This window comes from Helianthus annuus, chromosome 16 (assembly GCF_002127325.2).
Source record: "Helianthus annuus cultivar XRQ/B chromosome 16, HanXRQr2.0-SUNRISE, whole genome shotgun sequence".
In the NCBI taxonomy this organism is placed as follows: Eukaryota; Viridiplantae; Streptophyta; class Magnoliopsida; order Asterales; family Asteraceae; genus Helianthus; species Helianthus annuus.
The window spans coordinates 151,289,004-151,433,182 of NC_035448.2; the positions used below are offsets into that span (position 1 = coordinate 151,289,004).

At 39.7% G+C, this 144,179-nt stretch overlaps 1 protein-coding gene and 1 long non-coding RNA gene across 30 annotated transcripts; both read right to left on the reverse strand.

Annotated features, from left to right (window-relative positions):
* Positions 1–13,069: 13,069 nt before the first annotated feature.
* On the reverse strand, positions 13,070–94,934 carry LOC110915448 (probable LRR receptor-like serine/threonine-protein kinase At1g07650). 29 transcript variants are annotated; one of them, XM_035985327.1, is made up of 26 exons: positions 94,707–94,848; positions 94,446–94,626; positions 82,368–82,439; positions 82,201–82,269; positions 82,051–82,122; positions 81,608–81,858; positions 80,903–80,974; positions 80,725–80,796; positions 80,576–80,644; positions 80,401–80,472; positions 79,946–80,017; positions 79,783–79,854; positions 79,571–79,639; positions 79,322–79,377; positions 58,332–58,401; positions 58,209–58,247; positions 58,076–58,116; positions 57,612–57,985; positions 57,298–57,496; positions 56,970–57,038; positions 56,757–56,888; positions 55,588–55,706; positions 55,217–55,427; positions 54,624–54,861; positions 40,483–40,633; positions 39,639–40,402 (listed from the first exon to the last, which is right to left on the reverse strand). In XM_035985327.1, exons 6-26 carry the CDS (start codon positions 81,619–81,621, stop codon positions 40,037–40,039), a joined length of 2,577 nt encoding a protein of 858 aa, XP_035841220.1. In that variant the 5' UTR covers positions 81,622–81,858; positions 82,051–82,122; positions 82,201–82,269; positions 82,368–82,439; positions 94,446–94,626; positions 94,707–94,848; the 3' UTR covers positions 39,639–40,036. The 29 variants fall into 29 exon arrangements, with proteins under 29 accessions (XP_022015840.1, XP_035841222.1, XP_035841223.1 ...); XM_022160138.2 differs by lacking the exon at positions 81,608–81,858 and having other exon boundaries at positions 94,707–94,933; XM_022160137.2 differs by lacking the exon at positions 81,608–81,858 and having other exon boundaries at positions 80,725–80,765; positions 80,869–80,974; positions 94,707–94,933.
* Positions 94,935–113,264: 18,330 nt separating this feature from the next.
* On the reverse strand, positions 113,265–115,159 carry LOC110917046. The gene is made up of 2 exons (XR_002580268.2): positions 113,581–115,159; positions 113,265–113,453 (listed from the first exon to the last, which is right to left on the reverse strand). It is a non-coding gene; the product is annotated as an uncharacterized LOC110917046 (long non-coding RNA).
* Between the last annotated feature and the right edge of the window lie 29,020 nt (positions 115,160–144,179).

The window sequence follows — 144,179 nt, forward strand, 5'->3', positions numbered from 1 at the left end:
ATCGGGTTGTACTACAAATCAGGGTTGAATGATAAAACAACCAACATGTCACCAAAAGTTGAAACCGCAAACAACGCAAAGAACTCATCTGGAAGTTCATCAAAAGGATCAAACAGCAACACAAGTTTCTCATCATTTCCGTCATTTGATCCGAATGTTTCAACATCTAGAAATGGCAAAAAAGCTTCAATGCAACATTGTGTTAAATCTTGAAAATGATTAGGATTATACAGTGGAAATAGCAAAAAGCCATATGTATTTATTGGGAACTGTATTAGAATCTTATGGTAGCTTTGTTGCAGGTCGGATCGGGAATCCAATGCTTACTAAGGAGGATTACGACTAGATCGATGCTGAAGAGATGGAGCTGATGGACATAAAGTGGTGCTTGGCAAGCGTGTTGAGGAGAGCTGAGAAATTCAAGCAAATCACTGGAAGAGATGATCTTCGTGAGGCTAGTGTTTCTACTTTGGGATTTGACAAATCTAAAGTCACTTGTTTTCGCTGCAGGGAAAAAGGACACTTCAAGAGGGAGTGCACCAATCGTGAAGCAAGTGGAGTTCAAAATCCGTTCAACAATAACAATGATTACTATCGAAAGGCCATTTACCATCAAGTTGCCCAACAACCAACTCAACAACATCAACATCAGGCACAAACTGCACATGGAAGGAATGTGATTGAAGATTCTGGAAAGAGAGCGTGTGTGGTTAATCAAGAAGAAAAGAAGCCATCAACAGGGTTTAATTAGGATAAATATATTCCAACTGATGCCAAAGCATGTGTGATTGACCAAGATGACGAAAAGCTACCTGAAGGGTTTAGCTGGGAAAATTTTACTTGGGATAATTATATTCCTGATCAAGCTCATGTTCACACAACTTTTGTTGCCCGAGTTGAAGAAGATAGTGATGATGATACTGAGTACTATGCAAGAAGAATGGCAGAACATCTGAAGATGATGGCCGAAAGCGACAGTGAAGATGAAAAAGCCATGAAGGAAAAGAAAAAGATCAAGACACCAGTGAGCAGTGATGATGCAACTCTGGTGGTCAAAAGAAAAGTTAAAGAAGTTCCAAAGTTCAAAATTAGTGAAGAGGTTATTGCAAAAGAGATTCCTGTGAACTGTGAAACCTGTGAAATCATGAAAAAGAAAAACAGTGAGTTGATTAACAACATGAACATGTTGAAGGAATCTTACGACGTGCTGAACAAAGCAATGAACATGTATAATGACACAAGTGAAGAACAGGCCATAGCAATGAAGACTCTTCAAGGAGCATTCATGATGAAGCAAAAAGTCGTGAATAACTACATTGAGAAGTGTGCTGCTCTTGAACAGAAATTAGAACTTCAAAGAATTGAGACTGAGAGAGTAAATCGTTTGTTGAAAAGTTACTCATGTACTTCTTATGTCATTGACAGGATTTATCCAACTGTTGAAGGCATGAAGGCATTCGAAGAGGATGAAGTAACTGAGGAAAAGAATGTTGGAAAAGTGTCTGAAGAAAAGACTCCTGAAAAAAAGAATTCTGGTAAGAAAGAAAGTGTTAGTTATAACAAGTGTCCACCCCCGCTGGGAGATGGATTTTTGCCCAGAAATCCAAATGATGAAAGAGTCAAAAAGGCTACAAACTTACAGTGGGAGTCAGAGTCCTCAGTTAATTTGCCAGAAAATATTGATGTTGTTTTTACATCATCTGACACTGATCAACAATCTCAATTGATGAAGACAGTGGTGGAGCATGTGTTAGATAACGATGAAACAGAGGAGTCAAAGTCGAAGTCGATCTCGGAGTCAAAGTCTGAGTCCAGCATTCCGGGTCAAAATGAAAAACAGGGAAAAAGAGTTTATAGTAATGAATTCCTGTTATCAAAATCTAATTTGGATGATGAAACATTTAAAGTTGCATATACTTTGAATGATTCGGACAAATTATATTCTGATGAGGAATTTCCAATAAGAGGTGTCAAAACTGAAATGATCAAAAAGGTTTTCAAACTAACAGAAATTAATATTTCTGAAATAAAAAATTTACATCTTAATGAAAAACCTAAAAAATACACCTCAAGAGTGCAGCAAAGATTAAACAAGAAAAAGGGTTACAGTTCTGGTTCTGGTTTTCAAAAGAAACCAAATCAGAATCGTAATTTCAAAAAGAAAGGATTAGGTTTTACCCCAACAGAAAAACATAAAAATGAAAAATATGTTCGTGATCTTAAAGCAAAGATGACATTTGTTTCAGGTACATCATCATCAAAAGAAGAAATGAAAGCATTTTAGAGACAGTCAAACAGAGAGTTCCTTGCAAAGAAGCAAAAAGAAATGAAGAATGCTGATCAGAGGAAAAAAACTCGAACCTGTTTCAAATGTGGTAGAATTGGACATCTTGCGGTGAACTGTTCGCAAGCAATTCAAACCAAACAGGGAGTTTCTAAACTCAAAGAGAAAGTGGTTGAGTTTGAACCACCAATTGACCGAACCAAATTATTCAAAAACTCAAAATTTGAAATTGGTGAATGTTCAAACAAGTTTTACAACAAAAGAGCTAAATCTGACAACCAAAAATGGGTTGTTAAGAAGTCTGGGAATAGCTCTAGCGATGATTCTGATAGTTCAAAATCAGAGGAGCTATCTTCTGGTGATGAATCTGATTCCACAAAATCAGAGGAGCCACAGGTTGCAGAAAATGGTGAAAAGTCAGTAACTCAGATGGATGATGAAAATTTTCCACCACTTCGGGCTGAAAATTTTAAAAAGAAAATTGGTAAAGTTGAGATATCAAATCAATTTTATGATGAGAAAAAGGTTTTTGATGTTCAAAAGGCCTTTAACCCCAAGGTAAAACATATCTTTGGTAAAATGATTGATCGAAAAGTCAAAGGGGTTAAAGAGTTCTATGAGAAGAAGAGGAAAGGTAAGAAACCGAGTGATAATGACTCGGTAACACCCAAGGCTGGTCAGGCTTGGGTGGATATTTTCTTTGAATAGAAAAACCTGACTTGCCGGAGTTCCCAGGTTGGTAAGCGTGGAACATGAATCAGAATTATTCTTTGTATTTGGTTATGTTTGTTGTACAAAGTGGTACAGAGGTTGGTTCTTAAAAAGTGATTAGTCAAGGTCATTAAGTTGAACTTAATGTAATCCTCATACAAGTGGTTGAAGACAATATGATGAACCACATCCCCATCTTTACAATTGGTAAAATCAATGAAGCTTTTTTTCCGGAAAAACCATTTTGATTAAAACAACCTTAAGTGTTTTGAAATCTAAATGGGAAAATAGTTTGTTGATAGGGGGAGTTCTGATTGTTTACGCCTAGTCGATGGCAAATTGATGTGATTTGATATCGGTTGTCAAGTTTATGTATAGTTTCTACTACGTGGGTCAAGAGTTCGGTTTGTTTTCAAATTTCTTTATGTGTTTGCATTTTAGGGGGAGTAAATTTCTGAAAATCCAAAAACATTAGAAAATTTGAAAAAGCCAAAAACATGATAAAATAAAAAACGAGTTTTGTTGCAAAAAGAGGAAATGATAGTACATCAGTGGACTATCACAACATGCTAAAGAAATGGAACGTAAAAAATGTGATAAACAATCTCACTACGGATGTGTCAGTAGGTTTTTGCACATTTAGTAGATTGTGACGAGATATAAACCTAAAAATTCAAACTTGCTTATTTCGTGGGTAACATTTTCTTGGATATATGGGTAACCCCCGAAATCTTTATTGAAAGGTCCCTCTTTCTGAGATATTAGGTCTTTATACTCAGTGATATCTGGGGTATTATCCCGGGACTTCTGCTGAATGGAAATTCTGACCTAGTCCCCGTATAATACTTTCCGCAAAAGCTTGAAATATAGCGCCGCCCTCAGCAAATTGATGAAACAATAAAATTGATAGTCATTGCTGTTGTAAAAAAGATTCTCTAAAGGGGACACACCAAAAAGTCGAAGCCGTCATCTCTCTGCGTATACGGAAGTATCGACCTGAGCTCTCACGGCCCTCGCAATATAACCCCTTTACATATATCATCTGTGGTATACTCACCTGTAAGACTGAATATTGGGATCTGGATACGGGAGTATATTCAAGTATTGGGACACGCGAATAAGTTTAAGTGCTTAAAACATTAATTCGTATCTCGTAACAGTTGAACTTTGTGTGAAATTTTAAGTGGACCAATATACTGACAATCTAGGTGAATTGTTTTGAACATAAAATGAAATGAAGCTTAACGGTGTTGATGATTTGTCTCAGAAACTGATATGATCCTCTTATACAAACTCTCAAAAATATTGTCTGTAAATATTTCTTTACTGCATTTCATATTTTTCAAAAATCCAAAAAGATTTTAGTGTGTTTTAGCATAAATTTTGAAAAATCCAAAAAGATTTTCGACAACTGGTGTTGAAAAGCTGATTTTCAAAATCTCAAGTGCTAAACATGACGAACAGGTTTGGGAAGATTGTGATTTTAAAGTTTTAACAATCTATCTTACAAGTAGTCATCAGAAGCTTTGAAAATGATATTCCTGCAAGTGGTTCATCTGAATCTAAAAGATATATAATTTTATGATCTCTACAAGTGATGTCAGAGTGTGTTAAAGTTTGATATCATAAAACTTATGTTTGAGGTAGAGAGTGTGCAGATAACCTGAGCTGGAGGAGAGCCAGGTCACGATCTTGGAATGGATGCTGAACCTGTGAAAGCCAGACTGCGATCCCAGCTGATTGAGAGGGGGAATCTGAATGACATAGGGCCAGGTTCTGATCCAAAGATTGTTTCTGCCAATGAATTTAGATTCAACATTTGAGAGGGAGTGTATGTTGGTGCTGATGACAAGAGAAGACGTCAACATCCGAGGGTAGAAGTTTGTTGGTGATTGAAAGAATAGAGAAGATAGAGATTGAGGATGCTTACAGCGTCAGATACTTTAAAGAAAAGCCCAAAGGCTGATAAAGACTGAAGATGCAAAGACTCGACACTGAAGACTCCGTCAACATCCGAGGGGGAGTTTGTTGGTGCATCCGTCTGTCGTCTGCCTCTTGTATCGAGTCTTGTATAGAATGTATTAGATCAGGGCACGAAAATCGAGGAAATCAGATTTGTAGAGATTCCGCTTGAAATGACCTAGGTCAGTTTCAAGCGAAATCACATGATCTTGATTCCGCTCGAGATATTAGAGCTGATTTCGCTCCAAATGTAAAGTGTAGTGATTTCGCTTGAGTGTGTTCAAGCGAAATTAGGATCCCTATATAAAGGGTTGTCCCTAGCGAAATCAGTATCCAGTCCTCCCGGTTTGCAACGAAGTGCTGCCGAAGTGTTGTCAGAACTGTAAACGTCATTCAATCAATAGTAACAACAGTTTAAAGTGATATACTAGCTGAATTGAGCTTACTTTCTTAGTTTCCGCCTCTGAAACTGAGTTTAACTCTTCTGAACGACTCGTTTTTGTCCAAATTCGATCCTAGAGAATTTCGGGGCGAAATTCTATTAACGGGGGGAGAATGTGACAACGGTCACTTTTCCATACATTTCGTACAATAATTAGACAGTGATCTGTGCTTTAATGACAGTGCATGATCTAGTTTATAAGACGAATGAATTTCTGATTACTGTTATATACATACAATGGCATTTCATGTTGCAAGACTTTCATCATTACTACATGGAACACGATATAGTTCTATTAATGCACAGAGCAGAATTTGGCACCATTATCAGACAAACTAAAAGCACTGACGGGAGTTCAATACTTAGACAGACATGGTGTTAAGATATAGAATGAGCCCCAGAACCAAGTGATACACTGGGATAGTATGTAGGAAAGTAGGGATTACAAAACTGCCTTCCTAGTGATGACATAGGTGCCGGAAAGTGCCAGAAACACACTAAAACTACAAAATTCTGCAGAAAATAAATAAATTCAGCAATTTTCAGCAATTTAACATCTCATTATAATGCAGAAAAGTGGTCTAATGGTCCAGAATACTTTCCTAAGTGTCGGGAACCGAAACTGTCATAAAAGACTACATAAAGCACACTAAACTGAGCAATTTAGCACTTTAACGAACAGTAATGAAACGAACAACCAGACACTATCCAAAACATCACATTTTACTAGAAGCACTGTTTTAGTGTTACAAAGCTAGTTATGGTCACCGAACATCATATTACCTCTTATAAACACCAAACACCTAAATCCCTAAATTTAATACTTGGAGTCTAATTAGAATGAAGTAACTAATTCTTGAAATGTTACACTTTACACCCCCCCATCCAAGGCCGGTTACAAAGTGGGTCCTACTTGGGATTTTCTAGCATTATTTTATTAGATATGTTGCTTCCTTTTTAGACATAAAATCCTTTAGAGATTGAGATGATGGAAGTATTTTATATAAACCCACTAGTCCTAACCTTCATACCATTTATTCATCTTCAACACCCCAAACACCTCTTCTCTTCCCCTCTACCTACGGCCTCAAGCACCCACACATACACATCCATTTTCATCCAATTTTCAAGTAATCCAAGGTGATTCTAAGGTGTTAGGAGCTATGTTAAGAAGCTTGGAGCTAAGTTAAGAAGCTTGGAGCTAAGTTAAGAAGCTTGGAGCTTTCGAAAGTTGAGGGACCTTCACCAATTGCTTTTATCCACTTCATTATCTCTAGTGATCATCCCTAGCCTTGAGCTAGTAGTAAGAACACTCTACACTCTATTTTACATCTAGTTTAAGTGGTTAAAAGATGATACATAATGATAATCTTGAAGAACATGAAGAATCACAAGAATAATATATGAACATAAGCTTGAATACATAAGAAATCTTAATGATTATGTGTTCTAATACTTGTTGATTGTTGTTTGTACATATATATGATGTAGATCATCATATGATCTTGCTAGATCATGATTGAGAACATAATCTAGCCAGATGAGAAAGTAGAAATATTGTAGGATGATGGATCATCCACACAAAGATCATGAACTTGAAAAGATACATTGATTTCTTGAAAAATAATGATCAAAGTGAGTAGTAACACTTGTAGATCTAAAGATTTTATGATGATTTCTAAAGAAACCAAGTTAAGAATATAAGTTTTACGAAAACTTGGTTTTTACATAAACAAACTTTATTTTTGGTGGTTAAACAAGTGTAGAAACACTTGTGAAACAAGAAGAAATCATAAAGAAACATTTTTAGAAATGATGATAACAAGTTGTAAAGATCAATCTTCTTCAAGAATGAAGTTTTTAAAGAACTAATCACACTTTAAAGGATAACAAGGCTTACTAATAACACTAGTAAGTTACTACAAATTTTTACAAATATTCAAGTTCATGAAGTAGTTAGATTATGCTTGATTTGGCAAGATTGGTAAGTGTAAGTTGTTTATTGTTGAATGATGATTGATTGTGATGATTTTTACAAAAGAAAATAATGTGCTTGAAAGCATGGAAACCTCTATTTTTAGGGGAAACTATGGCAAAATTTTCTAAAAATCTAAACAATTAGAAAAATATTTGTTAACATACACTTACAAGTGTATTTGAAACCACAAATTGTTACAAAAACTTTGCCATAATTTTTATTACAAAAATTTTAATTATTGGAGGTTGGTTTTTATAAATAAAAGTGACTAAATATGTACTTAGGAAATATATATTTAGATGACACCATGTGTGTGATTATTTGTATATTTTGTGTATTAATCATATTATGAAATAATATAACACCTCAAAACACCAAGAATTAGAATCCAAAATATTACCGAAATTTCCAAGGAATAAACATACAAGTTCTACACAAAATATTGGTTAAACCAAACTAAGGAATATGTCTTACAAAATATTCCGGAAAATTTATTCACAAGTATATTTTTGGTAAATAATATTTTGGACACCAAGGAAACGAAAATATGATTTTTACAATTACTACAAGGACATATCATCTTTTGACAAGGGAAAAATATATTATTTTGGCAAGTATAAATATATATTTTCTTGAAATTTTTAGAAGATATGTTATCTTGAAGGAAAAATAAACTTAAAATACAATGTTATTGGAATCAAAGATATATTTTCTCATATAAATATGAAACATATCATTTTTGGAGAAAAATGGATTTATATATATTTTCCAAGTTAGACTTGAAAATATATTATTTTAGGAACTCACGTGAAAATACAAATATTTTTGCCAAAGAAAAATTATAATTAATTTTTCTAAATAGTATTTATTACAATATGTATTTTGGAAATATATATTGGTGGACTCTTATTAAAGATAATATTCCGGAAAATTAATACGAAATTTAGTAGAAGAATACTTAATGAATACAATAAAAATACGTATTCTCACACGTATAAATACACACCAGAATACAACCCCAATACATGGCAAAAATATACAAGTATAAGAATGCAAATACAAATACACTCATCCTTCGGAAGGATTTACAAGCATGAATACTTGGGAAGTATCAAGTCAATATATATTGTTTTAACAATTATTTCAAAATTTGATAAATGTAATTTAAGTTAAAATATTTATTATTTTAACAAATAATTATATGACTTGAAATAATACCGAAGGAACAATAAAACGTAACTCAAAGAAACTAATTAATGCAAAGTCAAGGCACGACCCGCTCGGATAATAGACCGTAGTGCGTTGTAGGGTGTCGTGCATACTAGTAGCAGCGTGAGTTACGTCGGATTGAAGAACGCAAAACTGTGAGTTCATGTCCCCCTTTTTTCTTAACTGTTTTTGGTTTTATAACTCTCGGGGGTGGAATACATGTTACGAATGTATAAACGGTATGAATTGACTATGAAATGAATTATTAGATCATGTGAGCATAGATTAAATTTGAAATGCCATTAATTCTTATTTAGGGACGAAGGTTAGATCTAACGGGTACGACCGAACCCCACTCATGGTACTTATGTGACCACTTGAGTGCTTCGGTGTCCTAGTCGAGGTGAATCGACATTAGTCAAGGTGAATTGACATAGTCAAGGTGAATTGACATAGTCAAGGTGAATTGACATAGTCGAAGGGGAATTCGACATAGTCGAGGGAATCGACGAGGGTATAAGTCTACTCATTTTGAGTGCTCCCTATGTCCTCACATGCCTTAATGTCCTTGTAAAACATTAATTTGATATGTTCATAAATGCTTTTCATACCTGTTTTCAAAGGAGTCTCTCAAAGGATTACAAGTTTGTCAGTACTCACACAAAACGCATGAACTCACTCAACTTTTGTTGATGTTTTCCAAAATTACATATATTTCAGGTAACAAGTTGGATCTTGGGCGCGAGTGTTGTTTCTAGAAGTAGATTCCAAGTTTAGATGTCATACACTTTTGTTGAACTGTAACTTAGTCGAAGGTTGTGTGGTTGAAACTTAAACAAATGGTGTTTGTAATACTTTAAACTTAATGAATGGATGAACATCGTTTTGATCATATAGTTGTTTATTATGGTTGAATGCAATGATACTAAACCAGTCACACAACATACGCTTCCGCAAAAGTCAGGGTGTAACAATGATCTGAGATGAAAACTCTACACGATCTAATAAATTATTACACAAGTACCATAGATCTAGACTTTTCTATCCAGAGACTTCGAATAACACACAACGAAGGTGTAAAGAGAGACATCTGACCTAATCAAAAGCAGACACTCATTAACATAACGAGAGAAATACTAGACTTAATTTTACAAAAAAATAGCGATTAAAACCACTTATTAACAAACTATGGACCTTTACCGATGGACACAAAGAATTAACATAATTTCTTTATTTTCCAATGAAGCCAAAACACAAAAACCCATACAAACTCACAAAACAAAGTTCAAGTTTCCTAATCATAGTTTCCCAGACAAATTCATAAGATCAGCCATTATACAAATTCAAGAAATCACAAGAAAACCAACCAAGTAGCAAATAACCACACACGGATGATGAACGAGCAACCGTTTGCGGCCACAGACAAGATTAAATGATAAATAATCTATCACAATAATATCCATTTTCCAGTATCCAACTTCTCGCTCCGATCAGAGATTCCGTTAGGGTTTTCTAGAGAGAGAAACTCGCTATACACCTACCCTCCGGCAGCAACAGATGACGAACGAGCAACCAGTTGCGGCCACAGACGTCGGAGCTGGAGCCGGAGCCGGAGTCGCTGCCGTTGTTAATGCATCGGCTTCTTCGTCATCAGAATCTTCTGGTTCGCGCGTGATGTCAGCGAGTGGTTTGGATGATGCTGATAGTGGAAAGAATGTTACGACGAGCGTGTATGATGATGACAATGAAGATGGCGGAGTCTGGAAGCCTTATTTTACTGGAGAATATAAAGATGCTTAGAAAATCTTCAAATCAGAAGAACGAATCACCCAATCTTGACCTTCGGAATCAACAAATCTGAAACTTTGCACACAGATTCAATGGATCTGAAAATTTGCACCAAGAACACCAAGATCCAACCCCAATGTCAAAATCGAACACAAATCAGTGGAAGACTAATCGAATCTGACCTTTAAAGCTCCAAGACCATGTCAAAAACACGGATCAAAGACTCCTATCTGATAAACTCAATAATAAAAAACTGTACAGACAATGAACAACAACCACTCCTCACAAGCAGATCATCAACTAGATGACCTGCATACACTATCTACAAGATCTAAACGACTGACACATGAACTCAACAAAAGATCGTCAACAAAAGACCTGATAAATGTGTAACCCATGGAGAGAGAAAGTTCTCTGAATAGAACAACTTTTTAGTGAGAGAAAGATATCTGATACAAAATGAGATTGGTGTTATTATCAGTCATGAAGTCTTCCGTTATATTTGAGGCCATAATTAGGGTAACAAGAGATGAGCAGTTAAGCCCACACACATAAGCCCATCAAGCAGTCCTTCATAAGCAGTCTTCATAAGTCGTTGCTAGCTTTACAACACTATATGTCATACCCTAATCGATGGCGGAATCATCGGGGCGTGGCACTGAGCGAAATAGATTGTTCAAGAGAACCCACAACAACTATTAAGAGACAATATTTATAAGGTTTAATATCCCATACTATAAACAACTAAAGCAAAAACAGTCATTACAGATATTCAGTCTCAAAAACAAAAATCCATTCTGACAACTTAGATTTTATTTGGTGAGTTTCTAGACTTCCTAACTTGATTTCAGCGTAACATCCAATCAACCTGCCACATACGCTAAAATAAAAGTCAATACATAAAGTAAAGGTGAGTACACAAGTTTGCGTAGATAATAGTATAAAAAAGCGTTTTCGCATAACCAGCATGTAACACGTAATGGGCGAAGCATGTATCTATAAACAATGATACAACCTAACCACGAGACTGCGTTGTAGAGTAAGCACGATACATTTTCACCGAAGCGAACACGTGAAGTAGAGTAGTGTGATCCCTAGCAACCCCTGTCACACAGGATCTGAGTCCAAACTACAGAGTCCAAACTATAGTACTATCTTGCTAGAGGTGGTCTAGTGTAACACTATATAAGCATAGTAACAAGCATTCAACAAATCAAGTATAGCATGCGGGAGTGGTTAGCATTTATAAAGTGTTTTCATTGTGTGTTGTGTTTTGATAGAGAACGTATGTAACACCCAAAAGTGTGTTAAATGAAAATGGGTTTGAGTATACTCACAGTGTGTGTTTATCAAGTAAATACAAGCTGGATTGGATTGAAGGGAGCGCGTCTGGTCAGCCTGTGCACGGAAATAGAAGTATAAGTCTCCCTCAAGGCTGAATGGTCGTAAACGGAATGTTGAGTGGGTTAAGTGTTTCATAGTGTATCCGAACGGGTGGGTCTAGTCCATCCGGGCGGAGGGGTTCCATCCAAACGGATGGGTCCCATTTGGACGGATGGCCATTCGGATAGTCCGTGGTCGTTTGTGAATCGTTAAAATTTGAAGTTTAGTTAACAAAGGAAATTGTCAGGGTCAGGTCATCTGGACGAATGGGTTCCATCCGGACGGATGGCCATTCGGCTGGATGGTTTGTGATTGAAGTTTTTGTAAAATTTTTCTAAAACAACGGTTTTGGTTATCAGAGACGGACATGTTAATGGATTCAAGCAATAGGAAAAACGCCGAGCTCAGCCCATTCGGACGGATGGGTTTTGCCCATTCGATCGGATGTTCTGTTCTTGATGAAAGTTTCATGTTTGACCCGTTAATCGGTCCACCCCTTTGGTGGAAAACAGTTTCCGAGCCGGCATTCAACTATGTGAAGAGTGGAGAGTCTGACAGGGTCCTAATTCCTCCAATATTGTGTAAAAACTGAAAAGGAGTTCAGAAATAAGTTGAAAAACATTGAAATCTTTCTTAACTTGACCCCATCTCGAGTGAATGATGCTCTACAACAGTTTGCCTAAGCAAACTGAGTGGAAACCATCTTCGAGGTGGCTGGAATCAAGGGTTTTTGAAAATAAATTTGAAGTGTGCGTGTGTGTGAGGGTGATTATGATGAAGAAGATGGAGTAGAAGTAAATAGAGATGAAGATTGATGAAGATTTGGGAGAAAAAAAAGCTTACAAATAGGCCTTAAATCGCGTCTGAGACTTGGGAGGAGATGGGAGTGTTAAAGTGTTGAAATGCGGGTGTAAGGCAGGTATTTATAGAGGAGGGCGAGGGTTAACTCGGTGCGCGCATGACCCTATCCGGATGGCTCCATCCGGACGGATGGGTTCCATCCGGGCAGATGAGCCTCATCCGGGCGAATGGCCATTCGGACGGCCGGGTTTGCGTTTGTTAGCTTTCCAGCTTTGGTTCGTTTGTTAAGCGTTACGTTGTTATAAAATGAGTTGCGAGTAAGCGTTTGAGCGTATAAGGGTTGCGTTGATAACCACATAACATTCTAAACAAGTAATTACACAATTAACACACATAATATAAATAATCCGCGTTTCGAGCCTGTGTTGAGTTTGCATTGCGATAGCGTTTAAGTAACAAGCGTTATAAATAGCGTTTAAATGCGACAATCGTGATTAAGTAAGCGTTGTAATATGCGTTTAAAATGCATTTAAACTGTGTTGAAAATATAGTTTAACCCATAGCGTTAATCAAATCTTGATAGTACAAGCGTTTATGAAAGAAATGTCAGCGACAGGTAACGATCCGAAAAGTCGGGTTGTTACACTACAGGCCCATGACTGCATCTTCTGTCTTCAGTACCCCAATATGTCCTAAAGCCCACTTCAGTCTTCTGTTAGCCCAACATAAGCAGCAACCTTCGGCCCATGTATCACAAACAAAAATAAACGTATGTAAAATGTATAGAAATAATAAAAGTGTGTTTAACAATGTATAATTTTCAACACCCCCTCACTTTTATTATTAAACAAATCAAACTTAACCATTTACAAACCATATCATGTTGAGAAATAGACAACCCTTTCAGAAATGTATCAGTTCTTTAATTCTTAGTTGATATACCAACTGTTTTAATACACACCTTTTGAATTTGTTCTCTTAAAAAAACAAATCCAACTCAAAGTGTTTCAACTCATGGATTTACGAGGGTTTATGAAGAATTGGGTGTTTTAATTTCTTGTCGTATAAATAAAAAAGTGAGCTTCGTTGAAACATGCACCGTACAACACCAATTCCCAAAGGTTCTCCACTTTATTTTTATAGGATTTCCAATAATTCTTTGATCAATCCTATTCTCTTCTCTTTTCTCTAAGATACAATTCGGGTTTGTGAGTTATATTCGAAAGTACACACAAAACAACCAAAAAATTTCTCGTTTTAAAAAAAGAACCTATGAAGTAGACCTCACCAAGAACTAAAGAACCAAAAATGTTATTGTGACAACTCGTGTAATTTCCTGAACGTTTTGTTTTGCTGTGTAATTGTATGAACGTTAAATGAATTGAATTGGGCGATTGATTTTATTTGAACGATTGTGTGCTTGGTAATGTGTGAAACTGGAAACCCAAAATTGAAATATTGGAATACGTTATTTTGTGAAACGAAGCGTTGTATTATGGTACTCTGCGATACGCAACGTTTTAATTAATTATTTGGTGAATCTTGTGAAACCGTTACTTTGTGCGAAACCGTTACCTATTAAAAACCCAACCCAAGTCCACCCCTCCTCCCCCCTTAAGCCACAAATAAGCCCAAACCCCACTCCTTTTTCCCTTGGTGCGAAAATTGGGGCACAAACCCATACTCTCTTGTTTCCTTGTAGCTCACTAGCCCAATTCCCTTGTATTTTAATTATATGTAGGAGACTTTGGGAATAAGTAATCAGAAACAGAAACCCTAACTCACCCCCTTGTGATCGTCGACCAGAAGAGACCCGCCACCTGCGAAAATCAAACCCTAGCTCCTGATTTAGCTTCTTGATTCGCCTTTCACTTCCTTGTAATCCGTTCTCTTGCTCCAAGGTTAGTATGCTTGTTTTGGATTGTGATTCTTGGTGAAAATTTGTATAATCATGGCTGTGATTTTTAATTCACATGCTAGGGTTTTGATGTTATATGATTTGTTTCGGTTAAGTATGCGATTTGTTGAAGTAATGGATAGTTTGTATGCATAAATGATCATTGGCTGCATTTTTGTAAAAAATCAGGATGTGTTATGGCCAGGGTTTTGTGATTATTGGTATGGTTAGATGGTAAAGGATGATTAACCTGCTGTTAGTTGTTATTAGGAAGAGTCGGGTTCGTTTATACGCGTTTTGGTGTCGTTTAAATGTAAAACTCCATACTGATTGATGAAAACAGCTAACTTCAGTTGGCTATAAATGGACCGTCATAAACTGAAAAATTGATTTTCTGATGCCTAATTATATGTTTTTGAAAAACGAATCAAATGGCGCTGGAATCATATTTTTTCGAGTTCGTATGCTATTTCTAAAGGTCCGTTTTGTACAGCAGCAAAAGCTGCGTTTATTCTATAGAAAATGTGTGTTATGTTTTTCGTCATAACTTCAAATATGGATAGTGTTAGGTCACAAAATTTGTACAGTAGATGGCCACGGGTGTCATTGTAATTCTCCAACTAGAAATTCATTAATCAGACTTACTTACGATGAATTTTAAATGAATTTTTCGGTGGACTACAGTCAGAAAGTGACGAATCTGATTTTAGCCCGGTAAATGATTTTTATAAAATAATTGGTAATAAATTGGATCCCGAGCTTTTTACACAATAATACTTGGACCGTATAGAATATTATGTAAAAAATTGGGAATTGTTGAAATAAGTTAACTATTTTATTAAAATACCCGAAAACAGCCCAGTTTTGGATATTAAAGCTGAAACAATATAAGTAGTGATTTGCATGTCTAAATGTCGGTTATGTTATCTGATAATGATCCAACTTGTTATATGTCGATGAAAGTGTCGGGTGATATATCGTATGCTTGCTCTTGAGTAGTTATTGGTGGAATGTATATATGGGCGTGAACTGTTAAACTGAGTGCATGGTATGTGGTAGATGCGTGTAGGAACTTTGTGCTCTATTTGAAATCACTAATGGACTAAGTGGTAATTATACTAGGACGTGATTGACCAACCCTGACTGTTAGCTATTTTAAGAGTCCAACCGAGCAACCAAAGGTGAGTTCACACTTTCGTCAAAACATGGGATTCCCGATGGTTTGGGAATGAGTTAAATAAGGATATTCCGGTGGTTTGGGAATGGGTTAATTAACAACAATCCCCCTTAGGTGGGATGCAACATGCGTATTCTCCTTGGGTAGAATACGTACCTCGGTCCTCCTTGGGTAGGCCAACAACCATAAACTTACTAGACAAAACTCTATCATGAAGTCCCTCATTTTTATATCGACTTAATCGCCGGGCCATTGGCGAACGGGTTATTAGTTAAATAGCGCTATTAGGTTTGACAAGCCTCACACCGTGTCACAAAGGACGAGAGTGGACTAATGTACTTGGGCACTGTCAATTATGATAGAAATTGACGCAGGGCACATAAACATGACCTAAGTCAGTAGTCGATATGGTAATGGGTCTAGTGGTTTACAACATGGGGTAGCCCCCACGATATTCGGTTATGGGAACATGGAACTGGATAACTTTTGGTTTTCGAAACAACTTAACAACAAATGGTTTTTGGAACAGCATTAAAACAGACAACCAACAGTGAACTTTCCAACCTTTTTGTTGACACGTTACCACATGCTTTGCAGGTCGTTAGGTTATTTGCTGGAGCTTGCATGGGGAAGGAGTCGTTGTCAGACATGAACCGCTGTGTGTTCATGATAAACTTACAAAACCTTTAACTTATATTTTGGTTTTTGAACTTATGCTTCCGCTGACCTTTTAAATTTGGTTTTGGGACTTTGGTTTGGTGAACTTTAAACGTTTGATTGCAATGGTTCTACTTTACTTAATGTTTATTATGATTGGTGGTATGATCCTGATCAGTCACACGCCTCGCGGTAATACTCCGCTTGTGGATTTTGAGGGTTGGACAGATTGGTATCAGAGCCATTGGTTATAGTGAACTTGATTTTAAAAGGGAAAAATATTTTTGACAAAAACCAGACTATAGCCTGTTCAGTGCTCAACGATCCACAACGACACTTCATTCCACGTGCAAGACTCAACACTCTAGGTGGTAGGATTTATGTTTGTATTGCCTACTTGCTAGATTACTTTTGCATGGTGTGCTGTTTATGGTATTTTTAGGTAGGATAGTAGCATGTTGTCTATTAGCCCTAATGCGTTCTTTGTGACACTCAGCTGTTTACTCGAAACTTGGCAAGTAGTGATCAAATTCTTTTTCCTGTTTTCTCGTCACCCTGCTACGACAACCATTTTATGCGTTCTATATATTCATGCGATTGTCTGGACATGACGACGTCGTTACAGCTAGAATTCAGATCTGACCCTCCATACATTCGGTTTGCACGTCGACGTACACGTAGACTATAACCAGCACAAACGAACTCGGATTTAGGAGAACAATATACCCACGCGCCCATGTTGAGAAACCCCATCATCTCCGCTAGTCATCGTCACCAGAAACGAAGCAGTCACAGTGTACAACTCAAAACCCTATGATCCAAACTCGGTTTTGGACCAATGACATACTCACATTACCATGATGCAATGAACTTTCCTTTCATGTCGTTGCTGCCATCTACCATTATTGGAACTGTCTCTAGAAGAACGAAATAGTTGGCGAAATTCTTCGGTGATTTTTTGGATTTTTGTTTTCGCTCAATTCTTCGTATGAATGTCAGCAACCTCCTGTTTCTTCGATCCGCAACTGATATAATGAAACGCTAACAACCATACCACGATTTCCACGATCACAAGATTACCCCCCCCCCCATGTAACACCTCGAATTTTTGTGTCCAATGATGTGTTAACACGTGTCATTTGATTACACGTGGCATCTATAATAAATAAAGGACTAATTTTGACAAACCTTGAAAATATATAAATTCGAGGGTTATAAATGTCAACAAGGGTAAATATACTGTATAGTAACCCCAAATAACGCCAGTACCTTCAAACGAATAAATCATAGATCGTACGGAGGCGAAACGCGGAAGAAAGTGAGAGATTACGAGCTACAGGGGTTAACTGTGTCAACATGTTTAATTATACCTCTGAGTGACCCTTTAACGTTCCCAAGGCTTCGTAACAGTATTATACGCTCACTAGAATATACTGTACAAATTCCGCAAAGTTCCGTCTTAAAACGAGAGAGTTATACTCAAATTCGTATGAGAAGGGTTAAAAGCGTCAACAGTGAAAGTTAAGGCTTTCCAAACAATTAATAAACTAACCGGGGACTTTATAATGCGGGTAAATAACACGAGGCCCCTATCGGTAAATAACCGAGGGCCAAACCGCAAAGTTACCCCTTCAAACCCGAAAGGTCAGGTAAATCATTACGAAAGATTTCGTTATTAATTACCGGATTCTGATAATCATTACAAAAGATTTAAAATTTCTGGAAATCTGACCTCTCGCGACCCGCGTTGTGTTATGGGATAAGTTGAGGCGGGCCGCGAGCCTCCTAAATTACGCGCCTGATATTTGAATATCAGGCGACCCGCGTTAAACAAGCATGGAACTTCCATGCGGGTCGCGTAAAGTGCCCAGATGCAGAAACTTTGTAGTTTCTTGCCTTTTGAGCATTGTGAACGATCAAACCTCAATAAATGAGGCATGGGCACCCTACACTTGACCCATACACCTTAGGGACACCTGCCCATGATCCATGATCAAATGTAGGCTGAGTTGTGATGATCTTGAGGGCTTAGTTTCACTATAAATAGCCAAGTTTGGCTCATAACATTCACACAACACAAAACACACTATCTGATCATTCTAAGAAGCTCTCAAGCATCCCTCTGAGTTCTTAAGTCTTCCCTCAACTTCTGTAAGTGATCTAACCCTTTGTGGTTTCACATTTCCTTAGTAAATGGCTAAGAACCAAACCGTCGTAAATACGGTTTGACTTTAAAATAACTCAGTGATGGTTCAGTCTTATGACGAATCAAAAGTGGTTATGAGTTGGTATTTATGTGGGTAATAAACCTCTAAAAGGGTTCCCCCTGATCACCACTCTAACTATGTCAAATATCGAGTCAAACGTGCGGTTAAAAAGTCAACAGAAAGCTATTTTAGCAATTTATGCATAATCTGTAATGTATATGCTATGGAACCTGTTTTGACAATCATAAAACATGATAATAAGTATATAAACTTGTTTGCGCTCGTTTGAATCGACCGTTTGCTATATTGACCCGGTTCGGAGCCGAATGTCGCAAAAGTTTGACTTTTTCTTTGACTTCAGTTCTGACCCGTTTTAGTGAGGTATAGATATGCCTTAGGACCCTCATAGGACCAGGTCACATGTTGGTATAAACCTCTGTGATCGGTTCATGAGTTATCCGAGTCTTTTGCGCATTTCCGTCATTCGCCTAAAAGTTGACCGTAACGGCCTTTTGAAATTAAAACGAGTATTTCGGACACGTGAACGGACCAGAACCTTGCTTATCAAATTATAAGCATGTCCTTAAAGTTTCACGTCAATCCGAGGTCTAGAATGAGAGTTATGCTAAATGGCGCATTTAAAGTAAACTTTAGTAATTAACGGCGCATTAGCATAAAACCTATCTAAACCAAGAATTCGTCACCAAAACTTTTACCCACTGTATTAAAATAATATTTTGGGAGTTTTAAAGATTTTTAATAATTTTTACCTCGCTCATAACCTGCGGTTATGGCTACGGTTCGGTAAATACCGAATATGCCCTTTTCGGCCAAAACATGAGTTCTACAAGGTCTTTTGACCCGATTCCAGTTGCTACTGATTTTAAATAATAAATAAAGTATTTTAAGCTTTATAAGCTGTTCGGGAAACTCAGATTTCCTGTAGAACTCGAAAAGCTCTTTAAAAAGTCTTTAAAATGACCGAAAAGCCCCTACGGGGCATAATATTAACTTAAACTCGTTACGGGCTTCACGGAAGGTATCCTACTGATACCACAACCCATTTAAGGCATATTGACTTAGGAAATAAGCGTACGACTCTCATGGTTAACCGTTTCGCCTATTGCGCGCACGGTTCGGCTTATGAAACTAGTTTTCATGAATTAGCCGATATGGGTCAAATTATATTATTTGAACCCCAAAATCCAGAGTGTGAACCATAAACCCGTATAAAACAAGTCTCTGAACTTGTTGGGTCAGAATCACACTCCATTCTCGGTTTTCGCCGTTTTCGCGCGATTAAACCATATCTATATATATCGGAACCAACCGGTCTAGGCTACGGCCATTATAACGACTCGTTAGGATTCTAAGAGGTTAATTAAAACCTTCGTTCCAGATTAGGAGCCCCAGTAAAAGCTATCGGTGATTTAATCCAAATTAAGGAAATATACTTGCAAAGGTAAATACTTTAACTTATTTCCCCTATATGGGCTTGGGTTACGGTATATTAATACCGCTTGATTGAGCATTATATTCTTCCATCGCTTAGGTGGTTAATTAAATAATATGATCGGCTCATTTAAACAGTTTTGTTTCTTAAAAGCCTTTGGGGGGTTTAATGACCGTTGTCCCGGATATCCTTGGCATCATTTTACGAAATGGCCACGACCATCGACATCCCGGTGTAGGCGTACACCCGGTATAAAGTGTCGACATTAAATTAAAAGACGTAGCCGTTGGTTTTTATACTACGGTTTTACGCAATGTGGTGTGTCTATAAATCTTTAACCCGGCACGACCCGGGCTACTGAACGCATAAAAGAACATGTAAAACGTTCACAAGATTTTATTATAATTTTCCCAAGTTATAAAAGAGTTTGTGCCTTGTGCATTCAAATCAATTTTAATAAACATTTTCAAATGTGTCAGTTGAATGTATTTACCAGTGTAAACTGACGTATTTTCCCCAAAAAGATTAAATGCAGGTACTATACGTAATGGGCTGGTATAGGCGTCCTAAGCATCGTACATAGTCTCGCAAACTCGATGCTGCATCTGAATGAACAATATTTATTACTTTTTGATCCGCTGTGGATATATTCAACTTCTGTAATACATTTGATATTACAACCAGAGGTTGAAGTTTATATATTTATCTTAAGCTTCCGCTGTGCATTATATAATTGTGTGGTTTGACTATATTGTTGCCAACATCGTCACGGTAATCCCCCACCGGGCCCACCGGTGAGACACGTGGAAATCGGGGTGTGACAGGTTGGTATCAGAGCCAACATTGAGTGAATTAAACACTACCCTAATGTGTTTAATCTCAATGACACAATTGCACATACTTGAGTCTAGACAAGAACTTAGGACAAATTCGAATTGTTATTCCAATCTTGTCTTTTCTTTTATTACTGGTATTTAAAGTTTTATAAAGCAGGAAAATGCCACCTGTTATATTCCGAGGAAGAGGAAGGGGAAGAAGAGGCAGAGGAGAAATCGTGACACATCACGATAACGAAGCTGGACCATCTGGTACAAGACATCCTTCGATGACAAGGAGCGAAGAACCACAACAACGAAGAGATCTTTATGAACCCGCGAGGCATTCCACCTCGCACAGCTCGACGCCATCCTACCGGCACTCCTTTGGGCCAAACTCAGAAAATGATCCCAACAACCCACAACCTTCCTTCATACCTCTACAACGTTCGGTATCGACCCGGAATTATGACGACCCTACTCCATACTACATAGGTCAGTTTAATCCGGCTGACTACATACAGGAACCTTCAGGTTTTGTTCCACTAGGGCCACAAGACCACTTTTCTGAAGATCCCATGGAGGAAGATGAGGATCCTACTGAACCAGCTCGTGGTACGCCCACGCATCCGATAGAAGTCTCTGATGGGTCATCCTTCCATGGCACACCCTATCAGGGACCAGACAGTTTCCAAGCGTTGTTTGACCGACATGAGTGGTACTACACGCCACCTCAACAGACATATCAACAACCGCGACATCCACAGGATCCCTCTGAGGATTCACACTTTGAGGCAGTTACGCCACCACCTCCGCCACCGGCACAACCAGTAATACCTGATCCGCCAAGGCGTAGGAGGACAAACGCTCGTATGTCTACACGAGGAGGAGGGGGTATCCACTTCAGCACTCCTCGACATTCTAGTAGTAGCCACTATCCGCCACTACAAGAAGAAGGACCTTCAAGTCCTATACAGGAGGCGAACTCCGCACCAGCTGCACAAAATTCGCCACCATTTGGGTATGACCAACCCATACCTGCTTACACGGGTCCGACGGCTTACAACCCGTTCGAACCATCACAAGCACAATACAACTACGGCTATCAGCGCGACCCATATGTGGTGTCAGCAAGATATAATGCGCGCTACCCTGACGGAGCACATGGAAACATGGGACCACCGGACTACTCAGCTCATGGGTATCCAATACCTCCCAGACCTCCAGTTCCGCATCAAGCGCCACAACCACGATTTTCTCCTCCTGAACAGGAAGAGTTACTCCATCGACTAGATCGTGTGGAGAGAGAGTTCGAAGAAGAGAAAAAGAGCCACCGAGGATTTCTCAAAGGCTTGGCGAACCTACTAAAGGGCAAAAAGAAGAAACGTGACCACTAGCCCTTAATAGTTGTACCAATGTAATTTCTACTTTGAAATGAGTCCCTGTGCGGACAACTTATCATATTTCAGTCCCTACGTGGACTTATCTTTAGTCCTTGTATGGACATTTATCTTATGTCAGTCCCTACGTGGACTTATCTTTTAGTCCTTACATGGACACCTATCTTGTATTAGTCCCTGCGTGGACTTGTCACTTATTTTAAAACCTCTATGGAGGTATGTACTATTTGAAAGACCCGTTTAGGGCAATATGTAATCGTATTTGAGATTATGGAATGTATGTTATGAGTTTTGTTTTAATATGTATAAAAATAAATCAAAACCATTCCTTTTATATTGATCTGCCTAAATAAAGAATCTTAAAAGGTGAAACCTAGCTTGGTGTCTTTTAAGATCCAGTCAAGATGGTACGACCTAATTGAAAAGATTCTGATTCCCTGTTAACCTCTGTACGCATGTTAACAATCATGGCAGATGTGATTCGTTAAAAATCACGCACGTCATTCTTATACAATAATCCTTTAAGGATTTCAAAACCCAACTAAATGATTTATAAATCGTGGGTTAAATCACCAATGAAGGTGACCAATATTATTAAAAACATCCATTAGTGATGTAGTGCCTACGGGCCAACCTTATAAAAACATCCATTAGTGATGTAGTGCCTACGGGCCAGTATTATTAAAACATCCATTAGTGATGCAGTGCCTACGGGCCAGTATTATAAAAACATCCATTAGTGATGTAGTGCCTACGGGCCAACCTTATTAAAACATCCATTAGAGATGTAGTGCCTACGGGCCAACCATATTAAAAACATCCATTAGAGGTGTAGTGCCTATGGGCCGAAATAATTGTCTTATAAAGACAAAAGGCAGTGGTAGTCTATGACTCTCTGTCAGAAAGAGATAAAATAACTACGGTTCAAATCTCTATGCCTTTGATTCTCAGAAATCTCGGCTAAAATTATAAAACATCCTCGTGATTAGGCTTTATGCCGCCAATACTATTTATATAGCTGAAATAGGATATATTCAAATCCTAATATGTAATGAAGTAATAAGTTAACCAAATATGGTCTCTGTACCATGGTTGACAAATTGTCATAAAAGACAATTATATAATAATCTCCTGAATAAAATTTTGTTATCTTCTGTAACAGATTCAAGTTACAATGGCAGATCCCAATGGAGAGAATAGCCATACTAATGATGACGAATACGACAATACGCCAGTGCATTTGACAGGCGCACAACTGAAGGCTCTGATTGACAATGCTGTTCAGGCAGCTCTTGATCGTCAATATACTAAGTCCCAAGGCAGAACCGTGTCAAAGCCACCCTCTAAATCAAAGACACACTCCAAACCACCCTCTCAACCCAAGAAAGATGACGACAAACACTCGTCCACTGAGAACAGCGTCCATCGCGATAGAGAATATACTGATGCATCAAATGCTAAGGGTTGCACCTACAAATACTTTGTATCGTGTAAGCCACGGGAATTTACAGGGGAGAAAGGTGCTGTTGATTGTATCACCTGGCTAGATGAGATGGACACTATTGTGGACATCAGCGGGTGTGCAGCGAGGGATGTGGTGAAATATGTGTCCCAGTCATTTAAGGGCGAGGCCCTGGCATGGTGGAGGGCGTTGGTGCAGGCATCTGGTAAGTCTGCTTTGTACAAAATGACGTGGGAGGAATTTATTGCTCTCATTAAGGAGAACTACTGCCCTCAGCATGAGGTTGAGAAGATCGAGGCTGACTTTGTGTCACTAGTGATGACGAACCTGGACTGCCAGGCATATTTGACGAGCATCAATACGATGTCTCGCCTAGTCCCATACCTTGTGACACCAGAACCCCGAAGAATTGCACGTTTCATTGGGGGCTTGGAGCCTGCGATAAAGGCGAGTGTAAAGGCCTCTCGGCCGACGACCTTCAGGTCAGTTACTGACCTCTCCTTGTCTCTCACCTTAGACGCTGTCCGTCTGAGGACACTAAGGAACAAGGAGGCTGAGAAGAGAAAACGTGAGGATGATACCTCACGAAGATCAGGGAAGAAGCACCGTGGAAACGGTGAAGGAAAAAGAGGGTCGGAAGCGAAGAAAGATGGGCAAGCTGGTGAAAGGCCCAACTGCAAAATCTGCAAGAAACCCCACTCTGGGAAATGCAGATTTGCCTCGAACTCACAGTCGCAAGCAAAGACTTCTTCCTGTGGACTATGCAAGTCCAAGGATCATAAGACTGTGGAGTGCAAGAAAATCAAGGATGCAACCTGCTATGGTTGTAATGAAAAAGGGCACATCAAGAGTAACTGCCCAAAGTATGCCAAGAAGGCAGAAGAAACAAAGAAGTCAAATGCGAGAGTTTTTCGCATGGATGCAAAGGAAGCGGTCCTGAACGACAACGTGCTTACAGGTACTTTCCTCGTAAATAATATATTTGCAAGAGTACTATTCGATTCTGGCGCCGATAAATCCTTTGTAGACCAGAAATTTTGCCAACTACTAAATATGCCTATCAAAACCCTTGATGCGAAATACGAAGTAGAGTTAGCAGACGGCACGATAGAAACCGTCTCAACTGTTCTAGAAGGATGTGAAATGTCCATTAAGAACCATTCTTTTCCTTTATCTCTACTTCCCTTCAAATTAGCGGGTTTTGACATTGTGCTAGGCATGGACTGGTTATCCCATAACCAGGCCCAAATCATTTGCGGCAAGAGGCAGATAGTATTAAAGACTCCGAGTGGTGAATCTCTTACCATTCGAGGAGATACGCAGTACGGGTTGCCCGAAGACGTATCTATGCTGAAAGCTTCAAGGTGTTTGAACAGAGGCTGTGTAATTTACATGGCTCAGGTTATAATTGAAGAACCCAAGCCGAAGATAGAGGATCTTCCTGTGATTTCTGAATACCCCAAAGTTTTTCCCGAAGAACTACCTGGATTACCACCAGATAGACAAGTGGAGTTCAGAATAGACATCATTCCTGGAGCGGCTCCTATAGCAAGAGCACCTTACAGGCTAGCTCCAACGGAAATGAAAGAACTGAGGACCCAGTGTGTTTCGACTTTAATTTATGTTTTATGTTTATGTTTTAAGTGTGTTTCGACTTTAATTTATGTTTTAACCATGTTTTTTATGTGTTAATTGTGTTTTTTAATCATGTTTTTGTGTTTGTTATTGATTAACAAGTAGAATAGGTCATATTGATGTGTACAATAATTTTTTTTATTTTTTTTAATTTTGAGCGCTTCGTATACGTGAAGCTCTCGCTTCGCGCTTGAAGCTTCGCTTAAAGCTTTTGGAACCAAAACGCTTCGGAGCACTTCGTGATTTTTTAAACCAAGGGCGTTCTTCATTTTAACCTTATGCAACTTGTGTATGACCAGCCATACCCTCGACAGCAGGTAAACCCCTGCTACGGATTCTTAAACGCCTACGCATCGATTGCTACTACCCTTTTTGCATGTTTCCACATCCATTCACGATATACTTCTCGAATCCTATGATCCTTATCCTAACAACATTCTTCGCGAACTTTCGCTTGGAGGAGTTACTCTCTACGAACGATACTCTAGGAGCAATGGGCCATGAATATCACAGATATGGAGGTATCACAAGAACTGTCCTTAGAACTTGATACGTCCGAGATAGGTTCCCAGTCACGACATTCGAATTTAGCCTACCTTGACAGCTATACCACTTGTTTTCTTTGACGACATCCGAATCTACACAAAGAACTAGTAGGAATCCGAATGATACCTACACCTTACCATGGAGCCCCTACAACACAAACAACCTTACGTTTAATTTCCAGCGAACGACTTTTGGCATTGCGAAGCCCACTTTCTTGATCGTATGCACAAACCCTCGCAACCCTAACTCGAAAGATTGCTCAGGAATCCACGTTTCAATAGCTGAAGGTGAAACTCTGTTGTACCCCCATTCTTTCGTTACCAGAAGGCACAAACGATTTTGTTGTTTATTGTGACGCGTCAATCCAAGGACTTAGTTGTGTGTTGATGCAACATGAGAAAGCCATTGCTTACGCATCACGTCAACTCAAGGTTCACAAAAGGAACTACACTACCCACGATTTGGAGTTAGGAACAGTAGTGTTTGCACTCAAGATATGGAGACATTGCCTGTACGGTACCAAATGCACCATTTATACCGGTCATAGGAGTCTCCAGCATATCTTGGATCAGAAGGAGTTCAACATGCAACAGCGTCGATGGGTCGAACTGCTCAACGACTAGGAGTGCGCAATCAAGTATCATCCAGGCAAGGCCAACGTTGTGGCTGATCCCTCAGTCGGAAAAGAAACCAAAAACTAAACGTGTACGTGCGTTACAGCTTACTATCCACTCTAGTCTTCCTACCCAAATCCGTAATGCTCAGGTTGAAGCATTGAAGGAAGAGAACCTTGAAGCTGAGTCCTTGCGGGGCATGGAAAGGCGACTTGAACTCAAGGAAGATGGTACCTACTATTTTGTAGATTGTGTATTGGACCCGTTCTATGGAAACCTACAAGAGCTTGTGATGGACGAAGCACACAAGTCTCGTTACTCGGTGCATCCTGGTTCTGACAAGATGTACCAAAATCTTAAAACTTGCCACTGGTGGCCCCACATGAAAACTAACATAGTGACCTATGTTAGTTAATGCTTGACCTATGCTAGGGTGAAGGTGGAATACAAGAAGCCATCAGGATTACTGCAACAACCCGAGATTCCCACATGGAAATGGGAGCAGATTTCCATGGATTTTGTCATTGGCTTACCTAGATCTCAGCGAGGAAATGATACCATCTGGGTGATCGTGGATCGATTGACCAAGTCTGCACGCTTTTCGGCAATCAAGGAATCTGATAAGTTTTCTACACTCGCAGACATCTACTTGAAAGAAGTGGTTGCTAGGCACGGAGTGCCAACCTATATCATTTCCGATCGTGACCCGCGCTGTACATCAGATTTGTGGCAGGCGATGCACAAATCCTTCGGCCTACGTTTAGGCATGAGCACAACTTATTACCCCCAGATGGATGGGCAGATTGAACGCACCATCCAGACTCTAGAAGACGTGCTTCGAGCGTGTGTTGTCGATGTTGATGCATTTATTGTCTATCGCCTTCGTCAATTCGAGTCGTAGTGAAAAGCCGGAAGAAATCAAGCGCATAATGTCACAATTAGTTAGAAATAGCAAGGTGGCGTTTTGGTAATTAATGAGAAGTCTCATTAATTCCAAGGCCTATAAATAGGATGTTGATGACATAAGATTAGAAGTGAGTAAGGGTTTTAGAAGACTTTCCTCCACATTTGTACTTTTGGAGATCCAAGTTTAGAGAGAGAAAGTCTAGAGAGAGAAAGTGATTGTAAACGTGAATCTTGTACAGGAATTGTCATATTTCTCAATGGAATCACGTTAGTAGTACGTTATTGTGTGTTCGCAATCGAACGGCGTAAAAACCGGTCCTGCAATTGGTATCAGAGCTAGGAGCTCGATTGCAAGATCAAACACATCGTTCTCGTACCAGATTTCAGCGATTTCAGAGCCGAATCAGATCCGATTTCATCGATTTCTTCATCTTCTACTCATTTCTCACGGTTCTTACGGAAATTCGTCAAATTGAACGTGATTTCACGGTCCGATTTGTCTGAATTTTTGATATATTGTGCGAAATTCGTTGATTAACAACCCTACCAAGTTTCAGATCGAACTCCAAGTCGTTTAGGAGAAATCGCAGTTTTTCGGTTCGAATTCGCGTCAAATTTCAGCACAGGTTCGCTCAAAACAACAGGTCCGCTCGTGTGGAGTATCATAGGTCCGCTTATTTGGTTTAACAGGTTCGCTTTTTCAGTCATTGAGGTCCGTTCCAAGTGGTTTAACAGGTTCGCTCATTGTGTCTATTGTGGTCCGCTCAAAAGGTTTGATAAAGATTCGCTTTTGTGTCATCTTCTTCACGTGATTGACAGGTTATCGGCAGGTTGTTGAAATAGTTAGCAGGTTAATTGCAGGCCCTTGTTACACCGCCCCACTATTTTTTGGCCCAATCACTGAAGCCCTTACATTTAATCAGTTGTTCATAATTGTCAGCCACCTTGAATCATAACCAATCAATGTTGCCGCCCAATTAACTGATGTTCAGAATATGCATGTTAAGGCCCAATCTTTGAATAAGCATCCTTGCACCGCCCAACATTACCAATCCCTTGACATTGTTCGGCCCAATCAGTGATCGTGATCGAAATCGGACGTTTATCGACGAGTTACGGTGAAATCGAATGATTTTCGGTTGATTTTTGATGTGTTTTTGATCTGTTCGATTCATGTTTTGAACCTTCTGATTGTTTACGATTGAAATTGTTTTTAACTGAATATGATTTGATTGTCGCAAACAATTTGTTTTGGATAAAGCATTGATTCGATGAAAGTGATCTGATTCAAGATAATCAACTGAAAGTAATATGATTCATGATAAGTGTTACTGATTGTTGTTCATGTTTGCTTATCTGATTGTTATTCGAGTTGATAGGACTGTTTCGATTGATTTTCTGACTAGTTTAGAGGATATTCGGTTGAAATTTTATCCATTTTGAACTAATTCAGATCTGTTCGATCTATTGTTTGTATACTTCGAAGTGAATTGGTTCTTATCGAATAGAAGTTTGTGCATTCAGATCTGTTAAAGTATGTTTCGTTGTGATTCGGATTGAGTTTCAATAGTTTTCGATGTGTCGTTAGAGTATTTCGAATTGTTTCGGTTCTGTTCGGTAGTTCATAGGTGTATCTCGGATTGATTTGATGTATGAGGATTGATAGTTGATTAGTTCCGATGATTTTTGGTTGAACTTTCATACGTTTCGGACTGATTTGTTTAGTTTCGGATTGAAATTTGTTTGGTTTCGATCAGTTTTGGTGTGATTTTCGAACTGTTTGAACAAATTTACATCGATTTTTCAGTCGAAGGTTTGTTCTTTTCGGATTGATTTGATCATCGGGTTCAGATTTAAATAGTTGTTTTCAACTGAATTCTTGGACAGAATTAGATCTAAGCTGGTGAAAGAAGCTTGTTAGTGTTGTTAGTGTTTCGAAACTGATATAGATTTGATTTGCAGGTTATTGTTGAAGTTGATTGTGTGTTGTTTGATAGGGTTGTGATTGTAAGCTCATGTGCAGTCTGTCCATGTGATTTGTTTTTAGTGAGGTCCAATCAAAAATCAAAGAACATTAAACAAGCAAAGTTGTTAAGATATGAATTAATTCTGAACTCACGGCTACATATTGATTAAAGCCCATTTGATACAAAGGCCCAATTACAGTTTTGGCAAGCGTCGGCCCTATCGCATTTTTACAAGTTTTGGAGACCCATTCATCGTTTGAGTATATATTGCACCATCTTATACAAAGGCCCAATCTTGGTGGTGTTAAGTGTTTGTGGTGATTAATTCTCGGCTCAAATCATTCTAAGCCCATCAGTGTATCACAGCCTATTCATTTAGAGATTTTATCCGAACAACATTTATCGGCGAATCTTCGACAACGAGTCTTAGATTGGGTTCATCAATACACTGTTACGAATTCAATTTGTTTTGATTTAATCATTTACTTGTGTGTTTGCAGGTAATCGGAGGTGATTTGTCAAGTATCAGATACCCATCCGAGCAAATTTTCACTTGCTGTCTGTGTGAACTTTCATATCGTTTGAAAAACTTGTCATTAAGAATCTTTTGATACCAAAGCATGGATTCTGAAATTTATACTACACTGAACAAGTTTGAAAATTTTACAGGTATCAGAGAATCAACTGAAGAGTTGATCAAAAGGTATGTCGAGTTGTATTGGGAGATGGTGAGATTGAAGATAACCAAGACGAATGAAGAATGGGTTGACAAGTTGGCAAATGTTTTACCTGGTGATATGTGGAGAACATATTTGTTAGATTTGAGGAAGATATATTTAGACGTGAATTTGAGTTTGTTTATTGAGAAGATTAAAGAGCGAGAACTTGAACTACAAAAGATTTGTAATGCAGAAGCAACTGATGAAGCAAAAGTCAAATCTAAGGAAATTGTTCAGGAAGAGGAGCAGGTTAAAGAAATTTCAGCTATCAAGGTGGAGAAGAAAGCTGAATCTGTAAAAACGATCAAGAAGTGCTCAAACTGTGAAAATCTAAAATCTGAAAATGCCAAACTCTTGAGGGATTTAGAGAGTTTGACATTAGAAAACGAAAATCTTAAAAATTCAGAAAATGTTTTGAAAATTAAAATAAAAAATTTAGAAAATGAAAAAGTAAAAATTGAAAAAGATTTTCAAAGTCAAATAAAAATTCTTGAAGATGGGAAAGATGTATTTAGCAAAAATAACATCGAAAAGCAAAAAATGATAAATTCTCATCTTCAGAAGATTATTCAACTTGAAAAAGAAGGAGAACAAGCTCGAAAGAAAATCAGTGAGCTTGAAAATAAATTGAAAGGTTTTGTGACTTCTTCAGCGTATGTGAATATTTCATGCCCAAAACCGATCAATTCTATTCCAATAAGTGACAGTGTCACACATTTTGACAATGTCAAAGTTGAAGATTGTGATGAGAAATCTGATGATGAAAATGAAAAAATTGAAAAACAAAAAGTATTTTTAGAATTAAAAGAAAAATTCAAAAATACTGTTTTGCAATCTACTGAAATAGGTGAATGCTCAAAGCAGAAACCTGTTAAGAAGATTGTTGAACAAAAACAAATTGTTAAAAATCCGAAAAATGTTCAAAAAAAAAAAAATAAAAGCTCATCAGATCGATCATCCAATCGCAATCAAAAAGTACAAAAATTGAAAAACGAAAATTCAAAAATTGTTGGTAATAAGTGGTGCAGGTTTGACCACAGTGCTCAAAAGACAAATCCAACAATCAAGAAGAGGAAAGAGTATCACCAAGCCAAACAATGCTATGATCTGAGCGTTTGGTGTGAAAATGGTGATTGGTACGATAACAGAGTGTGCTACAAATGTGGTTATCAAGGACACATTGCTGTTAACTGCCAGAGACAAAGATTTGAGACAAGAAGATGCTATAATTGTCAAATCAAAGGACACATTGCCAGAGATTGCCCAAGGAGATCAAATGAAAGATTGAGGGTTAATTCTCAGAAATTGGCAAAGAAACCAGTCACTGTCAAGCCCAAGGAACTAAGAGTTTCAGACCAGAAAGTCAAAGAACAGAAGGTCCAAGAACCTAAAGTTCAAGAAACGAAAGTGAAGCTTTCTCAGGGGCAAAAAGACAAACTGCGAAAGAAGAGGAAGAAGGCCAGAGAATATCTGGAGAAGATTTTGTCCTCGGGTTCACCCGACAGATCGAATAAGAGTGCTGATGAATCAACTCCATCGTCTGCAAAGCCAAGCATGATGAATTCATCAGATGCAAATCTGAGGACAAAAGAGGAGATAAAGAAGAAGGTAACAGTTTGTGGCAATGAATCTGTTTCTTTGGAAACAAAGGAGCCACATGTCGGCGATGAATCTGACTCAATAAAGTCAGACAAGCCACATTCAGGCAATGATTCTGGTTCGTCAAAACCAGAAGAGCCAGTTATTGAGGTAAAATCTGAGAATTCAGATTTAACAATGGATGATACAAACTTTCCACCATTGTTGAACAAGAATTCAAAATCACCCAAGGCCAGTCAGGCTTGGGTGAAACTTTTCAAATAAAAAAAACCTAACTTGCCGGAGTTCCCAGGTTGGTAAGCGTGGAACATGAATCGGCATATTTCTTGAGAAATTTCACTCTGGTGATTTTTCGTCTTTCAAAAGATAAATCAGGGACATTAAGTTGTACTTGATTCATCTTTCCTACAAGTGGTAATTTGAAAAACAAAATGATGAAACCCCGAGTTTATGAAATGACACACAAAACTAATTTTCCGGAAAAACTATTTTGATTAAAACAAACTTAAGTGTTTTGAAATCATAATGGGAAAATAGTTTGTTGTGAGGGGGAGTTCTGATTGTTTACGCCAAAGTGGATGGAGAATTGAAGTGATTCTCATCAAGTTGTCAAGTTTGTACAGTTTGTTTCAAATTTTCCTAGAAAATCAAAATTGAAACATATTTTGATTTTAGGGGGAGAAATTTTTTTTTAAAAAATAGAAAATTTGAAAATGTCAAAAACATTGAAAAATTCAAAACGAGTTTTGTTGTGAAAAAGAGGAAATGATAGTAAATCAGTGGACTATCACAGCATGCTAAAGAAATGAAATGTCAAATGTGATAAACGATCTCACTAAAGATGTGACGATAGGCTCAGCTAGACTAGTAGTTTTGCGATAACGATACAAACATAAATGAAAAAGCCTAGTTCTAGTGGGAAACATGGTTGAAAGCATAGTACTTAGTTTTGTCCTTCTTGACTGTGTGCCTACTCAGTAATCGCTGAATGCCAAAAAGCATAAAAACTGGTTAAGTTTGTGAACTTTCACTACTTTGCTGAAAAATCGCTATGATTGTGCATTTCATTTTGCAAAGATTTAAACTTGTTTGATTTCTTTATTTTGTTTAAGCATCGGACATCCTCTGCGTATACGGGAGTATCGACCTGGATGTTGTTGCCTAAACGTTCTGCTTTATTTTCTTTGGTGTTTCGTTTAAGCTTTGGACCTCCTCTGCGTATACGGAAGTATCGACCTGGTGGTTAAAGCCTAAACAACTTCAACTTGTTTTATTTTCTTATTTTGTTTATACATTGGACTTTCTCTGCGTATACGGAAGTATCGACCTGATTGTTAATGTTTAAACATTCTGCTTTATTTTCGCATATATCACAGTTGATGAAAGTTTAAAGGCATTACTTGAGTTAGTGTATTGCATGATGAGGGGATATGCTGAGATCGTGGGGTCCATAAGAATTTAGTGCAAAATTAATATACATTAACGTATCGGTAAGCATTTTTGAAAGTTTTTAGATTGAGCTTAAGTGGACAACAATATCGTCAATCAACGTGAATCGTTTAGAACTTAAAACGATTAAAAGCTTAACGGTGCTTGTGATGTGTCTCAAATACTGATATGATCCTCTTACACAAACTCACAAAAATATGTTTGTACATATTTCCTTTCTGCATTTAATTTCTGTCTTTACATTTATGTTTCTTATTTTGAAAAAATCCAAAAAGATTTTTGACAACTGATGTTGGAGAGCTGACATTCAAAATCTCAAAGGCTAAACATGATGAACAGACAGGTTGGTTAATTGATTTGAAATGTTTAAGATGATACATTAATTTGAATCAGTAATTGGAATGTTTCAAATTTTAAAAAAAAAGTTATAAATGTGAAAATTCTCAAATGTTTAGTTGATTCATTAAGTTGAATCACAACTTTATTGGTTTGTAATAGAGAGGTTGAGTTGTGCAGGTTTCTAATTTGTTGATACGGAAAGCCAGGCGTCGATCCCAAAAGCACGGAAGCTTGACGAAAGGGGGAGCCTGAAGAGTCTGAAGAAAAAGAGCAACGGAAGCTAAAGACAGATCCACCGGGATTCTGTTCAAGCAAGAAGACTCAAGAGAGAGAGAAAGACAAGTCGCTACGAGTTTCACTACGGATTGACTACGGCAATATCCAAGGGGGAGTTTGTTGATGCATTTATTGTCTATCGCCTTCGTCAATTCGAGTCGTAGTGAAAAGCTGGAAGAAATCAAGCGCATAATGTCACAATTAGTTAGAAATAGCAAGGTGGTGTTTTGGTAATTAATGAGAAGTCTCATTAATTCCAAGGCCTATAAATAGGATGTTGATGACATAAGATTAGAAGTGAGTAAGGGTTTTAGAAGACTTTCCTCCACATTTGTACTTTCGGAGATCCAAGTTTAGAGAGAGAAAGTCTAGAGAGAGAAAGTGGTTGTAAACGTGAATCTTGTACCGGAATTGTCATATTTCTCAATGGAATCACGTTAGTAGTACGTTATTGTGTGTTCGCAATCGAACGGCGTAAAAACCGGTCCTACAGTCGATTTTGGTAACGGCTAGGAGAGACACCTACCTTTAGTGGAGTTCTCATACAACAAAAATTACCACACCAGCATCAAGGCTGCTCCGTTCGAGACTTTGTATGGGCGGAAAGGCCGATCACCTCTATGTTGGGCAGAAGTTGGCGATAGCCAAATCACTGGCCCAAAACTCGTTATCGACACAACGGAAAAGATTGCCCAAATCAGACAACGAATGGCGGCAGCTCGTGTCCGTCAGAAAAGTTACGCTGTTAAGCGTAAGAAACCTCTCGAGTTCTAGGTTGGGGATCGAGTGCTACTTAAAGTCTCACCTTGGAAAAGCGTGGTTCGCTTTAGCAAACGGGGCAAGCTTAATCCGCGGTATGTCGGACCTTTCGAAATCACTGAGAAAATCGGCAAGGTGCCGTACAGATTGAATCTGCCCGAAGAGCTCAGTGGTGTTCACAACGTCTTTCACGTGTCGAATCTGAAAAAGTGTTTGTCAGATGAGACCCTAATCGTTCCTTTCAAGGAACTCACTATCGACGACCAGTTGCGCTTCGTCGATGAACCGGTGGAAATTATGGACCGGGAAATTAAGACTCTCAAACGTACCAAAATAGCTATTGTTCGAGTCCGTTAGAAATCCCGTCGGGGCCCAGAGTTCACTTGGGAATGGGAGGACCAGATGAAACGCAAGTACCCCCAGTTGTTCAAGAAAGGTGAGTCCAGTACAGAAGCTACTTCGGATGATGTGATACCCCAGGAAAACGCACCACACGACTAGCTTCTCCGGCAACGATGTGCTAAATTTCGGGACGAAATTTCTTTCAACTTGGGGATGATGTGACAACTCGTGTAATTTCCTAAACGTTTTGTTTTACTGTGTAATTGTATGAACGTTAAGTGAATTGAATTTGGTGACAGATTTTATTTGAACGATTGTGTGCTTGTTAATGTTTGAAACCAGAAACCCGAAATTGAAATGTTGGAATACGTTATTTTGTGAAACGAAGCGTTGTATTATGGTACTTTGCGATATGCAACGTTTTAATTAATTATTTCGTGAATCTTGCAAAACCATTACTTTGTGCGAAACCGTTACCTATTAAAAACCGAACCCAAGCCCACCCCTCCTCCCCCCTTGCACCACAAACAAGCCCAAACCCCATTCCCTTTTCCCTTGGTGCGAAAATTGGGGCCCAACCCCATACTCTCTTGTTTCCTTGTAGCCACTAGCCCAACTCCCTTGGATTTTAATTATATGTAGGAAACTTTGGGAATAAGTAATCAAAAACCGAAACCCTAACTCACCCCCTTGTGATCGTCGACCGGAAGAGACTCCCCTGCGAAAATCAAACCCTAGCTCCTGATTCAGCTTCTTGATTCGCCTTTCACTTCCTTGTAATCCCTTATCTTGCTCCAAGGTTAGTATGCTTGTTTTGGATTATGATTCTTGGTGAAAATTTGTATAATCATGGTTGTGATTTTTAGTTGACATGCTAGGGTTTTAATGTTATATGATTTGTTTCGGTTAAGTATGTGATTTGTTGAAGTAATTGATAATTTGTATGCATAAATGATCATTGGCTGCGTTTTTGTGAAAAATCGTGATGTGTTATGGCTACGGTTTTGTGATTATTGGTATGGTTAGATGGTAAAGGATGATTAACCTGCTGTTAGTTGTTACTAGGAAGAGTCAGGGTCGTTTATACGCATTTTGGTGTCGTTTAAATGTAAAACTGCATGCTGATTGATGAAAACAGCCAACTTCAGTTGGCTGTAAACAGACCGTTATAAATTGAAAAATTGATTTTCTAAAGTCTAAATTATACTTTTTTGAAAAAGGAATCAAATGGCGCTGGAATCATATTTTTTCGAGGTGGTTTGTTATTTTTAAAGGTCCGTTTTGTACAACAGCAAAAGCTATGTTTTTCTGCAGAAAATGTGTGTTTTGTTTTTCATCATAACTTCAAACATGGATAGAGTTAGGTCACGAAATTTGTATATAAGATGGTCAACTGGAATTTCGTTAATCGGACTTACGATGAATTTTAAATGAATTTTTTTGTGGACTGCAGTCAGAAAGTGACGAATCTTATTTCAGCCCGGTAAATGATTTTTATAAAATAATTGGTAACGAATTGGATCCCGAGATTTTTACACACTAATATTTGTACACACTAATATTTGGACTGTTTAGAACATTCTGTAAGAATTTAGGAATTTTTTAATCAAGTTAACTATTTTATTAAAATACCCGAAAACAGCCCAATTTTGGATATTATAGCTGAAACAATATAAGTAGCGATTTGCGTGTCTAAATGTGGGTTATGTTATCTGATAATTATCAAACTTGTTATATGTCAATGAAAGTGTTAGGTGAAATATCGTATGCTTGCTCTTGAGTAGTTACAGGTGGAATGTATATATGGGCGTGAACTATTAAATTGAGTGCATGGTATGTGGTAGATGCGTGTAGGAACTTTGTGTTCTATTTGAAATCACTAATGGACTACGTGGTAATTATACTAGGACGCGATTGACCAACCCTAACTGTTAGCTATTATAAGAGTCCAACCGAGCAACCAAAGGTGAGTTCACACTTTCGTCAAAGCATGGGATTCCCGGTGGTTTGGGAATGAGTTAAATAAGGATATCCCGGTGGTTTGGGAATGGGTTAATTAACAACCATCCCCTTAGGTGGGATGCAACATGCGTATTCTCCTTGGGTAGAATACGTACCTCGGTCCTCCTTGAGTAGGACAACAACCTTAAGCTTACTAGACAAAACTCTATCGTGAAGTCCCTCATTATTATATCGACTTAATCGTTGGGCCATTGGCGAATGGGTCATTAGTTAAATAGCGCTATTAGATATGACAAGCCTCACACCGTGCGGCAGAGGACGGGAGTGGACTAATGTACTTGGGCACTGTCAATGATGATAGACATTGACGCAGGACACATAAACATGACTTAAGTCAGTAGTCGATATGGTAACGGGCCTACTAGTTTACAACATGGGGTAGCCCCCACGGTATTTGGTTATGGGAACATGGAACTGGATAACTTTTGGTTTTCGAAACAACTTAACAACTTATGGTTTTTGGAACAACATTAAAACGGACAACCAACTGTGAACTTGCCAACCTTTTTGTTGACACGTTACCACATGCTTTGCAAGCCGTTAGGTTATTTGCTGAAGCTTGCATGGGGAAGGAGTCGTTGTGGGACATGAACCGCTGTGTGTTCATGATAAACTTATAAAACGTTTAACTTATATTTTGGTTTTGAACTTAAGCTTCCGCTGACTTTTTAAATTTGGTTTTGGGACTTTAGTTTGGTGAACTTTAAACGTTTGGTTGCAATGGTTCTACTTTACTTTACTTAATGTTTATTATGATTGGTGGTATGATGCTAGTCAGTCACACGTCTCGCGGTAATACTCCGCTTGTGGTTTTGGGTGTGACAGTTATTATCTTTGAAACCATAATCAGGTTAAAGGAGTCGTATTCTACGTGTTGTGGCGTGTCCGAGTTGGGTTATAGAAGTAAATAATTGTCAAGACTGGAAGACAATAGTGGTATTTTGACATATGTCATAAATTGATGGCTTCTATGGGTGCGACATCCAGGCCCGTGGGTTCCGTAGTGGGTAAATTCTATATCGATCGATTACTAGAGTACAAGATATTTTCCATTGAGACGATAGTGGGGCCAGGCGCATGCGGCATTTAATGCTTTAAATTGATACACTGCACTGCACAAATTAGTGTTTTGAAAGTTTGACACACAAACTGTACAATTTTTATGCTTTAGATATTTTTTTTCAGAATTTTTAGTTTGGTTATAAGCTTAACAAGATAATTTTTCAAATTTGTTTCGGTTCATTATTTTGATGACAGATGGTTAGTTTTACAAAATTTTGAAGTACATTTGTTTTATATATATGGTAATTTAGTGGTATTTTAAGGGTGATCCTTTTTTTAGACACCCCCTATACGACACGTTTAGGGTTACAACTGTATTGAATAAGCCCTCTATACGTCCCGTATAAGTCTATACGTGGCGTATAGAGGGCTGATTGATGTGTATGTTGTCCAAGAATCATGCTGCACAAGTAAACCCTATACGTGATGTATAGTCCTGACTGATGTGTATTGTCCAGGAATCTTAGGGGGGGGGTAGCTGTAAAAGTGGAATGCTAACGAAGTGTATAGCGCTATATGCATCGTATATAGGTCGGCAAATTGCTTTTAAAGCCTTGCAATCGCATGGAGGGTCAATCAAACAAAACTTCAAAACAAAAATTCATTTGATTCTTCCATTGAAACCCCTCGTATCACGATATCGTTTTGGGACGTTAGCTATTTTTTGGCAAAAATTCAAACGAGTCATGAGTGTCAGAAGGGATTTTCGGATCCATCATTGATAGAGGTAAGGAGGTTGTGTTCATTGTGATGACGGGAGAGTGCTGCCTGATTTGAACAAGGTAAAAAATATCTATAAGATGTGTTGCTGTTATTTTTACCAATGTCTCACCATTAGGTTGTTTCATGAGTTCGTACAAGTAGCTGAACCATCTTACGTGGCACAAAGCTATCTGGAGTACGCATATGGGGTTCCCCATTCTCACAAAGCTGAACCATCATACGTTGCATAAAGTTATCTGGAGTACTAGGAAGGTCCTAACCCATCGTTTAAAACCTACCAGGTATGAGATTCTTGTCACTTAAGTGTTATTCGATGTATTTAATCTAACGTACCGTTGTTTTAGGATTTCATGTCTGCTGATGAGTTGAAGGCTTGGGTTGCAGTTAAGAATGGTTATGTCATCATGACCCGAAGAACGAAGATAAAAGGCGATGGGCCATTAGCAAGGGCCATGAAGATATGGTTACAATGCGATCGTGGTGGTGAAAATAATATCACAACCATAATTAGACATTCTGGAGGGTCATGCGTTTGTTCTTGCAGAACATTTGGAGGGTCATGCTTTTGATAGGAGGCTGACCCGGAATGAAGAACTTATAGTGGAGAAGCTGTATTTTCAAAACATGGAGCCACATAACATACATTTAACCATAAGAGAACATAACCCACAAAACGTGTGTATTCTACTAGACATAGACAATGTGATGAAAAAGATTAAACACCAAATGCATGATGGTCACACTTCAGTGAAGATACAAGACAGAATGTTGCTTAACAGAAAATACGTTTATTACACCTGGGAGAGGGCCCCACATATGTTGATGATCAACCCGACCTACAAAAAGAACATATATAAACTTTTGTTTGTTCAAGTTGTGGGTGTGAAATCGACACACAAGTCGTTTTGTGTTGCTCAAGCAATTGTATCTAAAGAACGACATGATAACTTCTTGCGGGTCCTCTAGAGGATCAGAGGAGCGACATGTTGCAAAAGTGTATGGAACCGCGCGCGATAATAATAGATAGAGATCAAGCTCTGATGAATGCTTGTGATAATATAATTTTAAACACTTCCAAATATCTATGCAGGTGACACATCGCACAAAATATTCTCAAAACATTGCAAGACAACATTTAAAGATGAGGACCGGAGAATATTTAAGTTTCATGGGCTCAATCGTGTGAGTCTCACACTCCGCAAATATACGATCATAACTTCGACCGACTCTTTCAATGACTGAATGACCATACGTACATACATACATCCTATTATTATCATCATCATCATCATAATTTAGCATAACTCTTTGCTCCATATATGTGTCCCTCCTACCATTGGTGACTATGTCATTCTGAAGGCTGAGCAACACTTGCAACTAGTCATAGTAAGTTGTAGAGATTTTAGAAAATCCATTACAATGGATATAAAAAGAATAATGCTTACTCTAGCATTAAATTAACAAGTTTTTTTCCGAAGCTTGACTATCAGTATATTGGTCGTGGATAGATGATGAAGGGTTAGTGAAACTCTCCAGTTCATCAAAGTAAGGGGTCTGTATCTCTTCAAGCTTCATTTTGAGTGCTTGCAACCTAAACTCATCATCAGAGGTAGTTAAATTAATATCTTGTTTCTTAATTTTGATACGACCCTCGAGCATATTTGTTACTTCAGACATGGTAGGCCGATGAGCAGGATACTTATTAATGCATAGTAGAGCGATTTGTATCATTCTCAATGCCTCTTCTTTATTAAAATCAGAACCCAATCTTGAATCCACCAAGTCCATCAAACACCCTTTTTGTTTAAGAGCAACAACCTTTAGAAATGAGAAACATATTGATAAATTATACAGGATTGTCTGAAGGAAATACATTGTTTCAGCAAAAGGAGTTTTACCCAATCAACAAGACAAATAAATTCTTCAGTTGGGTGATATTTCATATTACTCTTTCCAGCAATAATTTCCAATAAAAGAACCCCAAAACTGTATACATCTGCTTTGTATGATAAGTGGCCTCTCAATGCATATTCTGGGGCCATGTACCCTCTGAAGGACCAGAAACAAAATGAAAGATAAGTAAAAGAAGCTTACAATGATAAACAATAGAAAAGAAAATAATAGCTAACGTAGCTTGGGCGACTAACTTTTAATGGATCTTAGCCCAATTTATAGGATAATGTCACAAACTACCTAAGACATGGATCAGAAGATTTGTAAATTTCAAAATTACAGATTGGTCTTGAGAGAGAGATATCAAAGTTAAAAACTAAAATTCTTATTGATCTTCACATATAGGGTGTTCTTTGACTGTTATGGAAACTCCATAGAAATGTATGGATATATCCATTAAAGATCCTACCGTGGTGTAAACAATAACTTATAAAGAATATTCTTGAACTGGAGCATTACAAACACTGATTCTTTGGTAGCATTAGAAGTATAAATTAAATAGACCTCATAACACCTCATAAATGTTTGACATTTGCTTGTAAAGATCTATTGTAAAACGTTTTCTTAAGAACTACAAACATGTTTTTCACATGTATAATCTTGCCTTCCAGTCCAAGTTTTATGAATCATTTCAAATATCATAATGTAAGACTGAACATAGTAGAGACTAAGTTTCGTATGGAAGCCTAAAAGAAAAGCTTGTAATACGCGATACCAGAGAACATCGATTCATGGGATTCTAACCGAGTCTGGAAATGTTGCACCAGCAACTATAGCAACTATTGTGGGTGGCGATAAGAATTGAGGTCTAGAAGAATCTAGACAACAATGTAAGAAGTAATGAGGAGGATTCAAAGACATGGTGGTGAGCATGGAAATGATGTTATGGATGTGGAGTTATTGATATTGTAGTTGAAGACATAAGGTAAAGATTCACACCAAAAGCTGCATGAGTTAGGATTGTATGTTGGATATCACGGATGATTTGAAGAAAGCTGTCAATGTGTGGTGACTTAAAATTCAAGTTCCGCTACTTGATAGAAGTGACAGTGAATGCAAGAAGGGGTTGATTAGTGGAGACAAAGCTTCCGCTACGATAATGAAGTTGGTAATTCTAAATAAATCGCCATTCCTAGGAAATCGAAAAGAAAAGGTGATTGCTAACTTCAAATCGGAGATTACCACAACCAAGAGCGAGACAACCAAAATCCACTTAAAGAGTATAAATGCATGTGGTGCAGGCATGGACATCTGGACAATGAGAGAGGCATGTGGTCGAGAGAAAATAGATATGCTCATTTACTATAGTTACATGATTGCGTAAACCTAATGATGAAGAGGGAACACAAAAGCCACTATGGAAAGTAGATGCACTTGTCGACTATAGAAAGGTGTGTGGGAAGAGTTTGGGAGAGAGATTTAGAGAAAATTAAGTCCACATAATGCCAATGACGAAAAAAGGAGGAGGCTATACGAATTCAAGCATAAGAGAACAATCCAAAAGTGTTTGAGAGACTTCCGATCCTAACAATCTTTATATCGCGATTGGGTCACAACCATGGGGCATGACTAACCAAAGGAGGCCGGGAGTATAGAACCTTGTCAAGGTGATAAATAAAGCATATGCACTCGAGAAGGAATGTGTAAACCGAAGGATGATTGAAGATATTGATTATGAGAAACTTGGGGACATATCTTCATGAAAACAGGCGGCATGAAAACCACTTAAGTAAGAGAGAGTGGGTTGAGGCGTTATTGATGTGATCGACTACATTTGAATGCTCATACCTGAGCAAATTGAGCTTGCAAACAATGGTGGAAATGAAGCTTAGGGAGTAGTGCGAGGATAAGCAGACATGCATGTGTTTAATGCAATTTCTTAGTTCCATCAAAAAGAAGAGTAGCCTAAGATAGAGTCAAGGTGCCACACAAGGTAAAGCGAGGTGTTATATGGGCACAAGAATGCTCAAGTCTGAGTAGAAAAGGAAATTTAAAAAGAAGAATGACCACTAAAAGGCAAGGTTCAAGATGTTCATGAGACACCCATGGTTAAGGGCATGACCATCGTTGGATAAAACTAAATCCAACCACAAAGTGATGTTATGTGAGGTCAAAGTCCTCCAAGAATAGGGCAATGATTTAAGGGTAATCGACATGCCCAAGAATAATCATAAAGATAAAATGTGTATGAGGTAAAGGTGTCAAGAATGTGAAAACTAGTGGATCTAACCACAAAAGATGCTAAACAAGTAATGGGTATAATTATTCAGGCAAACCCTGATGATATAGAGTCATGCAAACCGAGTCATGCAAACCTTCCAATGGTGTCTTGTAACATTCCAAGCAGTTACATATCTTTTCATTTACTCTAATCCATGGGAATTATAGTTTCTTTCTTTTATTGGACATAAAAAAGCCAAACTCAAAGGAAGAGACCATGATTCTCATGGACAATCATGAAGAGTCAATGAAAAGAAATGGAACCCCTAGGAACATTACGGAGACCCACTGGAAGGTTTGGATAATTCAATGATAGATCATAGAATAATGTAAATAAAGACGTATAGAACTTTTTGATTATGAAGATTATATATCAGTTTTGGTAGGTTTAGAACTTTTTGAATAAAGACATGTATAGAACTTTTTGCATAAAGAAATGTATAGAACTTTTGGAAGGGCCTCTATTTGAACAAAACACATCTAAAGTGACATCAAAAACCAGTCGTAATGTTCTCATGTAAGTTGTTCACTCAAGCAATATCAAATGCTTATTGATTATATAACCTTTCATTATGGCACATGTTGTGTGAACGGTTTCAAATATCCGATAAAACATAGTAGAGACTACATGTTGGTGCACTTGTGTCTGTATTTTGTCTGTATTCTGTATGATATAAGACGATGTCCTTTGTTAGTCCTGTAAGTTTGACCAAGTCAACCATCCTCCTGGTTTGACTTGGCCAAACAGTTAGAAAATGGCTGTAACATGTCTGTGTCGAAGGATGTCTCATCGAAGGATAGTTTAGATCCTTCGATAAGCACGAAAGATAAACCTTCGATGGATGATGATGGACCTCGATAGATCATCCTTCGTGGTATATGTAGATCCTTCGACAGGTTTCAGGTCGATAGATGATCCTTCGATCAATCTATCTGATCCTTCGACCAGAAGATCTGTGTTGGGTATATATACCCATGTAATGTGTTCACTTCTGAGAGAGACACAAGAGAGACAGAAAGATAGACACTCAAGAACACAGAGACACTTCTGTGAGAACACACACACTTAGAGAGTTTGCAAAACAGATTTGTAAACATTGAGCTTGTAACCGAACCTTTCATACTTATTAATACAAGTGGTGTTAATCGGTGAATATTGTGTGTCTTGTGTTTGTGCTTGTTTCATCTCGGTTTGCACTCTAGCTTGGATTCCGCACTTGCTAGTGTGTTTCACATAACAAGGTTAAGGTTTGACCTCATCCTCCGAGGGACCTACAAGTGGTATCAGAGCTTTGGCTCTTTTCCTTGTTAAAACCGAGTTTATACAAGACTTTGGAGTGTTTGGACACATGGTTTAGCACCCGTTTTTAGTGTTTGTCTCGCATTTCTTGACGTAAAAACGTGTTCTAAACTAACCGGGTATGTTAAAGAACGGGTTGGGTAACTTAAAATCTTGTTTTAAAAGGTTTGGTAATTTCCGGCCAAATTCCGGCTTACTCCGGTGACCGGTTTCTGGATAAGATCTTTCCATTTTAAGCAATATTTTATTAGTCAAATCTGGTTTGGTGAAAAGGTATGGCCTGAACATACCTTTCTGCCGAAAGTTTCTACCAACCAATCACCTTTTCACCAACCTGTCACTTTTCGTGTCAGCTGTGTCAGTAGATCGAAGGATATCCTTCGAAGTCGAAAGATCATCTTTCGATCAAAGGAAGTTCGATAGATAATCATCTTTCAAACATCCTTCAAAGTCTGAGACTTATCCTTCGATCCAGGGAATCCTTTCGAAGGATATATATTCGAAAGATAAGGATCTTTCAATTGTGAATCTTTCGAAATCATTGTTCGAAATTCAATAGTGATCTTTCGAACACTGTTGATCCTTCGAACAATTATTGATCCTTCGATCTTAGTCTGTTTAGGTTTAACAAGTTTGTGTTGTCTTGTCTTTCGAGCTTGGATCCTTCGGCTGGCTGTCACCTTTCGAGATATTAATATAGAATTCATTTTTCTTATCAAACATGAATCCAAGTTGGTGGGGAACTCCGGCTCCAGATAGTGGAAAATATACAAGTACAGGTTCAACTCCCTCATGTTGGGGTACACCAGCTCCAGATAGTGGAAAGTACACAAATACAAGTCTATCTCCTTCATGGGCCGAATCTCCGGTGTCGACATCTTCGCAGGCAAATGCCTTATCGACAGGTCAATGGGCATTAGTATCAAATCAAACTCCGAGCATTCAAAGTATCTTATTGAGCGAAAGCGAAACCGGAAGTTTGAATCGACCTCCAAAGTTGATGCACTTAAACGAGTATCCGGGTTGGGTTGATAGATTTCGTACATACGTTCTTGGTCAAAATACCGAACTGTGGATACGTTTCACTACAGATTTCGATCAAGCTATAGAGGTTGCTGCTTCAGATACTGCTACGTTTGCCGATCTTCCTGAAGATCAAAAGAAAACGTATGATCTGGAAAAGAAAGCATACGCCATTCTCACTCAGGCGTTAAGCAAAGATATCTACCACCAGTTTGTCAGTTTCAAGACAACGAAGAATTTGTGGGACGGGTTGAAAACCAGAGGAGTAGGGAATGAAGCAACACATCAATTGCGTCATGATCTTCTCAAGAAAGAATTTGACTGTTTCACGTGCATGGATAAGGAGTCTTTGGGAGATATGACAAGCCGGTTTTATCACTTGCTTACAGAGCTGAACAATTTTGGAGTAGCGACAACTACAGCAGAGGTGGTGAAGAAGTTTGCTGATGCATTGCCTCCACAATGGAATAGTTTCTTGGAAATCTTGAAGTATAACGGAGTTTTGAGAACTACAAACATCAACGACTTCGTGCAACTTTTAGAAAACAAGGATCAGGAGGAAACCTTAAAGGCAAAAAGAGTTCCAGTGCCACAAAATCCAGAGATGTATTGTGGAACTTCCAATTCTTCGCCTGCAAGAACCGGTCCACATGCTCCACTTCAAACGGCGTTTGTCACAAGCACAGATATGTATGGCAATCCAGTACAAGTTCCTGTTAAGCCAGCTCCCACCACAGACATGTATGGAAATCCAATACAACCACCTCCTCCTCCTCCTGCTCAACAACAAGCGTGTTATGGAGGAACATCATCTGCTGGTCAGCAATCAAAACCAAATACACTACAGCTAGACACTTCAAGCTTAACACTATAGTGAGCGCGTACTGTGGGTTAGTGGAAGGTCAGATTGGCAACATTAATCTGACACAAGAAGACTATCGGCAGATTGATAAGGAAGAGATAGACTTGATGGATATCAAGTGGGCCTTTGCTAGTGCTGTAAGAAGGGCAAAGGATTTCATGGAAAGTACTGGCAGAACCAGCTTGGAAAGTAAGAAAGACACCAAGTATGGGTTCGATAAACAGGCAGTAAAGTGCTTCAATTGTGGTGAACGGGGTCACTTTAAAAGGGAATGTACAAAGCCAGCACAGCATGGGAACCAGAATCCCTTCAGAAACCAAGGCAACCAGCATAACAAGAACAGGAACAATGAACGTACATTGATACCTGTCAACAACCAGAGTCAAGCTGGAACATCAAATGCCAACAGGGCACTTGTGGTTCAAGTAGATGAAGGTTGTGACTGGTCAATTCAGTTAAGTGGTGATGCTCCCGATGGAACAGCATGTTTTGCTGAAGTTGTGAAGGATTTAGTTCACACCAGTGGTGGAGAATCTTCCGCCAATGGTGGTGAATCTTCTGAGGATGAAGACTCTTCGGGTTACAGCAGGAGTTCAGATGAAGAATCCTCGAGTTCAGGCGATGATCATGTGGGTGAGACATCTAGTGCTTCGGTTGATGCTGATATTGATGAACTTTTGGAGGAAGCTGCAACAGGAACTGATAGAAGATCTATTTTGGTGGATCAAGCTGCTTATTCTTCGTCTTCTCTCCATTCAGCCTTTATGGCTAATGTCGACAGTTCATCAAGTCAGGTATGTGTCGATGAACCCACTGCTATTAATTGTGATAATTGTGATAGTTTAAGTGTTAAATGTGCTGAGTTGGAAGCAAACATGTCTGAGTTGCAAGGCAAACATGATGCTTTACAAGCTAGTTTGTTTGACTTGCAAGACAAACATGTTTCTTTGAAGGATAAGTGGTGTGACTTGCAAAGCAAACACGAGGCTTTGCAAGAAAAGTATGATGTGACATTCATCCACAACCAGAAGTTGACTGTGGATCTTTCCAAATGCACTGAAGCCAACATGTTTTACGAAAACCATGAAAAGGAATTTAAGTCGGTAATCGAAAAATTAAAGAAAGATAAAACCGAACTGACAAAAATGCTTTCTAGGAAACAAACTGACATTAATTTGTATATATCTCGCCTTGAGAGTATGCAAAAAGAGATGGCTTGTGTGAAAACAGAAAGTGAGGCGATCCAGCTTAAGCTAGACAGTTATTTGAGCTCTAGCTATGTGTTGGATCACATCATTGACGTTCAGAAAGAGAAACGGGATGTCACATGCATAGGTTATAAGAAATGTCCACCACCAGTGAGACACAATTATGATGCAATGCCTGACGAGGAGGATAGAGTGTTCTTTGAACCATCTGTTCCTCTAGATGTAAAAGAGTTTGCTACAAGGCTCGGATACAAGAAAGAAGTATCATCAGATTCAGATGTATCAGCAGATACATGTGTGTCTTCTACTGAACTGAATCAGGATTCTCCAGTCATTACTGAGGATGCTGATTCTTCTGATGATGAATCTGATGATGTTGTCCCAGCAAAGTCTGATGCGGTAGTCAAAAATGAGGACATACCTCTCGAGAATCACATTCTATGTGAGCCTTCTGCAAAACCCGCTAAGACTGTTGCAATAGAATCCTCGTCTGAAAAAGAGTCGGAGAGTGTGAACTTGCTGTACACTCTTGTTGGTGATGATAAAATCTACTCTGACAAAGATTTTCCTATTAAGAATGTTAATCAATCTTTAATAAGTAAAGTCTTTGAAAATTCGACAAGTAAGTTTTTAGGAAAGAAAGGACCACGTGTTACAGTTACACAATGTCCTCCTATTCCAAAGGCCGAAATTCGAAAACAATATGGCAATAAGAAACTACCAACAATGCAAAAACAGCAAAATCACACCAAGCCAAAAGGAAAATCACCGGCTCAAGCGCAAAAGAAGCCGAATCAAAAGAAGAACAAAAATGTAAACTTTGTGAAATCAACGGGAACGGACAAAATCGAAACGTTTGAAAACAAATCTAACTTAGATTTTGTTAAGAAAGCAACTGTACAGAAAAGAAATGAACCAAGTAGTTCAAAACCTAGTACCTCGGGATCACAAAGTTCATCATCATCGGCTAGACAATCACATGATACTTCGGGGTTTGTTGAACGAAGATCATGTTTTGAGTGTGGAACAATTGGACATATAATTCAAAATTGTCCATATCTTCATAAACAAAAAGGAAAAGTTGATGTTCCCCATGACCAAACTGACCGTAAGCGATCTGTTTCTGCAAAACAAGATCCCCGACTTGTAAAAGAAAGGGAAATGAAACAGAGACGCCAACAGGTCAAGAAAATTGAAAAGGCGATTAAAACCGATGTGGTTAACAAAACAGCTGTTTCTGTAAAACCAGACAATTCAAAAACTTCAGACAACCATGAAGATAAAATTTTAAAGAACAACACTGGTAAAACAAAACAGACCTGGAAACCAAAAACGGTTAATGAATCAGGGGGACCATCAGAATTTACCAATCATCAAAGACAAGATGTTATTGTTATTGATGAAAATGGAAGACCCAAGACCACAATGGCTTGGGTCCCCATCTCCAACTAATCAATTAAGTTCATGTGCAGGGTGTTCCAGGAGGAACTATCAGTAGTCATTGGATTGTTGATAGTGGGGCATCCAGGCACATGACAGGCGACATGAAGCTTCTCTACGACGTCAAATCTATTAGAGGAGGTTATGTTGCTTTTGCTGGAGATAAGGGTGGTTATATTACGGGTGAAGGAATGATATCCAACGGGATTGTCAGCTTTGACAAGATCAACTTTGTGCAACAACTTGATCACAATCTTCTTAGTGTTTCTCAAATTTGTGACAAGCAATTCTCAGTACACTTTGATGCTAATGGATGTTATGTGCTGAAACCCGGCTTCAAAATTCCAAAAGAATGGATTCTCTTGTCAGCTCCAAGGATAAATGATTTGTACGTCCTTGATATGAGCCAAGCTATTACTACGTCTGCACAAGCAACTTGTTTCGTTTCCAAAGCCACAGAAAAAGACTCTATCTCTTGGCACAGACGAATGGGTCACATTCACTTACGCAAAATGAATCATTTGGTTTCAAATGAATTGGTGAATGGTGTTCCTCTTAAAAATTTTCATCTTCAAGACGTCTGTGTTTCATGCCAGAAAGGAAAACAGACGAAGAAACGACATCCTACTAAGAAGATCAACACGGTGGCAGTTCCTCTTGAACGTTTGCACATGGATTTGTTCGGTCCTGTCAAGCACAAGAGTATTCGGAATGATCAATACTGTCTCGTGATTACTGATGATTATTCAAGATTTTCTTGGGTGGCGTTCATGGCACACAAGAGTGAAACCTTTGGTATTATCAAAAACTTGATCATTCAGATTGAGAATTTGTATAAGTTGAAGGTTAGGCGGATACGTAGCGACAATGGTACTGAATTTAAAAATCATGCCATGGCGGAGTTTTGCACTTCAAAGGGTATTCTTCATGAGTTTAGTGCAGCTTATACTCCTCAACAGAATGGCGTCGCTGAACGTAAGAACCGCACATTGATCGAGACTGCTAGGACAATGTTGGTAGAGTCGCAGTTGCCCATTCCATTCTGGACTGAAGCTGTGGCCTCTGCATGTTACACATTGAACCGAGTCCTTACAGTCAAAAGGCACAACAAGACCTGCTTTGAGCTTCTTCAAAAACGGAAACCAGATTTGTCTTATCTTGAACCGTTTGGAGCTCCATGTACAATCATCGATCCTAATGGAAAGTTTGGGGCAAAAGCAATTGACGGATACTTTCTTGGGTATGCCACCCCTAACTTACGAGTCTGGAATCTGGAGACTAAAAGGGTCGAGGAATGGTCTGAGGTCAGAGTACAAAGGCACACTTTGCCAGTTAAATGTCCTGGTCAGCCTTGGATGTTTGAGTACGATGACTTTTTCAATTCGATCAATGTTGAAGCCGTTGAAGAAAGTGCTGCGGCAAGGATGTTTTTCGAGAGTGACAATGCAACAGTTTTGCCAGTGGTGCGTCCAATTCTTGTCAATCAAGAACCTTCTTCGGTGAACAATAATACTCTCGACAATGAGGATTTTCATGATGCAACCGAATTGAACGAATCTTCAGAGGATGATGAATTTCTAGATGCAGATCAAGAAGCTCCAACAACAGCAGTTCATGGTACTTCAGAGGGTACTCCTCCAGTGGATGCCCCTAGAACAGCTGAAGCTACTGCATCATCCTCTTCATCAATTCCGGGCATTGATTTAGTTGTTGATCTGAATTTCAACAATCTGGGTATAAATATTCCAGTTCCAGATAATCCAGAAACAAGGATTCATAATACCCATCCTCAACAAAACATCATTGGAAATGTGCAAAGTGGCATTCAAACAAGAAACATGTTGCGAAACAACAACAATGCAGGACTGTATGCAGCTATTCGAGAATCCGGGCAACAAAACGATTGGTCTTTCGCGTGTTATGTTTCACAGGAAGAGCCAAGAACTTGGAAAGAAGCCATGAAAGATAACTCTTGGGTTGAGGCAATGCAGGAAGAACTGCAACAATTCCAGAAGCTTGGTGTCTGGAAACTCGTAGAGAAACCTGCTGGTTACAAAAAGATTGGTACCCGTTGGGTTTTCAAATGCAAAAAGGATGACTGCGGAGTTGTTATCCGGAACAAAGCACGTTTAGTCGTTCAAGGTTTTCGTCAGATAGAAGGGATCGACTACAACGAAGTGTATGCACCTGTTGCACGTCTCGAAGCAATTCGAATCTTTCTAGCCTATGCGTCCTTCAAAGGATTCAAGGTTTATCAGATGGACGTGAAAAGTGCATTCTTACATGGTGTGGTTGAAGAAGAGGTGTACGTCAAACAGCCTCCAGGTTTTGAAGATCCTATCCATTCCGATCGGGTTTGGTTGCTCAACAAAGCTCTATATGGTCTTCATCAAGCACCGCGAGCTTGGTATGCAACCTTATCTAACTATCTGCTGGAGAACGGTTTTCGAAGAGGTCTTATTGACTGTACTCTTTTCATCAAAGAACAAGATGGAGATCTTCTTCTGGTACAGGTATACGTTGATGATATTATTTTTGGTTCTACTAATGATGTCTTGTGTAGGAATTTCGAGCGCATAATGCAGGATAAATTCGAGATGAGTGCTATGGGGGAAATGACTTTCTTTTTGGGCCTACAAGTACAACAAACTGAGTCTGGGATATTTATTCATCAGACTAAATATGTTGGTGACATCTTGAGCCGGTTCCAGATGTCTGATGCAACGCCCATTGGTACCCCACTGCCACAAAATCACGGAATTACCCCAGACTTGAAGGGTGAAGCTGTTAGCCCCTCATACTATCGCGCAATGATCGGATCTCTTATGTACCTCACAGCATCAAGGCCAGACATAATGTACCCAACGTGCCTGCTTGCCAGATATCAAGTCAACCCGAAGGCCTCACATCTTGCAGCTGTCAAAAGGATTTTTCGTTATTTGAAGGGTTGCCCTGACACCGGTCTATGGTACCCTAGGGATAATAACTTTGAATTGATCGCATTCAGTGATTCTGATTTTGGCGGATGCAAAATCGACGGCAAATCCACAACGGCTGGATGTCAGTTTTTAGGAAATCGCCTAGTCACATGGCAGTGCAAGAAGCAGACATGCGTCGCTACATCAACATGCGAAGCTGAATACATTGCTGCCTCAAGTTGTTGCTCCCAGGTTCTTTGGATCCAACAACAATTACACGACTACGGCTTTGAATTCCTAACTACTCCTATTTACGTTGATAATTCTGCTGCATTACAGATCACTAGAAATCCTGTGCAGCACTCAAAGACTAAACACATCGAAATCAAATATCACTTCATACGTGATTGCTTTGAGAAAAGGCTAATCGATGTTATTAAGGTCCACACCGATGACCAACGTGCCGACCTTTTTACCAAAGCATTTGACAAATCAAGATTTGACTTTTTATTATTGGTAAACGGCATTAAGGTCAAGCAAGAGTAAAACCAACATCGGAAAATCATTTTTGTAAATATCTTTGTGTTTTTTAAATTTGTCTTAGTTTGTTGATTTTAGGGGGAGTAACTCCAAAATCTAAAAATCCAAAAACATCGAAAAAATTTCAAAAACACAAAAACAATAGAAAAACAAAAATGAGTTTCCTGGCGAGTAAAAGAGAAAATGATAGTACATCAGTGGTCTATCCAAACCTCTTTAAACCTTAAATGAAAAACGATAAGCAGCTCTATATAAGATGTATCGGTAGGCTCACAATCATTTTAAAGTGTGCAAGGTGATATAAATCATAAATCGACTGAAGACCAGGTGGGAACCATTCATTGGCATATGGTCTTAGTACCGAAATTTCGTTTGATAGATTGCCGAGGTTCTGAGATATTCGGTCTTTATGCTGCTTATCATCTGGGTATCATGGTTATATCTTTTACCGAAAAATAACGGGGACGCAAGTCTAGATCTTCCATGATACTATACATACGTGTACATACTGCATTCGACCTCAATAAGTGATAAACAATCACATGTCCATATCAAATAAGTGATATAATATCACATTTTTCCGGGAGTCAAGTTCGTCTCTCTGCTGTACGGAAGTACTGACCTGTTCACGGACTTGCTCCTGTGCCCTCATGCATATGAAAATCAAGTTCCTCCTCAATAAGTGATTCTATCACATAGGGCTTGTTTTCAAATCAAAATAAGTGAGAATCTCACATCATATACGGTCAAACAGATGATAATCGGTATACTCACCGGTAAGATGAACCCTCGTGCATACCTTGATACGGGAATGTGTCGTGATGTGGATGAACACCGGTCGGTAAGTATAAATCATACCTTAACGTATCCCCTCGCCATGATTACATCTGATAAGTTGAGTTTAAGTGGACAACAATACCGATAATTGTTATAGGATGCTTATCTTAATGTTAACTAACTGAACAACAAGAGAACTTTGGCATGACCGTACACTGATATGATTCTCTTACCCTCGAAACTCAAAAAAAATGTCTGTATATATTTGTTTACTGCTTTTAGTCTTTACATTTAAAAAAAAAATTTCAAAAATACCAAAAAGATTTTAGGTGTGTTTTAATATAAACTTTATAAAAGCAAAAAAGATTTTATTTCTACTTTATTTTCGATCGTACGATGTTGGAGCTCGAGTCTTCGTTACCTGAAACCTGACTGAAAACCGAATTGACTAAATCTTCATAAGCGGTCGAAATTTGCAAATTTTGAAAGTTAGAAACTAAAATTGATAAATTCGTTAAACTTTCAAACTGTCGGACGGTGTTTGATTGTGACATGGTCATTCGTGTGTCACTTGTTTATGCTAACTATATTCCAAGAAGTTGTTCTCATTACGCGTTTAGATTTCTTGCATGTGCAGATTCTAAAGGCAAGGAGAACATAGTCGATGACAAGCTTCGGAATGAAGACACGACGTGAAGGCACTCAAAAGATGAAAATGATCGAGTTGCCGCTGACCATCATCAACAACACAAGGATCTCAAGCTATAAAGATCAAGTCATTCACGAGCATAACTCAAGGGGGAGCTTATGTTAAGGGGGAGTTTGTCAACACACTTCCTACCTGATACGGGTAGTTTGTTGATACACTTTCTGCTTTAAAGACGTGAAGACTTTGAAGATCCTCCGACATTGAAGACTTGAAAGGACGTCAAAGACTTGAAGACACAAAGATCGAGACAAAGCTACAGCCAAGGGGGAGTTTGTTGGTGCACTTGTGTCTGTATTTTGTCTGTATTCTGTATGATATAAGACGATGTCCTTTGTTAGTCCTGTAAGTTTGACCAAGTCAACCATCCTCCTGGTTTGACTTGGCCAAACAGTTAGAAAATGGCTGTAACATGTCTGTGTCGAAGGATGTCTCATCGAAGGATAGTTTAGATCCTTCGATAAGCACGAAAGATAAACCTTCGATGGATGATGATGGACCTCGATAGATCATCCTTCGAGGTATATGTAGATCCTTCGACAGGTTTCAGGTCGATAGATGATCCTTCGATCAATCTATCTGATCCTTCGACCAGACGATCTGTGTTGGGTATATATACCCATGTAATGTGTTCACTTCTGAGAGAGACACAAGAGAGACAGAAAGATAGACACTCAAGAACACAGAGACACTTCTGTGAGAACACACACACTTAGAGAGTTTGCAAAACAGATTTGTAAACATTGAGCTTGTAACCGAACCTTTCATACGTATTAATACAAGTGGTGTTAATCGGTGAATATTGTGTGTCTTGTGTTTGTGCTTGTTTCATCTCGGTTTGCACTCTAGCTTGGATTCCGCACTTGCTAGTGTGTTTCACATAACAAGGTTAAGGTTTGACCTCATCCTCCGAGGGACCTACACTACATCATTTATAGAAGCTTGGAAAGATAACTCCATGACAAGGAGTTTATTATGTGGCGCATTCTAAAACTTATAATGTAAGTGGAGATATTCGTAGAGGAGAGTAACATATATAATGAAAGAATGATGCAAGTCAAAGAAAATGAGTATAGTTAACAAGGAACTCACATTGTTCCGGCGACTGTCGTTGTGATGTGAGTGTTTTCTTCTTCGTTGAGCTTTGCTAAACCAAAATCTGAAATCTTTGGGGTAAGGTCAGTATCAAGAAGTACATTTGTTGCCTTTATATCCCTATGAACCATTCTTAGCACTGAATCTTCATGTAGGAATTTTAGACCTTTTGCTATCCCAATAGAAATTCGTTGTCTTGTAGGAAAATCTATTTCCATCATAGCTTTATCATTATCTGATTTATAAAAAAAAAAAATGTATGTTATTCAAGAAGTTGTGTGTGGTTAGATATACCAATCATATTTAGTGGGTTGACTTGATTTAATCTCCTAGCTTCGATTTACTTGGTTTCCTTTTCATAGCCTTTTATTTTGTATTAGTCATTGTTTTCTCATGAGAAATACACAAATATTATTCCAGAATTGATTACGTATTCCATTTTGGAGTGTCCGGTGTAATTGTTAACATTTCCTTCTTTTACAAATAGCCTATCATTTTGAATGCCCATCGTTACCTTTAGTTCACTACAAAGATTGACTTTGTTTACTTTTTTCATTACTAAGTGGGATGGAGCGAGAAAAGGAGAATACCAAATAGAGCATGTGCTAGAGAATTATTCGCCATGTACTCATAAACAAGCAGTAGTTGGTTGCGTTCCACACAACACCCATGTAGTCTTACAACATTAGGGTGTTGAATACTGGCTATCATCCCTATTTCATTCACAAATTCACGATTTCCTTGACTTGATTTAGAAGAAAGTTTCTTCACAGCGATTAGAGTTCCATCTTGTAGTGTGCCCTACAATTAATGGATTATAGGTTCATGTCAACTACACCTTTAATACGTTCATTAGTTTCTTTCATTTTTTTCTTTTGAATTTGAGCACCAAACAAATAAAACTTTGTAATATAACAATGTGCAACACTAAAAAATATATCACTATATATTCAATAATTACCATGTAGACTGATCCAAAACCACCTTCCCCAAGTTTATTTGAATCAGCAAAGTTGCGGGTGGCAGCTTTGATCTGTCTATATGTGAATACACCTGTCTGCAAATCGATTCCCCTTATATCTGCAAGTAAAAGGTATATTATCAATGAAATAAATGTGCCTAACTAATGGCTTAAGTAGCCACAACACAAACCTCAATGTCATTGAGGGGATAGAGGATTAGAGCTGGCCTAAACCAAATTTGAAGTTTAGCTTTCTAAATAACCGAAATTAATGCAAGGCTTTTTGAGTTATAACATTATGAAAATTTGTTGTTGCTGGTCTCTATTATGCAATTTTTTTTCACGAACTTTCATAATTAATTTTGTTTAGCTAATTGGTGAAATATTCAATCTAATTCTACTCCTTTGTGACATTAGTAATCACAATTTATACTAAGGTATTTGAATACTTCAAAAGTTTGGAAATATTTTTCTTTACTAGAATACATAATCATGAATAAACTAAACATCTGTATAACCAACAATGTGCTTTAAAAAATGGCAAATTGCATTTAAATAATCTCAGTTTTCTCAATTCGGCCGATAATAATCCTAACTTAGTGATTGTCTGATAATAATCCGAACTGTTCCACTTTTGGCCGATAATACTCCGCTGTTAAAAATAGCTTAACGGAGTTGGCCTTTTTCCGAATTACTACAAACTGATGTTTTACGGATTTTGATCAGAACGAGGATACGAGTCGATTTATGTAAAACTTACCTAGAAATGATCCTTCAAACAGCTTGATTTTTGTTAATTAGAAGTTTAAACACCCGAATTGAAGCACGGTTTTCGTCATTTGGGGCAGTATTTCCGAAGGTAAATTTTACATCAATCAACTCGTATTCTCATTCTAATCAAAAGCCATAAAACATCAGTTTGTAAGTCGGAAAAAAAATTAACTCCGTTAACCTATATTTAACGCAGACTATTATCGGCCAAAAGTGGACCAGTTTGTTTGTTTGAGCTAACAGATTTTTTAAAGAAACAAAAAGAATAACAACGACCCAGCGCCTAATAATAATATTGTATAAATTTAAATGAATTTCATCAGGAGGATTTACTTTCTTAGCTTGAGCCCATGTTGGTTGTGTTAAAAATTTCTTTAACCTTACTCATATCAGAATACCTTTTTCTCGAGATTTCTTGTCCCCTATATAACCTCTCTTCCATGCAACACCAATGACTATGAGAGTAAGGAGCAACACTGCAGTCACTGCTCCAATGACTATGAATATACTTCGTTTGCCAGACTTGGTCTCTATGGGAAGCAAAATATTAGAATCACATTAAAGCTGATTTTATATTAACTTTTTATGTTTACACACACGTCTACACTTACGTGACCCATATTTCACCCTTAAACTTAGTGGCGGAACTACATGGGGATCCGGACCGTTGACCCTCCGGCCTGCCAACATAAAACCTTTTTTTCACAATATCACTTTCACTAATTTTTTTCCCAGACACCCGATCGAGTAGAACAAAACATGATCATGCATTTATATTTATTTATTTTCATATAAATTAGGATATAATATCTACTATAAAAATTCTAGATTCTTTTATTTTAACTTTTTTATTCAAACTCTATTACAATTTTTTTATATGACAACGATTGGTCATTTGTGATGAAATCAAAAGTGAAAACACTAGGACAATAAGCATACCAGCCTCCATAGAAATGGCAGATATCATAGGTCCAAATACTCCATCCCTTGGGACTGCGGTTGTGCCATTCCCAGCATACTGAAACCGTATTTCTAATGTTTTATTAGTTACATGAATATTTTCTATTGTTTTTATTACTGCCTTATCAACCCCTCCTGCTTCATGCTTGATATCAAAATTCTTTAGTTCAATTGCACCCTGCAGGGTAGAAAAAAAGGAAAAGTTTTCTGTATCTTTTTATTTCTGTTTTTCAATTTCTAAGTGAAATATATAAAATAATTCAGTAATTTTAGAAGCAAGACCAAAATTCAACCTGTATATAAACATCAAAAGCACGTCTTCCAAGACTCTGGTAAGATCTATTATCTCTGAATACTATCTCAGCAAAATGTAGAGTCACCTTATACCTTCCATTTACTAAACAACGACCATAGTAAGTGATAGATAGTGGGGAGCGGCGAGCGACTGTGTAGAGTTCGGAGTCTTTCATAGTGAGTCTTGATACATTATTTATTGTATATCGATAATCCTTAACATTCCATACATTTCCTGTGCTACTAAATCCCCAGTGATCATTTAAAGGACGAAATCTTGCAGGTCCACCCGGATCCTGATCATCCGCCTCGTAAACCTTGTCTCCTATGATAACTCCTGTCCCACCACAATTGATATGAACTGAACTGTAGTCTGGACAAACAAATCAGAAACATAAAATGGACCAGCTTTACTTTGGTATTTAAGAAGGAAATTTAACTTCACTGAAATAATGTTGCTCACTCTTGGAGCAAGGAAATTGGCTAAAGCAATTTGCAAGGTCGCTGCATTAAATGAAACATGAAAAACATGGTGTTTATCTCTTTGAATTGAAGATCCATTAATACTAAAAACCACAAGTAGGGTATAAGCTTACGACTCGTTTCCATAATTAGCGTGGCTTCGGAATAAGTTCCTAGTAAATGAAGAAGTCATGCATAGACTATAGCTTGAAGTTTTATGGGAACAAGAAAAGAGTATTTAGAATCTGAAAGCTTACACTGATTCAGGACAACGTTGAAGCACTGGTTCTTTACTAAAGTGGTTGTAGGAAAGATCTACTGCAACACCTGAGTATAAACACAATAATGTCAGAAAATACAAAAACAATTTTACCGCCAAATGCATAACAACATCCACAACAACATTCATGGGTACTGGTATACAGGGCCGCCCCAAGCTTTTTGGGGGCCCTAAGCGAATTTTAAAATCGGGGCCCTCTAAAAAAAATATTATTCTACTCACAAGCGTAAGAATAACTTATCTTACTAGATTGATATCTTAATAAGTCAAAAAAAGGTTACTTGTGACACTCTAGGTTTTCCCGAACAAACATCTTGTAATATCATTTTGTATATACATTATTAAATGAAAATGTGACCTTCTTACATGCTACGTGTTGTATGTATGTATGTATATATATATATATATATTTATGAGTTTGTGCTAGTGAGTCGAGACCATGACTCGAGACCACTCGGTCTCGAGTGGGCCGTAACTGGTTGGGCCGAAACCCCCTTAGCCTACTCGAAACCAAGTATAAAACCCCCAAACCTTCCCCCACTTCCTTCATTTTTACACAAACACACACTCCTTTTCTCTCTCACTAAAAACCCTCAACAACACCACCTTCTCTCCCAAATTCTCGGTTCAAGCTCGGATCTAACCGGCAACAACAAAGAATCTCGGTCAAGAAACTCGGTCAAGCTCGTCATCGTCACCCGGACACTTCACTTTCTCGGTTTCTCCTTGATTCGGTGCCTTTTCACAACCGGTTAGTGTTCTAATGTGTGTGTAGGATATATGTGTGTTTTATGAACTAGAAGGTGTTTAGTTAGAAGTGTTATGCATGATTTTCGCATGATTTGTGAGTATTAACAATATGTGTAAACCATTATATGTTAATGCTTGATAAAATGTTTAAAAAAATGGCTAATGAATGGTAGTTTAAGAGTGTTTATGGCCAACCGAACTATGTTCAAGGTTACAAAATGAATGTCTCGTTTGTTTCTTGCAAAATGATCTTGTTAAACATGTGATTTTGGTTCAAAGAATGCATGGTTATGTTTAATATAAAAACCCTAAAATGATGAACTTATGATGAACATGTTGAATATGGGTTGAAGATTTGAAAAAGGTAATGTTTGATCCATTATAATTAATTGTCAGTTTAGAAAACTTGTTAGTTAACCCTCATTGGTTATTTCTTAAAATGGGCCTGATGCATAGTACAAATTGGCCTGATATATCTGAATCAGCACGTGAACAAGTCAAGACCAGCATTGCGACTCGAGACCACGGCGTGACAACTCGAGACCGCAACGGTTGCGACTCGAGACCACGGCCTGACAACTCGAGACCGCAACGGTTGCGACTCGAGACCTCCTCGTGACAACTCGAGACCGGACTCGGAACCTCTGAGGTTGCGAGTCAAGCCTGCACCACTCGAAACCAGCCAGTACAACTCGAGACCTCTGGGTTGCGACTCGAGACCGCAAGTTCTCGAGTCGAGACCCCCTTGTCTCGACTGGGCTGCTCACTTAGTTATTGGGCCATAACTTGAATTGGTTTGGGTTGCCTGATTGTTTGGACTATCTGCTTTGCTGGACTAATTGTCAACTGTGTGAATCTTTAGGGCCGGCCCAATAACTTATATGTTAAAAATGCATGTATTGTGTTAGAATCTTGTAAGATATACGTGATTAATTGTACACCAAACCTGACCTATACTGGTGACCATGTTAGGACGTGGTGACCAGCGTGTTTGACAAGTAACCTAAATCTGCCAAGCAACCCAAGGTGAGCTCACACACTAAAAGCATGCGTCCCAAGGAGGGACACGGACAAACTGCCAACTTTGGGAAAAATACTATTGAACTATTATTTCCGGGGGAAATCCGAATGGGTATTTACTATCTCCGGGGGAGATACGTTTGGATATTATTTATAAATCACAACTAGCCAAGCTAAACGAAACTCTATCACTTTAAGTCCCTGCTTACAGTACCGATTAATCGCCGGGGGCGAACGGGTTATTAGTTGATAGCGCTATTAGGTTTGACAACCTCACACCGTGACCGGGGGAGATCGGGCGTGAACTAGTAGACCTTGCATCTTGGTCAATGACGATGGACATTGACTCGGGGCACAATAACTTTCCGTCAACAGTTTCGGTATCTACAGTTTAGTGAGCTTACAGATGGGGTAGCTCCCCACAACGTGATTATAAATGCTTTATCTAAACAACTTATGTTTTTCGAAAACTAAAACTGGACAACTAGTGAACTCGCTCAACTTTATGTTGACACCTTACTGCATGCTTTGCAGGTACCCAGTGACTCAGGAGCTTGCAGCTTGCGGATGTGTAGTGGTCGTCTAACCCGTGTGTTGGGTTCTAAATAAACTTGAACTAAGAATCTTGTTCTAAACTATTTTGTCTATGCTTCCGCCACTTATCTGAACTATTACTTAACCTTAAATACTTTTGAACTTTGATTATGATATTTGCCAACCTTGTGGTTGGTGAGTATTACTTATGTTATTAATTAAATTGCTCAGTATAATTGGTGGCTGGATCCTGGTCAGTCACACCTCCAAGCGGTGGTGTTCCGCATGTGGATTTTGGGGGTGTGACAGATTGGTATCAGAGCCATTGGTTATAGTCAACTTGGTTTTAAAAAGGGGAAAAATCTTTTTGAGAAAAAACAGACTATAACCCGTGACTCGTGACGACACTACACTCCAAGTGCAAGGCTCAGCACATAGACCTCATAGCTCGGACTAGTGTCTACTTGCTTACTTACTTTATGTTTTCTGTTTTGTTATACGTACTAGTGTGCCTACATAGATAAATACACCTCTCTCTCCTATCTCATTCTCGCTACATTACGACACCACACTCATACTATGTTTTCTGTTTATGAAGACAATGAGTGGACGTGGAAGAGGAAACATTAACATGACTCAGGCTCAATTCACTAACCTGCTTAACACGGTGGCTGCAGCTTTCGCAGCTCACCCTGGAGGTAAACTCGTTATCCTAGGATGTTTAGATCCTTCCGCCGCGTCGTCTTTTATCCTTAAACCTATATGCTTCGCTTCTCACAAACAGGTCAGCATGCACCTGCGCAACCACACGTGTGTACTTTCAAAACTTTCATGGATTGCAAGCCTCTCCCTTTCAATGGCACTGAGGGTGCCATAGGTCTTCTGCACTGGATTGAGAAAGTTGAAGCTGTCTTTGCTGTCTGTGAGTGTCCCCTGCGAATTGGGTGAAGTTTGCTACTGGTACGCTTGAAGGAAACGTGCTTTCCTGGTGGAAGGCGCAAATTCAGATGTTTGGATTAGAAACTGCTAATGCTACTGCGTGGGAGGATTTCAAGGACATGATTAAGGAGGAGTACTGTCACCGGGACGACATCCACAAACTCGAGAACGAGTACTTTGCGCTTAAGATGGTTGGGTCAGAGATTGAGACCTGCACCAAACTGTCCAACGACTATGCTGCTCTTTGCCCAAACATGTCTCGGCCTATGTATCGAAGAATCGAATTGTACATCAAGGGTTTGGCTCCAGAAATCCGAAGCCATGTGACTGCAGCCAACCTCAATACCATTTAGCCGGTCGTCCGTCTTGCTCACAAACTCACTGATCAGGCCGTAGAAGAGGGCAAGCTGCCCAAAAGGATCAGTGCTACTGCCGGAACTTCTAATGACAACAAGCGTAAGTGGGAAGGAAATCAAAGCAAGGATGCTAACCACACTCAGGCCCCAGCACAGCAAAGGAAAACTGAAAACAACAAGGGCCCTCAACAACAGGGTGGTTATCGCGGAAACCACCCCAAGTGCAACAAGTGCAATCGACATCACAGTGGGCCTTGTGGGAAAAGTCAGTGTCAGCGATGTAACAAGATGGGGCATGAGGCCAAGGACTGTAGGAGCCCACGTCCCGCGGGGCAGAACCAGCAGCAGCAGCAGTATCATGGGAACGTCACGGGTTGTTTCCAGTGTGGAGCTGAGGGGCACTTCATAACAACCCTCGGTAAAACAGACATCCTCATAATATTTCCGACACCCTAATATATTTTAAATATCTCAATGTGTCTTTATATGCACCCCGTATGTGAAAACCGAGCCCCAAAATAGATTATACTATATAAAATAAATAAAAACAATAATTATTAGGTTGAGGCGGGCCGCGTAGGGCCTCACCTCAAGTTAAAGCGGGCCGCGCGAGTGTGTACCAGTATATCGCCAAAACCATAAGCCCAAGCGGGCCGCGTACATGTTCGGTTTAGTTGATGCGGGCCGCGCGCGTCCTAAATGGTGGCATGACCCGGAGCCGCCACGTGTCCAGCGCGTGTCGAACCTAGTGTGTGACCGGACTAAGCTACGCTTTGACCCGGAGTTGACGCGGGCCGCATGAGCCCGGCCCAAACTCCACGCGGGCCGCGAGGGGACTCAATTACAGCCCTATAAATGGAGGCCATCGGCCTTCAGTCCGCTTTCGTTCATTTTTCTTTCTGTCTCTCTACACTTTTAAATAGTGGGCATTATACCCGAGTCCAATACCCCTAAAATAGCGAGGTTCTGCTACGATGTAAGTATTATAACCCCTGGAGACGTATTAGATACGCTGCCCGATTGATCTAGGGTTCCGTAACGGCTGTCGTGGTTCTGCCCGACGTAGTCGTTGGAATGCCGTCTCGGGGAGGGTATTACTAATGTTAAAATGGGTTATTATACTAACACACGTGCATTTGTGTAAATTATAGATATTCACCAGGAAACCCTAAAGAATCACCTAAGACAGCAATGTGAGTTAATTCTCTTTTTATATACTCATTTTTGTGAGTTGATCCACTTTTGTAAACCTTTTTGTTTACTGTTTTTACAAAACCTCACTTAATTAAATATATACAAACCAGTTATTGAGTATTTGTAAAGAATACAATTATAGTGGGTATGTTGGGGTTTTGTATACAAACTTGGTTACTGGCGTGGTAACATCCCATAAGTTGAGTATGACCGTACCACTAATGTTAATTGTGATGTCTTGGATACAAATGTAATTGCGGATGTGCCCTCAATACTGCAAATTGGTTTTTACTTAAACTTGATTAAACTGGGAATCACTCACCAGTATTTCCCACTGACAAAATGTTTTTAAAACGCGTTTCAGGTAACAAAATGTGAAAGCCAAATAGAAGCCAGCTGGACAGCACTGAAGGCTTGGAAAAGTGGCAATAAAGTTACCTAAGAATAAAATGGATGTTTTTATTAAATAAATAGGATTTATTCCTATGAAACGTGTGTATTGAAAACTTGGGTTTTTACCCATATGTTTAATGTTATAAAACATGGTGGTTTACTCTGATTAAAATATTTCCTAACTACGGTCCTGATGAAAATTTCCGCTGCCAAATTGGATAAATAAATGTGATACCACCGAAACTGGCTCACGGCCGCCCGTTCCTGGGAGATAGGGATCGGGGGCTGTGACAGAAGGTGGTATCAGAGCTATGCCACTGATTCAGCCACAGAAGTGTTCTGCTGACATCAAAATTCAAAGTGTTAGGAAATAAACTATGGAAATACATGTATAATTGTATTTCTTGCTATGTGTTATCTGACTATTTGTTAGTTTACAGTATGAGTGACCAAGGACCTTCTGACGCCTATCGTGAACTGTCTGGTTCGCCTAGGAGCGAAGGCACCTCCTCTTCTCAGCCTGCCCTCTCAGGGTATTCTGCTGACACAGAAGAAGGAATCTTTGTGTTTAAGGCTCAGTCTGAAGAGCCATTTCCTCAGAAAAAGAGGGGATGGTTCAGTAGGGGAGCGTACGAGCGTAGGAAAAGAATGAAAAAGTTGCAGGAACAGCGAGTGTTAGCCGCAGCAAAAAGAGAAACTGATGCTTATAATCAGGATATGCTCAATAGGGGTATCGCTAATATCCATATTTTAGCAACCACTGCTGCCGACCCAAACCTGGAACAAATGCTAGCACCACAACCACAAAATCCTGATCAACCCATGGAAATAGAAGACCAGATAGAAATGCCTGATTTCAACCCGGAGGAGATACCTAGGGTACCTGCACCTAATCCTCTAGACCCAAACAACTACGACCCCTGGTGGGACGATGTTAGGGACTACGTACAACAAAACCCAATTCAGGAAAATGTGCCAATGCCCAACTTAGGAGCTTATCCAGGGTTAGATCCTCAAGATCCCTACAACATTAGTGACGCATATGTTAGGGAAATTTTAGAAAATCCATACCCGTACCAAGCCCCTATGCCTCCATATCAGGAACCCGTACCTCAGTTTCCAAACCCAGTCCTAGAACCTGCACCCCCAATGAGTGCAGAAAATGTCCAAGAACTTAGGACTTTTGGAGAGGAAATTTTAGAAAGCAGTGATCGAATGCGACAGGTGGGAGAACGCCTCGTATGGAAATACGATGAGCGTAATATGGATTTTTGGATAAATCCATATCAGTGAAGGTGATGGCAGAAACGGTAGTAGTAATAATAATAATAATCAAATAATATATGTGTGTATGTGTTAGAAAAAAAAAAAAAACTACGGATGCATACTATTAGTATTGTAGCTTTACATTTCAGTCGGTACTGTAATTTTTATTTATGTACTGGTGTGTATTGATGCATACTATATAAAAAGAGTAAAAGTCGCAATGTTCGACGCTTTTGGTTAAAAAGTGTGTGTCATGTGATTTGCTATATATAAATATTATTTGTGATATTAATATTTGGTAAATGTCTAAAATTCAGATGGCCGACGCGGGAAATCAAGAAAATCTGAATAACGATAACCAGAATAACATTAACGTGGTTAATGAGAATTCGGACAATAATAACAACGGAAACCAAATGGATAATAGTGCCGTTCAGCATATTGTGGCACAGGGAATTATAGATGCAATGCCATTTATTATTCAAACAGTTCAGGAAGCGAATAATAAAAGTAAGCATAGCAGTAAGCGACCAACTGAACCCGAAAACAGCGTGAACAATGGACCCATGCTTCAAGCGCCCGTTCCCAAAAGAAGAAGAACCATGCCACATGGTTGTTCTTACAAAGAATTCTGGTCCTGCAAACCAATAGAATTCTCGGGCAATGAAGGACCCATTGCAGCTTTACGCTGGATAGAGAAAACTGAGGCAGTTCTGAAAATAAGCAAGTGTGCTGAAGAAGATAAAATAATGTTTGCTTCAAATCTGTTTAAAAATGCAGCCTTAGAATGGTGGAACACTATCCTCCAATCCAGAGGAAGTGATAGGATTTATAATATGGAATGGGAAGAATTCAAGAACATGGTAGAAAGGAAATTCTGCCCTCCCAATGAAAAGGAACAAATAGCAAATAAGTTTCTGAATCTAAGAATGACCGGGGTAGACAGTAAGGGTTACACTACCACATTCTTTGTATATGCTAGGATAGTACCTACCCTTGCATCACCTGAACCAGTGTTAATCTCCCGTTACATTTGGGGATTAATTGGAGAAATTAGACATGTAGTCAAGGCAGCTAGACCCCAAACCATAGAGGAAGCTGTAGAACTAGCCAATACCTTGACAGATGAGTTAATCCGTACTAGAGAAGAAGACCAGAGGAGAAACCTAACCCAAAGGCTTACTCAAGAATTCCGTTCTGGGAATTCCAATCATAGGAATGTAGGTTCTACCTCTGCACCCTACTGCAAAGCCTGCAGAAAGAAGCATTCTGGAAGATGCTCTACTTACTGTAATTTTTGCAAGGCCCCAGGACACAAGGAAGAGAATTGCAAGAAGAAATCCAGTAATGGAATGTGTTTCAATTGTGGGGAAAAAGGTCACATTAGGACAAACTGTCCGAAATTGGCTCCAGCTGCAACCAACAAAAATCCTAAAAATGCCAGAGCATTCGTGCTAACTACAGAGGAAGCCAGGATGATTCCAGACGTAATTGCTGGTACGTTTTTAGTTAATGATATTTTTGCTAAAGTATTATTTGACTCTGGTGCAAACCAAAGTTTTATTAATACTTCGTTTTGCAAACTCTTAAATCAATCATTAACTAAACTACCACAAGAATGTCTAGTGGAAACCGCAAATGGAGAAACTGTTAAAATTTCTGAAATCTTGCAGGGAGCAACAATAGAAATTTTTAATCAAAAATTTATTGCAAACCTTTACCCAATGAATCTGGCTGGATTTGATGTTGTGTTAGGAATGGATTGGTTAATAGCCAATAAAGCCAGTATTTTATGTGATCAAAAGACAATTCAATTAAAATCACCAAGAGGTGAAAAGATCTCAATTAAAGGAGATAAACCTTTTAGATCCACTAAATTCATCTCTGTGATGAAAACTGCAAGTTGTATAAGAAAAGGATCTATAGTGTATTTGATTTCAATAATCACTAACACTAAAGGAAAAGAATTAAAAGATATCCCAGTAGTGTCCCAATTTTCAGATGTCTTTCCAAAAGAATTGCCAGGACTACCGCCAGACAGGGAAGTTGAATTCAGAATTCATCTGTTACCAGGAACAGCACCGATTGCCAAAGCACATTACCGTTTGGCACCCGCGGAAATGCAAGAACTGAAGAAACAACTAGACGAGTTGTTAGAGAAGGAATTCATACAGCCAAGTTCATCGCCATGGGGAGCGCCGATTTTATTTGTTAAAAAGAAGGACGGATCAATGCGTATGTGCATTGACTACCGTGAATTGAACAAAGTCACGATTAAGAATCGGTACCCATTACCAAGGATCGATGATTTGTTTGATCAACTTCAAGGAGCTCGATTTTTCTCTAAAATCGATTTAAGATCAGGATATCATCAATTAAAGGTACAGGAAGAGGATATTCCTAAAACCGCATTCAGAACAAGGTATGGTCATTATGAATTTACTGTCATGCCATTTGGTTTAACCAATGCCCCAGCCGCATTTATGGACATGATGAACCGAATATGTAAGCCATATTTGGATAAATTCATAATTGTCTTCATAGATGATATTCTAATTTACTCTAAAAGTAAAGATGAGCATGCAAAGCACTTGCACTTACTTTTAAGTTTATTGAGAAAAGAGAAGCTTTATGCTAAGTTTTCAAAGTGTGAGTTTTGGTTAGAACAAGTACAATTCCTCGGACATTTAGTTAACCATGAAGGAATTCATGTAGATCCAACGAAAATCGAGGCAATTACCAAATGGAAAACCCCAGAATCACCAACTGAAGTTAGAAGTTTCTTAGGATTGGCCGGTTATTATAGAAGATTTATTCGAGATTTTTCTAGAATAGCCATTCCTTTAACTAAGTTAACCTGTAAATCTGTTAAGTTTGAATGGGGACCAAAACAAGAAGAAGCCTTTAGAATCCTTAAGCAAAGATTAACCCATACACCCATACTAGCATTACCAGAAGGAACTGAAGACTTTGTAGTCTTTTGTGACGCTTCTAAGTTAGGTTATGGGTGCGTATTGATGCAACGTCAAAAGGTTATAGCTTATGCATCTAGACAACTTAAGAGTCATGAAGGAAATTATTCGACCCATGATTTGGAATTCGGAGCCATAATTTTTGCCCTTAAAATTTGGAGACATTATCTTTATGGTAGTAAGTTTACCATATTCACGGATCATAAGAGTTTAAGATATGTCTTCGGGCAAAAAGAGTTGAATATGAGACAAAGACGCTGGATGGAGTTACTTAGTGATTATGATTGTGATATCCAGTATCATGCAGGAAAAGCCAATGTGGTGGCTGATGCTTTAAGTCGAAAATATCACGAAAAGCCAAAAAGGATACGTTCTCTTAAATTAAATCTACAAGTAGATTTAAACAATCAGATTAGAAAAGCACAAGAATCAGTAATCAAGGAAGATACTGAAAAGTTAAAGGGAATGATTAAGGAATTAGAACAAGGAACGGATGGAATTTGGAGGTTCCATAAAAAGAGAATGTGGATACCTAAATTAGGAAATTTACGTTACCATATATTAGAAGAAGCCCATAAGTCTAAATATACGATGCATCCAGGAAATGATAAAATGTACCAGGATTTAAGGAAAAATTTCTGGTGGATAGGGATGAAAAAGGATGTAGCAGCTTATGTTTCTAAATGTTTAACTTGCTCACAAGTTAAAGCTGAACATCAGAAACCCTCAGGTTTGTTACAACAATTAGAAATACCAGTTTGGAAATGGGAATTGATAACAATGGATTTTGTTACCAAATTGCCTAAAACAAGAAAAGGTAATAATACAATCTGGGTGATTGTAGATAGGTTAACCAAGTCAGCTCATTTCTTACCAATGAAGGAAACCTTTAGTATGGAACAATTAGCCAAATTATATGTAAATAAAATCGTTTCTTTACATGGCATTCCTTTATCAATCGTTTCTGATAGGGATAGCCGTTTTACCTCTCATTTTTGGTCAAGTTTCCAAAAAGCAATGGGAACCAGGTTAAATCTAAGCACCGCTTATCATCCTCAAACGGACGGACAAAGCGAAAGGACAATTCAGACAATGGAGGACATGCTTAGAGCTTGTGTAATTGATTTTGGAGGTAACTGGGACGAACACTTACCTTTAATAGAATTTTCTTATAATAACAGTTATCACACAAGTATCAATGCTGCACCATTCGAAGCACTTTATGGACGAAAGTGCAGAACCCCAGTCTGTTGGGCAGAAATTGGAGAAAAACAATTATCTGGACCTGAGATAGTACAAGAAACAACTGATAAAATCATTCAAGTCAAGGAACGACTGAAAACAGCACGTGATCGACAAAAGAGTTACGCTGATAACAGACGTAAACCATTAGAATTTCAAGTGGGAGATAAAGTGTTATTGAAAGTCTCTCCCTGGAAAGGAGTGGTAAGATTCATCAAAAGAGGAAAGCTTAGTCCCAGGTATATTGGACCTTTCAAAATTCTTAAAAGAATAGGACCTGTAGCCTATCAGCTACAACTGCCAGAAGAAATGGCAGGAATACATGATGTGTTTCATGTATCCAATCTTAAAAAGTGTTTAGCTGATGAATCACTCGTAGTACCTCTTAAGGATATAGAGGTTAATGAGCAACTCAAGTTTGTGGAGAAGCCTCTACAAATTGAAGATAGCAAAGTTAAGAATCTCAAACATAAAAGACTAGTTCTGGTCAAAGTAAAATGGAATTCCAAAAGAGGACCTGAATACACGTGGGAACTGGAATCAGAAATGCAAAAGAAATATCCACACTTGTTCCAGTAGATCTCGAGGACGAGCTCTAAAACAAGGTGGGGAGGATATAACAACCCTCGGTAAAACAGACATCCTCATAATATTTCCGACACCCTAATATATTTTAAATATCTCAATGTGTCTTTATATGCACCCCGTATGTGAAAACCGAGCCCCAAAATAGATTATACTATATAAAATAAATAAAAACAATAATTATTAGGTTGAGGCGGGCCGCGTAGGGCCTCACCTCAAGTTAAAGCGGGCCGCGCGAGTGTGTACCAGTATATCGCCAAAACCATAAGCCCAAGCGGGCCGCGTACATGTTCGGTTTAGTTGATGCGGGCCGCGCGCGTCCTAAATGGTGGCATGACCCGGAGCCGCCACGTGTCCAGCGCGTGTCGAACCTAGTGTGTGACCGGACTAAGCTACGCTTTGACCCGGAGTTGACGCGGGCCGCATGAGCCCGGCCCAAACTCCACGCGGGCCGCGAGGGGACTCAATTACAGCCCTATAAATGGAGGCCATCGGCCTTCAGTCCGCTTTCGTTCATTTTTCTTTCTGTCTCTCTACACTTTTAAATAGTGGGCATTATACCCGAGTCCAATACCCCTAAAATAGCGAGGTTCTGCTACGATGTAAGTATTATAACCCCTGGAGACGTATTAGATACGCTGCCCGATTGATCTAGGGTTCCGTAACGGCTGTCGTGGTTCTGCCCGACGTAGTCGTTGGAATGCCGTCTCGGGGAGGGTATTACTAATGTTAAAATGGGTTATTATACTAACACACGTGCATTTGTGTAAATTATAGATATTCACCAGGAAACCCTAAAGAATCACCTAAGACAGCAATGTGAGTTAATTCTCTTTTTATATACTCATTTTTGTGAGTTGATCCACTTTTGTAAACCTTTTTGTTTACTGTTTTTACAAAACCTCACTTAATTAAATATATACAAACCAGTTATTGAGTATTTGTAAAGAATACAATTATAGTGGGTATGTTGGGGTTTTGTATACAAACTTGGTTACTGGTGTGGTAACATCCCATAAGTTGAGTATGACCGTACCACTCATGTTAATTGTGATGTCTTGGATACAAATGTAATTGCGGATGTGCCCTCAATACTGCAAATTGGTTTTTACTTAAACTTGATTAAACTGGGAATCACTCACCAGTATTTCCCACTGACAAAATGTTTTTAAAACACGTTTCAGGTAACAAAATGTGAAAGCCAAATAGAAGCCAGCTGGACAGCACTGAAGGCTTGGAAAAGTGGCAATAAAGTTACCTAAGAATAAAATGGATGTTTTTATTAAATAAATAGGATTTATTCCTATGAAACGTGTGTATTGAAAACTTGGGTTTTTACCCATATGTTTAATGTTATAAAACATGGTGGTTTACTCTGATTAAAATATTTCCTAACTACGGTCCTGATGAAAATTTCCGCTGCCAAATTGGATAAATAAATGTGATACCACCGAAAGTGACTCACGGCCGCCCGTTCCTGGGAGATAGGGATCGGGGGCTGTGACACACTTTAAGAAGAATTGCCCTGAACTGAACCAGAACCGCAACAACAATCAGGGAGCTGGAAACAACGACCAAAACAACAACACTGGAAATGGTACAAGGGGAAGGGCTTTTGTGCTTGGAGCTGGAGAAGCGAGGAATGACCCCAACGTCATGGCGGGTAAGTTCCTACTCGATGATCGTTATGTTTCTGTATTATTTGATTCTGGAGCTGATGCTAGTTATGTGTCCCTACGTATTAGTAAGAAGCTTAAGCACCCGCCTTCGTTACTAAGTTCTAATCATGTCGTCGAGCTGGCTAATGGTAGAAACATCGAGGCCTCACATGTTATCAAAGGCTGCAAACTAGTACTGCCTGGTCAGACCTATAGCATCGATCTTTTCCCTGTTACTCTTGGAAGCTTCGACGTCGTTATCGGTATGGATTGGTTATCCAAACATCGCGCGGAAATCCTCTGTCAAGAGAAAATGGTTCGCATTCCCCGCCGTTCAGGCAAACCCCTCATTGTACAAGGTGACAAAGGCGGAGAAGTCTCAGGCATTATCTCATTCTTGAAGGCCCAGAAGTGTTTACGAAAGGGGCACACCGCCATCTTAGCACTTGTCACCAACACGCAGGAAAAGGAAAAGAGGATTAAAGATTTTCCAGTAGTACGTGACTACCCCGAGGTATTTCCTGAAGAACTACCTGGACTCCCTCCCCACCGTCAGGTTGAATTCCAAATCGAGCTAGCTCCTGGAGCAGCGCCCATAGCTCGTGCGCCATATCGACTAGCCCCCGTAGAACTGAAGGAACTCTCTACACAACTACAGGAACTATTGGATAAAGGATTTATCCGCCCTAGTTCATCACCCTGGGGAGCACCGGTACTCTTTGTTAAGAAGAAGGATGGCACGTTCCGAATGTGCATCGACTATCGTGAGCTGAACAAGGTTACCATCAAGAACCGCTACCCTCTCCCGCGAATCGAAATCAGTTGCAGGGATCGAGCTACTACTCTAAGATCGATCTACGATCGGGCTATCATCAGCTAAGAGTCCGTAATGAAGACATCTCCAAAACTGCATTCAGAACTCGTTATGGTCATTACGAATTCCTTGTCATGCCCTTTGGAATGACTAACGCGCCTGCGGTTTTTATGGATCTCATGAACCGAGTGTGCAAGCCTTACCTCGACAAATTCGTGACTGTGTTTATCGACGACATCCTGATCTACTCAAAAAGTCAAGAAGAGCATGAACAGCACCTACGCCTTATCCTCGAGCTCCTTCGCAATGAGCAACTGTACGCCAAATTCTCGAAATGTGACTTCTGGCTTCGAGAAGTCCATTTCCTTGGGCACGTGGTTAACAAGGATTGAATTCACGTCGACCCAGCTAAGATCGACTCTATAAAGAATTGGCCTACTCCTAAGACTCCGACCGAAGTTCGCCAATTCTTGGGACTAGCAGGATAATATCGCAGATTTATCAAGGGATTCTCAAAGATCGCACAGCCTCTCAGGGCTCTCACTCAGAAGGGTATGGTTTATAAATGGAGGGAAGCTCAGGAATCCGCATTCCAGAAGCTAAAGGATAACCTCTGTAGTGCTCCTATTCTCTCGTTACCTGAAGGTACCGACGACTTCGTGGTTTACTGCGATGCATCCATTCATGGGCTCAGTTGCGTGTTAATGCAACGCGAAAAAGTTATTGCCTACGCCTCTCGACAACTTAAGACTCACGAAAGGAACTACACTACACACGACTTGGAACTGGGAACAGTGGTTTTTGCGCTTAAGATATGGAGACATTACCTGTACGGTACCAAGTGCACCATTTACACCGATCACAGGAGTCTCGAGCACATCTTCAAGTAGAAGGAATTAAACATGCGACAGCGTCGATGGGTCGAACTCTTAAATGACTATGAATGCGCAATCAAGTACCATCCGGGCAAGGCCAATGTAGTGGCAGACGCCCTCAGCCGAAAAGACACTACGCCCAAGCGCGTGCGAGCGCTACAACTTACCATCCAGTCTAACCTCCCTACTCAGATTCGAAATGCTCAGGTCGAAGCTCTGAAACCGGAAAACATCAGGGCTGAGTCCCTTCGAGGATCGAGACAACGATTAGAACAAAAAGAAGATGGCGCTTACTATGTGGCAGGGCGCATTTGGGTCCCACTCTACGGAGATCTACGTGAGCTTGTGATGGACGAAGCCCATAAGTCTCGTTATTCAGTACATCCTGGTTCGGATAAGATGTACCACGACTTAAGGACCACGTACTGGTGGCCTGGCATGAAAGCCCACATAGCAGCATACGTTAGCAAATGTTTGACCTGCGCAAGAGTCAAGACTGAGTATCAAAAACCAGCAGGCCTACTCCAGCAACCAGAAATCCCAAAGTGGAAATGGGAACAAATTTCCATGGATTTTGTTACGGGGCTACCTAGATCCCAACGCGGGAATGACACTATTTGGGTGATAGTAGATCGATTGACCAAGTCTGCACACTTTCTGGCCATTAAGGAAACAGACAAGTTTTCTACCTTGGCAGAAGTCTACTTAAAGGAAGTAGTCTCGAGACACGGGGTGCCAACCTCCATTATTTCCGACCGAGATGCTCGTTTTACTTCGGAGTTGTGGCAAGCTATGCACAAATCCTTTGGCTCACGTTTGGACATGAGCACCGCTTATCACCCACAAACGGACGGGCAGTCTGAACGCACCATCCAAACCCTGGAAGACATGCTTAGAGCATGTGTGATCGATTTTGGAAAGAATTGGGAGAAGCATCTACCGCTAGTGGAGTTCTCCTATAATAACAGCTACCACACCAGCATTCAGGCAGCACCCTTCGATGCATTGTATGGACGTAAATGCCGATCACCTCTTTGCTGGGCGGAAGTTGGTGACAGCCAGGTCACAGGCCCAGAACTGGTGGTAGACACGACGGAGAAGATTGCCCAGATCAGACAACGCATGGCGGCAGCTCGTGACCGTCAGAAAAGCTATGCAGATAAGCGTAGGAAACCGCTAGAATTCCAGGTCGGGGACCGGGTTCTACATAAAGTCTCACCCTGGAAGGGTGTGGTTCGTTTTGGTAAACGAGGCAAGCTTAATCCGCGATATGTTGGACCATTTGAAATTACCGAGAGGATCGGTAAGGTCGATTATAGATTGAATCTGCCTGAAGAGCTGAGTGCGGTGCACAATGTTTTCCACGTGTCTAGTCTGAAGAAGTGTCTGTCAGATGAAACACTCATAATCCCCTTCAAGGAACTCACTATTGACACTCTAGGTTTTCCCGAACAAACATCTTGTAATATTATTTTGTATATACATTATTAAATGAAAATGTGACCTTCTTACATGCTACGTGTTGTATGTATGTATATATATATATATATATATGAGTTTGTGCTAGTGAGTCGAGACCATGACTCGAGACGACTCAGTCTCGAGTGGGCCACTCGGTCTCGAGTGGGCCACTCGGTCTCGAGTGGGCCGTAACCGGTTGGGCCGAAACCCCCTTAGCCTATTCGAAACCAAGTATAAAACCCCCAAACCTTCCCCCACTTCCTTCATTTTTACACAAACACACACTCCTTTTCTCTCTCACTAAAAACCCTCAACAACACCACCTTCTCTCCCAAATTCTCGGTTCAAGCTCGGATCTAACCGGCAACAACAAAGAATCTCGGTCAAGAAACTCGGTCAAGCTCGTCATCATCACCCGGACACTTCACTTTCTTGGTTTCTCCTTGATTCGGTGCCTTTTCACAACCGGTTAGTGTTCTAATGTGTGTGTAGGATATATGTGTGTTTTATGAACTAGAAGGTGTTTAGTTAGAAGTGTTATGCATGATTTTCGCATGATTTGTGAGTATTAACAATATGTGTAAACCATTATATGTTAATGCTTGATAAAATGTTAAAAAAAATGGCTAATGAATGGTAGTTTAAGAGAGTTTATGGCCAACCGAACTATGTTCAAGGTTACAAAATGAATGACTCGTTTGTTTCTTGCAAAATGATCTTGTTAAACATGTGATTTTGGTTCAAAGAATGCATGGTTATGTTTAATATGAAAACCCTAAAATGATGAACTTATGATGAACATGTTGAATATGGGTTGAAGATTTGAAAAAGGTAATGTTTGATCCATTATAATTAATTGTCAGTTTAGAAAACTTGTTAGTTAACCCTCATTGGTTATTTCTTAAAATGGGCCTAATGCATAGTACAAATTGGCCTGATATATCTGAATCAACACGTGAACAAGTCAAGACCAGCATTGCGACTCGAGACCACGGCGTGACAACTCGAGACCGCAACGGTTGCGACTCGAGACCACGGCCTGACAACTCGAGACCGCAACGGTTGCGACTCGAGACCTCCTCGTGACAACTCGAGACCAGACTCGGAACCTCTGAGGTTGCGAGTCAAGCCTGCACCACTCGAAACCAGCCAGTACAACTCGAGACCCCCTTGTCTCGACTGGGCTGCTCACTTAGTTATTGGGCCATAACTTGAATTGGTTTGGGCCGCCTGATTGTTTGGACTATGTGCTTTGCTGGACTAATTGTCAACTGTGTGAATCTTTAGGGCCGGCCCAATAACTTATATGTTAAACTGCATGTATTGTGTTAGAATCTTGTAAGATATACGTGATTATTTGTACACCAAACCTGACCTATACTGGTGACCATGTTAGGACGTGGTGACCAGCGTGTTTGACAAGTAACCTAAATCTGCCGAGCAACCCAAGGTGAGTTCACACACTAAAAGCATGCGTCCCAAGGAGGGACACGGACAAACTGCCAACTTTGGGAAAAATACTATTGAACTATTTTTTCCGGGGGAAATCCGAATGGGTATTTACTATCTCCGGAGGAGATACGTTTGGATATTATTTATAAATCACAACTAGCCAAGTTAAACGAAACTCTATCACTTTAAGTCCCTGCTTACAGTACCGATTAATCGCCGGGGGCGAACGGGTTATTAGTTGATAGCGCTATTAGGTTTGACAACCTCACACCGTGACCGGGGGAGATCGGGCGTGAACTAGTAGACCTTGCATCTTGGTCAATGACGATAGATATTGACTCGGGCCACAATAACTTTCCGTCAACAGTTTCGGTATCTACAGTTTAGTGAGCTTACAGATGGGGTAGCTCCGCACAACGTGATTATAAATGCTTTATCTAAACAACTTATGTTTTTCGAAAACTAAAACTGGACAACTAGTGAACTCGCTCAACTTTATGTTGACACCTTACTGCATGCTTTGCAGGTACCCAGTGACTCAGGAGATTGCAGCTTGCGGATGTGTAGTGGTCGTCTAACCCGTGTGTTGGGTTCTAAACAAACTTGAACTAAGAATCTTGTTCTAAACTATTTTGTCTATGCTTCCGCTACTTATCTGAACTATTACTTAACCTTAAATACTTTTGAACTTTGATTATGATATTTGCCAACCTTGTGGTTGGTGAGTATTACTTATGTTATTAATTAAATTGCTCAGTATAATTGGTGGCTGGATCCTGGTCAGTCACGCCTCCAAGCGGTGGTGTTCCGCATGTGAATTTTGGGGGTGTGACATTACTGAAGACGGATTTGAGACTCCTTATTAGTGGGGTAAAAATACCAATTTGTTAAATTAGGTCATTAAAAATGATGCAATTAATCTTGTTTCTAAGTGAACCAATTTCCATTTTGAATTATTGGTTGTAACTAATGACTAGTTGAAGACAAATAAAGATAATAAACTTCAATTCACCCCAAAACCCTATTGGTTGTGCCTTTCGCTATGTATAAATGTCCCAAACCCCTTTCATATGTAAACTGATGATTACTCTAAGAAAGCAAGTTTAGATAGTTAAAGTTTATATCCTGTGAATTACTATTGAATATTATATTTAGAATCCTTTTGTTGGCATCATAGCCATCTACATCGATCCTTCCCAAGGATTGATTAAACTTGTAATCAATCCCAAAAATCGTAATCATAATATTATATTTGACCATCAGTTAAATCGATAGCATCAAACTCAGGATATCCTCATAAAAAACGAACAGAGGATGAACAAAGAACGAAATGTAATCAAATCTGGCCTCCTATATCTAAAACGCATCGAAAGAACATAAGAATCTTTTAATCGTTTTTGGAATAAAAAATAACCATGGTAAATTGTTTTAGGAATTGAGTGGACATAGTTTTTATCAAAACCAAAAGCTCAAAAGGAGAAGTTGAACTTAGCAAAATAAAAGGTTGCAGAAATAAAAGGTCATGATATTTATCGAAAAAGACAACAGATCGAAAACCAATATTTATTCAAAATCTTTAAAATTGTAAGTGTAGCTCTCGTCGGGTAACTGTGCTTTATCAGTTCTGTTCGACAAAGTCAAAGGCCAAGTCAAAGTGATTGATTAAATTTGGATAGTATGAGTTAATTGATTAAATTTGGACAATATAAGGTTTTAAGGTTCTGAATTTGTGCACATGCACGCTCAGGACTTGGGGTTTGCGCCAGCCTATATATATGGGTGTATAGGTTAGAATTGGGCATCCATTACATTCATTCCTCTCTGCAAGAAGAAGCTTTGTGCAACTCTCACAAACCCAAGTAATCCCTCAACAGTGTGTGCTCATTCTAGAGAGAGTGACTATGTGTTAGTGAGAGAAAGCTAGGTTTAGATCTTAGCTTCGGTTTATGTAATTTGTGATGACTGATTCAATAAAAAGGGTTTCATCTTCTATGTTGTTTTCACTCATGAATCAAGTGCAATGTTGATGTTCGTCATCGATCCAGTGCTTTCAAAAAAAACTGCTTTTTTAGTTTGTTTAATTTAAATGTACTTCCAAAAGGTATTTAAAAATTCAAGTTCATGATATTTTCAAAATCAAAATTGTAAACAGTTCATGAAACTAGCTGATTAATTTGATGTGAAACAATTATAGTTGATATCAAGTTAGTCACAATCAAAGGAGGAATACTAATTTGATCGGACTCATATCAAATTAATTGAAGGTTAAAAGAAATCAAAGTACGGTTTACATTGATTTGATTCAAAACTAATAAAGTTGATATCAAATTCGATCAGAAACCTATGATGTAAAAGTCAAGTTAAAATTGGGAAAGCAAAGAGATGAACAATGACAGAAAAATGAAATTTTAAGGGAAGAAGGAACGTAAGTGACGTTCAAATGCCTAATTCTGAACTCTACAAACTATACTATATGGGCTGTAAAAATCATGGCGGTCAATAATGTACATGGGATTTGGGAAGAAATCCAATCAACAAATCAACGGTAGAAGTTAATACAAAGAAAAACATTAAAGCTATTGTTTATCTCTACTAAGGCATGCACGTGTTTGAGGAAATTGTTATTCAAATTCCTCATCATATAAATGCTAAAGATAATTAGGAAGACTTGTCACTCAATTTATTGGTGCAACTCAAAGAAGCAAGACTACAACCAAACCACTTGAATCAGAATTTGAAGCTTTAAACATGAAAGACTGTTAATATCTTGACGATTTTACCCACAAAATTAGTAAAGTTGTATCAAAATTAGACTTAATTATGTACAAGAAAGGTACATTCCGATTGTCAGAAAATAATAAAAAAAATATATTTATAGTGAAGAGTTCAAATGAAAAAAAAACTTTTTTGTAAAAAAGAAAGAATAAGTTGAAACTAATAAAAATGTTTGATTTAATAATTTTATATAATGTTATATTAAGGGTATAAAGGTAAATTTTAATAGTTAATTAATTTATTGTATTGGTAACTAATTTAAACTAAAAATAATTTATTTTCAAAATATACCCTTTCAAGACAATACTAATTTATCATGAAAGGTAAATTTCAAGATGCGTATGATGAAATGTGGGATAAACTATTTGTTATTTTATCATCATGTCAAAGTTTATCTCAATCGCTCATTCTCTATATGTATTTAAAAATTTTGGGCCCTCCGTGACAGTGGACCCTAGCGATCACCCACATTGTCCTTCCCTAGGGGCATCATTGAAACACAGATACATTCACATATACACATATATACACACATACATGCATGTATGCATAAATAGATTCATGAATATATACATACACACAATTTGTGTGTGTTCATTTGAATTGCTCTTTCACTAAATGCAAATATGTTACACAAAAGTAATGCGGAAATTAGGCTTAATAATTTTAAATGGATATTACCTGTATTCATAAGCCAACCAGGAACATTAGCGTTGAGGGAGTTACCAGTGAAATACCTAGTCATGTCACCATATAAGCTTGTTATGAATTTATTATTGTCTTTTTCTTTCATCTCCATTTTTTTCTTAATTGATCTTCTTTATCAACTTCTAGGTAAACAACAATATGATGTGGTAAACAACAAAGTCAAGTGATTGTATGAACATAGAAATCGTACACATGTGAAAAATTAAAGCATATATTTCTTACACAGTGTATAGATCGTCTAGTCCACTTAGATCTGGTATGTCTCCAACTAAACCATTAAAACTTAGATCTCTGTAAAATTTATGAATATGGACAAAAAGAATATATAAGGAAATTAAAAAAAAAAAAACTTAAGCATAATAAAGACAAAAAATACTAGCCGCAGTCGCAAATAGGTTTCCACCAAGGATAATTAAAAGGATCAGAACTATTACAAAAACTTCAAGTTTGGCAACAGTGCTATATAATTAGGAATTCTCCCAGTTATATTACAGCTTCTCAACACCCTGCAAAAATTCTCAATGTTCTTGAAGTTACAACAACCAATATGGAATTTAAAAACTTGTTAATTGATTTCAAAGTACAACAATGACTTACAAGTTTCTCATATTTGTCATGTTTCTTAGATTCGGAAATGGTGAACTTTCTCCACTTAAATCAGAGATTCTTCTACACATGGATTACATAAACTAAAGGTTTAGTAACATGGCCGGCCCTTAGGGTGGGCGGGGAGGACCACCGTCCAGGGCCCGATACTTCGAAGGGCACGTTATTTAAAAAAAATCCGATATATAAATTTAAAAATAAATAAATTAACAGGGTATACTCATACAAACATCAACATTGGCCCACTTACAAAATTATTTTTATGGTTTAGATTAGTTATTAGTCCATTGCCATTAGGTTTAAACCTTTAATGAGCCAAATACCCAATTTCGTTAAGACCTAAGGGCACGTTTTTTCGAGCTCGAACAGGGTACATGAATTCTAAGGGCCGGCCCTGTTTAGTAATATATAAAAAAGAAAGTTTTGAGAGTGTTCAAGTAACTTACAGTTCTTCTAAATTGCTCAAGAGGGAAATGCTTGCTGGTATTGGTCCCCCCACCCCACTACCAATCATCTCTCTGATGATATAGTCATATTGGAGATAGTGTAGGGACACAATGGTCACAATACTCATCATCAGAAGAAAAGGTTTCAGAACATGGAAATTAGTTAAACACTTACAGTTTGCTAAGTTGTTTCCAGCTTTCTAGGCTAGGGATTCTTCCATTGAAGTTGTTACCAGTTAATCGGCTGCATAAAAATTCAGATAAGGGGTTAACTAGTTATCTAGGACAAGCAAATGATATATTAATAGAATGGAGTTGGCATACAGTTCTGTCAAATTGGTTAGACTATTAAGCTCCACCGGCAACTGGCCAGAGAGATTATTCGCATTAAGAATCCTAGGATTTGAGAATAAATTTGTAGATATATATTCAATCAATCACCATAAAAGCACTAATCAGGACCCTTACAGTAAAATATGATAGGACTAGAAAGAAGGCGTACAGGTTTGCTAAATTTTCTAGTTTTCCAAGCTCCGCCGGAATAGTTCCAGAGAACATATTGTTCTGCAGACTCCTAGTACATTTATCCATTAACAAAATTAGTTAAAGTATATAATAATATACAGAAAAAGAGTATATTATGATGACTTTAGCAGGTTATTAGGAAGACTTTAGCGGCCATATATAGGGTGGGGATCGGCTACAAAATCCAAATTTCTAAAAAGATGTAAAAAGTAATAAAACATTATAATTTCAGCCATAAAACACACCTAAAATACACAAATAACAGAGTGAAGATTACCAAAACACCATATTCAAACGCTAATAGTCCATAAAAACTTCAAACACATCATTGTAGAACTATGAATATAAAACACAACATTTTAGTTAACAAAAAACACAATAAAGTTTGTCAATTCGATAGTCAGAGTTTTGTCATCCAAAACACACAACAAAACCCACAGATATAATGTTTTAGTAATTTTCATTTTGTTATTTGTGGGTTTTTGGGTGTGTTTTTATGATTTTTTACGCTTTTTATAAAATTTCAACTTTGTAGCCAACTCTTAGCCTATATATATGTATATGTATATGTATACACAAACACACACACACTGAATCAGTTGTAACTCATTGAAGTTGTGTCGTCTGATCTATTGTATGCGTTACTAATAATGTCAACTTTGTTTACTCAAACATGCTTAACTGTGGAGTTTTCATCTTCTCGACAACCAATTCGCCCAAAACGCATTGGTGATGTTTAAGTCTCGATATATTTTAAGAACACAACATCCCTCCAAGCCATGATAGATGTCACATTTCTCTAGGGTGTTACAATCAGCTCCCATAGATTAATGGTTCATGTTCTTCTAAGGTTTGCCCCACCATCCCATTCAAATATGTAAACACACTCATCACTGTTTCTTGGCCCATCATCCCAAATGGAACATGATTGATCTAACACCATTTGTAACATTTAGCCTTTCATATCACGAAATGTTCTCCACTCTGAATACTAGGAGCTCATTGATATGTTGTTGGTTGCCCCAATGTAGACTTACCAATTGGTTGGCAATCATTGTATTATCTTCAAAATTGTGTGTGCATGTGTTTTTGTTTGTGAGATGCAAATAGAATGAGAGAACATACAAATATACAAGTGACGTTATGTTTCCCAAGTAAGTCGGAATCCTTCCGGTCAAGCGATTCGCAGATACAGACCTATGTTAGGATACGTTTGTTCTGTAAAAAGATAAGATTCAAATTGATATTAACTAAAAATGGAGTTAAATTGCTCACAGGTACTCCAGCTTGGTTGAAGCCCATTCTGACGGTATAGTGCCATTCAGGTAATTACGACCCAAATCACTGCAAGAAACAATGGGTATCATTATAATGCCTTGAAGCATGGTATCTGATTTTCCTTTTAGGTTTGGTTGTGTTATAAGCCAAGATCTTTGTCTTACATTGTTTTGATGTATGGTAACTTTGCTAAGGATGGTGGAAGTACACCATCGAGATCCTGCCCTTCGAGAATTCTGTTCATAAAGCAAAATCCAACCTCTTAGTTTTGTGTTAACACAAATTCATGGTGAACACTGGAACTAACTTACTTTAGCGCATTATGAACATGTTTTATATTTTATACTCATTGATTTTTATGGCATTGTTTGGTAAGGGAAATAACCAAGACATGCTACATAAATACCCAAATTTTATTATGTGGGGTATAGTAAAAGTTACTCACATACAGATTCAATTTTTAATAAGTTATTATTTATAATCCTTGTTTTAGATTTCGATGTCTTATTTCTCACTTAAATCTATATCTCTCTGTCTTAGTTTGGATGGAAATTTTGGCGAAATAGAAATAGTTATAAAAAGATCTTTAACTTGGTGGTTTTTGTATGAAATCTCAAAAGGTATTTTTCATTGAATAGAATATAATACAAGAGACTTTATATAGACTTTATACTTACACTTAAACTACCTAAAGAATCACACTAACGCATACATGAACTAATAAATATACAACTGAATATATTATCTAACATCCCCGTGCAAGCTAAACGGGGGTGGACCGATGTGAAGCATTTGTCTGAAAATGGTGAACTAAGAGCTTGGAAGACTTTTTGTAAAAATGTCAGCCAGCCAGTCAGTCACAGTCACCTAAACTTGGTCGGAACACATTTAATAACTAGTTTTCCAACAGTAACTAATTAGCGCAAATAGTGACAATCAAGATCTATGTATTTCGCTCGTTAATGAGCAACAAGACTTTGAGTGAGAAAAATGGCACTTTGATTGTCACAAAGAACAGTTGGTCTTTCTAGAGGAAGAGCATGAAACTCCTATTGAAGATGAGTCAACCATTCAATTTTGGCAGCAGTATTAGCCATAACTCTATATTTCGATTGACGGCTTGATCGAACAACAGTTGGTTACTTTTTAGCTCTCCAAGAAATCAAATTGCCTCCCGAAAATATAGAATAATAAGTAGACAAACTAGTCTCCAAGCAACGGCCCAATCAGCATGAGAGTAACCAAGTAGCGATGTGGAAGTAGGGCGATTGTAATGCAACCCAAAAGCAATAGCCCCCTTGAGATAGCGTAAGATTCTTTTTACCTATTGAAGATTATAAGTAGTTGGAGCGTGTAGAAACTAACTAACTTGATTAACACCATATGCAGTGTCTTATGATCATCATTGGAGAGCACCTACAATCAATCGATAGGCATCTGGAAACATAGTACTTGTAGAAAAAAAAAAGAAACATTGGTGCTTAAAGGTGTTGAAGTTGATTTGGCTTCAAAATCTTTGCACGAGTTAGAATATCCAAATCCTTTGATAGATTTATTGAAGACCATTATGAGTGTATGTAATCTCCAATTCAAAAAAGTAATTGAGTTTCCTAATATCCTTGATTGCAAATTCTTTATTGAACCATGATATGAAAGAGGAAAAAGTGGATGGATGGTTGCCCGTTTGAGTAACATCATCAACATACACTAGTAGATACATGATACAGGAGTCCTGTTTGTAAATGAAAAGTGATGGATCAGCTTGACTACATGAGATACCATTATTTAGTAGAAATAGGCTTAGATGATGAAACAAAGTCCTAGGAGCTTGTTTTAGGCCACATATTGCGTACCAAATAAATGACTACTTGAATCGAGATAAAACCAATGAAGTTTTGCTTGATTTTCACTAAAAACTTGAGTAAGGAGTAGACTAGGGCAATCCTTGTTCACTTTTCGGTACGTTCCTACGAAGGCGGTCAAAGGACAAGGGTAATGAAATTATCCGTGAGGCTACCAAATGGAGTCCTGAACCTTTCATGTAGCTTGGCAAGGAGATTTTGAGTCATGGTTACAGGACCTTTTACATGTAAGACCTATTTCATCTTTTTGTACTTGTTTTTCCAAGTGCAGGATTTTCTTCATGTTCGCTAAGTGCTTCGAGGAAGACTGATTTCTGGATTACACTGATTTCAGTGATTGAAATGATGGCAACTAGCGAGAAACTTACTCAATAGGGTTATGATCTTATATGTCCTAGGTCTTCTCGTTCCACTTTAAATTGAGTATCCGTTTCCCTCCTTTGCTAGCATCGATCTGATTAGTCATATCAAGTAATCATATGCTTCCAGAAGAAATCAAAGATTTTCTTGGCTTTTTTTTAGGATTTTTAGGATTTCATGATACCTGTTATGTTCTAGAAAAAGAGGATTCTTGCCACTTTCCTCCTCTCTTCTTTTATACATTTCATTCATTCCCCCTTTGAAAAAAGAAAAAAAAAAGATAAAGAGAGAAGGGGTCAAGGTACCTTCCTAAATTGAAATTGAAAGAAAGGGTCAAGGTGCCTCTAGCCTAGATTAACCTAAGTGAAATGAAGTCTTTATCGCTTTCTATCCCTTCTAGCAAGTTATTAGCATTTGGGCATCTATCAACTAACTGAGCTTCCTTAGTTGACTATAAGTTCCCGGATCTTCAAAAGCTTCACGAGGGACGCGACGTCCAGTTGTAGCTTAATCTTAGTATTTTCTTATGATACTATATAGTATGCATACAAGATGTATTGGGACCAATCCTCCGACGCATCAGCTATGGTTATTTGTATCCCCGAGTTTGCGCTTGAATTTCAGTGATGATATGTAATTATTACTGGAATTGTCACTACAGTGATGGCAACTAGCGAACAGTTCTCTTTTCACTTTTTTCCCTCCTTTAGAATAAGGACCTTGACCGTTACGAAGGCCGATGCTATGGACTTGCGATTCCCGGCACTAAGAGAAGTTATCATTTCTATCATCAGTGTAGAATCGGGGAGAGAAGAGCCCACCTAACATTTTCAATTAAATATCCAATTAATTAACTTGCAAACATGAGAGGGAAGGGTTCATAAAACCCTTTGGTTGTTCCATATAAAAATTCTCGGTGAGATGCCCATGCAAGAAGGCATTGTTAACATCTAATTGATGAACATGCCAATTGTGAATAACGCTTATGGCCAAAATCGTGCAAACAGTGGTGGCGTTAACAACTGGGCTAAAATTATGAGTGTAGTCGAGGCTCGGCACCTGACTAAAGCCCTGAGCAACAAGACAAGCGTTGTGACGTTCAAAGGATCCTTCGGAGAAATTTAGTTTGGAAGATCCATTATTTATTATTCAAAGAAATGAATAAGAGTCCAAGTGTAAGTTCATGATTCGGACCGTGACCCGTGATTAGTGTGTGATTATGTTCAAAGACGGAAAGATTAGAGACGGATAAAACAACTTTCTTGTATAAATTCGGTAGCATAACATTACAAACCGGCCTGATTACAAGCTAGCCGAACCATACCAAAGGAGTATACATCCGGGGAGAGACCAAATGGTGAGCTCCCCCCCCCCCCAAAGTCTAAAACCTTCAAAAAGTTGCAAATGACTAAGGGTTGGTATTTATAGCCACACCCCCTTGTCTTGCAAACACACACGGTCAAACGAATTCACGAGTGGGTCTATACACGTTCGTTTGACAGTTTCACTAACTATTACACAAGCAGCATAAAATAAATCTAATCTATTCGAACACATCGGAAACAAAAACTGCAACAATAAATTCCCGCTTGTCCGTTGCTGTCGAATGCTGAAAATGCAACTGCAATCGATCTTCAGTCAAGTATTTGTTGACGTTATCTTCTCTGTGTTAACAAATTTCCCCTTGACTGATGATCCAGGTAAGTAGTATCTTGACTTGAGTCTTCATAGCAATACCAAACCCTTGAAGCTTCTCGTATAATATTTCCCCCTCAAAGTACGCGTATCCATGTTGGGTGTTGTGCAATCTCCTCGCAGGGTTAAATTGACCGATCTTCAGCTGATCCTCCAATACTCCAACCGACATTTGATAAGGGTTCCATTCTTTAAAAACTGCATCATGTCTTGATCTTGTCATAAGAACTCTATTTCATTCAAACATACTACATTGGTAGAGTTTTCTGGTGAACTGTCTTCTGTAAACCATCTTTGTGGAATCGACCAAGTAATGCACTTTGATCATCAGTATCAACACTCAGGAAGTCAGCTAGACCGAGTATATCACTTGCAAGCTCAATCAGCACGCTTAGTTGAACTACATCCAAATCTCATTGTCTCGCCATTGTGAAGTTGACCGCGTAATGCACTACGGATCTTCAGCATGAGTACTCAGGATGTCAGCTTGACCAAGTACATCATTTGCAAACTCAACAAATTGAGTTACACCCAGATCCCTGTAAAACCCCAAAGAAAACCTCAAACCCAAAACCGAATCCTGCAACTAAAATCCTCAAATATGTGTCTATGCAAAACATTCCAGCTCTCATGAAGATTCCCCAGGTCTTCAGTGAACAGCGTTTTGAAACTACTGTAGACTTTAGATACCTGTATGTTTCCGTGCAAAACCCTTCACGCTGGCTGGAGAATTAATTAAAATCCTCAAATATGTGTCTATGCAAAACATTCCACGCAGAACCTTTGTTATCACCAGAAAATCACAAACTCTACCACCTGTGATTGCGTTTAGAAATTTATGGAAGAAATTCCAAAACATATGAAAATTTTTATCCCCCCATTTCTTTGGTAAAATCTCTAAACATTGGCAAATTCTCTCCACTGAGCAGAACTGTCGTCAACTTCACTGAACAAATTCTCTCCACTGAGCAGAATCTTTCAAATGTTCTCGGTTTTTTGAAAAATCATGAAAGCGACTTTCTTCTTTGCATATTCTAGTTGATAAGGAAAGTTCCCTAGCCCCGTAGGATCCAACTTGTATCCCCCCAAAGTTCTGCTAACACCTAATCCGAAAACTTCCATCATAGGCATAACTCTTCGACTTTGTGAACTCGTTAGGACCGGTCTAGGCTCTCTAAGTTCCTTCAATCGTTACCAAATGCGAGAATATGACTATAAACAAAATTCTTTCGAGCATTTATAAACACTGATAACAAAACAAATTTTCACATGCGGAAATAAATATACCGTTTTTGGCCCATAATAGTCAAGTCACCAATTATGACATTTCCATCGGTAAAAGTGACTACCCCACGTTTTTTTAAAAAATCATTTGTTTTCATCATGCCTCATCATCCCACGCACTCCCGAACCCGTACGAATTTGACGTTAAAGCTTAATTCAAATAATGATCCACGAAAAATCCACCCCAATTAGTCTTTCTTAAAGAACGAAAGCCCAAAATAATAAACATCCAAGACTGTTGGATGGTCCACGAAGAAACAAGACAATTTTAATACCCACTAATAACAAATGAGGCCCAATAAGGAAAAGACTGAGCCCACTCTAGTCTTTCGTGAAATTGAAAACAAGTGAAGAATGTTTTTCACTTGAGTGAAGAATGTTCTTCACTTGAGTGAAGAATGCTTTTCACTTGAATAAGACAAAACAATGGTGCTTCACTTAATAAGACAAAGCATGTTCTTCACCAGTGGGTTCTTCGCGGGAATCAACATCAGACACAAACATGCCCACGAAGTATGTTCTTCGTGGAGGGGGTTCTTCACCATAGATTTTTCGCAGGGGTTCTTCGGTAGCTGCAGGTTGTTCGTGAACCTTGGTTCTTCAGCATAAACAACATGACGAAGAATGTTCTTCACAGGGGTTTTTCGTGAATCGGGGTTCTTCGTGGGTTCTGATGTGAAGAAACCCTAGTGTTTCTTAACAGACGCCATCATCTTCAAGAACACAGCCAACTGTTCTTCTGCAGATCTGACGAAAAACCTTCAAATGATGATGAAAACTTGATTTTGTTTTGTGAAACAGAAAACTCAAACCTCTCGTATGATCTGTATCATCTCAGACCCATACATTCGGGTCCAAATCTGGGTTTTTACTTTTTACACCATTTTTTACACCTTGAACAAAAACCCACAAAAATCACTGATCTAGAGCACATGTGACTTAGCAAATTGTTAAATTTACTAAGTCGGGTACCATGGCTCTGATACCAATTGTAAGTTCATGATTCAGACCCTGACCCGTGATTAGTGTGTGATTATGTTCAAAGACGGAAAGATTAGAGACGGATAAAACAACTTTCTTGTATAAATTCAGTAGCATAACATTACAAATCAGCTCGATTACAAGCTAGCCGAAACCATACCAAAGGAGTATACATCCTGGGAGAGACCAAGTGGTGATCTCTCCCCCAAAGTCTAAAACCTTCAAGAAGTTGCAAATGACTAAGGGTTGATATTTATAGCCACACCCCCTTGTCTTGCAAACACACACGGTCAAATGAATAACCCTTTCGTTTGAACACTTCAAACGAGCGGGTCTATACACGTTCGTTTGGTCTTTTCACTAACTATTACATAATGAGCATAAAATAAATCTAATCTATTCGAACAGCATTGGACACAAAAACTACACCAACACCAAGTGTCACTTTTTATTAGAGCATGCAATTCCGCTTCCATGGTAATAATCCATTAGTATCATGCATAATGAAATGTGGTAGGATCACTAGAAGTAGATAAAGCATGGTGGAGCGGAAAGTTATCCGTGTGAGGTAAGTCCATTCAATGACAGGGTTTAAAAATTCCCGAATTACACGTATCATCATGGGATGTAGGGGTGCAAACAAGCCGAGCTACTCGCAAGCTACTCGAGCTCTGCTCGAAAAAAAGCTCAAATGAGCCGAGCTTAAACGAGCTTGAGCTCGAGCCCGAGCCTAAAAACAAGCTTATTAGTAAACGAGCCCGAGCTTTGCTTATCGAGCTCGAGTTGGCTCGCGATCCTAATCGAGCTTTCTATTTATATATTTTTATATTAATATATTAAACATATATTTATATAATAATAATTACCATTTATATAAATATAAAAAAATAACTAGATTATATGTATAATAATAATTATAATTAATATAAATTAATTAAAAAAAACTAAACGAGTCGAGCCCGAGCCAGGCTCCAACTTTAAAAATTACCTTCGAGCCGAACTCGAGCTTCAGAAATAAAGCTCGAATCGAGCCGAGCTCGAACCTGGTCGAGCTCGGGCTCGGGCTCGGCTCGTTTGCACCCCTAATGAGATGAGACGGGGGGGGGGGGGGTGGGGTGGAACATGTAAAATGGCAAAGCTTTATTGCAATCATAGAAGCCAAGCCAGATATGAGAGCAGTAGCGTTATTAGATGAGGAGGCCAATGAGAGAATAATAGAAGGCTGAGGAAGGCGAAAAAGGATAGAAGCGGGGGGCGACGTGAAAGAGAAAAAGAAATAGGGTTTAGGGAGGGAATATGATCGGCTAGGAGGGAATAGAAATTTGGAAACTCAATTATTCATGGATAAAGATCGCCTCGCTTGCGGCATGTACATATAATGTATATATGTGTGGGCGCTCGGGAGGGGGGGAGTGAAAGTGCACTAATTCTAACGTCATTTTACTAATTTCGTGAAAATAATAATTTTAAAAGATGGGGAGAGTTAATCATGCATCATGTGGGAGTGTTGATAGCCAAAAGACAAGGGAGTACATACGCTAATCGGGCTTTGTCTTAATTGCTAAGTGTTATGCGCCTTATATCCAAGGCTTTATACAAAACTACTATCAAGCCTTATATCCCCGTCTTACTAGAAGCAGCATCTCTATTTCTATGTGGTAGAGGTAAGACTATCTACATCTTACCCTACTCGTATTCTGTCTTAGCTTTGATATTGATGGGATTTAGTGAATATGATGATGATGATGAATTACTCATGGATAAAGGCTATGGATAAAGGTTGATAACATGTATCAAATCTCAAAAGATATTTTAAATTGAATAGAATAACTTTACATAGATTTTATACTCACTTGAAATACCTAAAGAATCACACTAATGCATACAAGAACTAATAAATATACAATGGAATATATTATCTAACAGTTTTCGTTCATGTGAGGATTCAGATTTAATCTAAGTGGGAACTTTGGTGAAATAAATATAAAAGAATTTCCTATTTTCCGCTTAATATTCAAGGTATAGTTTGGGTTTAGGGCTTTAATTATGGTGCTTCGTTTTATTTTTTTATTTTAATAATTCTTAAATGTTCTTAGGATAAATACATCACAACATTTATATGATATATTTGAATACCTTAACCTTTTGTTTGTGAGACACATGACTTAATTGGTAAGTTTTTGGAGAATGTCAACAGCTTAGTGATGGTATAAATAATATACTAACAATTTAAAAAAAAAATCACTAACAAAATTTATGTTCTAGGAATTAAATAATTAAAAAGTAATGAAATAAATATTTTAAAAATGGTATATCCAAAAAACGGCTGATTAATAATATTTAACTATGTACATTAATATAATAATAATAACTAGTGGTAGTCTCCCGCCGCGTTGCGGCGGAAATTCGATATAACTCGGTCGGAATTGAATTGGTTCATTATCGTATTGGTATGGTACCGATACATGCTAGAAATCAAATGATACTATAATATTAAATTTATTGTAAATGTTTGGTGTATGTACATCCTACGTATTTGAATTAATATGTTTTTTCACCAAACCACCTTTTAGATAGAGATAGTGGGAAGGAGCTGTGAGAGGATTTCCGGTCGGTCAAGATGTCAGGCGACAGCAACACCTTCGGCAACGGCTGAAGCAGCCTGTCGGTCTAAGAGGTGGAGGCGAAGCAAGCTAAGGCTGAGGTTAAGGCAACGCAAGTGTTTAGGTGGGTACCTACATGATCCGGCAATGACGGCTAGGTTCCGGCGAACGTTCCGGTCAATTACTTTGCACCTGCATGTTCCTTTTCCATGAAGATCGACAACGTTTAAGGTGGGTATTGGTTTCCTTCTGGCATTCCGACGGTTGGACCAAAGGACCCACTGGCCACCACGATCGTTAATTCACTGTCTCTCTCTATAAATGAGGCTAAGGGGAATACTGTAATTTGAGAATTGTATTAAGGGCATAGCTATAAATTGATAGGTGGCTACAAGGAGAAAATTGTCTTATACTGAAAGTCGGACGGTGACGCCGTTACCGTTTAGTCACTGTTCCTCGGTTATGTTTGAAATTAATACATACTAGAATGCGAACTTTATCAACTTCTTTTGATACCCTTTAACTTCTCAACAAATGCACATGTACTATTTATCCGCTCATAAGCTCTTTCCAACAATCCTAAACATTATCGCAAATCTTTGCTAACCGCAACTCACTTCCTATCTTAACTTGCCTCCTGACACCATAGTCAATCCTCTCGCAACTTACGTTTAAACACAATACACTCAATGGTAATAATTATCCAGCAACTCGACTTAAACTCTCTACCTCCTAGATTCGATCAACCCGACCCTACCCACCTCAAACAACCGAAGCGAAAATCATACCAAAAATCCCTACTTTATTTGTTGCACTGCACCTCCTGTATGAATCAACCTGCTATCACAATCCATTCAAGCACATACACCATTCAACTCTCTTTTATATTACAATTTAACCTATAATCAAACTACATCCCCGTTTAAAAAAAAACACCTCTCAGCGCAAAACCAAATTTCTCACAATCTGCATTTAACACCCACTTAAATCCATATGATAATCATAAGCAATTTCAAGAATCAAATCATGAAAAATCTGCATAAAACATATAAAAATCCGAGTTGCCGTCGTCAATGGTGATTGACGATGAATGGTGGGTGGTTGTTGAAAGTCGTCGAGGGTGGTGGGTATAGTGATCGATGATGGTGGTGGTTGTTATCGACGGTGATGAATGGTGGAGGATGGTGGGTATGATGGGTTTGGTCTAATGGTGGTGGTCGGTAGCCGGAGAGGTGGTCGCCGGCGGCGAAGATGATGGTAAAAGAGGTGGTGATTGGTGGTCGATTTCTTAGGAGAGAACGGAGGTGAGGTGAGGGTGTTCTCAGGCTTGATATGCGCAGAGAGGAAGAAGGAGACATGTATGACTGAATTTGATTTAATAAAAAGTTCGGTGGTCAAATAAAGAATCTTCTATAATTCACGATTGCACCGACCATTTGTGAATTAATACATATATATGAATATGCAATTAGTGGAGAGTTCAAACGAGAAGAACTTTTTTGTAAGAAGAAAAAAGAAGAAGTTTCAACCAATAAGAATGCTTCATTTTACTTCATTTAATATTTGCATTTAATTTTAGTATAAGGGTATATTGGTAAACTTACATAAATCATTAATTTATATTCTTCCCCTTTAATAACTAACTAAATTAAATTTGTAACTTCTTTTCAAAATATATATTTTTTCTAAATTAAAAAAAACAACTTAATTTAAAGTGTAGAATAAATTACTAGTTGTGTAGTATAAATTACGAGTTGTGTAGGATATATTTCGAGATGTGTAGGATAAATTTCGACAGTGTAGGATAAAATTTTATAATGTGTAGGGTATATGTAGGAAAATTTTGATATGTATAACTTTTGTAGATTATATGTAGCATAATTAATGATATAAGTTATAAATAAAATAATATTTTACTAATATGCCTTTTTTTTCTTTTTTTTTCTTACATTAAATTTATTTTCAAATCAACTTTTCCCTATCCAATTATTTCAAATGTTATTAACAAGTACATTATTTTAGAATTTTTTCCATAAATTAGGAGATATACGTGGACCATATATCGCCTCATTCTTTCATTGCTATTAAATGCACCATTTTTTCCTACTAGTTGTAGGCTTGTACCTCCTTTCACATACACTTTTTCAGGGTAGTAGAAAAAGGAGGTTAATTAGGGTGCTCGGGGCATAATCGGTGACCCCATGCGGTGACCGATTTCCCCGATCGGGGAGGTGTCGCCGGCCTAGCGGGGAGCCAAAAACGGGGAGGATGATCGGTGAGGAGGCATCGAAGAGAGGGGAGGAGAGAGAAGGTGGGCCCTATTCAATCAACCAATGAATTTTTTTTTTAATAAAAAACCAAGTCACCTAAGAGGGAAGTGCTGCCATCAATTTAGGGTGTGAAGGGAGTTTAAGAGGGGAGTTGACGTGGCACACGAGGATTGGTTATGCGTAAGAGAGGGCACTCCCCTAAGAGGGGAGTGCCCCTTACACCCTTAGAACAAATATTATTAGAATATGTGTTGGAAGAAAGAAATAGTGCCTCATCTTTGGCGTTTTGCGTTATTGGTAGTTCAGTCATTAATGGAGCATTATCGGCGTTTTTCTAAAATTAGTGTAGTAGAGATGTGTGCATTGTGAGGCATTATGTTAAAAGGGGTGTAACAGAATTATATAAAAAAAACCATTAAAATAGTGCCTCGTCTTTGGCGTTTTGCGTTATTGGTAGTCCAGTTATCAATGGAGCATTATCGGCGTTTTTCTAAAATTAGTGTAGTGGAGATGTGTGCATTTTAAGACATTATGTTAAAAGGGGTGTAACAGAATTATATAAAAAAACCATTAAAAATGATATTGGAAAACAGAAAGAAGAATTACGGTCATTGGCCAAAGAATTAGAACAAAGGCATGGAAAAAAGAACGCCAAAAGCATTTTTTTGAAAAAAAAACGCCTAGGGGCGGTTTTGGGGCGTTTTTTTGGAGAAAACAACAAAAAACCCAACTACGGGTAGTCTTACCCCACAATGTTGAATTTAGCATTTAGAGGAGGAGGGGCGGTGCGTTATAGCACCGTGATACACAAATTCAACGCGTGATACAAGAACAATTCCCATTGCCACCTACTTTTTCAACGCGTGATACATCAAGACCGTGATAAAATCAACGCGTTATGGCTTGAGCGTAATAAATGGATGCGAGGGGGTGTGGGGGTTTATTGTTGGGTGTTGTTAGTGATGACCATTGCCAACAAAAAAGGTTGTGAGTGAAATGGTTGATGACATGGCGGAACTTGATTGGGTGGATGCTTGTGAGTGATAGAATTCTATCGCTAGTGACCACCCCCACCCCCCTTATGCCAATATTATTGACAAATTTGCCCTTTGATAATCACTATCAGTGTAAATAAACAGAAAGGTTTGCAGAATAAATGGAAAATTAGAAGAACAAAAACAACATACATTGTAATGACGTGACAAACATCCCCAGGGTAGGAGCAGTTACACATAACAGTGTTGTTATAAAGCGAGGTTTCCGTCTGGTTATTGGGTGTTGCCCAGTTGGGATTATTATCACATGGGTTCAGGCTAAAATTCCAGTCCCTTTTACCCAATTCTTCTGCTATATCACGAAGAGCACGCACTGCAAAAAACAACATGAACCGCAAACACAAATGAACATTTCAAAACGAAATCCAATAAGAACAGAAAAATAAAACTTGCCTTCATCTTGAGGAAGATATCCATTCTGTGCATGAACATCAGTTACTTCAAACAACAGGAGTGCTAGGAAGATGAGCACGATGGTAGATAAAAGTTCCAAACTTTTATTGAAAATGATCGACATCTAATTTAAACGAAGATTGTAACAAGAGTCATTCATGTAATGTATATAAAAACATTGCAAGGGAATGTACTGGACTGGCGTCCTGTGTGACTTGACTCATATATGTGGCTGGTATCTTTAAATAGCGGGGGCCATGCAAGAGGCTTGATACCGATGGGTGATGACTAGTATAGTACTCCAAAAACGAATTATATCGAGAAACATGGCCACAGTTTCCTACAGTGACCGGTAATTTGTCTCATATATATGGTGGGTGTCTTTCATCGTAATAAATAGATGCATTATTTCATCGATGGGACCCATGCAAGAGACTTTTGGTGCCTGATTGCCTGTACTGGCCCAGCTAGTTATAATGGAGAGTTAATTGTCAATATCGCCCCTGAGGTTTAGGTGCATTTGTCATTTTCGTTTAAAATGATACTTTTTTACTATTTTGTCCTCCATGTTTGTAACTTTTTGCCATTTTCATCCAAACCATTAACTTAGTTTATTTTTTCTGTTAAGTTGAATGATATTTGGATGAAACTGGCAAATATAAACCACAGCGACGATTTTGGCAATTTACTCAAACTATTTTTAATTTCTTTTATTTAATTAATTTTGTCACATATATAATAAAAAATAATATGCAAGCAATTTTTTTATGAAAAAAAATAATAGTTTTGTCACATATTTTTTTATAAATTTTCATCCAGCCACTAACTAAGTTATTTTTTTTCTATTAAGGCGAAGGATGTCTTAAGTTTTATAAATTAATACAGAAATTAATTTCCAAATGTATTTATATAAATCAATTTTATTAAAAGAAAAAACTGGTATATACTTTTCAATATTTTCGCTTTTAAACTTTTAATAAATATATACAGTTTGAAATATAAGAAGAAAAATAAATCATACATTTTCTATTAGTTTTTTTTAGTTCTTATCCAAATAAAAAGAAATCATACATTTTCAGTTAGTTTTTTTAGTTCTTATCTATTTTTAGTTTTTAGTTTATTTTTATGTAAATGTATTATTTTGCTTGTAACATATTCTATTAATGGGTGACCACACACTATTCGAGTATTTTGGTCAAGGAAATGTAATAAATCGTCACGCTAGCTGGTTTTTCTTTGTAGTGAGCTTTATGTTATAACTCAAGCATTATGTAACTAAAGGTTGTGGGATGATACAATCAAACTTTGTGAATTTAGTTCAAACGTCTAATATTGTCATTAGGAAAAAAACAAATTGGGTAATTTTAACAAACATTTTCATAATTCAGGTAAAAAAACAAAAGAATTTGTAACAGACATATAAAACTTAAAGTTAACTTATTATAATTGAAGAACTAAAAAACTAATATATATATATATATATATATATATATATATAGAGAGAGAGAGAGAGAGGGGCCGGTTAACGTACAATACCTCTTATCCTACATTATGTACGCGATGCCCTCAGCCGTACGATCTTCAATCGGTCAAACGCGAGCGAAACTAATTAAAATGATTAAATTAATCATTTTAATATATCTAAATCATACCAGGAAGGTTAAACGTCATTGCGAGGTCATAAATCTCTGTAATTGACCGATGATAGTTCAAAATCAAACCCTAAATCAAATTCAAAAACCTGAAAATCTTCTTCCCCAACCTCCCTTCGTTCCTTTTAGTGCGATATCGATAATAAGAACTACTAATTTGGGAGTTGTAAGGGTTAAACGGAAGAAGACTGACAATGATCGACCAACAATCAAAGAAGATGAACAGTAACACACACACAGATTTTTCACATGCGATATTCAATTTTCCACATGCGATTATACACACCCCATGCCATTTTTCACATTACCCCATGCTAGCCATTTTTTCACATGCGATATTCAATTTTCCACATGCGATTCTACACACCCCATGCCATTTTTCACATTACCCCATGCCATTTTTTCACATGCGATATTCAATTTTCCACATGCGATTCTACACACCCCATGCTATTTTTCACATTACCCCATGCTAGCCATTTTTTCACATGCGATATTCAATCTTCCACATACGATTCTACACACCCCATGCCATTTTTCACATTACCCCTGTTACGCCCTAATGCATTTTTGACAAAAAGTCACAGCGGAAATTTCATACCATAAAATTTCTTTCATTTTAAACGTCTTGACTTACTTTAAGTTAATTTTTAAAGTAACACTGTTAGACCGACTACTCCCATCGAACTTATTTACAAATAGAAACATAAATTATATTTATGACATTACTTATTCAAACACTCCCGTACAATATAACTTAAGACTCGGTCTTCGATCTTCACTTCTCGGTAATCCTCTGTGACCCATACAACCTGCATTCACACATACATTCATAACATTAGCACGCATTATATAAACAAGATTCATTCTCGTACGCTTTCCATTTCGTTATCTTCCTAACTTTAAACATTCCATACGCGTATGCATTACCAAGTGAGGCTTCAATAATGTACCTACAATGCTTTTCATTCTCAAGGCACGCTGTTAATAACGTTATTATTTAACACATCTAAATCATGGCTACATATATTCCTATATGCATACATACACATCTATGTACATACACACCTTCCTATATTTCTACGTACATACGTACACTTATACGTACCTTTATACATACATATATACACCTTCACATTCGCACCTACATCCCTACATACCCATTCAAGATCTTACATATCACTACATACACATATATTAATCACATGGGACCTAAACTTAGATTTATAGTGTGACACCCCAGGAAAACCGGGAAAACCATACAACTTAACTAGCTTCCTCAGTGAGTGCTTACCAAATTTCGGGACGAAATTTCTTTCAACTTGGGGATGATGTGACAACTCGAAATTTAGAACCCTTCATTGTATCTCGATGTAACATGCTTGAACATTATGTGACTAGTTAACTTGTCAATTTAGTAAATGATATAAGTGAACCTTTTATGTGATTATGTGTGTGCTTGTATGTATAGTATGTATATATATATATATGTATAAGTGAGCCGAGAACCAAGAACCCGACTCGAGACCATGCGGTCTCGAGTGAACAATGAAACAGTGGGCCGGATGGGCCACGCACCTCATTTAACCCAACCGAAAGCCCTTTAGGGTGCACTACTTAGAACGGATATATAACCTTAGTGGATAGCCATGTTTGCCATTTCTTTGGATAACACACTCACTCTCACACACACCTTCTCCTACACACTCTCTCTCTAGAGAAACCTTCAACCCTAGAGAATCAAGCATCACCTCCCCTCCTATGTCTCGGATTAAATCGGAATCAACAAGAACTCGGTCAAGCTCGTCACCAACACTCGGACACTCCATTTTATTCATCTTCTTTACCATCTCGGTGCCTTTCATAATCGGTTAGTGTTTCTAGATGCTCACTAGGTGTTTATGTGACTAATGATGCTACTTGCCTTGATGAAATAGCATGATGATGTTCTTAATGTGTATGATGATGATAATCGGTTAACATGTCTTGATTTCGGATATATTGCATGATGGGTTAATGATATCTTGTGTTTAAATGAGATTTAAACCATTAGTTGTTAATGTTCATGAAACCGGCTTGCATATGTATATTAGATAGTATCATGTTAATCGGATTAGTGTAGAGTCGAGTTGAGGTGTTATGTGATGATTTGAAACCATTAGATGAGTATGTTCAAGTGTTTTGATGGTTATTCATGTTATGACTATGATTAATGCTAAAAACCCTAAAATATGATGAACAAGTTTGATGATCAACATGAACATGACTTGAATATATGAAGAACTTGTTGAGTATGATATGAATGTGTTATGAATATTTGAAATCTGATTGTTTGATCCATTTTGGTTAATAACTAGACAAGAAAACATGTTTAGTGGATAGTACACAATTGTTGCATGAAATCAAAACTCTATTGGATAGTACACTGTGAAGGATCAGCAGGTGTCCAGTCGACACCTTTGGTTTCGACTCGAGACCGTAAACATGATAACTCGAGAACATAGATTGCGACATAGGTTGCGAGTCGAGAACCCCTAGTCTCGACTCGAGACCACACCCGAGACCATGCTTGCGACATCATGACCCGAGACCATGCTTGCGAGTCCGGTTGCGACTCGAGACCAATACATGCATGACCCGAAACCACCTCAGTTGCGACCCGAGATCTTGTAGGCTACAACTCGAGACCATATGCATGTACACGCTATTTGGACTTCCACACTGTTACGGGCCTAAGTAATTGGGCCGAGCATATGGGCCGTATGTACTACTGTTAATTGAGTATGTTGTGCACTGTTGTTGAACTTCCATGATAGACGTGAATGCCATGATCGTTACTTGTGTATGAATACGTGTAGATAATACGTGCACTACTTGGGTTGAACCTGACTTGAACGGTATCTATGTTAGGACGTAGTTGACCACTTACAACCCGATTGACCTTTCTGTGTATCTGCCGAGCAAACCAAGGTGAGTTCACACCCTCTACAAAGCATGGGATTCCCTGGGTTGGGAATGGGGTTAAGGAACGTAGATTCCTCGTCCTCCTTGGGTAGAACAGCAATGGTTCAGGAATGAAATTCCTCGTCCTCACGGACAGATAACTTGTACTAGACCAAAACTCTATCACGAAGTCCCTCCTTTTATATCGACTTAATCGTCGGGCCAATGGCGAGCGGGTCATTAGTTATATAGCGCTATTTAGGTCTGACAAACCTCACACCGTGCCGCAGAGGACGGGCGTGAACTAATGGATCTGGGGCACGTCAATGATGATAGACATTGACAGTTTCAGGGCACATAAACATGACTACAGTCAACAGTCGACACTTCACTCCACAACGGCGCTTCACTCCACATGCAAGGCTCGACATTCTAGGTGATATGATCTGTGTATATTGCCTACTTGTTAGTTACATAGTACATTGCCCATGGTATGCTTGATTAGTATAGCTACTATTGCTTGGACACATGTGTGTTTACTCCCTTCTGCCATCGCACTTTCGCGGACCTCTCTCACTCATGTTTCCCTTCTGCAGTCCGAACTCAGTCTAGGATCTTTAAGATCCTACTCTCGTGAACCAACCTTTGTGTTAAACTCTGTCTTTCTTTCACCTACCTTAGGTCAACATGCTCAGCCACTGGTGTGCACCTTTAAGACCTTTATGGACTGCCGACCCACTACTTTTAGCGGAACTGAAGGAGCAGTAGGTCTCCTCCACTGGTTTGAGAAACTAGAATCTGTCTTCGAAATGTGTGAATGCCCTGAAGCGCGCAGGGTGAAGTATGCTACCGGTACTCTCGAGGGTTTAGCCCTCACATGGTGGAACGCTCAGGTTCAAATGCTAGGGTTGGTTGCAGCCAACGCCACCCCATGGGAAACTTTCAAGGAAATGATCAGGGAGGAATACTGCAGTCGTGATGACATTCATAAGCTGGAAGACGAGTTCTACAACCTCAAGATGACGGGGTCAGAAATTGAGGCGTATACTAAGAGATCGCATGAGCTTGCCTTATTGTGTCCTACTATGGTGGACCCTCCATTTAAGCAAATTGAACTCTTTCTCAAGGGCTTGGTGCCAGAAATCCAAAGTCATGTGACTTCAGCAAACCTGGCCACTATCCAGCAGGTTGTTCAGTTGGCTCACCGTCTTACTGATCAAGCGGTGGAGTAGAACAAGTTACCAAAGCGCATAGGTGCTGCAACTACTTCTGGTACCTCTAATGACAACAAACGGAAATGGGATGGAGCTTCAAGCAAGGGTTCAACTTCTGTGCAATCTCAGTCTCAGCAGAGAAAGACTGATGACTACAAGAGCCCCAGTCAGCAATCATCTGGTGGTCAAAGTCATGGTGGGTATAAAAGGAACCACCCCAAATGCAATCGCTGCAACCTACACCACAATGGGCCATGCACCAGGGGCAACTGCCATCGATGCAACAAGCCTGGTCACGCTGCAAAGGATTGCAGGAGCTTATACCCCGCCAATCAGAATCGTCAGCAAGCTCAACAGAATCAGCGGCAGCAACAGGGTAACAACAAAGGGTGCTTTCAGTGTGGAGCTGAAGGCCACTTCAAGAAAGATTGTCCCCAACTGAACCAGAACCAGAACAACAACAACAATAATCAGGGGAATGGTAACAATGGGAACCACAACAACAACAATGGTGCCAGGGGGCGGGTGTTCGTGATTGGCCAAGGCAAAGCAAGGAATGACCCCAACATGGTGACGGGTAAGTTCCTTCTCGACGACTTTTATGTTACAGTTTTATTTGATTCGGGTGCCGATACTAGCTATGTATCACTAGAAGTTAGTCAGATGCTTAAGCGTGTCCCAACACCCTTGAGCAACAAGCACACTGTAGAGCTAGCTAATGGTAAGAGTTTGGAGGCCTCACACGTAGTCAAAGGTTGTAAACTGGTTCTCGCTAACCAGACCTTCTCTATTGACCTTATTCCTATCGTCTTGGGTAGTTTCGACGTTGTCATTGGGATGGATTGGTTATCCCAACACCGAGCAGAGATTCTTTGCAACGAGAAGATCGTTCGTATTCCTGGTTCCGGTAGTGAACCTCTCATAATTCGTGGCGACAAGAGGAGTGCTGTTGAAAACGTCATCTCTTTCCTTAAGGCCCAAAAATGCTTGCAAAAGGGCCACACTGCCGTTTTGGCTCTTGTTACTGACACCTCGGAGAAAGAAAAGAAGATAGAAGATTTTCCAGTTGTATGTGACTATCCTGAGGTATTCCCTGAGGAATTACCTGGTCTTCCACCCCATCGCCAAGTCGAGTTTCAGATTGAATTAGCTCCTGGAGCTGCGCCTATAGCTCGTGCACCTTATCGTTTAGCCCCATCGGAGTTGGAGGAACTCTCTACACAACTACAAGAACTCTTGGATAAGGGTTTCATTCGTCCAAGTTCATCGCCCTGGGGAGCCCCAGTGTCATTTGTGAAGAAGAAAGATGGTACCTTCAGAATGTGTATCGACTATCGTGAACTCAACAAGGTGACTGTGAAGAACCGTTATCCTCTACCACGTATTGACGACTTGTTCGACCAGTTGCAGGGGTCGAGCTACTATTCAAAGATCGATCTGAGATCAGGATATCACCAGCTGAGAGTTCGAGAAGAGGATGTCTCTAAGACAGCCTTTAGAACTCGTTATGGGCACTATGAGTTTTTGGTCATGCCGTTTGGGCTGACAAACGCACCTGCGGTTTTCATGGACTTGATGAACCGAGTGTGCAAGCCATACCTGGACAAATTCGTTATAGTCTTCATCGACGACATCCTGATCTATTCTAAGAGTCAGGAGGAACACGAGCAGCATCTATGACTTATTCTGGAACTCCTTCGAACAGAACAGCTTTACGCAAAGTTCTCGAAATGCGACTTCTGGCTTCGTGAGGTCCATTTCCTAGGCCACGTGGTAAACAAGGATGGGATTCACGTTGATCCATCCAAGGTAGACTCTATTAAGAACTGGCCTGCACCTCGCACACCAAAGGAAATTCGCCAATTCTTGGGATTGGCAGGTTACTACAGGAGGTTCATTAAGGATTTTTCTAAGATCGCACAGCCTCTCATCTCGCTAACGCAGAAAGGCGTTGTATATCGCTGGGGAAATGCACAGGAGTTAGCCTTTCAACACCTAAAGGATAGACTTTGTAGTGCACCTATTCTTTCACTGCCAGAGGGCACAGACGATTTTGTGGTTTACTGCGACGCATCAATTCAAGGCCTTGGTTGTGTATTGATGCAACGATATAAAGTTATAGCCTACGCCTCACGCCAACTCAAAGTTCACGAGAAGAACTACACTACACATGATTTAGAGCTGGGAGCTGTTGTTTTCGCACTTAAGTTATGGCGACATTACCTGTACGGTACCAAGTGCGCCATCTACACCGACCACAGGAGCCTAGAGCACATATTCAAGCAGAAGGAACTGAATATGCGGCAACGACGATGGGTCGAACTACTGAATGACTACGAGTGCTCCATCAGGTATCACCCGGGCAAGGCCAATGTCGTGGCAGACGCCCTTAGTCGAAAGGACACCGCACCTAAGCGCGTGAGAGCTTTACAACTCACGATCCATTCTAGTCTCCCTTCCCAAATACGAACTGCTCAGATAGAAGCATTGAAACCAGAAAACGTCAGGGCTGAAGCCCTACGTGGCTCAAGGCAACGTTTAGAACAAAAGGAAGACGGTGCTTACTACGTAACAGGAGCATTTGGGTTCCACTCTATGGCAACCTACGAGAGCTTGTGATGGATGAGACACACAAGTCCCGCTACTCGGTACACCCTGGTTCGGATAAGATGTACCACGATATTAAAACTACGTATTGGTGGCCTAGCATGAAGGCCCACATAGCAACTTACGTCAGCAAGTGTTTGACTTGTGCGCGAGTCAAGACAGAATATCAGAAACCCTCAGGCCTACTCCAGCAACCAGAGATACCACAATGGAAATGGGAGCAAATTTCCATGGATTTCGTTACTGGCCTACCTAGATCTCAGCGCGGAAACGATACTATTTGGGAGATCGTGGATCAACTCACAAAATCCGCACACTTCTTGGCGATTAAGGAAACGGATAAATTCTCCACTCTAGCGGAAATATACCTCAAGGAAGTTGTCTCGAGGCACGGGGTGCCCACCTCTATTATCTCCGATCGAGATGCACGTTTTACTTCAGAGCTGTGGCAAGCAATGCACAAGTCCTTTGGCTCACGTTTAGATATGAGCACAGCGTATCACCCTCAGACGGACGGGCAGTCCGAGCGCACTATTCAGACCTTAGAAGACATGCTTCGTGCATGTGTAATCGACTTTGGCAACAGCTGGGAAAAGCATCTGCCACTTGTGGAATTCTCGTACAATAACAGCTACCATACCAGCATTAAAGCTGCTCCGTTTGAGGCATTGTACGGACGTAAATGCCGGTCACCTCTTTGTTGGGCAGAGGTGGGGGATAGTCAGATCACTGGTCCGGAACACGTGGTGGACACTACTGAACGGATTGCTCAAATACGACAACGCATGGCGGCAGCTCGAGACCGTCAGAAAGCCTACGCCGATAAGGGCAGGAAACCACTAGAGCTCCAGGTTGGGGAGCGGGTACTACTCAAAGTCTCACCCTGGAAGGGTGTGGTTCGTTTTGGTAAACGAGGCAAACTTAACCCACGATACGTCGGACCATTTGAAATCATCGAGAAAATAGGCAAGGTGGCCTACAGACTGAACTTACCAGCAGAACTCAGTGCAGTTCACAACGTTTTCCATGTGTCAAATCTGAAGAAGTGTCTGTCAGATGAGACCCACATAGTTCCTTTGAAGGAACTCACTATCGACGAACAGTTACGATTCGTCGAGGAACCAGTTGAAATCACGGACCAGGATGTTAAGGTCCTCAAGAGCACTAGAATACCTCTCGTTCGAGTTCGTTGGAACTCACGTCGCGGCCCAGAGTTCACCTGAGAGCGCGAAGATCGGATGAAACAAAAGTATCCCCAACTGTTCGCAAATAGTACAACCACTACTGAGGCTGAAGCTACGGAATTTCGGGACGAAATTCCAGATCAATGGGGGGTGGATGTGACACCCCAGGAAAACCGGGAAAACCATACAACTTAACTAGCTTCCTCAGTGAGTGCTTACCAAATTTCGGGACGAAATTTCTTTCAACTTGGGGATGATGTGACAAATCGAAATTTAGAACCCTTCATTGTATCTCGATGTAACATGCTTGAACATTATGTGACTAGTTAACTTGTCAATTTAGTAAATGATATAAGTGAACCTTTTATGTGATTATGTGTGTGCTTGTATGTATAGTATGTATATATATATGTATAAGTGAGCCGAGAACCAAGAACCCGACTCGAGACCATGCGGTCTCGAGTGAACAATGAAACAGTGGGACGGATGGGCCACGCACCTCATTTAACCCAACCGAAAGCCCTTTAGGGTGCACTACTTAGAACGGATATAGAACCTTAGTGGATAGCCATGTTTGCCATTTCTTTGGAAAACACACTCACTCTCACACACACCTTCTCCTACACACTCTCTCTCTAGAGAAACCTTCAACCCTAGAGAATCAAGCAACACCTCCCCTCCTATCTCTCGGATCAAATCGGAATCAACAAGAACTCGGTCAAGCTCGTCACCAACACTCGGACACTCCATTTTATTCATCTTCTTTACCATCTCGGTGCCTTTCACAATCGGTTAGTGTTTCTAGATGGTCACTAGGTGTTTATGTGACTAATGATGCTACTTGCCTTGATGAAATAGCATGATGATGTTCTTAATGTGATGATAATCGGCTAACATGTCTTGATTTCGGATATATTGCATGATGGGTTAATGATATCTTGTGTTTAAATGAGATTTAAACCATTAGTTGTTAATGTTCATGAAACCGGCTTGCATTTGTGTATTAGATAGTATCATGTTAATCGGATTAGTGTAGAGTCGAGTTGAGGTGTTATGTGATGATTTGAAACCATTAGATGAGTATGTTCAAGTGTTTTGATGGTTATTCATGTTATGACTATGATTAATGCTAAAAACCCTAAAATATGATGAACAAGTTTGATGATCAACATGAACATGACTTAAATATATGAAGAACTTGTTGAGTATGATATGGATGTGTTATGAATATTTGAAATCTGATTGTTTGATCCATTTTGGTTAATAACTAGACAAGAAAACATGTTTAGTGGATAGTACACAATTGTTGCATGAAATCAAAACTCTATTGGATAGTACACTGTGAAGGATCAGCAGGTGTCCAGTCGACACCTTTGGTTTCGACTCGAGACCGTAAACATGATAACTCGAGAACATAGATTGCGACACAGGTTGCGAGTCGAGAACCCCTAGTCTCGACTCGAGACCACACCCGAGACCATGCTTGCGACATCATGACCCGAGACCATGCTTGCGAGTCCGGTTGCGACTCGAGACCAATACATGCATGACCCGAAACCACCTCAGTTGCGACTCGAGATCTTGTAGGCTACAACTCGAGACCATATGCATGTACACGCTATTTGGACTTCCACACTGTTACGGGCCTAAGTAATTGGGCCGAGCATATGGGCCGTATGTACTACTGTTAATTGAGTATGTTGTGCACTGTTGTTGAACTGCCATGATAGACGTGAATGCCATGATCGTTACTTGTGTATGAATACGTATAGATAATACGTGCACTACTTGGGTTGAACCTGACTTGAACGATATCTATGTTAGGACGTAGTTGACCACTTACAACCCGATTGACCTTTCTGTGTATCTGCCGAGCAAACCAAGGTGAGTTCACACCCTCTACAAAGCATGGGATTCCCTGGGTTGGGAATGGGGTTAAGGAACGTAGATTCCTCATCCTCCTTGGGTAGGACAGCAATGGTTCAGGAATGAAATTCCTCGTCCTCACGGACAGATAACTCGTACTAGACCAAAACTCTATCACGAAGTCCCTCCTTTTATATCGACTTAATCGCCGGGCCAATGGCGAGCGGGTCATTAGTTAGATAGCGCTATTTAGGTCTGACAAACCTCACACCGTGCCGCAGAGGACGGGCGTGAACTAATGGATCTGGGGCACGTCAATGATGATAGACATTGACAGTTTCGGGGCACATAAACATGACTACAGTCAGCAGTCGATATGGTAACAAGTCTAGTGTATACATGGGGTAGCCCCCATGGCCGAAATGCCAGATAACTAACACGGGGTAGCCCCCACGGCTGGAATGCCAGAGTAACTGGGAATAAACAAGTCACGTTTTCAACTATGGGGTAACCCCCACGGCAGGATGCCAGATAAAGGAAACTGTTTTCGAAACAAACTAAAACGAACACCCAACTGTGAACTCACTCAACTAGTTGTTGACTCGTTACTACATGCTTTGCAGGACCATAGGTACTTAGCTGGAGCTTGCATGGAGGAGAGTCGTTGTGGGACATGGATAGCTGCGTGCCATGTTAAACTTGGAAACAATTGAACTTATGTTTTGGTTTTAAATCTTATGCTCCCGCTTGCAACTTAAACTATGTTTTGTTTGAACACCAATTGTATTGGTTGGATTTTTATAACTACTTATATGCATGTTCAATATGATTGGTGGCTGGATCCTGGTCAGTCACTCCTCCAAGCGGTAGTACTCCGCAGGTGGATTTTAGGGGTGTGACATATAGCCCAAAAACATTAAAGGCACGATCAAAACCATGTTTGGGAGATCCACCGTAGTCCACGGTTAACATACCGAAACCTACGTTCCAAAAATTGACTTAAATAACACATTTCAGCAGTTTGGACATGGGGAGGGCGTCGGCGACGGCCCTAGGGGGCGTCGGCGACGGCCCTTGGTTTTACGCGTAGCCCAAACTCTCCGTAGACAGCAAAATAAGGCGTCGGCAAAACTGCATTTTCCATGAGGCGTCGGCGACGGCCCCTATGGGCATCGGCGACGGCCTCTAGTTTTGCCATTTTCTTGGTGTGTTGTTTTCGTCGATCGTACGCACTAAAACTTGCGTAACTTTTGATTCGTTTATCCGTTTAACCTCCCGTTTCTTCCTACATGCTTCTAATTTCACATTCTATCATATGGACTTGGAATCCCATATCTGATTTAAGGAAATTCCTATCTTACACGCTTCCGGCTTATTATTCTTTTTCTAACTATTTGACCCGTTCGTGCTTTTACCAACATAATCTGATTATTTGACCCCAATGCCATATGAACTTAATAATTCTATTTTTGACTATCATGAAAAGTTAAATTCTCGGTTGCCTTGCATCCTCTTAACCCATTTTCGCTCAAAGGCTTATTTTGACCCGTTATGGGTATTTGCGCATTAAATGGTCTATGAGATACAAAACTCTATACTTCGCTTTTATACTTGACCAAGACATTACTCTAATCAAATAGTTCGTTTCCAAACGACTTTTAAGGTCATTTGGCCGAAATACCCATCAAGGGCGTTTTTGTCAATTTAGCCCTATCCTTAACAACAAAGGACTTCCTTGCCTAAGTAACCAATCCTACTACTTGGCTACAATTCTTAATCTCACATACCTTACCCGGATCAAAGCTAAGATCCGTTTAATACTTCATTGCTATCATACAAATTCATTCCTATTTGACCTTAATTATCATACTAATTAGATTGCACATAACTTTACATAAACAACTAAGAAGTAATTATAGAAAATTACTTACCTTGTGCATCCGTGTTCGTAACCGCTTCCTTGCCTCATCTTGACCCGTTAGCCTTCCATGCTTGGTCCATGCTAGTGTGGTTCCTATTCTTTCATGTTGTCATGCCATAATAATGTTAGCATTCATGCTCATTCATATTAATACACATTTTTCAACTCTTATCTATATTGACTTTTACTAACACGCATACGACATTATTTGTCAACCACGTTGTTCAATATCTTCAAAATCCAAATTCGTTATCACACATAACACATAATTGATCTAACACATATTCCATGATCTCTCGATTTCTATATTTGTGTCAAAATGCCTATCCATGCTATAAATTCTTGGTTGACTTTCAGAAAGTCAACCTTCTAGCATATAACTTCTAACTTTTGAACATGCATTCATATTGATATAGTAGACCATATTAATGACGTGATATTCATTTCATACGTAATGTTGTATGACACATACAACTACATGATCATCTAGTCATATACACAATACACTCATATTCAATTCACACATACTTATACTTTCATAATTCTATATTCGACAACTACACCCTATAAGAATCAACTTAACATAATCGTAACATCATCCTTGCTAGTAAGGTCATATGCTATACATTTAGTACACGCTCGCTTTTATCCTCATTTAAGGGATTAGTAGACTACATAGCAAACCTCACCCGTTCGAACACAATGTACAAGCTCCTAATGCATAAACTTGACTCACACATACATTCAACCCGAATCCTTATACAAGTTCCATTTTGAGCACATTCTTCAAGTTAGTAAACTACTAATCATATCATTATCCTATTCTCATTCGCATATATCACGCCATTTCATACAATCTCACATCTTAACTTCATTTAGACATTTCATCATACACTTGGTGTGCGTACAACTTCCTAAGCACATAGCACAAGTAGTTTAAGCATGTTCTTCCCAAATTCATCTCTTGAACTATTTTATTCAAGCAATATCACATTGTCATCAATTCTACATCATGTTTACTATCAAAACCTATCATATAACATCTTGTGCAACAACATAATCTAAATATCAAAATTCGCATGTTCATCATAATCATTTTCACGCTCATACACAAGGTTTCATTCTAACTCACTAAGATAACTAAAAATTTGGCCATGATTCTACTTAAACATGATAAACATTAGCAAGCATACAACTCATACCCACTCTACTCTATGTGGGTTTTCACTTCCAACATTTATTAGCCGATTTTTAGACATACATAATGTTCTAGATGGTGATCCTAGTTCAACATCATTCTAATTCCATATAAACTCATGGATTTTCTTGAACCCTAACATAATCAAGTTCATCAAAATGCCAAATTCTTCTTACCTTAAGCTTTAGTAAGTCTAGATGATCAAGAAATCACCAACATGCATGAGCAATGGCCATGATTAGGGCTTCAATTGGATGAATTTGTGTGATAAGAAGGGTTCCCCTTCTTCTCTTGGCTCTGGCGTCGAACACACACATCTGATGTGTGTGTTTTATTTTTTTGATTTCATTTTTATTAATTCAACTTTCATAACATGTCACCTTTAGCCCCTTAAGTTTAGCGTGGTAATTGTTTAGTCACCAAACTTTATTACTACTATCTAACTTGTATCGGTAACCAAGTTAAATAACATATTTCCCACATTTTTTTTATTAATCATGATAACATGCTAACGAATTTAATAATTCGAATTTTGGGGTGTTACAACCCCATGCCATTTTCACATGCGATATTCAAATCTTCCACATGCGATTTTGTCCATCTACACACCCCATGCCATTTTTCACACTACCCCATGCTAACCATTTTTTCACATGCGATATGTATTGAATTCGCACCAGATCTGCACCTGATCGAACGACTGGGATGATCGCGTATGTATCGTACGATAAGCGCATTTGTATTTTACTCTTTACATATATATATATATATATATATATATATATATATATATATATATATATATAGGGAGAAGATCATGCGAGAACCACCTCTTATTGTGAGAACCGCGAGAACCAATGTGAACACACCAAAAATGCCTAAAAATAGCTAACAATCACACAAAAAAAATTTTTTTGAATTAAAAAAAAAAATTTTTTTTGGCTTCTAAAAGTAGCGATTTTAACATGAAAAATATTAAAAAATTCAAAAAAAAATTTTAGATTTTTTTTTTGATTTTTTTAGATTTTTTTTAGGTTTTTTGGGGGTTTAGTTTTTAGCATTTTAGCTTTGGGGGGGGGGGGGGGTTTAGGTTTTTGGGGGGTGGGGGAGGGGGGTTTAGGTTTTTTTTTTTGAGGGGGGGGGGTGGGGTTAGGTTTTTTTTTAGCATTTAGCTTGGGGGGGGGGTGGGGGTTAGATTTTTTTAGCTATTTTAGGTTGTGTTCACATTGGTTCTCAAGGTTCTCACAATAAGGGTGGTTCTCGCATGAGCCCCTCCCTATATATATATATATATATATATATATATATATATATATATATATATATATATATATATATATATATATATATATATATATATATATATATATATATATAGGGAGGGGCTCATGCGAGAACCACCCTTATTGTGAGAACCTTGAGAACCAATGTGAACACAACCTAAAATAGCTAAAAAACCTAAAAAAAACCTAAAAAAACCTAACCCCCAACCCCCCCCCCCCCCCCAAAAAAAACCTAACCCCCCCCCCCAAAAAAAAAACCTAAACCCCCCCCCCCCCAAGCTAAAAAAAACCTAAAAAAACCTAACCCCCACCCCCCCCCCCCAAAAAACCTAAACCCCCCTCCCCCACCCCCCAAAAACCTAACCCCCCCACCCAAGCTAAAATGCTAAAAACTAAACCCCCAAAAAACCTAAAAAAATCTAAAAAAAATCTAAAAAAATCTAAAAAAATCAAAAAAAAAATCTAAAAAATTTTTTTTGATTTTTTTAATATTTTTTAGGTTAAAATCGCTACTTTTCGAAGCAAAAAAAAAATTATTTTTTTAAAAAAAAAAAAAAATTAAAAAAAAAATTTTTTTTTTTGCTTCGAAAAGTAGCGATTTTAACCTAAAAAATATTAAAAAAATCAAAAAAAATTTTTTTATGTGATTTTTAGCTATTTTTAGGCATTTTTGGTGTGTTCACATTGGTTCTCGCGGTTCTCACAATAAGAGGTGGTTCTCGCATGATCTTCTCCCTATATATATATATATATATATATATATATATATATATATATATATATATATAAGAACTAAAAAATGTAAAAACTTTTTTTGCTTAAATTTCGAATAATATAATTATATTAAAAATTTAAGAACTATAAAATATTGAGACGTATATAAGTATATATCTAAAAATTTATAAAAGTTTTTAACAAAAATTTTATAAAGGTTGAAAGTTGATAACTGTTTGAATAAAATAATGTTATAAAGGAATAAAAAGTGAACAACTTTACGTAATTTGAGTTTGGGCTATGGTACTCCCAAATCTTTCAGAAATCATCACTAAGGATAACAAATCAAATAACTTTTATAAAAAATTTCATAAAACTCAGGTAATAAAAAAAGCAATAGAATATGTTACAAGCAAAATAATACATTTACATAAAAATATTCTAAAAACTAAAAATAGATAAGAACTAAAAAAACTAACTGAAAATGTATGATTTCATTTTCTTCGGATAAGAACGAAAAAAACTAATAGAAAATGTTTGATTTATTTTTCTTCTTATATTTCAAACTGCATATATTTATTAAAAGTTTAAGAGCGAAAATATTGAAAAGTATATACCAGTTTTTTCTCTTAATAAAACTGGTTTATATAAAGAATTTGGAAATTAATTTCAAATTGCATGTATATTATTTTTTATTATATATGTGACAAAATTAATTAAATAAAAGAAATTAAAAAGAGTTTGAGTAAATTGCCAAAATCGTCCCTGTGGTTTATATTTGTCAGTTTCATCCAAATAGTATTCAACTTAACAGAAAAAATAAACTAAGTTAGTGGTTTGGATGAAAATGGTAAAAAGTTACAAACGTGGGGGACAAAATGGTACAAAAGTGTAATTTTGGACGAAAATGGCAAATGTGCCCAAACCTCAGGGACGATTTTGGCAATTAACTCTATAATGAAATAAATTACTTAGATTATCTCTAGTGCAGCTATTACCAAAGGATTTTTTAGCCTTCCAAAGATAACCATCATTATAAGGCTGGGGTTTCGAGTCCTAAAATAACAAATATGTACATTTAGAATGATTTGTCTCAATAATCAACCGGGCCGCCGTTCTTTTCTATCGTTGTTCAACTAAAGTTGCTATATGCCTTTGAATGTTGGTTTTCTTATGCTTTTGTGATTTTGTAATACCCAGGGCACTCATTGATTAACCGCATAAGGTTTTTTTTTTACCAGCGTCCTTTTATTTATTTTTTTATTTATGTTTTTATTGTGTAGAGGAATGAAATGATGGATAAAAGTCTCTTAATTATTTTGGATTTCTTGATTTTAGCATTTTAGGTCTTTTTTCCTCTTTCTTGTTGGCCCATATTCAATAAACATAAACCCAAGAAAAGCAATTTGATGTCAGTACCCTGTATTATAAACTCATAGACATAAACCAAATATAACTAGTAGGTTCCTCCCGCGCTTCGCAGTGGGGCAAACCGATTTTTAACAAAATTGAAACGGAAATGTACACACAATTATTTACCAACTAGGAACTTTACTAACCCACTTATTAAACACACATAGCACATATTTTATAACTAGGATAAATTACACTTTTCGTCCTTTATGTTTATAGCGGGTTGCAATGGATGACCTTTAACTTCAATAATTACAGTCACAGTCCTTTATTTGCAAAACCCGTTACATTTTATGTCCTTTGACCCTGACCTGGTTAAAACTTTCAGTTAAGTGAGGTTATGTGCAACCCATGTGAGGGCAAAACAGTCATTTAATAAATGAATGTCAAAATTAAAAAAATCTTTAAACCTAAACCATCATCTTCATCATCTCCCCCTGTACACTCAGATCTGATAAAAGATCAAGATCAGCCCCTCACATCCACCAAATCTGACCACTAAAAAAAAGAAACTCACCAAAAAATCTACTCAGTGTCCGTGAGCAAAACCCAAACTCCAAATCTACAAAAACCTCATGAACAAAATTAATGCTAGTTCATTTCAAATTCTTCAATCTATTTACAAATTTCAAGTAAAAATCCAAATCGATAGTCTAGAAATCTGAATCAAACACAACTACACCACCCCACCAGCTCTCTATCTCAACTTTATCTCTATAACTTCCACCAACCACCACCACCACCACCATCGACTTCATCGAATGAATTCACCACGACCACCATTGTAAAAAAACAAAAATAAACACAAATCAAGAGGAGACAATGAAAATAAAAACTTCGATTTTGCAGATCTGCAAATGTGGAGGGGGAGGTGCTTACAGCGGGGGCGGTTCTAGAGCAGTGGTCGAAGAGATCGTCCTTGTTCATGCGCCGATTGACACCTGAGACGGCTGTTTGTCTATTTCAGAGTAGTTCTTCTTCTCTTTCACTCGATTCTTCGACTGATTCGTCTCTTTGACTCCAAAATCCGACCACCATACCAAATGAGTTGCAGGTTTTGAGAGTATGGAAGAAGACATTGGGAGTGTGTTGGTAGTGATTTTAGGGTTTGGTTGGGTAAAAATGGGTTTTGTATCAGAGATTAGATCCAGATCTGATGTTCATAAGATTTGGGTTCAGATTAAGAGAGAGAGGTTGAGGTTTTTTTTTTTTTTTTTTTCAACAGACATTTTAAACAGCCGTCTCAGATTTGGTGGATGTGAGGGGCTGATCTTGATCTTTTATCATATCTGAGTGTACAGGGGGAGATGATGAAGATGATGGTTTAGGTTTAAAGATTTTTTTTAATTTTGACATTCATTTATTAAATGACTGTTTTGCCCTCATATGGGTTGCACATAATCTCACTTAACTGAAATTTTTAACCAGGTTAGGGTCAAAGGACGTAAAATGTAACGGGTTTTGCAAATAAAGAACTGTGACTGTAATTATCGAAGTTAAAGGTCATCTATTGCCACCCGCTATAAATATAAAGGATGAAAAGTGTAATTTATCCTTATAACTATTTAATTAAAGATAGACTGGGTCGTTCTTACATTTTCAGTCCAAAGTCATCCACAGCCCATAATTGATTTCTATTAAATCTGGCCTAGTTAAACCTAACGGCCCACAATCATTTGACCATTAACAACAATGTTTAAACAAATTAAAGGCCCATCATAGCTTTGACTTTTTGTTATCTTTTGAAATTATTTTCTAAAAAACCCACAGAGTTACATTCCCAATCCCCAATACCATTTCAACGACATTATCGAAGCTGAAAAGCCTTGGGTTTTTATCCATAAGTCGGAACTTTATATCCGGTAAAATAACGAACCATGTTAGGTGAGTTTATCGGACTTCAAACTCTTGATCTTAGCTGCAATCAGCTCACCAAAAATGTTCCGTGTACAGTAGGAAATTTACCGGCGTTAACGAAAGTCGTTCCACGCGGCTACACTCCAGCCATCATCACCATTTTGATGTTCGTCACCAACGTTTCTTGGTTTCAGATCTAAAATCTGAAGTGGGGGAAGTGGAGAGGGAGTCATCTTCTCAGCCGATTGTGGTGCTTTTATGAGAACCGAAGAGCGGGGCAGAGATTTAGACGACATGCAATGATTTATCTATTTTCCGGTTAAGGTATTCTGGCGATTACTACCGTTTTCTGACGGGGTAGCAAGATGTATATGAAGCGATTTCAGATCCGGTTTCACGTAGGCGTCTCAGATTCAGTTTTCGGTGATGGTGAAGCCGGATAGAATCATATTACAAGCTTTCCGGTAGCAACACAATTCGTCTCTCCAGCTTTCTATTTCCCATGTTTTACCTTAGTTGTCCGCCGTCACGCCGTGTACATATCATATTATGTTGTGCATCCCCACGTTGCACCTTATGCTATATTAACTGTGCACCAGTTATAAAATGACACGTCGACGACGCCACTGTAGCTAAGATCTACCTGAAATGTTATATACTAGTCTTAATCCCCCACGTTGTGGGGAGGGGGCGTCAAACCGTGCTATCAATGCTGTGGGGTGAGAGGTGTAAAACCATGATAAGTAGCAACCAAACGACGATGAACAAAACCAGAAAAACGTAAAACAAAGTCATGAATTTTTAACACCGAGTGACTCACATGACATAAAACACAGACGAAATCGGATGTATATGACACGTATTAAAAATCTGAGGGTGTAAAAAAAACCTGAGGGACCAAATGTGACAACCAAACAATGTCCTAAGTAGCAACTGAACGACGACCAAACCCTAGAAAAAACATAAAACAAAAACTAATATAAAAAGTTAAACTTATTTAACTTTTGTCGCAAAATTATAACAAATCTATATTTTTTACAAAACAAAAATTAATATATGTATAAAAAAATAAAACCTAAACAAAAATAGAAAACATAAAACACAAAACCCTATAAAAACAAAAAAAAGTTAATATTCCTTATTTGTTATGAACATCGAGATTGGAGATAGTAGTTGATGCCATGGTGATGGTAAATAAAAACCTTTGGCAGTATGGTAAGTAAGATCATAATTAGGTCCAGTTATTGTACTGTTTATAATGACCTACACTAATTGTTATATTATAGAATTACAAGTATAAATAAATGATTTATTTTTTTAATGACAAACTAAAATAATTCTATACTTGCATCTTGTGGGCTCTAATTTATAATTTTAGCTGAAATTTTTTTTTGTCACAACTCACATCTAAGGGGCTGTTTGACAACTTCTGAATGGTTAATTGCTGAATCAGTAAGAGGTCTGAACCATTAAGTGCCGAACCAGTAAGAGGTCTGAATCATTAAGAGCCAGTATAATGTTGAACCGTTCAGAGGCAAATGTCTGACCAATTCAGATTCTCTTAACCATTCAGACTCGGTATAAAACTTAACCATTCAGAGACAAATTTCCAAACCATTCAGACATCTGCTCGCGAAACAAACAGTCTGAACCATTAAGTGCTGAACCAGTAAGAGGTCTGAAGGGGTATGGTCCCAGATCTCGCGTCAGCATCGACCGCGAGTGACCATTACCCTTATCAAAACCCTCACTAGCTAACAACCTACTTGTGCCCATGCGAGAACGCGTCGGCACAAGGGTTGAATCCAATCTATCTAGTAACGAAGGAGGACTTACATGGAACATGAGAACGGTAGAGTGATGCGACATAGCATCACATCTGGTGTATGAAAACGTAAGTATTCACAGCAATGCGGCCTCGCACCGCATCCAGTGAACACTTCTATCAATACAAGAAAGCCTTACCTTAGCCATGGAAGAAGATGAACATAACGGTGCGGCTGGCATCGCACCATATGGGCATTTTCGTCACGACAAGGGATGCAGGCAAATAGTCTCCGCGGGCGACGATGCGGCTAGCACCGCATCTCGCGTATTCCTTGATCACAAGTAGGAGACGCGATAACTTCAGACGTTACCGCATGCAGCGATGCGGCTTGCACCGCGTCCTATGCACTCAACAAGTATGACTGACACCACAATGCAAGTGGCACTAATGGCAGTTACCTGTCAGAGCTACGTAAGCAATGGACTGACGTGGCGTAACCTCCACAACCGACAAGCCTGACACACCTGCAAAGGTGCAGCACGTCGTCAGTCCATCCATCATCATCCTCCTTCACTCCTCGGCTATAAATACCAACCCCAAACCAGGTTTGAGGTATCTCTTCACAACTCTCTCACTACTACTACTATCTTACTTTGCTTCCCAAGCAAACTACTGATTCTCACGCCGGAGAGTGGTAACAAGGAGCACCCCCCACCCCATCCTCCTTGTTACGAGTCACGGCTTGTTTCCTTGTGCAGGAGATCAACAACCGGTGATCCAGCCAGCGATCCTCGAGAGGAAGGGATTAACCCTTCTTGACGAGACCAGTGTGTTAACCCTGCCCGCTTAACCATTGTTTCATCATTGGCGCCCACCGCTACTCTTAGCATTTTCTCAACCATCCTTTTCCCTCTCTCAAGATCATGACTGATCACCAAAACAACGCTGCGGATAACCAAAATCCCCCGTTCCCACCTCCGGTAGGGGTCAATGCCTCGACCTCCCAACCCGGACACATCGGCACGTCCACACAAAGGAGTCCCTCCTTTATGTTTGGACATGACTTATCACAGTTCGCATCAGTGATCCCACCAGGCATGACCGTTCATACCTGGTACGAGCAGCAGGCAGCCCTGCTGACAGCAGCATACAACCGCGCTTGTACGGAAGCGAATATACAAGCTGGGCCTACCCCAGCACCGTACACCCCTGCTGAGCGTATTTTACAATACGACGGCAGGATACATTCACGCCCGGCTTCAAGAAGCCGACGTGAAGACCGCGGATCGTCTTACTGTTCGGTCCACACCCTCAACGAGGACGATTCCTCATACGGGTCCCACACTAGAGGACCAGTGCATACCCGCCTTGGCCCCCATGGCGAGGACAGGAGGCGATCAACCTCCCGACGCGGCCCAGGCATTCAGAGCCGATTGGGCCCACAACCATACACCGAAGGGTACGGTCATACCGACCCTGACGACTGTACCTACCGCAGGGATTCACATGACACCAGCAGCAGACCGGGAGGACGCAACTACGTTCCTCCCAGTCACCCCCGCAACACATACCTCAGGGCGGCTAAGCGCCCTGCGAATGAACCATACAGACCAAAGGCAGCGGCCGAAAATTCCAAGTTCGGCACACGGATCGCCAACGCCCATGTCACCACGACAAAGTTCCTATTCAACGTTGGGAAATATACAGTGGTTCGACTGACCCGGACGACCACATGAACATCTTCATGGGCGCGGGCATCAACGGCCAGTGGGATGAACCCACTTGGTGTAATTTTTTCCTCCAGACCCTTACGGGCCTGGCCAGGGCATGGTTCGATTCTTTGCCAGTGGGATCACTGGATTCATTCGAGGACTTGCGTACCAAGTTCCTCGCCCATTTTAGCCAGCAGCGACGCCACGAACGTGATTCGTTGGACGTCATGAACATCTGGCGAAGGGACGACGAATCCCTCGAGGCATTCGTCGTCCGTTACAATAAAGAGTGCCTGGAGATAGGTGACGTGGCAGACCAGATGGCACGAAACCACTTCATCCGGGCCGTCAAAGACAGAGAGATGATCATGACCATCTCTGGCAAGGAGGGCCTGCCCAAAAAATGGGAGGATGTTATGACCGCGGTCAAGACATACGCCCAGACACAACGGTCACTTAAACCGCACGTGGTAAAGGCAAAGCCCCAAGCCGAAACGTCCCACCAAGGGTCCAAGCGTAATAATAAACGCAACCGGGACGTGGGAAATCGTGATATTTCCAAACCGTATTTCCCGCGAATCAACACGTTCGACCCAAGGAACTACAACCCCGCCCGAGACAGTCGGGCATCAAAAAAATATTCTCGGGACCGCAACTGGACCGAGATCACCATGTCGCCAAGTGAGGTCCTCCTTGCGGACCCACAGTTCTTGCGACCGGCCCAACCAATGAAGTCCAAGAAAAATCAGGACCTCACACTCTACTGTGAGTGCCACAAGGACTCGGGCCACACCACCAACAACTGCATCAGTCTCCGGCTGGAGATTGAGCGGGCCTTAAAGGAGGGGAAACTGCAACACCTTTTGCCAGGTGGGCAAAAACCCACCAAGAGAACCATGTACGTGGCTTCCACCCACATGATCCACGGAGGTAAAGGCGGGCCGCGCAAAGCGGCGAGAAGGCCGGAATGTGACTGGAAAGACGAGCAAGTCATCTTTCCAAAAGTCCGAGGCGGACCGCGCGATAGGCGCGCCGTCGTTATTTCAGGCCAACTGGCACACTACTGCACCGAGCGTCTATTCATTGACCCGGGCAGTACTTCTGATATAATCTAGGAACAATGCTTCAACCAGTTCGACCAGGAGGACAAAGATCGGTTGCAAGCAGTAGATTACCCATTGGCTGGGTTCGCAGGGGAAACTGTCTTTCCCCTGGGCCAAATTACTTTCCCTGTGCGTCTTTCCAGCGGAAATCGCACAAGGACAGAAGAGGTAAACTTCATGGTTTTACCTCACACCTCCAGATATGACGTACTCCTCGAGAGAGAATCCCAAGGAGATTTCAATATGATTACGTCCGTCCCCCACTCTGCGGTTGGTTTCCCAACCGAATCAGGGGTCGCGATAATCTATGCCCGCAGGGACGTCATGATGTCGGACGAAGTACGTCCGACCAAGGTCGCAATGGCCCACTCCCAACGACCAACCAGAAAAATGGGTTCTCAACGCAAGATACCCAGAACAAAAGGTCACATTGGGTCACGCCTTATCCCCGACCACCAAAGCGCACCTGAAGCAGCTTCTCTTCAGGAACCAAGACATCTTTGCGTGGACACCCGCGGACATGACCGGGGTCCCACGTGATATCGCGCAACATCACTTGAATACCTTGCCAGGTATTAAGCCAGTGATCCAAGGCCAACGCCACCTTGGGTCCGCTAAAAATCAGGCGATGCAAGAGCAGATCGAAGAACTGCTCTCCGCAGGCATCCTGCGGGAAGTTAAATACCAGACCTGGTTATCCAACCCAGTCATGGTAGAAAAACCGTCCGGGGGCTGGCGCCTGTGCGTCGATTACAAAGATCTTAACAAAGCCTGCCCTAAGGATTGTTACGCGCTTCCAGAAATCGACGAAAAAGTCGATAATCTCGCACCATTCAGGTGGAAGTGTTTCCTCGATTGCTACAAAGGGTACCATCAAGTACAAATGGCAATCGAGGATGAAGACAAAACGGCATTCCGGACTCCCACCGGAAATTACTGTTATACAAAGATGCCGTTTGGGTTGCGCAACGCGGGCTCAACCTATCAAAAGTTGATGAACGACACTTTCCGCGGGCAAATAAGCAAAAGTGTCGAGATCTACATGGACGACCTGGTCGTCATGAGCATTGAAGAGGATACCATGCTCACGGATATTGAAAGAACATTCCAAACTCTGCGAAGCGTTAACATAAAGCTCAATCCAGGGAAATGCTCGTTTGGAATGGAAGAAGGCAAATTCCTCGGGTTCATCGTGACTAAAGATGGATTCAAGGTAAACTCGGAGAAAGTCCAGGCGATCGAGCGCATGCCATCGCCTTCATCGATGAAGGATATGCAATGGCTAGCCGGCAGGATAGCGGCACTCAACAGATTCTTAGCCAACCATGCAGCTAAGTCTTATCCGTTCATCAAGACCCTGCGGAGCTGTTCAAAGAAAGAACAATTCCAGTGGACCGCAGAGGCTGAACAGGCCTTCCGGGAAATGAAGGAGTGTTTGATACAACTCCCAACTCTAACCGCACCACGCAAGGATGAGCCACTCATATTATACCTATCCGCCGCGGATAACGCGGTGGGTGCGGTATTGATAGTGGAGCGAAAGGGGGTTCAAACACCCATCTATTACATCAGCAAGATGCTCAACGACCCAGAGACGAGATACTCAATAATGGAAAAATTGGTGCTAGCATTAGTACACGCTTCAAGACGGTTACGACGCTACTTCGTAAACCACGTCATCACAGTGCTAACCAATTACAGGATCGGCCCGATCCTATCCAAACCCGACATCTCTGGGAGATTAGAAAAATGGGCAATCGAGCTGAGCGCGCACACGATACACTATAAACCGCGCCCCGCGATTAAAGGCCAGATCTTAGCTGATTTCGCCGCTGAAGTACCGGTGAATCGCATCCAAGAATGCGAAGAAGCACAAACTCCTGCACCAACGCCATCCTCCTCAGAAACATGGGCACTATTCACCGATGGTGCCTCCAACGAGGAAGGTGCGGGTGCAGGTCTGCGACTCGTCAGCCCTGACGGCCAAGAGCTTACATATGCAATACGCCTCGATTTCAAAAGCACAAACAACGAGGCAGAATATGAGGCCCTGTTAGCGGGACTACGTTTAGCAGTCAAACTCGGCGTGCAACACTTGGAAGCGCACGTCGATTCTTTGTTGGTTGCGGGACAAATACGCGGTGACTATGCCGCAAAAGGGGACATCATGATCCTCTACCTTGAACAAGCCCTGCAACTAACATCCCAATTCGCTTCGTTTAATATCCGACACATTAATCGAAGCGAAAACAAGTCCGCAGATGCACTATCAAAACTTGCATCTACCAGCTTCCAACACTTGGCAAAGGAGATACGCATCGAAATTCTGCAAAATCCTTCGGTACCCCTGCGCCAAGTCAACGTCATTCAATACGGTTCAACATCTTGGATGACACCTATTATCGCATATCTCCAATCAGGTGTGACCCCCGAAAGCAAGTCAGAGGCACGCAAGCTACAATACAAAGCGTGCCATTATCAAATGGGAGACGGTATCTTGTACCGCAAATCATACCTCGGGCCACTACTACGATGCGTCAACCCCCAGGATGCCACATACCTCATCCGAGAGATACACGAGGGCATATGTGGCATACATGCTGGACCACGCATGGTAGTGGCCAAAATCATGAATGCCGGGTATTACTGGCCCGGCATGCACCTGGACGCCGTCAAAGAGTTGCGCAAGTGCATCGACTGTCAACGTCATTCTCCAAAAACCTTGCGGCCAAAGAACAACTTAGTCCCCGTCACAACCGCATGGCCCTTTCAGAAATGGGCTATTGACGTTGTGGGACCCTTCCCTGACGCTCCGGGTGCGGTTAAATTTATCATAGTAGCGGTCGATTACTTCACAAAGTGGGTAGAGGCAAAACCGCTCGCCTCAACCACTGCTATGATAACGAGAAAGTTCATTTGGGAACACATCATCTGCCGTTTCGGTTTACCAATGTGCATTGTCACCGATAACGGCACCAACTTCGCTGCCGACGAATTTCAAAAATGGCTAGAAGAACTACATATTGAGCACATATTCTCATCAGTCGCACACCCGCAAGGGAACGGCCAAGTCGAGAGTATCAATGAAAGCCTAGTCGAAGGGATCAAGGCACGGTTGGGAACGGCCAGGCGTGGCTGGGTCGATGAACTCCCAAGTATCTTATGGGCTCACCGTACAAGCCCAAAAACAAGCAATGGGAAACACCCTTCAGCCTAGTCTACGGTTCAGAAGCGGTGATCCCCGCAGAAGTAGGTCTCCCCTCTCGTAGAATGTTGGCTATTGAAAAACTAGACAACAACACGGAACGCAGTATCGATTTGGACCTCTTGGAAGAAAGGCGCGAAAACGCTGCCATCAACGAGGCCAAATATAAATCCAAACTTGAAAAGTACTACAACACGCGCGTCCGCGTTTGTACTTTCAACCCAGGAGACTACGTCCTACGCGACAATGAGGCATCTAATGCCGAGCGCCCAGGCAAACTTGCCCCCAAGTGGGAAGGACCCTACCTCATCAAAGAGGTCTTAGGGAAAGGCACGTACAAATTACAAACGCTAGAAGGCGAACCTATCGCACGAACATGGAATGCACAACAGCTTCGACGCTGTTATATGTAAACCATGTTCTTACATTTCTCTATGTAACCTATCGGGCCGCAGGCCATTTGCAAATAAATAAATAAGCAATTTTATACATTATTGTTTGTTACTACTATTACAAATGCGTGTTCCACTTTGCGGTATCCCAAAAACAGATTGGCAAAATCTTCATTCGAGATACCCATACAAAGTGGTGACCACACACAAATATTGTAATAGGCCAGCAGAAGGCAAAAAGACTTGCATATTTATCCGCCCGGATAAACAAGTTTTTTATCAACACTTAACACAATTCCTGAGCCCAAAAAGGCAAACAATGGAATTGACGCATACTCATACGACAAAGGTATGGAGTACACTTGACCCCATTCACAAATGGGTAGAGTTCCGGATATATAAGCTTTTACAAAGCTTACACAATTCCTGAGCCCAAAAAGGCAAACAATGGAATTGACGCGTACTCATACGACAAAGTATGGAGTACACTTGACCCCATTCACAAATGGGTAGAGTTCCGGATATATAAGCTTTTACAAAGCTTACACAATTCTAAAACCCTAACGCGGTAAATAACAGAATTGAGGCGTACTTATACGACAAAGGTATGGAATATACTTGACCCCATTCACAAATGAGTAAAGTTACGCATACATACGTTCAGACATGCAAGAATTAAAAACACTTGTACAAACTGAACAAAAAACTTTATATTCAAAAAATTCAAGCACCCACGTGATGCTTAATGGATTTACATAAAGTTCCTATTCTATACAAGAGGAAAACAAAAATGAGGCATACTAGCCAACCTGAACCCTATTTTGTACCGCTGGTTCCCGCACCTCCTTCGGCACTACCAGCGGGATCTTCCTCTTCCGCATCAGGATAAAGCATCCGCAGGCGATCAACATAGTCCGCAGCCTCTAAACAATTGTCCAATTCCTCTACACAGGCAAGGGACGTATCATAAAAGGAGGTTTCGGCCGCTTTAAGAAGCGACTCGGTATCTACACCATGGAACCCAGATCGCTTATCAGTATAACCGCCCGCTGATATTACATTAATATGACCAATGCAGCGGTTATAACCAGCTTTAAAACCAGCATCGCGCGCGCGTTCCTTAACCAGGTCCAAACCAGCTGCGGTCTCAGGGGCATTCATGATAGCCTCAACAATCTGCAATCAAAGGATCATAAGTCTTGGATGCAGATCCAAGCAAATATAAAGCCAACAGATACTTACACGCGCGATACCGTGAGTCCGCAACCACTCACGGTCAGCCGGCAGCTGGTCCATAGAGGACACCAAGGCATCCTTGGCCTTAACAGCGGCATCAGCCCGCTCCTCCGCAACCGACACGCGGGCAGTAAGGTCTGTAACCGCGACCTCCCGGGCCTGAACCTCAGCCTGTCAAAAAACAGAAAACAGTTCACTCGATAAACATTTTCAAAACAATGACGGAAATATACAACAGAGGTAACGAAACATACTTGAAGGCTGGCAACAACCCTACCCAAGCGGGTACGCTCCGCGTTCGCCTCTTCCAGAGCCTTCGAAGTGCGGGTTTCCCTCTCTTTGGCCTCATCAAGGACCTTCGCAGTACGGGCCCCCGTTTCCTTGGCCTCTTCCAGCGCCATATTAGCCAGGGCCTCTGCTTGTTGCGCTTTAACCGCAATGGCCTCAGCTGCAGCTTTTTCCTTGCCCAAAGCAACGTTCGCTGCCTTGGCATTCGTCAACTCCTGCCGAGCACGAAACAGAGTGTCATTCTGCTTCGCCCACGATTCATTCCACTTCTTGCGCTCCTTGGAATACTTTTCATTCCAACTCTTGCGTTCATCAGAAAGAAGTTTGGCAAGAGTACGAACCTGTTTCAGCTGAGCAGCGGCAACCCACTCCGAGGTCTGTTTCTGCTTCTCAAAAGCAGCCCTATCTTTCTCAAGCTGCTCCGCACCCGCACGAGCAGCCTCGACCAACTTTACCGCTTCAGCCCGCATGCGAGCAGCTTCTTCCTCGCGGCGGCCCAACACCTTGTAATCTTCCAAAATGGCATTCGCCACAATGGAAGATCCTATTAACATTGTTGAGAGCTGGTTTATACGCAGCTCACGAGGTGCGGCACGGGCACGTTCAACTTCGAAGGGGGTGCCCAGACCACCCAGAATCTCCTTACATGCCGAAGGGTCGTTGGAAATATCATCCCCCTGCATAACAGTCCAGGGGGGTCGGTGATACACAGTACTGTGACCCTGCGTATAGGTGCGGTAGTAATACTCCAATTCAGACTCCCCAGGCTGAATTGGAGGCCCATCATAACCCGCACCACCGGCAGACGAGCCGGTACCTCTCTCACCAGCAGGAGACTTCCGCGGCTCAGCATCCTGCGGTCGCACCTCAGCATCAGATTTCTGCTTACCAGTATCTGAAAACCTCAAGTCCAATCCATCACCCTCATTAGGAGAGATCAGATTGTCTGAGGAATCCACAGTGTCGAATATCTGGTCAGCAGCCGTTTCCACCGTCTTCTCCACGGTGGGATCGCGAACCGGCCCAACAAAAGGGGCCGTAGGCTCCTTGGGCACGACAGTCTCCTTCGGTACCCCCGCACCCGCAGCAGCGGTATGCAAGGGAGACGAAGGGAAGTCAAAGAAAGAATACCCTGCATCTCGGGATTCTGCAACACAAAGAGCAACAATTGTTAATCCAACATATTGTACATGCAAAACAATGAAAAGGGATATACTTACCAGCAGCAACTGCAGGTTTCTTCTGCGCCGGAGCAGCCCTTTTGGTCTGCAGTCTCCGACGCTTCGGTTCACCACCACCACCAGCCTTCTGCTCTGGTCCTCTTTTCTCACCAACAACGGGGGGAACCGCAGCAGTTCCACCCGCAGCCGCACCACTACCTATAACACCCAAACCCTCAAGGGTGTCAGATACTACCACGTAATCGGTATATCCGCGATAACAAGATCGATAGGTACCTGCGGCTTCAGAAACTGAAGAAGGGGCAACTGAGCCTTCAGAACTCCCCTTGCCACGACCCCGCGCGGTTTTCTTCACCGGTTTCTTCTCCGCATTCTTTTTGGGAATGCGCTTCTCAAACTTCCCCAAATCCGCAAGAATACCTGGATTAACACAATCAAGAAAACCAGTCAAAACGATAAACTGGAAAAACAAATGCAACGTACGAACTACCTCTTGCGTCTCCCAGCACCGGGGCATCCAGCACCGCACGCGACGGTACGCGGAAGTTGCTAAGAATTTCAAGGTTAAAGCCTTTCTTCAGCTCAACCGCAATAAGTTCAACCCGGCCCTCGAAATCGGGCTCAAACATTCTCCACAAGCCAACCGCATCCGCTGATACAACACATGCATGCAGGTTACTACAAGACGTAGGAAATAAGGAAAACAACAAAGAGTAAATAGCTTACCACCACTCTTTTCCCGCAAAACGGGCCTTGCCTTCTTATCCGGTCTTGTGAGCATCATCCGCAGTACCCACAGTTGATTGTTATCCAATTTCTTGAGTTCAATAGGCCGCAGCCTAGAGAACCAGTCCACGGTCTTTGCGGGGGCAACAGGAATATCTTCATCAGAAACTCCAACGTTGACATTCCTGAAAGACATGCTGGCATAGACCGCACAGGCTTTCACATAGAAGAACTTCTTCTTCCAGCCTGTCACACCCTTAGGAGGCGTCATCAACTTCAAGCTCCCATGCCGTTGAGTAAACGAGAAAAAACCGGTGTTCACCGTCAACTGGTAGAATCGCCGGAAATTTTCCACTGTAATGGGCAAGCCATGGGCACGGAATGTATATTCAAAGTTCCTAATTCGGAACATTCCAAAGGGACTAAGTTGGGAGATATGGAGATGATAATACTCCAACACCTCCGCAACGAACACCGTCACCGGCAACCTAAGGTTGCCGTCGTTGAAAAAATCAGCCCACAAGGTTATATAACCGGCCGGAGCATCGGCACCGGTATCCCCCTCTTGTGGGTAGGTGGCATCCCAATCGTCGGCCATCTGCACAGTGGTCATCATAAGTTTAAAACCACCCTTTGACCACTTCAACACCGGTAACCCACCACCGGGAACGTCAACGTCATCATCTTCGTCTTCATCAGCCGCTACTACCGGCTGTTCAGGGTTTTCACCCTCCACATTATGTGGACTTGATGGTTCAGCCATCAGATATATCAAAGAAACAGACGACAGTGAGTGGAAAAACTAAAAACCTCACCGGAACTTCAAGAAATATCGTCGGAGAAGACAAAGAAAAAGTTCTCTCACCGGCAAATTTTTGAAATTTTGAACAAGTGAGGGGAAACCATGAACGGTTTCCCCTTATATACCCATCGCAATTAATGCGGAGGGAGAAAACGAATCATCACGTTCAAAAAGAGCGAATTGCGCGACACCACGTGTCAAGCGCCGTTTTCGCTGACGGTTATCACGCGCGCGTGGCCGCCTACGCGCCTGACATAGGAGACGTTTACACTCTTTGCTACAGTGCATTTAATGCCTCGGGCAGTGCAAACGTCCTTTCATTTCAGCACATGCCAGGAAGATCTCACCAACTTCCACCAACTCACACGTGAGATCAGCCACGTATGCAACAAAAAGCGACTACATTATCCAATTATAAGCGGCATGCGGTTTCTCTGGTATACCGCACCATAACCCATACCGCATGTCGTTTTTTAACATACCCCTAAAAATAGGTAAAAATATATATCTCTACACTATAAGGGGGTATAATACCTATCCGCACTACCCACGAGCACACGTGGAATATGCGGACATGACACACACGAGCCCGTTCAGGTGTGTCAGATGCTCAGAACCAGCGTTGTTCGTTGGACTGAACCGCATCTCAGACACAGGTAAACCACATCGCCTTCATTCTCTTCAAGCTTCAAATCCCTCCTATCCGGTTCACAACCGCAGAGGGTGCATGAACACCTTCTTTAACATAAGGAAGGAAGGGAATGTACGCGCGCGCACATCAGCAACCCTGACTCCTGAACCTTCAAGAGCTACATCCGAGCAACACACCCGCTTCGAGCGAATATGGGAATGCAAAACCGCAGACACTCACGAGTAGCTGCGGACATAACCATAGCTTCCGCAGACTGGTTGCTACGGAAGAGCCAAGCTAACTCCACATCACCGAGCGAAGCTACTTCAAGGCAAACTCGGTATTGGAGCGGGAAGGTAAGTGGCTCCAAAACGAACGCAGATAAGCGCTCTAAACGAGCCCTTGTCGAACAGCAAGCATCCGAACAGCGGTAACAAGTCTGCTTATGACTTTGTTTGCCCGCCTATGGGCCGCATAGAATAAACAATGGTGGGCATACCCTTGCCTATGACCATGTTTATTTACCCATAGTTCAAATCTACATTGTTCGACCAAACATGGCCAACAATGACGCAACGAGGTAACCGCAAAGGACGTGCGGTTACTACTGAGCTATGACGACGAACATGAAAACCCAACAAAAAAGGGATTGTCATCTCATGACTAGATGCTGAACATAGAGCTTGAGCAAAGCACTTACAAGCATCAACTACTTTTGATCCCGATCTCAAAGATTGATCCAAAAGTTTCTTTTCTTCTTCATGCACCAATTCAACAATTGGTTTGAAGACAAGACCACCTCTCAGAGGTTGAAAGCCTGTGCATACCTTCAAACCACCATCTCAGAGGTTGGTTCGAAGTTTGTGCAGCATTACTAACAAAGTCTCCAAGAGACCTTCGGCACAACAACAGGTGGCAAGCCACCTAGTGACATAAATCGGCTGAGAATTTCGCATCAGACGAAATTCCTTCACCGATACGGAAGAGGCGTCAGATGACCCTTCCAGACCTCCAGCTTGATTTACATACAGAAAAGACCACACAAGGTCTAGGATCTTCTCCAGACTCCAAACTACCTTCCAAACACCATAGTCCAGTACTCCTCCCACATACAACTTGTATGTGGCAGCAACACTAGACTGGGGGGACTTGAAGGGGTATGGTCCCAGATCTCGCGTCAGCATCGACCGCGAGTGACCATTACCCTTATCAAAACCCCCACTAGCTAACAACCTACTTGTGCCCATGCGAGAACGCGTCGGCACAAGGGTTGAATCCAATCTATCTAGTAACGAAGGAGGACTTACATGGAACATGAGAACGGTAGAGTGATGCGACATAGCATCACATCTGGTGTATGAAAACGGAAGTATTCACAGCAATGCGGCCTCGCACCGCATCCAGTGAACACTTCTATCAATACAAGAAAGCCTTACCTTAGCCATGGAAGAAGATGAACATAACGGTGCGGCTGGCACCGCACCATATGGGCATTTTCGTCACGACAAGGGATGCAGGCAAATAGTCTCCGCGGGCGACGATGCGGCTAGCACCGCACCTCGCGTATTCCTTGATCACAAGTAGGAGACGCGGTAACTTCAGACGTTACCGCATGCAGCGATGCGGCTTGCACCGCGTCCTATGCACTCAACAAGTGGGACTGACACCACACTGCAAGTGGCACCAATGGCAGTTACCTGTCAGAGCAACGTAAGCAATGGACTGACGTGGCGTAACCTCCACAACCGACAAGCCTGACACACCTACAAAGGTGCAGCACGTCGTCAGTCCATCCATCATCATCCTCCTTCACTCATCGGCTATAAATACCAACCCCAAACCAGGTTTGAGGTATCTCTTCACAACTCTCTCACTACTACTACTATCTTACTTTGCTTCCCAAGCAAACTACTGATTCTCACGCCGGAGAGTGGTAACAAGGAGCACCCCCACCCCATCCTCCTTGTTACGAGTCACGGCTTGTTTCCTTGTGCAGGAGATCAACCACCGGTGATCCAGCCAGCGATCCTCGAGAGGAAGGGATTAACCCTTCTTGACGAGACCAGTGTGTTAAACCTGCCCGCTTAACCATTGTTTCATCAAGGTCTGAATCATTAAGAGTCTCATTAAGAGCTAAACAAACAACCCCTAACTATTTTTAAAAGTATCAGCATCGGGGGTTAGAATCGTGCTAAGTAGCAAGCCAACAATGACCAAAACCGGAAAAAAAACGTAAAAGAAAACACGAGTTTGTAACACCAAGTAACTCACATGATGTAAAACGTACACGAACTAGAATTTATATTGATTAGAAAGTCAAGGTGATCAAAAGATCTCTAGAAAAAACAAGGATAAAAATGACAACTTTAAAAGAAGTAAAATAAATTAAAAAAAAAATAGAAAGAACTTGAAGGACCACCAAACAACAAATCGGCTAAATGGTGTTGATAAATTCCTAGTGGCATAACTGTTATTAAAATCTCATTTTTGTCTAATAAATACACTGTACATAAGAGCCTACCCTAAATGTTATATTTAGTAATAACTAGTAAATAGACCCGCGCTTCGCGGCGGGTTATGCGATGGGCAAATATGCTGCATTAGGTATTGATACAAGCTATGCAGCAACATTGAACGACTTATATTCATTTCAACAACACACACGAAATAACTTCAACAACACACACTAATACTTGCTAACAATGCCGATGTAAGTTATTAAGTATATTTATGATATTTTGTTCTATCTAAACATGCTAAAAGCTCATTAGCTACTGTTGCACCAACTGTCAAGACAACTCTATTAGGGTTGAATTTTGCTTTGCATCCCCTCATTTGCTCCATGAAACCTGACATTGCCATAAACAATCAATTATTAAAATATTCTTCAAGCATATCAAAGCTTACTTAATTTCTACTAATATTATCATGTGAAGGTTTTATGCAAAACTATTATCGACTCGGGGCTCTCATTGGAAGCAACCTCTCTATTCCTACGGGATTTACTGAGTATGATGATGTTTCATGATAAATGTTTTCATCATAAGCCTTTTGCTCAAAATTGCTAAAAACAAATACTCCGAAATTGCTCAAAATTGCTAAAAACAAAATTGCTATAACATTAAATTATGATTCGAGGGTTAAGAGGACAAACCTGATACCCGAGCCACGCTCTGACACACTTGGACTTACATGATAGTTGAAAATACTTCTTCGGGTCAACTGGTTCCTCATCCGGCCTATTATAAAAAGTATTAATCTACAAAACAGTGGAATAGAAGTTTAGAACTTTGTAACATTTGCTTGAGAATTTTGAAAAAAAATTGTTATAATAAAATATGATATCCTAAATGGAAATTTGTTTCTATATTTGGATTACCTAATCAATATTGGAAGAAAAAGATGGCGCCCCTTCAAAACTAACTGGCAATCTGCAAAAAGCTATAAATCTGGAAGAAACTCAAAGTATTCAATCGGAACACCTACCTAAGCCATTACACGTTCTTCTTCGAGCAAAAGAAGCAATAATGGTATTATACCAGGTTCACTCACAGCAGTACAGACTATGACCATTCATTTTCCTATTCTTTTACACCTGGCATAAGAAGTTCAACAAAAAGTAATATTAAATATTTTACTAATTAATATTTATTTAATTTGGTTATTACGCATTCGTGTTTAACTTTTTTGCTGTGTTCGTTAGCTTTATAATGCACCTCATAATTGCCACAAATTCGCCTTAACATTTACGCCGACCAGTTGTGGTTCTAGAAAGGTGCTAATCCAACCTTATCTAATTACTAACAACCTTGTGAGATGACGATTCAGATCTATGTCCTTGTGCATCACACTGAGATGTGTCGTAATAACATTTCTAATGTGTATCTCGGTGGTGCTTAAGTATATATTGATACTCTTGCTACTTGCCTAACCTTGATCACACGGGTACGTGATTATCACATAGTCATGTCATTTACTTTTTAGAAATGAGTATTACACATGACTGCAGACTATTTAATAGATACGACATAGCTGTGTACCTGATTTATTTTCTAATAATACATCATCATCTCTTTCAAATTATCCAAAATTATCTTCAACTGTCAAAGAAGCACAGACTATGGTTAAACATCATGGTCATATTCTATAATTTGCTCAAAAACTATTTGTATAAAAAGAACATAGCTGTGTTCTGTAACTTTGTTAAAAATTACATTTTATCCAGAAAGTGCCATGATTAGATAATGTGTTTAAGACAAAAGACAATTGTAATTGCGTTGCGATGTTGCCTTTATTAGTAGTTCCTAACACATAACCAAAATTCATTTCCTAGGCATCTAAGCTGAAAGAAACCAGAGTGGCTCACGCCGTCGTAAACAAAGAAACAGGGTCGGAACTTACCACACTGTCTTTAACTTGATGTTTGCCAATCTACACCAAAACCGGACATACACGACATATCTAACTCGCCGGAGTTTTGCTGGAACCCTAGGCGCTACCGGTAACATCGCCACCATCACAATATGCTTCGGTTTGAGTCCATCATGATCATTAACATCTAGCATTCACCACACCCGTCGCTGGCAGGAAGAAGGGGGCGGAAGACAAAGACGGTCACCTAAACAGGGTGGCCGGCCGGAACCCTAGACAAAGACGATCACCGAAACAGGGTCATTGAAACATCTGGTATTAACCACACCCGTCTGTGGCTTTGATTCTTTCTCTCTCAGTTGTTTTCCTAATCCTCTCCAATGAACCAAAAAGAAATCATGGTATGGCAGCAGCGTAAATAAGATCCAAAAATTGGGCAATTAGTGTACTGTTCCTAAGAATCGACGGTAAATGTTATATAGAGTAATAACCTAATATAATTAACTCAATAGACATAAACCAAATATAACCTAACTCAAATTCTATTTAAATAATACTTAGTTTTAACTCTTCCTTTATTATAAACTCATAGACATAAACCAAATCTAACCCAACTCAAACTCTTTTTAAATAATCAAGCAAACCTAACTTAATAAAACATAACAAACAAACCAAACCATTTAATCAAACTACTAATTAATTCCTTAAGCAATCTTGTCGTTGTTCGAATAGGCTAGATTAGTCGTGTGCTAAATAGTGTGTATTGTATGGTTAATAGGAACGAATGCGCTCAATCGTTTAAGAATTTAAAAGGATTGATCCTAGTGTAAACGATTGAACTTAATCACTAAATTAAGTCTTAGTGATTGAGCCAATCACGTATAAATAGACGAGAAACCCATTCGTTTCATAACCTTTGGTTTAGAGCGATTGAGCGTGTTAGTTTGAGAGGAGATCACAATATGATCTCCTGTGCTTAAATGTCAATCTAAACTCTTTGGTCGTTTCTAACCAAGGGTCACAAAGTGTTCCATAAAGAAAAAAAGTTTTAAGAATGATAATTCAAAATATTAACAGAATGTTTATCGACCAAGACGTCAACTTCGAGAAGTTGGTGAGCAACATAGGTTTTATAGCCAAATAGTTTAGCAAAAAGTTACGATAGGATTAGCACATTAGCAAAACTTTTTTAGTACAAAGCATATGGCATTATGTAATAAACTAAGCAAGTTATATAAGCATGTACATTCAAAACTTAGTTGAAAAGTAGGAAACCCGAAGGACGATGCCCAAAGGATTATCCTAGAACACATAGCTCGGTCTCTATCATTCCCATGGTTACTTCCGCACTCACCACACAACGGAAACGAGAATGAGTCATCACACCTAATACGCTATAATATACTACTGGTCGGCTCGATCATAGTTAGTTAACGAATGCTCAAGTTTAGTGATCGGTGCATTTTAGCTACACATTAGTTGGTGTTAACTATAATATAAATGCATTGATTTTAGGGGTGAGAGTTGTCTACAAAGTCCATTTTTCCTACAAAGTATAAAAAGTTATAAAACACCATAATATTAACCATAAAACACACTAAAAAACCACAAATAACAAAGTGAAGATTACTAAAACGACATATTTGTGGATTTTGTGTTGTGTTTTGGATGATAAGACTTTGATAATGACTAACATTAGTGTGTTTTATGTTGATTATCATGTTGTGTTTTATATTAATAGTTCTATGATGGAGTGTTTAAAGTTTTTATGGAATGTTAGGGTTTGGATATAGTGTTTTAGTGATCTTCACTCTATTATTTGTCGGTTTTGAGGTGTTTTATGGCTGAAATTGTGGTGTTTTATGACTTTGTACACTTTGTAGGAAAATAGACTTTGTAGCCGAACCACACCCTTGATTTTAGTATAAAATATATTGTTTCCTCTTGTTTTTGTATTTAGTAAATTAAAGAGAAAAACATGCTTAAAGGATACAATTATACTAAATACCAAATAAAAAGATTATTAAGCACCAAGAACTAGTTAAGGCTAATATCTTCATATTCAAAATTGGATGTGTTGATGCAAATTAGAAAAGTGGTCACACACAAAATGACATACGATTAATTATCTTTTAATTGAAATTAGCAAACTTGATTTTGTTTTCTAGATTACAAGAAATCAATATGTTTGAACTAATTAAAGGATCATATGGAATATGGGTTCTAACTTTTAAGTTATTAATGACGTAGCATATTATAAAAACACGAAGATACAAAGTCATGTGCAGAGCAAGCAAAGAAAATGTAATTGTGGTACCCGAGGAAACCTACGCTCTTAGAGGGGCATGGCTTTGTATGAGGCTCGTACTGCAGAGCAAGCAAAGAAAACGTAATTGTGGTACCCGAGGAAAACCTACAGTCATCTTAACTTATCTTCTCACTCCTTCGTGACTGCTTATCAAATTTCAGGATGCAATTTCTTTCAAGTTGGGGATGTTGTGACAACCCGTAACTTCAGGTTACTACTTTAACCTAACCACAGTTAATTTAGACATACATTCATCGCACTGCATTTAACTAGGGTTAGTTAAATGAGTCTACTTTGGTAATTCGGGGAATTACTGGAACACACACATGATAACTCTCGAACGTTGGTGACTAACGCGAATAATAATTATAAATGGATGGTTTATACGAACTTATGTGTTGCATGACAAATACGTGAAATACATGCTTTAATTGTAAATTACAATTTGTTGTGTACTTTGTGTGTAATAATGTTATAGCTAGGGGTGTTTAGGGTTAATTGTGAAACTATAATAACTACTGAATAACCCTAAAACTTCCTCATAATTCATGTATTGTACGGCAGTTTCTAACCATCCTCTAATCATCTCTAATCATTCTTAGTTACATCAAGTTCTTGTACAATTATCAATCTCTGATCTTTCAATCTTTCAAGAGCAAACCATAGAATCAATCTAAGGTAATATTTATGTTATACATGGTTATTCATGTTCTCTTGTCTGCATGAAAACCTTAGATGTCCAAACATGTGGTCTGTGGTTTAGTTGATCATTTAGATTGAGCATGTGGTTGTTTGTGAATGAATGCTAATCGTTGCCTGATATTAGGATACAATTGTTATGCTAGAATTGCTAAACTGTTGTTTAATTCATAGCATTGTTGATGAATAAGATTAGGGTTGATTATACTGTATGTAACTGTTATATTGAAAACTGCGATTTTAGCTTTGTTAATTCTATGTGTTAGTCAGACCTTGTGAAGTCACAAAGTCTGAGTTTATCAAAAGTTAGAACTTGTAGAATAAAAATCAGGGTTTACATATCTGAATTTAAGTAACAAACGAATCAGGTTTAATGTATAAGAGATCAGGGTTTACAAGGACATTCATGTCTGAATTAACATACAAGTTAAAGGGGATCCGAATTTACAAGATTAAACGGGATCCGAATTTGAATAGATTAACATTGGTCAGGATTTACAATTCATGTGTGATCCGGGTTTTATAAATAATCATCGTGGTCTGAGTTTACAAAAATATAACATGGTCCGAGTTTACAAAAATATAACAAGCATAGTCAAAGTTCAGAAAAAAATGATGTGGGTCCAGCCTTGTGAGTGTTGGGTCCGAGTTTCTTTATCTTCAATGGATGGGTTGGGTTTAATGTATAAAGTCTAGGTTTACAAGGTACTCGATTGTCCGAATGTTCTTTGATAATCATTAGAGTCTACAAAAGAAATAGATGGGCCGACTTTATGGAATAAATCCATATGTCATGTCAGACTTTAATATTCTGAGTTTATATAGAACTAGTTATAAGCCCCGCGTTGCGGGGCATGGGCGTAAAACCATGCTACCATTGTTTGAGGCATTTCACAATAATTATAACTTTTGGCGTTTTATTAATATAATGTTATTTTTTTATTCTAAGTTAAAAAATACATAACAAACAACAGAAAAAGAAGCTTAAAAAAATAAAAATAGAAACAATTCATATTTCAAATCTTCACTGTCGTCAGTTGATATTCGCTAATTTACACATATTTTAGTCGCCCGTTTTACCCCTATTTTATGCGTTTTCGGCCGTAAAACCGTCATTCGGATACTTAATTATCTACATTTTTGTTTACAGACCTAAAACAGCATACCAGACAAGATAATAGCGAAAACGAGGACTTTCCGGACAAAACGACGAAGCTGCGAAACTTCTGTTGAAAAAAACTGACCTGGGCGTGTGGAACGGTCGTGCGACCTGTGCGACCTGATGCACGACCGTGCATCTTCGATAAATCAAGAAGAACCCGGCGGTGAACGAGGGTGTAACACCGCGTGCAGCACATTGAAGGACAACCCGGGAATGCACGGTCGTTCCAGATCTTGCACCCCGTGCATCTCCGATGATCAAGCCAACCTCGGAACTGAACGACCAGTGCGACCAGGCGTGCAACAAGAACTCGGAATAGAACGACCGTGCCACATGAAGAACGGTCGTGCCATATCGAATCCGGTCAACGATCTGATGACATCATGCAGTATGGTGGCCCACCACCAATAATTGCTTAAAGTGCACGGTCGTGCGATCCATGCACGACCGTGCGACCTCGAAAAAGCATAAAAACAGAACATAACCATTCTGTTAGTAACTCTGGAATTTTGGAGAGCTTTGCAGGCGATTTTGAGGCTCCAAAAGCTTCTGCTTTCACACAGATTCAAGCCACATTGACCGGTTTTGCTCGTTTACTATCCGGATTCTTAATCTTGTGCTTGTTTATGGTTTGGATTTCTAATCTTTCCAGAATTTTGTTAATGTTTCAAGCATTTAGATTAATATTTATGTATTATTGTAGCCTTAGGGCAAAAATACAACAGTCCCTTGCTTGATTATAGCCATTAGTAAGTTAATCTTTGTTTGTAATGACATTTTGAAGTATTTTCTATGATTATCTTTGATGATTAGTTTGCAACCTTGTTATTGATATTGATTTCTTGATTATAAGTAATTGTGTTGGATGATTGGTGCTTGGTTAGTTAAGATAGTTGAAAATGAAGCTTAATTAATCATGTATTAGTAAACTTTTAATTTGGTTAACTAGTTTAACTTGGTTAAAATATGGGCACCATGATACTAGAAATGGTTAGTGGTTTAATAAAATGTAATTATTGTTAATCAAGAAAGCTTGCCCTCACGGAAGGACTCTAACGGGTTAGATGGTGTTGTTATAAATTCTTGCCATGATTTGTTAGCTTAGTTAGTAGTTTCGGCCAAAATTACTATCTTGGTGAATTTATGTGCAAGATTTGTAAAATGAACTCGTTTGTGATTTAATCTAGTTTATGCTTGTCTCGGTGGTTGCATTGTGTTTATCGGTGTCGCTTTCCTTGATTAAGTGAGGTTAGAAAACTCCTAACGGATGACTAACTTATTTTTAGGAGATTTTTATAGACATTTATCAATTGCACGTTAAAGAACAATTTTAGGTGGTTAAAGTGTGTTTATCGTTTTAACTTTCCGAATGATTGTCATGTTAGGATTCCCGAAAGGGATACCAATTGTCTCAAAATGGAAAATTGACTGAATGCTTCTAGTGCCAAAACCGACTTAGTTAACATGCTTTGGTTGTGTATTAAGCAAGGCTATTTATATATAATCTACTATGTTTTATAAGTATTTATTTATGTTTACTTTAGTTTAATTAAAACCAAAACAACTTATGTTTTTACCGATAATTTAGTGACAAAGGTCTAGTATTATTTCTCCGCCCATTTCCGTGGATCGATACTTGGTTCTTACCGATACTTTACTACATATATGACGGGGTACACTTGCCCTTTCGTGTGTGTTTTGATGTAAAAGTAATAATCACTTTTATAAATTTAAAACCAAATCGTGTGTAATTTCATTGTAAAAATATGTGTAGTCACGCACACGTCAAAGTTTTTTGGCGCCGTTGCCGGGGATCGGCGAGTTTTAGGAATGTCCCGAGTCATTGTGTTATCGGTGTACATACTTGTTAATATTTGTGAATATTTTTGTAATTTTTTTATTCGTTCATTTATTTGTTAATATTTCTTGTTTTTAATTTAATTTATTCGTTTTCAAGCTTATTTGAACACTTGTAAATTTTTTATTTCATTCTGTTTATTTGTTCTCATCCGGATTTATTTATTCACTTATTCTTTTGGTTTTCGGCTCTTAAAAATCATTTTTACACTATCCGATTCGATTGTATTCATTGCTTTAATTTTTATAAAAATTTCGACCCATTTTTGGATTTTTATAAATTTTTCAGCCCATTTTTATACATATTCTGTTTCTATTCAGCTAAAAAAAAATTTAGATCGTACTTGGTGCTTTCGAAAACCGTTGTATATACTGATAACGCTGCCATCCGATATCTCTTCAGCAAACAGGACGCCAAACCGCGTCTGATCAGGTGGATCTTGTTGCTGCAGGAGTTCGATATTGAAATTCAAGATAAAAAGGGTGCGTTGAATGTAGCGGCTGACCATCTATCTCGGTTAGAGCATGGAGACATCGTGGACGTGCGTTGGGATTCCATAAATGACAACTTCCCACACGAGTCTTTGATGAGTGTTGAGATATGCGATGAGTCGCCATGGTTCGCTGACCTGGCGAACTACCTTGCTTGCGGGATTCTGATTAAAGGGTTGACTCACCAGCAAAAGAGGAAATTCTTTTCAGATGTCAAGCACTACATTTGGGATGACCCTTACTTGTTTCGGGTTGGTGCGGATCAGGTGATTAGGAGATGTGTTTCAGGGAAGGAGGCGACCGATATTCTGCGCCATTGTCACGAGGGACCTAACGGAGGCCACCATGGAGCCAACTTTACCTCCAAGAAGGTGTTGGACTCCGGGTTTTATTGGCCGACTAAATTTCGTGATGCGCAGAGTTGGGTTAGAGCGTGCGATGCTTGCCAGAGGGCGACAAATATATCGGCACGTGATGAAATGCCTCAGAACTGGATTCAGGTTTGTGAAGTCTTTGATATCTGGGGGATAGACTTCATGGGACCATTTCCCCCCTCACGAGGTAATAAGTACATCCTGGTTGCAGTTGACTATGTATCGAAGTGGGCGGAGGCACAGGCCTTACCCACCAATGATGCCAGGGTGGTCGTGAGATTTTTGAAAAGCTTATTTGCCCGGTTCGGCGCTCCGAAAGCGCTTATCAGTGACAGAGGGACGCGTTTTTGCAATACTCAGCTCGAGAGAGCTTTGTCCCGTTACGGTGTGCATCACCGTCTATCCACGCCCTATCATCCACAGACAAGCGGGCAGGTGGAAGTCACGAACCGGGGGCTGAAAAGAATCCTTGAGCAGTCAGTAGGTGCAAACCGCAAGGATTGGTCGGATAAGCTTGATGAAGCGTTGTGGGCTTTCCGTACGGCTTACAAGACGCCTATTGGGACTACTCCCTTTAGGCTTGTGTACGGAAAGGCATGCCATTTACCGGTTGAGTTGGAGCATAAAGCGATGTGGGCTCTAAAAACCGCAAATCTGGACCTAAAAGCCGAAGGTGAAGCCCGGTTTCTCCAGATTCATGAATTGGAATAGTTGCGACAACGCGCTTATGAAAGCTCCGTGTTGTACAAAGAGCGCACGAAGAGATTGCACGATAAACGCTTGAAGGACCACAAAGAATTCCAAGCGGGCGATCTTGTTCTTCTTTACAACTCGCGGTTACGCTTATTTCCCGGAAAGCTTCATTCACGTTGGACAGGCCCATACACGGTTAAAGAGGTATTTCCGTATGGGACTGTTGTAATAGAGAACGCGGACGGCGTTATTTTCAAAGTAAATGGGCATCGCTTGAAGTTATACGTTCCTGGGCCGACAGAGTCGGTGGTGGAGGTCATTGAGCTCCAAACCCCGTACACATCATAAGCGTGGGGAAGAGAGAGTGTACGCTGCTGACTCACGGATCAAAAATGCAGCAAGAGCGTATTTTGCGCTTTAGGGGTAGTATCGTCTTTTTAGGAATTTTTCTAGTTTTAGCTTGGAGTCTTGCTATCAACTCGTCGACAAAAATGTAGCATGAGTCTACGCTACTGACTCGCCGACAAAAATGTAGCAGGAGCGTCTTTGGCGCTATAAGGGTAAAATTGTCCTTTTTTGTGTTTTTGTAGTTTTAGCGTAATTTAGGTTACTTAGGTAGTTTTCGTTAGTTTGTTGTAGTTTCGTATGTGCCGTGCGAAGGTTCTGTGCTGCAATATTGTTATAACAGTTGGCGTGTTGAAAAAATGGCGAAAAACGGCCAAAACAGTTGCTGGAAATGGCTTCTGCGGAAAAATTCTGATCTGCAGCTGTTGCACGGCCGTTCCTCGAGTCGCACGACCGTGCGTTTCCGAGGGCCGGCACGGTGGATCGCACCCTTGGTGCATCTCCGAGAACAGTTGCTAGGGTTTGGGCGATGTCGGTGACGCACGACCGTGCAATACGGAGAACGACCGTGCGTTAGGCTGAGGGCAGTTTTGTCATTTGGCACTATAAATACCCTCATCTGCAGCCCCCATTCACAATTCGCGAAACCCAACCAGCACCAGGCCATTCCAGAGCGATACTTCATCAAATCGCACGATTTTTCGCACGATCTCACACCCTTCTTCGCACGGTACGTTCCTAGTTGTAGATTTCTTGTTTCCTTGCTTTCTAGGTTAGATTTCCTCCGATTCTTCAAGGGATTTATTAGGGTTCTCTTCATAAACAAACCGAAACCCTAACCCTTGTTTGAATCTTGCTTATCGTGAACACCCGGTTAAGTTTCCGACCCCTGTTTGTACAAAAAAGTTGTTCATTTTGAGAAAACCTGGCTATTCGAAGTTCAGGGGTTCGAAATCTGCAGGTCACTTGTCGCACGGACGTTCCTTGGATGGAACGGTCGTGCCATTCCGGGTGATTCACGATGTCAGCTTGTTGTTCGGTATTGCACGGTGGTGCCGTTGATCGCACGCCGTGCAGTTCTGACATCTCTGGGCAGATGGTGCTTGTCATCGGCGACGCACGACCGTGCGTCTCGTCGCACGACCGTGCCATATTCCCAGATCAGAATTCACAGCTTCTTCATAATTGGCTGCTCGGCTGTTTTTTGATTCAAATTTTTCCTGTTTCCATCTCTCTAATGTTATTTCTCATACAGATGAACCATCCTTTCCTTCAATTCGACCCCAACAATGAGCGAGAGGCTTTGTGCATCCCGAAACGAGACGCATTATGGGCACGGCGGGGGTAGTTCGGAGTCCCCCGATGGTTGGATTGGGAAGTAATGCAGGAACTCAATCAGTGTAACAGACTAGACGATATGATGAGTCGCCCGCTTGCAAATCTGGTCGGTTGCAACCGACCCGTTTACCTGGAGCTGACCATAGAGTTCTTCGCATCTTATGCCTATGAAAAGCCGATTGCTCATCGAAGACCCAAATTCCGCCACAAGGAGCAGGTAGCTTTCAGGGTATGTGGTCGATGGTATAGGTGGTCGGTTGGTCGTTTGGGTAGAAGGCTCGGTATTTATACTAGAGAAGACATGGATGACCCCGATGTCTTCACAGATCAGTTCACCTTCCCTTCTGATGCAGCACGGGATGCATTTTGGGCTGCAAATGCCGTTGGGGACCCCTACAACCCGAGGAGTCGAAGGCCTCGCGACTCAAGGACCCTTTGGTGCGAGTGATGCACCATGTATTTATCCATACGATATGCGGTCGCATGGACAGTCTTGGTAACTGTCCAACACCAGATTTGATTTTTCTATATGCGTTGGTGGAGAAAGCACCTATCAACCTGGCCGCGCGAATGGCTGAATACTTCGTCAAGTTCTCGGGGCGGACTCCGAGCAGTCAGATACATGGCGGTCAGTATGTGACCGAAATAGCGTACAACGAACGCTATATGACTGAGGAGGTGCTTCAGGGTCTCACTCTGATAACCGAGGGGGTTCATGTCGACATTAAGTCACTCAAGGCCATGGGGGTGATTGTAGAACTAGATAGGAGGGATAGGTTGAGGGGGCTGAATAACGAGGTCTGGGACCCGTTACCCCCACTTCCATCAGACGAAGAGGATGTAGAAATGCAGGAGCAGCACGCAGTTCAGCAGCACGGACCGCACACACCACCACACCAGACACCGCCACATGAGCCGCAGCACCATGAGTACCACCAGCATCAGGATTGGCCAGAGTTTTACCAGCAGTTCCAGCAGATGCGTGTTACGCAGGAGCAGCATGGTACTTACATTGACCAGATTAGATCGAGCCAGGACGAGATTCGGGCCAGTCAGGATCAGCTCAGGGCCGCTCAGGACCAGCTTAGGCATAGCCAGAAGAGCATATACCAGGGGGTGAGTGCCGGATTTTCATACTTGTTCGGGGAGATGCATCATGCATACCCCGACTACTTTCAGCACCCTCCACAGTTCCCACCGTGGAACCCCCTGGTTATGGCGATGCGGGTCCGTCCTATACTAGAGACGATGATGGTGATGACGCTTAGGAGCGGTGGAGTGATAGTTGGTGGTTATTTTTAGTATTTCAGTACTTTGTTTTGGGTGTTTACTTTTGACTGTTATTTCAAACACCCCGGTTATGTATGTTTTATTTTTCAGACTCTTTACTTTAGTTGTTATGTTATGTCTTTGTTGGGATTGTTAGTTTTTATATTTATGTATATTATGGTTGATTTGTGATTTTTCTGTTTCTGTTCTATGTTGGTGCACATGTGACATACTTGCAGGTTTTGGGCTATTGGATTTTGGACCGGAACACGTGACAGATACAGCTTCGGAAGTCTCGTTGCATCAACATTATCTTGAGGGGAGTATTGTTATCCTTTTCTCTATATTTCGGGTCTCGCATTGGGGACAATGCGAAGTTCAAGTGTGGGGAGGGGGTTAACTTTGTTAACTTTGTTTGTCCTCGTATAAAAAAAATCAGAAAAATCATTCAAAAATACCTGTAATTTGTATATATTTTGGTAAATAAACCGGTTGATTGTGTTTTAAAAAGCTTCGGACTTGATAAAAACTCGACAAGCAAAATATTTTTGAAAAAGGAAACCGGAAAGCGTGACAAACAAAGAAAGACTTACATGATAGTTTTCACACTTTTACCCATTCCATCCGTTACGTGAGCAAAATTGAGCCTATTGTTATATATTTGTTCATTTCGGATATATGAGTGAGCCGGATGTTATGTGTAATTTAGAACTTGTCACTAATATGCTTGTTAAGACCATGAACTTGTGGATTTGTGTAAAAGTGATAGAGGCACTTAGATTACCCTTTTGTTGTAAACCTTGTTCTTTGTGTTGTGCTTCTCGTTCACCTTATATTACCCTTTAGGATTAACCATGTCGAGCCTTCCCATTTACCTTTGTTTACCCACATTATCGCCCACTTAGCCAAATTTAGCCTTTGTATGTTTTAAACCTTTTTAGTGTTGAAAATCGGACAAAATAATCGTTTAACTAGCATGTATTTCAGTTTATTGTATAATCTTTTTATGTTAAAAAAAACAGAAAATAAAACACCCTAAAATAGGGTAAAGTTGATAAAAATCGAGCAATTTTGAATGCTTAAATGTTAAATTTTGTTGATAAGCTCGATTGCGCAATAGTCGCCTTTTTAAGGCATTTGTATGTATAGTTGTATATTTTTTTTGTTGCTAGTTAAACGCTACTACCGAGTTTTAACCATTTTCGCTACTTTATATGTCAACTTCCATACCCTTCGCCCAAGCCTAACGTTACAACCCGTAAAGACCTCTTGATTTACACTTGTTTGCATGTTAGTTGGTGGAGACGAGATCTTATGACAAGCTTATGATATTGCATATTTCATTGACGAGGCATTGAGTGTTTGCACATACACATTTTATGTATGTTTCATAAATAAAACCGAGTGTGTGTGAACATTGTGAGTCGTGTGAAGATTAACATGTTGAGTCAATTAAATGTGAAGTCACGGCTTTTTGATTGTCGCTATTATAATTGCATATGCTTGTTGGGTTTGAGTCTTTTGATGTTGTCTTTCGACAAACTGGCTAACCGTTTATAGTAGTTTTCAATAAAATAGTGTGTAAATTATCATTCTTGTTTGTTTCTGTCTTTTATTGCTTTTTAGTTCAGCTTGCTTGAGGACAAGCAAGGTTCAAGTGTGGGGAGAT

What these genes read in the sequence shown, in the direction of transcription:
- LOC110915448 (XM_022160137.2), bottom strand. Translation starts at nt 94,830, where the DNA reads ATGTCGATCATTTTCAATAAAAGTTTGGAACTTTTATCTACCATCGTG. An exon ending in GTTTGTCACGTCATTACAAT is followed by an intron (nt 82,440 to 94,445) that starts GTATGTTGTTTT and finishes CTTTATGAACAG; the next exon opens with AATTCTCGAAGGGCAGGATC. An exon ending in CTTTTGATGTTTATATACAG is followed by an intron (nt 57,497 to 57,611) that starts GTTGAATTTTGG and finishes TCTACCCTGCAG; the next exon opens with GGTGCAATTGAACTAAAGAA.